This window comes from Colius striatus, chromosome 25 (assembly GCF_028858725.1).
Source record: "Colius striatus isolate bColStr4 chromosome 25, bColStr4.1.hap1, whole genome shotgun sequence".
Classification (NCBI taxonomy): domain Eukaryota; kingdom Metazoa; phylum Chordata; class Aves; order Coliiformes; family Coliidae; genus Colius; species Colius striatus.
This window is the reverse complement of record NC_084783.1, coordinates 4,794,633-4,924,254: the sequence shown is the minus strand read 5'-3', so window position 1 is coordinate 4,924,254 and position 129,622 is coordinate 4,794,633. Positions and strand designations below refer to the sequence as shown.

Genomic DNA, 129,622 nt, shown 5'->3' with positions numbered 1-129,622 from the left:
AGAGTTTCAGTTGCTGCTCTCAGCATTTCTTGGTGATTGACAGGTTTCCCTTTTCTGTTTCATAGAGCCAGCCAAATTCAGTGTGTGCAGCTTTTCCACCATTGCAGATCAGCTTCACAGATATGGAAAGCTCTACAGCCCTTCCTGTGCTTGTGGGGAAAAAGGGCAAACCAACAGGATAATTGCACAGAAAAAAGAATTCTTCACAGTAAATAAACTGAAGTAAAACAAAAGAGAGGCCAAAGGAAAGAACTTTTATACTGAAGATGTTAAAGTGCTTTAGCAGGGGGGTTGGAGTAGATGATCTCTAGAGGTCCCTTCCAACCCCCACCGCCCTGTGATCCTGTGAAGAGCTTATGTGAAAAGGGCAAAGCCAATACAATAGAGCTACTGTTCTTGTTTTCCCCCTTTTCCCTTTACTATTAACAACAGCATGTGTGTTCTTCCACATTTTGTCCACAAAGCAACCAAATGATATCATCCAGCTAGGCAGAAAGAACTGGAAGATAAAGATGGATGTCACCTTGGCCATCTCCAGAGCAACAGAGAAGTTGCTGTTAACACCTGCCAGGAGACTGGCTGCGAAATGCCTGCTTCTTCTTCCTGCAGCTTAATTCATGGCTGTATGGTGCTTTAAAGGTGTCAACAGCTACCTGAGTGCTGAGAGTGTCAGTCCAAATAGCAGGTGGGACACACAAAACCAGTAACAATTACCACTGTGCATTTCACAGCAGCACATCTTCATTTGAGCCCTTGGCCATATTTGTGTGTTACAGTCCTTGTGCCATTCTTTAAAGGACCAAACTGCCTACTCTAAGACACCAAACTGAGGGTTATATGGAAGGTAAGGCTGACAGGGCATGGCATTTCCTGCCACCCCAGATGCCCAGCTGTTTGGTGCAGCAGGATTTTTCTCCCAAGATATTTTAGTTCTTTGCCAAAATAATGAGAAATGAGAATACACATCTGTACAGTATTTTCTGCCAGAAGGAACACTGACAAGGCAAACTAATAGCAATGAGAAAATATGCTGTTGGTACCAAAGCTGAGACAGCCACCCTGCACACAGAGGGTTGACATTTGCCTCTTTAGGATGCTCTTAACTCTGAAGCCCAAGGAGATCTGGTTTGTCCTGGGTGCCCATCCGCTGTAAGGAAAGGCCAATTAAAAGGGCTTGGCTTTCATCAGACACCAACAGTGTGGCTCTTACTTCGTAAACACACACAAAATTACCTCCCAGCTAAGAATTTAATCCTGCTCCCATGTGGTCTGAAAAGGCAGCAGTCTGTGAGCAAGCTGTTGGGGGATGATGGCTCATGGAACAGACAGACCTGAGAAAACAAGTTTCCCCGTCAAGCCAGAGCACAGGCTGCCACTCACAGCTGCAACTCACCTCACCTCTCTGATGACATTTCTGACAAAAGAGATGTTGATGGTGCCAAAGATCAGCACTCATGAATATCTTTGAGTCTGCTCTCTTACACTTGTGTACTTTATCTTTCACACATTATCCCTAAAAAGATGCACTTACAATATTCTCTGTCCTGACTCTGTTTCCTTTATGTTCCAAAAAAGCATTTGGGGAGGGAAGTTTTTAAGAGCTTGCAACTGAAAGCTTTTAGGAAGAATCAGGATGGTGATATCATCTTAGCTTTAGGGTACAGGTAGGCTATAGCCTTGGAATGCAGGAAAACAGGTCTGATGTTTAGAGGCTTGAACATTTTCATAGCCTGGGGAAAAGCCACTATGTCCCTGAAAGAAATTTGGTTGGTCGATTTTGTTTGGTTTTGATTTGCAAATTACAGAAAGCTCACCAGACCCCCACCACAGCTGCACTCCTGCAGAAAGGGAGCTGCTGCTTTTCCAATTACTCCAGCCCCTGATGTTTCACAACTGAGCTGGCAGGTCTGGACTTTCTAAAAGAAGATCTGCTTGTTGGAAACTTCAGGTCCCACTGCAACCAGCTGCTTGAATTGAACCGATTTTCCTTCATTTGTTAGTGACAAGAGTCGGTGTGATCAGGAGTAAGGCAGGTATGTACAGTGCCAGATGCATGTGGTGCATCACAGATTGCAGTGCCTTCAACAGGCTAAAAATCCATGACTTTAGAGTCCTAATGTTGGCTTAACTTAGATTTAGAATAATGTAGGCTAAACCCTATGTAGCCTCTCTGTAATGTTTGTCTTTTAAGGTAAAACCCTTTGTCTCCCTGCCCATTTGATTTGTGATAGATTAGGATGTCGGTTAATCTCTTCTTATTTGGCTACATGACTGTGGAGATTAATCAAGTCTTGTCTGCACAAGGAGCCCATAGATACAGATTACTAATTTCTTCTTTAATTATTGCTCTGTGTGCCAGAGGGGTACAAAGGGGGTACAGACAGCACACCAGCCTCTTATTTCATGAGAGAAATAGAAAAGGCACAGCAGCTGCTCTGGGTGATTCTGGTTTTCTCTGACATGCTCAGTTCAGTTTCCTGGAAAAGGCAAAAAGCCAGAGAAATTAAATAGATTCCAGACCCCTGTGAGAAAATGGGGAAGCAGAAAGTGATTCTGAGTGAGGGAACCTGCTTGGCACCATCTCTGTTTCCACAGGACACAGAGTAGGCAGCAATTCTCATGGGAAAAGCTACACTGAACAAATACAGGAACACACAGAGAAACTGAAACAGCAACGTGCTGTGAACTCTAGAAAATAGAGCAGAGGGACACTGAAAGCGTGCTCTGTGCACAAGAGGTGGAGACACCTATACTGTTAGGGCCTCTGGTGAGATGTTTGCACCAGTTATCTTTTCTCTCTGTGCATTCCAAGAGCATTTGGACAAAAATGGTACTTTCCTACTTGTTCTCTGTGGACAGCTGCAGTTTCCTGCCTCAGAGCTCAACAACTGCAGCAACTGCAGCAGCACACACTCATCTCCTTGGTGGGGGGATTAGCATGTGGGTTAAGGTGTTGTCCTGCACTATATAGCTCAAAACTAGCAGCAACAGCCAACCAGCTTCTGCTGCTGGAGCTCTGTTAGCTGTAGCATCCCCTGGGAAGTGTTTTTTTTCTCCTTTTCTGATTTTACACAGTTTAAACACCTTCTAGTAGTTTCACTCATGCACAGCTTGACAGAAAGCAAACAGTGACAGGGCATAGGCCTGTCTCTGGGTATCAAGAAACCTGCTTTAAATGGCTGAGAGTGGCTGAACCATAAATGAAACTGGAACTGGCAGGTTTACATGATGCCAACATACAGAGAAAATTATTTCTACAATAGTCAAGGGTGCTGAATAAACAGACCTCAGGTGTGCAGCACCTGATAAGGAGCACATTTAGTGCCTTAGAAAGAGACACTGGGGATTCTGCCCAACAACAGACCACTGGTTGCTATAGAGATATCTGTCCTCTTCAAATACAGATGGATCATTCCAGGATGCAGTTTTAGTGCAGACAGTCAACCATCTCCTACAGCTCCTATCAACACAGATGAAATTTTCCAAGGCTTTCCTTAAAAAAAGGGGCAAGCCAGCTTTCTGGAGAGAGGCAGCACAGCCTGATGTTCATTGCCATTAGGCATCTCCCCTCTAGCCAGCAGTCTCTGCTGAGGAGAGCTCAGAGAGTCCGGGTAGCAGCGTGAGCTTCAGTCCAGACACATGCCAGGATCTTCTCTGTGGGAAGACGGTTTCTCTTCCTTTTCAGCCCTTCTGCTTGGTCCAAATCTTCATCAGCTCATTTTTCTCAGGTAAATAAGCTGAAAAGTCCTGAAGCTGCTGAATTCATCAGGTGCTCTCTCTGCTAGGGCCTGCAAAGTGTTACGACTACCGTGCTTGGCAGAGAAGCTGTAAGCCTGCAGCTTCATTTGCAAGCAAAGATGCCTATACTCTGTCACACCCAATTTGCACTTAGAACATGTCAGAGAGGGAAGAATTCTGCATTAGTTCATGAACTAATGGCATTTGCAGCGAGGCCAAATTCAGCTTAAACAGTGCTGTGCAGGAAGAGCTCAGGGCAGCACAATCCCCGTCTGCACACAGGACAGCAAAGTTTCCAGGCTTGCTTGAAACCCTGGGCAACACACATTTGGTTCCCATCCACCACTGTATCAGCAAGAAATATTTGTGAAGAAAGTCTCTTCTTGGGCAATATCCAAATATTTCCCTCTTCTGCCTACTGGGACACAGTTGCCAGACCCAGCTCCTAGTAACTGGCAGTGGGAAGTGATGACTCAGATTTTCAGGAATTACACAACTCAGTCTCCCCTTCTTCTGAAACATCATTTACTGTATCCATTTTTAAACAAGAAAACACAGGCTTTGATAGACTCTTGATTCCACAAGAAATTCCCTCCAAAGGAAAGAAATACTGCAGCATCCCCTCCAGGAGGATGTAAGGTGATGAATGTGCTGTTTGGACAGCGAGGAGTTTCCAGCCTAAGCAGACAGACCAGCATTAGGTACAGTTTCAGTAAGGAATGTCTGATAACTGCAGACAATCTGAAATTAGTGGGAATATAAGGACACAGCTTGTGTTGAGATTTTATCTGCACCACATGCCCAAGTTGTGGTAGACCTCACGTGTTTTCAGGAAGAGTGTGGGGATGACAGATGTGATATGCAATTGAATTCTCACCCAAAGACGAGAGTTACAAATGCAACTCACTCCCTCCCTGCAAGGGCTGGGATTCAAGTGAACTACAAGTGATGCAAGGAATTCCCATAACTACCCCAACCTTGGTGAGAGATAATGAATGATTCCAGGGGTATTATGCTGAGAGCACTTGCTCCCTGTTGGACAGCAGTGCCGACATGGCAATCCCTAACCCAAGGGAGATCTCTCCTCATCTGCTACTGGCACGGACTTCCTTAGTGATCACTTTTCACTTTGAACAGTCCTAAGGAGTTAAGCTGCAGATACAGCCATTGCCTGTCCTAATTTTAGCATTCCCTCTTGTACTACTTTATCACATGCCTTCTGTAGTGCCATGAATGTTTACATAAGCTGGGAGAGAGAATACTCCAGTTCTGAAGAAACCATATCTCATGTGATAAAACAGATGAAAATGTCCTTTATGTCCCTCATATCCTTTAGTTTTGCAGGTGTGAAGTGTATCCATGGGTGTAAGACGTGTGCATCAGTCAGCAGGAGAGGGGGTGCATGGGAGTGAGCAGCCATACTTGCATTTTTGTGCACACAGGCCTTTCCTTCCTATTTGCTCTGGCTTCTTAATTTATCTTAAATTTACTAGTTTGCAATTTGATTTAATTCAGTGAATGTGTCACTCAAAAGGTGTCACCAAGATTTTCCTAGAAAGTGGTAATCTCTCTTGTGAAAGGCACAGCAGGGGAAGTGGCCATAAAAATTTCACAGACTTGACTCTGTATGAAAAGGTTCCCCATGGGTAGAATTGCCTTTTATTGTGGCTGTTTGTCACTGCTGAGCTGGCCAACAGCGAGGCTGAGTGGTCTTAAAATAGGCTGGAGGACTTGCTGCAGTCAGACACAAGAACTATCTTTTTCTGGCTCAATGGTGCTGAATTGTATTCTGTAACTATGCAACCCAAAATGTCCAGATCCAGAGTGTTCATATTGGCAAATACAACTGCAGTGTGACAAGCCAGTTATAGAACCTTGAAAATGCACTTGCACTGGTTGTGTGGTAACATGGGCACAAGCCTGCAGACATCTGGAAACCACAGATTTAATCACTGTGTGATAGATATGAAACCCAACACAGACTAGATGATAGCAACACAACCTTGCATCTTCAGTGCAAGGTTTACAATGACAAATAGATGACCTGGCTCCAAATTGCTCACTTCTGTGGTGCTACACAAATCCTTCCATGCAGACATGGCTACAGACAGGGAGATCTCCTGCAGAAAGCACACCCAGAAGTGCAGGGCTTCTGCTGGAAGCAGAGCCTAATGTTTGTGGTAAATCACTTCTCTCTTGTCTGTCCTGTGCAAAGGCAGCAAAATATGTGGATGGGGGAAAACCAAAAACCTCAAATACTCACAGGTTTTTCATCTCCTTAGAAGCCTCCAAAGAGTCAAATGCTGCTGTACCAATTTGGTGGAACTTTTGGATATGTATATTTGTATGCTTGAGCTGTAAAGATTTCACTGCAGAGGTAGGTGACTAATCATCTTCCATCACCTGGACATGAGAGTTTACATCATCCTTTTGTTTCAGTCTTTCACTGAAAGAGTTCCACATATAAATCCCACTGGCTGTACCTCAGGGGTAGTTCAACTAGTCCTACTGATACTGATTTGCACAGAACTTCTAGCATAAAAGGGGATATTGAAATGTGGGGAATCCTTCATAGGATCATAGAAACGTTAGATGGTGGAAGGGACCTTTAGAGATTATGTTCCAGCAAATCACTTAGTTTTGTGGTTCCTTGTCCTGAAAAATCAAGTTGCTTATCTGGTCATCCATGGCCCAAATCCCCAAGTCTTTCATGGGAGATTTTGAATATCTCAGCATCTTGTGCAGAGTTCCAATAACTGAAGTCTCACATCACTAGTGTTCAGACTGATCTGAAAATGAAACATGATAGGATGACTTAATTTCCCTTTGCTCCTGTTTTTACAATAGTATTGACTCATCTAAGAGTCTTTAAAAGAGCTGTTTTTTGTGCAGGTAATTGACTCAAGACTGAGCATCTCTGAGCTTGTAGCCCTTGACCACAGAAATACACCATTTTCTCTGAAGGAAACTGAAGCCTGTCAGAAACTGTCAGCTGGTCATAGAATCATAGAATCACAGGATGGTGGGGTTGGAAGGGACCTTTAGTGCTCATCCAGTCCAACCCCCTGCAGAAGCAGCTCCCACCTAGAGCAGGTCACACAGGAAAGTGCCCAGGTGGCTCTTGAAGCCCTCCAAGGAAGGAGCCTCCACAGCCTCCCTGGGCAGCCTGGGCCAGGGCTCCCTCACTCAAACACTCAAACAGTTTGTTCTTATGTTTAAGTGGAACTTTTTGTGTTGCAGCTTCATCCCATCACCTCTTGTCCTGTTACTAACTACTATAGGAAAAAAGGATGTCCCAACCTCCTGACACCCACCCTTGAGATGAAGGTGGTGCCACCTTCATTGTCAGTGCCAGCACTGCAGTACACTCAGTCCCTACTGCTAAAGTGAGACATACAGAGCAGTCCACAGACACTCAGAAGGCCTATTGCATAAATAAAGTCCCAAGCTTCACATATCAGCTGTGTAGTGGTTGACAGGGCTGGGACAAAGGCTGGACTCGGTGATCTCAAAGGTCTCTTCCAGCTGAAACGACTCTATGATTCTATCTGATGGGCTGAGATGTCAATAAGTACCAACAGTCCCTGAAAGACAAAAGTGGCCCTGACATGACACACATCTAGTCCAGCCATGAACACAGAGTCTCTTCAGAGCAGAAGGTAACAAGGATTGTGTATACTAACTAGGAGACTGAGAGGCAGATAGACATAAGGCAAGAAGCTCTTGCTTCAATCTTCTTCCTGACCAATACCTCAGTGTTGAGGTTTTCTCAGTAACTAAGGAATAAATACAAATTTGCCACACAAAGAACCAGAAATGAAGATGCCACAGCAAGCATCAGGGACAGAGTGGGGTGTCACACTGCAAGCTCATGCCTGTTCCATGCTTCTGCCCTACTCAAATCCCTCTGACCACTCCTTCTAACTACTGAAAGCTCCCCAGAGGAGCAGCCCACCTCAGCCTCCTGGAAGCTCTCTGGTGATAGCCCCAAGCAGAAGCCCACACCCAGAGCTTTAGGCCTTGCAGTAGGGGAGAGGAAGCTGAGACACGAGCAGAAGTGCCAGGCTCCTTCCTCAGGGTGCCTTGGTTTTGGACAGGGAAAAAGTTTTGCTGAACAAAGAAAAGAAATACACAGTCCCAGGGGCATAACTGAAACCACAAGTAAATAAATAACCAATTAAGTATTTGTGCAAGCTGTGCCTGATTTCCCTTGAGACACTTCCACCAGAGACCAGCAGTGGACAGGCAGACACCACGAGGGTCTCACCACAGCATTACTGCACCCAGGAGTGTCTGCCTGTCTGTGTCTGTGCTTCCTGCAGCTCACAGCTCTTTCATATAGAGATGGCACTAGTAGGCACTCAGTGTCTTCCTCAGGCTGGTTCTCAGTGTGTCCCTAGATATGTCAGCAGAGCCAGCCACAAAGGTCTGCCTGCTCCCTCCCAGGAGGGCACTGCTCAAAGACTGCACTGTGGCTTTGCACCCTGAGCTCATTCTGGCTGTTTCCAGACTGCATGGATGCTGGACACTGACCATTGTCAGGATCTCACTCTTCCCCAGCCCAGCCTTCAGTCCTGATCAAAAGTCCCCAAGGCTCAGTCCTGTTCCCTTAGTTCTTCACCCTAAAGCTCATCTTACGGCACCACTGGCCAAAGCCCTCAAATCAATTCTGCTCTGTGCTTCTACTGCCCTCACCTCCATCAGTATCCACCTCTCCCAAACACACTGGGAAGGCCTGAGGAGCATCTGCTGTGAAGCCACTTCTCCCTGAGCACGGGGCAGGCTGGGGCTCTGTCTGGCTGTCCCCATCCAACACCGAAGCCATAAAGGCACTTGGTTACTGGCAAGTTTTCTGAGCAGCCTCCCTGCTTACCCTCAGTGCTCAGGCAAGCAGCCAGCCCACGTCCCAGCTGCCACTGCAGAAGCAGTGCCTGGACACCAGACCCTTATGGGCCAGCAGGCTGTGGGAAAACAGCTGTGCCGTGCAAACTATCTGAGTGGGTACAGATTGTTTCAAGACAAGACAGTGGAGTTGAGATTCATTTGCTGGGGACATCCCAGCACAGCTTTGCCATTCACCTGAGGAACTGCTGAGGAATATCTGTCTCCAAGTGTGTTGGGTATTGGATCTGCCACTGCCTCCAACACAGACCAAACAGGCTAGCAGTGATTTACTCCTGTGAAAACTCATCCTCACTGCCTCCCACTGTGGCACTTAGACACTGGTGGTGTTCCTTGGCTCTAGGGACAGATCAGTTTGCAGTGATGGCGCTCACAGATTCCACGAGCTCCCTACAGATTGTCCTCCAAAGATCTACATCATCATTTCCATTGCCACAGCAGCACTTGATGCTCTGAAAGCTCTCCAACACGCTGTGTTTGAGGCTGAAGCATACTTTGAACTGAGGCCCCCATCCTGTGAGGAAGGTAGAGCTGCTCTTTGCATTAGACAGACAACAACTAAGCCCAGCTCAACAGGCCTATTTCCACCAGAACTTCCCCAGTGTGGGCAAGCCCTGCTCTTCAAGCTGCAGGAGGCCAGAGAACGGGCACCTTACACTTTGCCTTCAGAGCTAGTGATTGCTAACACAACCCAGGACAACATGCACCGTGTGTGTGAGACTGGACAAATCAGATGGCACAGTCCCTGTGGCTCATGTGCTTGGCTATATTGACTCCTCACAATGAGTACTGCCAGATCTCTGGTGCAACAGCCCATATTTCCTGCTCTTCACAGGGAACATGTCTAAATGCAGCCAAACTTAGTCAAAGCTCTCGGTTGAAAGCGTTCATACACACAGTTAGCAAGCCCAACATCCCTCCCAGAGCTGGCAGCCTGCCTAAAACACTGTCTGGAAGGGAGATGTTCTGGGATTAGAATGGGAAATGGGTCTCCATGGTTTACCCAGCTGAGACTGACCGAGGACATGTGAGCTAGGAAGATTGTTGGTGACTAGTACTTCTGAACTGCCAAAGAAACCAACTCACCCTCCCACTACAGACACGTGCAATCAGTGAAGTGGATGATAAATCCTTTCCTTTCCTGTATCACACTTCAGTTGTATCAAAAAGCCTTTAAATGCCTCATTCTAGTAGGGCCTGGGTATGGGAAGCTGAGGTTTCTTCTTTGCCAACAGGCATTTTGTCTATTTGATAAGAGCAGTTCACCGTGCCCGACGTGCCTGTTGGCTATCTGGATTCCCCTGCAGCTTTAAAGCTAACTAGAGGAGAGGGTACCACTCAGTGCTGCTCCTGTCTCCTCCTCTTGATACCCACTTCTCCCTTGAGAAAAACCTTGCTACATCATGCCATTTGCCCATCTTACACTGTAGTCTTGCTTACATCATTCGAGTGCCTGGTCAGATAAGGCCAGCTCAGTTCAATACATACTGCACATCACACAAAATACAGCCATGGCAGCCCTCACAGACCCACCAGACTCATGTTCTACCACGGTTTCTTTGTCTCTGCCCTCCTAGGAGTGAGTAGAATATAGAAACAGAAGCCTTGGCCAGGCTCCTCTTCTTCATGCCTTCTTATCAGCACAGAGGTTAATGGGGAAGCTGTGCCAGCAGTGCCTAAGCTGCTGCAGTGTCTGTCCCTGTCCTGTTCTTCTTTCACTGTGCAGGTTTCTCCAGCCACAGAGTGAGCCCCTTCATGCAACACTCACTGGACTCCTCAAAGGTAGGTTTAGTCCTGGGGACAGATATGGCCCCAAAATAAACCTCATCATCCATCTGTTTGGAATGAGATCCCAGAAGTGTAATAAATAAACAGAGCAAGAAGGAGAGAAAACCTATTTCTGTAGAACCAGAGATTTGCCCATGAGCTTACACAAAGGCAGGATCAGGCTCCATTTGCCTTTGTGCTCGGTCAAGTCCCAGCCCCATTGGAAACTGCTTCAACGAATGAGGACAAAGTGGGTCATTTTGTCGTCAGGACAACAGAGGCACACACTGACCTAGATATGCCCAAGAGAACCTAATCTTGCTCTTGGCAGAAGCTATGGGGTTCAGACAGTATGAGGGGGCCAGCTGGGGAAACACAGTGTATTAAACAACTTAAAATATCTCTTTCCTGGGGCTCTTGAGCTTGGAGGAGCCTGAGGGGTGACCTCATTGATGGTTACAAATGCATCAAGGGTGCGTGTGAGGAGGCTGGAGCCAGGCTGTGCTCAGTGATGGCCAATGACAGGACAAGGGGCAACGGGCTCAAGCTGGAACAGAAGAGGTTCCAAAGCAACACAAGGACAAATTTGTTCCCTGTTGAGGTGAGGGAGCACTGGCAGGGGCTGCCCAGATGGGCTGTGGAGGCTCCTTCTCTGGGGACATCCCAACCCCCCTGGATGAGTTCCTGTGTGCCCTGCTCTAGGTGGTGCTGCTTTGGCAGGGGGGTTGCACTGGATGAGCTTTGCAGCTCCCTTCCAGCCCTTGAGATTCTGTGAAATATCAAGAACAACGTTTCCTCTGTGTGTCACCCAGGTGTCACAGTGATGGCACTGAGCTCTGATAACTGGTGGTTGTTGGCAGGTTCCCAGGATGGCTCAACAACTGTCTGGAATGTAGAAGTTTTTGCCCTTCCCAGGCACTCTGGTCTTTTTTAGCTCTTTTCGTGTCTGAAAAGAGCTCTGACATGTTGACCATCCTTGAGCTGCAGGCACACAGACACCTCTCAGCTGGCAGCATTCTCCCAGTCACTGAAAGCACTGAGAATCCCTCACTTTACAAATCTTCATCTTATTTTATAGCTGCGTTGAGCTGTGTGAAAGCATCTGGGAAAGGAACTGAGCTGTTTCAGCAGCCATGGATCTGCACATCTGGGATCTGAACTCTGGGAAAGCAAGGTTTATCACCCAGAATGTGCACACTGAAGAACAGCCCTCACATCACCTTCACGTGGATGAGGGGCACACAATTGGATATTCCTCCTTAGGCAAGGGTATGTCCAGGCTTTAACTTAAAGCTCATGCTGAAAACACAAGAATTTTAGAAGCTACAGCCACAGTCATAAAGGTTATAGAGAAAAAAGCTACCTCATTCCTCACTGCTCCTGCCTTTTTGGTCACCTTTTTTTCTCTCCTCCTTGATCTTCATGTGACTCAGTGAGTTCACATGGTGATGTGAACATGAATGATGAACATGGTGAATGATGTGAATGATGTGAACATGGTGATGTTCAACCATCTGAGGGAAGTGGCATATTTTAAGTCCAGTCCTGCTGCACAGTAACTGCTTATTGTGAGCTGGGTTTCCACAGCTGTCAGTGCAGCGTGTGTACACAACTGCCAACAGCACTGGACCGACTGCAGATGGAGTTGGGGCAATAACAAAAGTAACTCATGAGAAGTTTCACTGTCCAAAGACCACCTCTACAGCTCATCCCAGAACATCGTGGCAATGTAGCTGGTAAAATCCAGGAATAAAAGCCAGGTAAGGGTGTGGAGCACAGGTCTGATGAGGAGTGACTGAGGAAACTGGGGTTGTTCAGCCTGGAGAGAGAAGGGCGAGGGGAGACATGATCACTCTCTACAACTACCTGAAAGGAGGTTGCAGTGAGGTGGGTGCTGATCTCTCCTCCCAAGTATCAAGCAATAGGACAGGAGAAAGTGGCCTTAAATTGGTCCAGATGAGGTTTACGTTGGATATTAGGAACAAATCCATCATGAAAAGGGTTGTCAAGCCTTGGAACATCCTGCCCAGGGAAGCTGTGGAGTCCCTGGAGGTATTCAAAAGATGTGTAGCTATGGTGCTGAAGAAGAGGGGTCAGTGGTGGCCTTGGCAGTGCTGAGTTAACACGTGGCCTTGATGATCTTAAAGGTCTTTCTCCAGCCTAAACAGTTCTGTGATTCTGTGAAGCAACTGTACAACCAAGGAAATTCCTCTGGGTGCCAGGTGAGCTCTGCCAAATGCAAGGAGTAAAAAGCACAGATGAATGGGACAAACCAGCACAGGCACCCAGGGTTACACCTGCGGGTTTCTCCCTCTCTCCTTTCGCCTCAGTGTCTCAGAATTACACTGTCGACCGTTGCAGGAAACCCCCTGGCCCAGGTCATTGAGTCTATCGAAACTGGCACGGGAAGGAATTAAAACAAAAAGAGGAAATCAAACCAAACCCCGGACACCAGAGCTGCGGGAGCACGGCGAGCGGCCAGACACCGGCGGCTGCCAGCCAGCGCTCGGCACCGCGGCACGGACGGCCCGGGCTCTGCGCCAGGGCTGGGGCTCTGCGGGGCAGCGGCGACCCCCGGGGCCAGGGCTGGGGCTCTCCAGTGGCCACCCCCGGGGCAGCGCCGTTTCCCGGGTCAGTGCCCATTCCCGGGCAGTACCGGTTCCCGGGCAGTGCCGTTTCCCGGGCAGTGCCGATCCCGGTGCAGTGCCGATCCCCGGGCAGCGCCGTTTCCCGGGCAGTACCCATTCCCGGGGCAGTGCCGATCCCGGGGCAGTGCCGATCCCCGGGGCAGTACCGGTTCCCAGAGCAGTGCCCATTCCCGGGCAGCGCCGTTTCCCGGGCCAGTGCCGATCCCGGGGCAGTGCCGATCCCGGGGCAGTGCCGATCCCGGGGCAGTGCGGGTTCCCGGGGCAGTGCGGGTTCCCGGGGCAGCGCCGTTTCCCGGGGCAGCGCCGTTTCCCGGGGCAGTGCCGATCCCGGGGCAGTGCCGATCCCGGGGCAGTGCGGGTTCCCGGGGCAGCGCCGTTTCCCGGGGCAGTGCGGGTTCCCGGGGCAGTGCCGATCCCGGGGCAGTGCCCATTCCCGGGGCAGTGCGGGTTCCCGGGTCAGTACCGTTTCCCCGGGCAGCGCCGATCCCGGGGCAGTGCCGGTTCCCGGGGCAGTGCGGGTTCCCGGGGCAGCGCCGTTTCCCGGCCGCCGCCATCGCCCCGCTCGGGGCCCGTCTCGCGCCGCCTCAGCGTGTCCTCGCGCCGCGGCGGCCGGGCGGAAGCGGCGCGCGCGGGTTCCGGGGCCGCGCTGACGCGCTGACGCACGCGCCGGGCGCGCGCTGCCGCCCGAGTCCCAACATGGCGGCGGGGGGCGGCGGCGGCCGGGGGGGCAGCGCCCCGCGCTGGGGCGGCGGCGGCCGGGCCGCGGCGCAGGAGAAGCTGCCGGTGCATGTGAGTGCGGCGGCCGCTCCCTCCGGGACCGCTGGGATCTACCCCCTTCCCCATCCCCCCGCGAACGGCCGCTCCCCGGCGCCCTCGGCCCCCTCCCCGCGCCCCGCCGTGATCCGCTCCGCCCTGGTCGCGCCGCCGCTCCCGCCCCCTGGCGCCGGTGCCCCCCGCCCGTACCGTGGGGTGCCCCGGGGGCTTCTCAACCCCCCCCGCTCAACGGTGCCGTGATGCACCTCCGCGCGCCTTACCCGGTACCTTGGGGTCGTCCGGGGCCTGCGTCCTCCTCCTCCGGTACCGTGGCCGCCCCCCCGGGCCTGTCCATTCTCCCCGTACCGTGTCCTCCCTCCCCGTGCCGTGTCCTCCCTCCCCGTGCCGTGTCCTCCCTCCCCGTACGGTGTCCTCCCTCCCCGTACGGTGTCCTCCCTCCCCGTACCGTGCCCTCCCTCCCCGTGCCGTGCCCTCCCTCCCCAGCCCCGCTGTTTGCTGGTACCGCGGGCAGCCTCCCCGGGGACCTGTTCCCCTCTCCCGGTTACCGTGCCCCTCGCCGTGCCTTGCCGTTTCCTCCAGCACCGGGAAGGAGCCGGTGCCGTTTCCTCCCTCCTCAGTTCAGTGGTGTCCCCCCGGGACCTGCCTTCCTTGGGGCCTCCTCACCTGGTACCGTGTCGCCCTGCCCTGTGCTGTGGAGCTCTCTCGGGGGGCTGTTCCCCTGTCAGTGCCGTGGGGTGACACGGGGCCTGCTCTTCCCTCCTGGGCCTCACCCCGTGTCCTTGCCCCTCAGGTGGAGGATGCGCTTTCCTACCTGGACCAGGTGAAGATCCGCTTTGGCAGCGACCCAGCCACCTACAACGGATTCCTGGAGATCATGAAAGAGTTCAAGAGCCAGAGGTAGAGCTGGGGTCTCCTCAGCCTTTGGGGGGAGTGTCTTTGCTGTTACAGGGGTCCTTTTGCCTTTACAGGGTCTCCCAGCCTTCACATCATCTTTCCACCTCCCCAGACACACAGGATGCCCAGCTGGCCTGTCCCCTCGTCACACAGACGTGGGAGGTGGAGGGTCTCTGTCCATCCCATCATTTTTCCAGAAACAAAACCCACAGGAAAAGGCAATTTCATCTTTTATTTCCCACTCTGAAATGCAGATCTGGGAAGTAAGTAGAGAAGCTGGAGTGCAGAGCCTCTCTGTGACCCATCAGCCTTAGAGGCTGTGGTGCCCTGTTTTGGGTAACCTGCACACTCCTGTCTCCTCTCTGTGGGTAACTCGTCCAGTATGAGGCTAATTTCTAGATCTCATTCTCCCAAACTGGCTTGGTTAAAATGGCTTCTGGAAGAAGCCAGCTGCTTTCCATAGCTGTGTAGTTTTCTGGGCTTAACTTGTATTTCTGATGTGGACACAAGTAACAAAACTCTTCTTAATTTTAGCATTGACACCCCTGGAGTGATCAGACGTGTTTCACAGCTTTTCCATGAACATCCCGACCTCATAGTAGGCTTCAATGCTTTCCTTCCTCTTGGCTACAGGATAGAAATTCCAAAGAATGGGAAGTTAAGTATACAGTCACCTCTGAACAGTCAGGTAGGTGATGGAGCTTATGTCTATTGCACGTTGCAAAAGTTTTTACTTGGTTGTCAGAGCCTGTGGTTGTGGGTATAGCATAAATATTTATCCACAAAGCAGTTGTTAGTTGAGCACTGAAGTGACAGGTTTGCAGTGGGATGATGATATTCCTGCACAAAGTGCCACTTCAACACCAGATGCTTCAGTCAGATTTGAAGACTGAAGTTGTAACGGGCTGGACATATTTGTGTAGATTCTCAATTCATGGTGTGTGTAGCCATCAGATTCCTGGGAGAGTCACATTTCCAGTCTCCCACTGAGAAACTGGGAAGTGTGTTTAGGGAACAGGCAAAAAAAGACATGTCAGGTATTGCAAGCACCCTGCAGTGAAAGGCATCTGCTGCATGATGCACGTTGGCCTCTGCTCCCTTCTTGTTGTGTGGTTGTGGAGGCTGAAACAGAGCTGTTACTGGAATTCTACTGATAAACTTGTGGGTTAGCTCTAATTAGTAGCAGTAAATGTCTTTTAGATCTCAGTTGCCTCAGATTTCTGTGTTGCTTAGAAATTTAGCATCTTGAGGAGCCTCAGGATTTAATGTGTGTCTTAAAACTGGCAGTTGCTCTGAAATGGTGGCAACAGCAACTGTGGGGCGTGTGGCTCAGTGCACCCCAAGTCTGGTGGCAGTGCCAGTCAGGAACATCTCTCCAGTAGTGAGTGGTAGGACACAAGGAAATTGTCTCAAGTTGCACCAGGGGAGGTTTAGATTCGAGATGAGGAAGAACTTTTTCGCTGGGGGGGTTGTTATAGACACTGGCACAGGCTGCCCAGGGAGGGGGGGAGTCCCCATCCCTGGAGATATTCAAAATACAAGCAGATGAGGGGCTGAGGGGTGTGGGTTAGTTTAGTGATGGGCTTGGCAGCGTGAGGGGAGATGATCTTAAAGGTTTGTTCCCACCATAATGGTTCTGTGATTCTAGAAGCCTGATACAACTTGTTCTAACTGATGGTGTTAATAAAATAGGTGGGGAATGTAGCAGCAAATTAAATCCTTTCACTTTCTTCTTCACAATATAATCTCTTTCAGCTAAACTGCTTGAAAAATCCTGATGCTGGACTGGTTGGGCTTGCACTTCTGTTTCTGTACAAGTCACTGTCTGGTCTGTGTTATGCCACTAGGTGCCCTCAGAGGCTGTCCCCAGCGCTCCCCCTGGCAGTGGGCTGATGCTGCATTACTCCCAGGAGAACTCCCACAATCACAGCGACTGTTCCGAGGAGCTGAGGCAACAGCTTCCCTACAAAGAAGATAAATCCCAGATTCCTTTGGAGTCTGATTCTGTAGAGTTCAATAATGCTATCAGTTATGTGAATAAGATCAAAACACGTTTTCTTGACCATCCAGAGATTTACAGATCCTTTTTAGAAATTCTTCATACTTACCAGGTAAAAAAGTCTTCAGTGTAAGGGATGGTGGGTTTGCACTGCAGCTGTTGGAGGAGTAGCTGTCAAATGAAATGTCTACCAGTTGAACAGGCTTACCCAGCTCCCTTTGTCCAACAGTTGTCTCAGTTACATGAAGTGCCAGAGGTGTGAAAACTGTAGAACCTTCCAGGGTCTGGGAATGTAAAGGGGTTGTATCTAAATCTGTCTTTATCAACCTTCAGTTGATTGAGTGATATTTTGTGGGGAGGGATGCACTGTAAGAACCTCATCTGGAGTCCTGTGTCCTGTTCTGGGCTCCCCACTCCAGAGGGACAGGGAACTACTGGAGAGAGGCCAGTGCAGGGACACCAAGATGCTGGAGCATCTTCCTTGTGAGGAAAGGCTGCGGGACCTGGAGCTGTTGAGCCTGGAGAAGAAGAGAATGAGGGGGGAGCTCATTAATGTTGACAGATATCTAACTGGTGGGTGTCAGGAGGTTGGGGCAACACTTGTTTGTGTTGTATCCAGTGACAGGACAAGGGCTGATGGGATGAAGCTGGAACACAAAAAGTTCCACTTGAGGAAAAACTGTTTCAGTGAGGGAGCCCTGGCCCAGGCTGCCCAGGGAGGGTGTGGAGGCTCCTTCCTTGGAGGGCTTCAAGACCCACCTGGACATGTTCCTGTGTGACCTGATCTAGGTGGGAGCTGCTTTGGCAGGGGGTTGGGCTGGATGAGCTCTAAAGGTCCCTTCCAACCCAACCATCCTGTGGTTCTGTGATTTCATGTTTGTGTAGCATAAGGCTTTTATCTGTGTTGACGGATTTTCTTGCAGAGTGAGGTATGTTTTAGACTCTTTATTTCACACCTGTGTGTGTCTTTGCAGAAAGAGCAGCTGAACACTAAGGGCCGACCCTTTCGGGGCATGTCAGAGGAAGAAGTGTTCACTGAAGTAGCAAATCTGTTCAGGGGACAGGAGGATCTGCTTTCTGAGTTTGGACAATTCCTCCCAGAGGCTAAAAGGTCTTTGGTATGTGTATGTTTAGAACAAAGCAGAATATGAAATACTGTCTTTTTGTATGTGGGATACATGAAGCAGCTTTAGGAATATGAACCATTATGGATAAACGTAACAGCCAGTAGATGAACTTTGCTCCTCTTCATTGTTGGGAGCTTCCCAGTACAGGTGACAACTACAGGCTCTATATGCTGGGTAGATATAGAGGATTCTTTATTTGTGCTGGTTGAGAAGAGAACATTGAAGTCATTGTTTATTTACTTCAGTTCACAGGAAATGGACCATGTGAAGTGAACAGCATCCAGAAAACCGACCACGAGAAGAACCTGGAGCACAGCAAAAAGCGATCCAGGCCACTGCTGCTGCGGCCTGTTTCTGGGCCAGCAAAGGTATCTTTTAGCAAGTAGAAACTTAGAATATGCACATATTACTTGTTGTGTTTAGAGAATTGCTTAGCTGGAGTTGTACTGAGTAGTGACTTTGGGGTGTGCAGGTGTCAGGTGACATTTCGAAGGTGTTTAAATAGTAATTACTGTAAGAAGAGGTGAATTTTAAAGGGACACTTAAAATGTGTGAGGTAGCCCACTGGACACTAAATATCAGGAGCTTCTGTGCTAAGTGTTGGCCCTGGAAGGGAACAATGTATTGCTTTGACAAATCTTTGAAGTTCTTTCTCAAGTGATTCTGTTTTTTTATCATTTCTTCTTAGCTGGGAGTCACTTGCTAGAGGTTGCTGTGGAGGGCACAGCAATGCTAGATCACTCTTTGGGAAATACAGAGCTTCAGCCCTTGCAGAGAGCTGTTACCTGTCAGAAAACTGGGTATGACAGCATTTGGGTCACAACATTTTCAGTCTTAACTGCTTGTTCTTTTAACAGAAGAAGATGAAACTGCGAGGTACCAAAGATCTGTCGGTAGCGACCGTGGGGAAATATGGAACACTGCAAGAGTTTTCCTTCTTCGACAAGGTCAGTGTTTGGCCTGTCCTCACACTCTGTGCACTTATTTTGGACCATTTACAGATCTATTAAATGGTTGGTTTTCAATACCAGTGTGTGGCAGCACTCAGCAATTACCTGCTCGTCAAGTGGTAGGGAAAGACCAAGGAAAGAGGGCGGTTTGGAAGATGAGTAGCAACTGATGCTGACTCTTCTCCTGAGTGCCACTGTCTTAGCCATGTTTGTCTCTATTTTTTCAGTGATATTTCCTCATGGTACCACCTGTAGATATCAGATTATTGTTTGAAACCGGGCACTTCTGTGCACGTTGCCTTTTTCTGTTGTGATGTGGACAGGTTTGTCACTCTGCCTGTGGTTGACACTATTTAGTGGTGTTCAGATGTTCTGATCATTTCTCTCCAAACTCTGCTTCAGGTGCGCAGGGTGCTAAAGAGTCAAGAAGTCTATGAAAACTTCCTCCGTTGCATTGCTCTCTTCAACCAGGAGCTGGTCTCTGGCTCTGAGCTGCTCCAGCTAGTTACACCATTTTTGGGGTGAGTTTCTGACTGTCTTCTCTGCTATGTCATACTTTCTAGGTCTTACTCTTAGTTTTTGGTGGGCATTGTGAACTTTGCTACTGAAGTTTTGGATTTAACTTCAGAACTATGTCCTAGGTAGCATGGAAGACATTGAAGATCAGTCCATAAAAGAGCAGTTATAAAACCTGAATCTTTTAACTTACTTACACAGCTCTTAGAGAACACTGGGGGAGGATATTTCCCTCTGTCTGTACGCCCAGGTGAAAGCTTCACAAGCAGCAGAATACCTGATGTTAGACTAAGTCACTGGAGAATCTCAGGAATTCTGGAGGGTGGTCTCTGGTCACAGTCCCAGTACTGATGTCTCTGAGTAGAACACAGGTGTAAGTGTGAAATCTCAGAGCTGTGAAAAGGAGAAATAGTTCTGAGCTCTGGTGTGTGCCTCGTGCTGTTCAGTTTGTCATGTGGCAAAGATCAGTGACTCCTCCCTCAGTCAGTTATGGGGAGTATTCCTGCAGTTATGATGGGAAATTCATTTCCTGCCTTAAGTCACAAGAACCTAAAAGTAACTCAGAGAGAGTGATTTGATTTGAGAGGTAAAACACTGGTGAAGGCTCTCACTGCAGTGCTAGGTTTGGCTGGATTTTCTCCCTCACTTTTATGACACACAGTAGCCACCCTAAAACTGTCCAGAGTGAAATAACAAAATACCCTTCCTTGTGTTTTTGAAGGAAATTCCCAGAGCTCTTTGCACAGTTCAAGTCCTTTCTTGGTGTGAAAGAGCTTTCATTTGCTTCTCCACTGAGTGACCGATCCGGGGATGGAATGAGTCGGGAGATTGATTACGCTTCCTGCAAGCGCATAGGATCGAGTTACCGGGCTCTCCCCAAAACCTATCAGCAGCCAAAGTGCAGTGGAAGGACAGCCATTTGCAAGGAGGTACTTTGGGATCAACCTATTCAATCCCTGAACACACATTGCACTTAAACTGATTTCCCCTCTGTAATGCTGGTCAGGCAGCTTTCATCTCCGTGGGCTCTCATCCCATGTCGGTGTCCACACGCATTTTACTGATTTGATCAAAATCCATCTCAAATCTTTAATGTCTTTTGAGTCTGTGTGTACACAATTTATTGCTGTAGACAGAAAAGAGTATTAAATAGCCTGACATTAGCTTTGTAGCAGTGGATCAATTTGGCCTTTAGAAATAGCTTTTCTCCTGAAAGAGCCCCAGGAGCCTGTGTCTGAGGCAGGGTTCTCACCCAGAGCAGGCACCTGCAGCAAAGGTTGTCCCACCCCTCGCTGCTGTTGGCAACTCTGTTTCCTTTGCTTGGAGTTGCTCATCACTGCAGGGTGATTTCTCCGGTTTGTGAGATGACAGTGAAGGTGTTTTCAAGCTTTCTGAGCAGAGCCTTGGCACAGTTGCACACACACCTTTCATCTGAGGAGCAGTCACCACTGTGACTTGTGAACTAGGTTTGAAACTTCCAATAGAAACTCAGAGAGGAACTGTGCAAAAATAAACCAGAGAAGCATCAGACCCCACGGGGTCAGCTCCAGGCTCGTGTGGCTCCATTCAGTGTCATGTCTTTGCATTGTTGCAGGTGTTAAATGATACTTGGGTTTCATTTCCATCCTGGTCTGAAGACTCCACTTTTGTCAGCTCCAAGAAGACTCCTTACGAGGAGCAGTTGCATCGCTGTGAGGACGAGCGGTTTGAGGTACCTGTGCTGCTGAGCTCCCTCGCTGCCTCCTCGGGAAGCAAAACTCACAGCTGTTTGGGTTTTGACTGAGTGAACTGGTGGCCAATTAGTGAAAGCTCTGGTAGTGTTTGCTGCTTTGGGCTTGGGTCTGGTGTTTTCCACTTGCTTGGAGTCAAATAGTTCTCTCTAGGCTTGTGTTCAGTTCTGAACAACGTGTTACTTGGGGACAGCAGGCAGAGGTATCTTCCAGTAAGAACCTTTGCTGATGCTTCTCAGCTGCAGCCGGGGGGGCGGCGATGCCTGGCACAGACCTCAGCGCTGCTGGGCTCCTGTTGGCCCGTAGTGCCTGTTCTTACATTGTCTGTTTTGTGAACTCCCAACAGCTGGATGTTGTCTTGGAGACCAATTTAGCCACAATCCGTGTGCTGGAGAGTGTGCAGAAAAAACTGTCGCGACTGACACAGGAGGATCAGGAGAAGTTCCGGCTGGATGATTGCTTGGGGGGGACATCAGAGGTGATCCAGCGCAGGGCCATCTATCGCATCTACGGGGACAAGGCACCAGAGATCATTGAAAGTCTGAAGAAAAACCCAGTCACTGCAGTCCCTGTTGTTCTCAAGAGGTAATTCCCATCTCCTGTGCTCGCCTGGCTCCTTAAACACGCCGCTAAAGGCTTTTGAAAGCGTGTTTTAGGAACTGTTTTCTGTAGCTGTTGTTTCAAACAGAGCTCGCCCTTCCTCATGACTTCCAAAACCTTTTTGGTGCATCACAGTTGGCTACATGATAAAAGTACCTGTGTGTGTGTTTCTGTGGCTGTCCTTTTGTGCAGGTTGAAAGCAAAAGAGGAGGAATGGCGGGAAGCCCAGCAGGGCTTCAACAAGATCTGGCGGGAGCAGTATGAGAAAGCCTACTTGAAGTCCCTTGACCACCAGGCTGTCAACTTCAAACAAAATGACACCAAAGCTTTGCGCTCCAAGAGCCTGCTGAACGAGATTGAGAGTGTCTATGATGAGGTGTGTGTGCTAGTAAACAGCCCATCCTGGGTGGCTTTCCTTTGTGCTGTTATCTAGATGTTTATGTAGCACCTGGGACCTTGTTGAAGTGGTAGTGCTCTGAAAGAGTTCTCGGTCAAAAACGGCTGTTCCAAGCAGAGGGTTAACGCTGGCTTATTTCTTCTGGCAGGAATGGCTCTTGAGCATGGATTGGAAGGATCTTTATCTATTTGTCTCTTGATTGCAGCATCAGGAGCAGCATTCAGAGGGCAGAAGTTCATCCACAAATGAGCCTCATCTTATCTTTATCTATGAAGATAAGCAGATTTTGGAAGATGCAGCCTCTCTTATCAGCTATTATGTGAAAAGGCAGCCTACTATCCAAAAGGAGGATCAAGCAACCATCCGGCAGATAGTGCATCACTTCATACCTGAGCTCTTCTTCTCCCAGCCCCCCGAGCACGGTATTTCTGAGGAATCCACAGATGAGGACAGAGAAAACCATCAGGGGCAGAACCTGGATACTCCTGAGCTACGGAAAAAACACGTGCCCGGGCCTCCCAGCAGTCCTTTGGAGGCAAAAGCAACCTTCTGTGATGTTACAGCTGCTGAGCCCCACAACGCTCTGGATGACGTTTACAGCCTGTTCTTTGTCAATAACAACTGGTATTTCTTCCTCCGCCTTCACCAGACTCTCTGCTCCAGGCTCCTGAAGATCTACCGTCAAGCTCAGAAGCAGCTGCTGGAATATCGGACTGAAAAAGAGAGAGAGAAGCTGCTTTGTGAGGGGAGAAAGGAAAAAACCAACGATCCAGCCATGGAACTAAGACTGAAGCAACCAAGTAAGAATAAGCTGGGACACAGCCCGTCCTTCACGCCGCGGTTGCTGGTGGTTGTCTGTACCTGGGTAACTGGTGAGCCTGTAAGAGAGGTAGAGGTGCAAACCTCCACTGCATTTGTGGTTTGTGGAGACAGCTAATTTAACAGCACAGCCACTTTGTAAGTTATCTGCTCAGGGCTCTCGTGGGTGGTTTCATATGAGCCCACTGGTGTCGGGTCTCAGGTGTCTCATGGTATTAATCCATGCAGTTTGAAGGATAAGTGGCTCCACAACAAAATAGTTATTTACACAAGGCAGCCATAGAGATCTATGAGCTAAAACTGTTCTAGCCTGTCAGCACTCCTTGCAGAGAAGTGTCTCTAAGTGTGTTCTCCACACTGAATGTCACAGTTCTTGAGCAGTTCCCAGGTGTCTCTTGATTCCACTCTGCCTCCTGCATCTGTTAAGTGACTGCACTGTTCCCCTACCCAGGTGAGGTGGAACTGGAGGAGTACTACCCTGCCTTCCTGGATATGGTGAGGAGTCTGCTGGATGGGAATATTGATCCAACACAGTATGAGGACACCCTGAGGGAGATGTTCACAATCCACGCCTACATCGGCTTCACCATGGACAAGCTGGTGCAGAATATCGTTCGCCAGGTAACTGATTTGCTGGTTGTGCTGTGTGTTAGGGGCTGAACTTCTCCTTTCTATAGCCAGATCAGTTTCTCACAGCAGCCTGTAGAGCAGGAGACTCATTAAACTTTAAAAGATATACATATCTATGTAGGGACCAGCAGAAGTTCACTGAGACAGTTCAGCACCAGTGCAGGGACCACTTCAGCAGATGGACTCTTGGCCTTTTCCAACAAGTTGTTCAGTTCCCACCTTTTCACAGTTCTGCCTCTCCCAAAATGCATCCAGGGAGGGAAACCCAAAAAAGTCCTTTGTACTCCAGTGTGTTTTCTGATTGTAGTTTTGTTACACTTAAGGCACATCAGCCCCTCACTGCTCTCCCTCCCTTTTAATGCAACGTGGTGAGAATGAAACTCTCTGAAGCTAAAGCTTTGCTCTGCACCTATGTGATGCTGTGCTGAGTTCTGTGCTCCTTTCATAACACACTAAACTCTTGGCCCAGACTTGCTGACTGAATTCCCCCTTTTTTAATGGAAGCTTCACCATCTAGTGAGTGATGACATCTGCCTCAAGGTCGTGGAGCTCTACTTGAACGAAAGGAAGCGAGGTGCTGCTGGAGGTAACTTGTCCTCTAGGTGTGTGCGGGCGGCGAAGGAGACCAGCTATCAGTGGAAGGCTGAACGTTGCATGGCAGATGAGAACTGTTTCAAGGTAAGAACTTGCTGCCAGGGACCTTGATTAAAGTGACTGGCATTTTCCTTTGAGAAACGGGTTTGGAAGCTCCAAGGCTACAATGGTGAGAGAGAGAGGGGGCAATACGGAGACAGGAACCAAACCCAGAGCATAGACAGTGAAGTGGCATTTTGGCTCACTGAAAAGCTGTATTGCTGCTCACTCCTCTCCTAGCTCACATTTGTTGTCTTAGTGACTTGATATGACTGCAGCATTTTATTGTGACACTGTGTAGCCAATATCTTGTGCTTGTAATGTTTACAGGTAATGTTTCTTCAGCGCAAGGGCCAGGTGATCATGACTATTGAGCTTCTGGATACAGAAGAAACCCAGACAGAAGATCCTGTGGAGGTCCAGGTAACATCACAGTGACCAGGGAGTCTGCTGTGCCACAGACAGAGCAGATGTTTAAGAATGCATTCCCACATTCTTCTTCCAAAATGTAAGACTACCAGGAGGATGAGTTTACCTGGGAGGTGGGAAGATCACACCTGGGACTGTGGTCATTGACACAGATGGTTAGCAAAAGAATTTCAACATAAATGAGCTTTGTATAAAGCAGCCTGTGAGTCAACTAGTTCTTTGCAGTGATGGTTGTCTTGATGAGAGCAAAATCTGACATAAAATTGGTCTCTCTTGTGTAGCACCTGGCAAACTACATGGAGCAGTACGTTGGGGTAGAAGGAGCTCCAAACAACCAGAATGATGGCTTCTTACTGAAACCAGTCTTTCTGCAGAGGTGAGTTCCCTCTCCTGGCTCACACCTGCAGCAGCTGGCACTGCTCCCTCTCTGTGTCTGTGGCAGGGATTTTAGGTGATGTGCCATATAGGCAACTGTAGGGAGGTGCACTCACCTTTGAGGTCCAAGGGGGCTGCTCCAGTCCAGGTCACCACATAAGAGTGCTGAAGAAAAAAAGCTGTGACCGCTACATTGATGTTTGTTAATGAAACTGTGTTTACAATAGAGTGGGACTGTCTAAGTGGGACAATCTAAGTACAGAGTCCTGCACCTGGGAAGGAACAACCCCACGCACCAGGGCAGGCTTGGGGTGAAACAGCTGAAGAGCAGCTCTGCAGAGAGAGACCTGGGAGTCCTGGTTGATAATAAGCTAAATATGAGCCAGCAATGTGCCCTCATGGCCAAGAGCCAATGGCAGCCTGGGATGCATCAAGCAGAGTGTGGGCAGCAGGTCAAGGGAGGTTCTTCTCCCCCTCTACTCTGCTCTGGGGAGGCCTCATCTGGAGTCCTGTGTCCAGTTCTGGGCTCCCCAGCTCAAGAGGGACAGGGAAGTGCTGCAGAGAGGCCAGTGCAGGGCCACCAAGATGATCAGGGCACTGGAACATCTTGCATACAAGGAAAGGCTGTGGGACCTGGGGCTGTTTAGCCTGGAGAAGAGGAGACTGAGGGGAGATCTTATTAACATTTATAAATATCTAAAGGGTGGGTGTCAGGAGGTTGGGACATCCCTCTTTTCTATAGTAGATAGTAACAAGACAAGGGGTGATGGGATGAAGCTGGAACACAAAAAGTTCCACTTAAACATAAGAACAAACTGTCTCAGTGTTTCAGTGAGGGAGCCCTGGCACAGGCTGCCCAGAGGGGCTGTGGAGGCTCCGTCCTTGGAGGGGTTCCAGACCCTCCTGGACACGTTCCTGTGTGACCTGATCTAGGTGACCCTGCTTCTGCAGTGGGGTTGGACTGGATGATTTCTAAAGGTCCCTTCCAACCCCCAGCATGCTGTGACTCTGTGATCTAAGCAGTCCCTCCTGGGAGGGGTTCGAGGTCTAGTTTCTTCCCATTTCTCTAAGTCAGAGCATATGGAGGCAGATCCTGGAAACAGCAGCAGTAGAAATAGAGATTTCATACTTGTCCTGGCAGGGGCTGCCCAGATGGGCTGTGGAGGCTCCTTCTCTGGGGACATTCCAACCCAGCTGGACGAGTTCCTGTGTGCCCTGCTCTAGCTGGTGCTGCTCTGGCAGGGGGGTTGCACTGGATGAGCTTTCCAGGTCCCTTCCAGCCCCTGAGATCCTGTGATTCTGGGGCAGCCAAGTGCTGCATAACCCTTGTTTTGTTCCAGAAACCTGAAGAAGTTTCGCAGGTGGCAGTGTAAGCAAGTGAGAGCTCTGCGCAGTGAGGTGAAGAGCTCCTGGAAGAGACTGATCGGGGTGGAAAGCGCCTGCAACGTCGACTGTCGCTTCAAGCTCAACACCCACAAAATGATGTTCATCATGAACTCTGAGGATTACATGTACAGGAGAGGAGCTCTCTGCAGAGCCAAGCAGGTGCATCTCCTGTCACTGTCTCTGCAGCTTGGGGAGTAGCAGAGTTTGGGGATGTCAGTCAAAAGACAGGTGTCTTGTGAACCTCACCCAGCAGTTCCTGCTCCGTGTCAGGTGAACCTTGGAGGAGAGCTGGTAAATGCTCTGCACTTGGATTTAATCTTGAGGCCTTTACTGTGCAAATTTTAAGGGGGAGTGGCAAATATGAAGAAGTAGGGATCTTTCCATGCAGGTATGGGGTGTGATGTTTTCCTGTTTGTGTTGTAAAGCCTGCTCATCTCAGACATACCAAGAGATGAGGGTTTTGGCTTCTCCCCCAGAAACCCCTCGGTGATCTTTACGTGTCCTGGTTTCAGGTGCAGCCAATGGTGCTGCTGAAGCACCACCAGCAGTTTGAGGAGTGGCACAACAGGTGGCTAGAAGAGAACGTGACCATGGAGGCAGTTGATGTGGTTCAAGACTGGCTGATGGGAGATGAAGACGAGGAGATGGTGCCCTGTAAAACGACGTGTGAGACAGTGAACGTCCACGGGGTCCCTGTCAACAGATACAGAGTTCAGTACAGCCGCCGTCCAGCCTCACCGTGAGCAGGGACTTGCTCCTGGGACAGAGCAGCAGCATTGCTGGTGAAACACATTTATGCTGAGAATAGTGGTGGGAATGCAATGTATGTATTAATGATATTTATCCAAACAGCATTTTACTTTGGATTCTGATGTATTTTCCATATGGCATAGACTTGTCTCCTTGCAGTGTAACCCTCCAGCCATCATGAAGAGACTCTTAAAAGCTTTATGGGAGGAGTGCTCTCAGCATTGCTACACAGCTTTTAGTGGTTTCCTGGCTTCAGGCCACTGCTGACTCACCAGTGCTGGAAAGCTGAGTGAGGGGTCAGGCTCTGGGTGAACTACCACCAGTGGCTTTATGGAAGAGATGGAGCTGGACTGGTGTTCGAGCAGATGCTGGCAGCTGCTTCTACTTCAGAGGGTTTAATATTCCCTATCTTCCTGAATTTGTGCTAACTTGGAGCCTGCAGAACTCTTCAGTGTAACCTGAGTGCCAGCAGGGCTGAGAGCTCTGGCCCCGCTGTCTCATCACCTGTGTGTACTGATAAGGCAACAAAAGCAGCTTGTTACTGGTGCTCTGGTGGGAAAAACGCTGAAACTGAGACAAGGGGATCAGCCTACTAAGCACTCTGTCACTCATCAACGAAGTATTTTGGGAGCATGGACTAAGGGGAAGGAACTGGGTGAGCTGCAGGGCCCTGCAAGAGAGCAGCTTGCGCGGGGCAGCCCAGGCGCGGCGGCTGCTCTGGCACCCGAGCCCACCCCCTTGCTTTGTGAATTCAGAACCTGCTGCAGACTCTGCCTCCTTCTCCAGTCTGGAGCTGCTCGAAGCATGTGCCTGGGGAGGACTATCCATTGTGAGGTCTGGCCTGGTTTCCTTTATTAGCTGGTGTGCATGCTGACGGGCAGCCTCTGGACGCCGCGTTCGCTCCGTGCGTGTGGCCGGGCTCGCGGGGTTGTGCTGGGCTGTACCGCTCGGATGCCACCGGGAGATGGAGCTCCTGCAGCGCGGCGTTTGCGCTGGAGCTGAGCTGTGTCCCGGATACTTCCCGGTTTCTGCTGGCTCAGCACGGGTGCTGCGTTTGCGGTGACACTCGGGACTCTGTAACGGGCAGCGTTAAATCCAGCCACAGCCATCGTCGACGAGCTTTTCCACTGAACTGCCTCTACTTCTGTCTAAGCTTTTTTTGCAATGAAGCATAACAAACCCCCAAACTGTGCAGAGCACCCTGTCAGACTGTCAAGAAATTGTGCTTGTGTCTGTCCTGCAGCCCCACTGTGACTTTGCTCTTGTTTGTCAGGGGCCGAGGGCAAACGCGCTGTCCATGGAGTGTGTTACAAACGTCATGTCTTGAGGCAGGTCCAGCCTCCTTTCAGCTCTTGCTTCCAACCTTTTCCTGGGCTCTGAGGGAGTAACACCCACCCACCCCACCCCCAGGATTTTGGTTTCTTAATTTCTGTGTTATAATTTCTGCCAGACCCAAGTAGCAGCCTGTGGGACTTGTCCTGGGTTATTTCCACTGCACAGCATTTGGTTTTGCAACTGTCTCACTTGATGGTAGAAAAAAATTGGCCTTTGGGGTACATTTAATAGAGAACTGTACTGCCTCTTTGTCTTTGTTTGCAAAATAATCTGTAGGAGGGAAGGAGAGAGGCCAGGCTCTGGCATCTGTGGCCACTTGCACAACCACTGCCAGCGAAGGACTTTCAAGAGTTTGTGTTCTTGTGTGGCTCTCTGGTAAATTGTGGTTTCTGACATGATCTGAAGGTGCTTCCCCTGCTCCTGGTGCAGTGAGGGAGCAAAGACACTGGCCACAGGGCTGGAGGGAGAGCGAGGGGCCAGGCCCAGCGCAGAAGCACAGCACCCGCCCTCTGGCTTCCAGACAGCTCAACAAACTACACCTCAGTCCTGTTCACACCTCTGCTGTCTTCCAGTGGAGGTGACAACTGTGCCAAACTGTATGTGTTATGATACAGAGCAATGTTCACCAGACAGTAGGTTGCAGCTCGTGGCTCACGATGCGTTTGGTTCCAGGTGGCGCAGGGGGCGATGTGCCCGCCTGCCCTTCACTTCCAGCTCATCTTTAAGTGTACTTCAGGTTATTTTGAAGCATCCTTATTTTGTAAAGCTTAATTTATAATCTGAACAGATTCAGTAAGATTTTTGCCCTTTACAGTCTCAAGAAGTGCTGGTAGCAGATGATGTGAGTGGGAGCAGCAGCAGGGCAGGGTGGGCAGGAGCTTGCCGAGGGCTGAAGCTCAGCTGCCGTGTGCCTGCTGCCACAACGCCGAGGCAGGACGTTGTTCTTCCACTTGGTTTTCTCTGTGTGAAGGATCTGTTGCTTGGGGCTGTCACTGCTTTGCCAGCTCTTTGAATGTAGTTTTTTTTCCTAAATATTTATTTGCACATTCAAGTCAAATAAACCATCAGTTTTAAAGGTCTGCAGCTCTCACTGTCTCAGTTGAAGCTTCCTGACACCAATCCCCAAACCTGGTTATCTGGCACCTGCAGCTGAATGGTAGAAAAATGCAATGGAAGGGTTGGGTGGACTTCAGCCAGTTGCCAGGCAGGTTGCAGGCTACAAGGATGTCAGTGGCAGCTCCCTGCCTGTGGGCCAGCAGGCACCAAGCCTTTAAGCTGACCCACTCAGTGCACAGTGAGTGTACATAAGCTGGTGCAGTAGCCACCAGATAAGGGACAGGAGTTGCCTGCAGGCAGCCTGCAATAGGAGGTGCCCTCCAGGCTCTGGGGCTCTGCCATGCTGTGTCTTGGAGCGAAGGCCAGTGGCTGGAGGAGAGGCCTGAGGAGCAGGGGCTGGCACAAGTGCTCTGTGCACAGGGAGGCTGCAAAACAAAACCCTGTGTGGTGCCAGCAGAGATTTTCAGATTGGTTTCTTTCTAGCAGCACCTTTGCCATGGGAGGTGCAAAAGCAGGGCCCAGGCCTGGCCCCCCAGCTCTCGTCACACTCTCAATCCAACAGACGAGAAAAGTGACTGATTCCAGTTCTGAAATCCATAAGCACATCTGCTCCAGGTTAAGCCAACTCAACTGCAACCCTGACCCCAACCCTCCACCCGCTTTCCCTCAGCCTCCCCACATTCCTGCCTAATAACATGTTGAGCTGTGTTCCCTGTGAGCTCTGCACAACAAATGCATGTGGAGATTTTGCAAACTAAGCTGCAGTGATGTGACCCAGATCTGATAGGAGTTTCCTTTACATCATCCTCAACCCTTCCGTTGCCATAACAAAAGGCAGCTCTGCTGTCTGAGCAGCCAGTGACCTGCTCACAGGGAAACAAGCTCTTGTTCCCCTCACAACGTTCCTCTAATGCACGAGCTGCGTGGATTCATCTGATTCAAATGATGGCAGCGGCGCCTCAGAGGACACAGGCCACTTTACACGAGTGTTCTTGCAGAGCTGTTGGCTCTCTCTCAAAGGGGACGTTCCCTGTGCTCACAGGGAGGCGCAGCCAGGTCTGACATCACCCGAGAGCAGTTGGAGATCTCAGCAAGTGGACAGCTTTGGCAGGGACAAAGGCAGCCAGCTGAAACAATATCTGTGGGGTTTGCAGGAGTGAATAAGAATGAATGGTTTTCTAAATCAAGAGGTGCTGAAGAGCACTTGAATGCTTGAATTCAGCATTTCATGTCAGGAGTTCTTCTTTTTTACCATATTTACATATCACAGTGGTTCCCAGAGAGAAGGATGGGGCTGGGAACCAGGGAGAGGCAAACCTGAGTGTGAACATCAGCTTCTCTTCATGCTTTAACCATTCCTCTGGGTTAGAATGAAGTAGCTCAACCTTAACCTTTTGTACACTCTACAGAATTCAATTCCACTCGTCCAAAGGAGAGACTAAATTGGGATCCAGTGATTCTGAAACACCCTTGTGCTAAAGGATGAATGCAAGAAGAATCACCTGAGGCTCAGTGCTGGAAAGGGTGACATCTGTCTGTACCAGGCAAGGTAGCCCCTACCCCAGGGTCATTGTCTTGCTGAGAAAGTAGCAAAAGAAGCTGTTCCAGACATCCAGTGAGTTGCAGTGGTGCTAATAAACTTCAAATACTCCTGAAAAATGGCCTCATGTGGACTCCCTACACTCTGAAGGGAAAGCTGCAAGCAAGCAGAAGACCAGCTCTGGGGGAAAAAGCAGTATGACAGCAGCAGGAGGCTTGCAAGTGGTGAGGAGAAGGTGAGCACAGGAGGTGTGGCACAACCAAGGGAAAAGGTTGGGAGAGATCTCAGAGGAACAGGAGAACTGTGGAACAAGCAGGAGAGAAGAGAGGCTGGGAGATTCCCTGGAGCTGTGGAGAGGCTCAGGGTGACAGAGACCCATGAAAGGGGAAAGGGGAGCTGGTGTGATGGCAAAGATGAGAAGCATGCCCAAGGCATGAAGTTGTCTTTTACCTGCCAGAGCCTGTAAAGTCAAACCTGCAGGAGGAGGATCCTGGACCAAAGGACCTTTGTTTCTACTTCAATAGTTGGTGGAATTTTTCTGTGCTTGTTCTGAGAAGGCTCAGACACCTGCAGACCCAGGGCTGGGAGAGGCAGGGCCAACATTGCATCCATGGCCAGTGGGAGGTGGTGCTGACACTGCTGGAAACGCTCCCTGCTGCTGGCACTGAGGCAAAGCTGCTGCCCTGTGGTCAGGCAAGCTCAGCCTGGGACAGGAATTAGCTGCACTGAGGGTTTGCCCTTCACACCTGTTGGCATGTGGTTAAAGAGCTCTCTGGAGCTGCTGGAACAGAGTAGAAAGAGCAAGCCCCATTATTTGCCTACCACAGTTTGCTCTTCCAAGCCTTGAAGATGTATGGGACAGGCCAGGTGGTGTTTTTACCCTCCCTCTGAGCTTTCAAAGGCCTGGCCTGGTTTCCAGCATCATATCTTTTGGGTTCAGAGCCGTGGAATAAAAGAACTCCTTCTCCCAGGAGATGATCTATTGCACAATGAATCACTATAAAACCAAACTGTTACCCCACAGGGCAGGGATCACACGACTTAAAGAGATTTTAACAAGCCATGACAAACCTCTGGCGTTAGAGTTTTCAAGCAAGCTGTTCTGCATCTGAAGCAGCCACTAAAGATCACACAGCATCTGAAAAATGGAGCACAGGGCCAGGAGTAGCCTCTCTCTGCTCCACTCCTCGCCATAGGAAACAGGGCTGAGATTTGCACACTGTCTGAACCTGATTATGTCTAATTTCTTGCATCTAGAGCATGGAAAGGATCCTGGCTGAGGCATGGAAAATGTGTGGCCACACGAGTCATTCTGTAATGGTTCATAAATCCTGAGGGAATCACAAAGGCAAAACATCTAACGTTGCATCTTCCCTGTCCCTGCCAGTGGAACTCCACCTCTCCACACAAGGATGTGGGAATAGGAAAGCAAAGGAAATAGGATCATTTTCTCCTTGGAATAGAAGAATCTCATCAAACAGCAGCCAGGCTCAGCTTTGCAGCCTTCACAGAAGAGGCCATTCATAAGCTGGAGAGTAAGAAATGAACTGCTCCTCAGGTTGCCAAACCAAATTTACAGTTCCTACTGCCCAGACTCCAGCTTCTGTCTTTACTCCCTCACAGAGCCAGGCAGGGGACTAGAGAGCAAAAGCCTAAAGCCCAGCAAGCCCTTGAGCTGTGAGCTCGTGCTCCGCTGCTCTGCTCACCTGATGGCCCCGGGGCTACGCTGCTGCTGGGGCTGACACAGGCAGCAGCAGAGGGTTTGGGACCTTCCAAGCAGTGCTGTGCAAGGCAGAGCATGGAAGGGGCTTTACACACTGAAGGAGTCAGAACAGGAGGAACCAGGCAGGAGAGGATCATAAAGGTGACATCTGCCAGTGGAACCTGAGGCACGTTGTGCACACAGCAGCAGGTCTGGGGCAGCCGCAGCCCACTGCTCCAAACCCTCCTGGGGCTTTACTGGGTGGAGATCACAGGCCTCTGGAAAAACAGCTCCTCTTGGGCAAGAGTGAGTGAAATGCACGTTATCTCCCCACCAGCAGAGGCTTCCTGGGGCCTCCTGTCAGGCCCCTTTCCTGCTGCACGGAGCTGCTGCCCCCTTCCCGCTGCTTATCGGGGGAAGCGTGTGGTGTCTGGGTCAGGCCTGGATCTGCCTGTTCTGGCACTTGAGGCTGGGGCTGGTTCTTTCAATCACAAATAGCTCCAACCCACAGGACTTTTAATCAAGCTCTGCAGTGAGCTCAAGCAGGAAGGTGCAGGAGAGTCGTCTCCTGTTCAGCCAGGGAGCAGGAGCAGGAATAAACAAGCCAACCGCCAGCCTGATGTCAGGGCTGCAGGGGAGACGTGACAAACCCTCCACTGCTAATCCCTGGAGAGCCTCCTCTGGGTCTGCAGCTCCTGCATGGCAGTGCTGTTTCTGTGAGGATGGCATTTCCTCGGTTTGCACTGTCAGAGAGTGGAGTCAGGGTGTGGGGAGAGACCTTCAGCCTCCCACGGAGTCGCTTGGGTGGAAGGATGCTTGGCTTAGGAGGTCACAAGTTCAGTTTACACTCTAAACCATACTCCAACTGCATCAAGTCTGACCATGTTTGTTATTTCCAGGAATATTCTGGAGCAGGAAAGAGGCTCAAATGAGTCACTCGGGCCATCATCTGGCTCTGACGATGGACCCAGTGTAGTGTAGCTCTGGACACACACCCCCCTCCCTGTGCTGTGGCTCCCACTGGAGCCTCTGCTCGGACACTGGTGCGTGTGGTGACAGCCCCCCACAGCCCATCCTGCAGGGAACAAGCCCCATGCTTCCTGAGTTCAGGGCTGACAAGGAAATGCGTAAGCAGGGGCAGCAGCAGTGCCCATCCCACACAGCTCTGAGCACAGCAGGGCACTGCTGGACTCGCAGCACGATGCAGACCCTGGCGAGGGGGTGGCTGCCACCCTGCCTCGGGCTGTGCTGCGCTCTCTGGGGACTCTGCCTGGCCTCTCCTGACTACGATGGTGAGTGGAAATCTTTGAGTGAAAAATTGCTGCTTCTTAAAATATGGGATGCTGGGGAGCCCTGAAAAGTCCTTCTGTAAAGCTATCACATGGGAGCAGGCTCTAGCTGGGGTTTGTGCATTCCCTGCTTGAAGCAAGAGGTAACAGAAAGTGACAACAGAAAGAAACTGAGGTGGGAGAAACTAGACAGAAAGGTTAGAGGAGAAGTTAAACAGAGCACTTGCAATCAAAGTCTTTAGTTAGAGGTTAGACCCCCACAGCCATGGCTTCACCCCAGAGCAGCCCCAGATCTTAGGACTCTTTTGCAAGCTGGGCAGAGGAATTGCTCTCTAGTTTCCCAGAGCTGCTGATAGTTGGACATCACAGCAATCACCTGTGAGCTGTGGGAAAGCACACGGCAGAGGAATCGTGTCAGTCTGCAGTGCCTGGCTGGTGGTTGCTCCTGCACACCTGATGCTGCTCAACAGCTGCCTCTGCCCACCACACAGAAGCATTTTACAGAATACTCTCACTTCTGGAAGACCCCAGCATGAAATACAAAGCTGTGGCCCTTGGAGTAAGCATTGGCCAAGAAAGCCAATGGCAGCCTGGGGGCAGCAATAGTGTGGGCAGCAGGGTGAAGGAGGTTCTGCTCCCCCTCTGCTCTGCCCTGCTGAGGCCTCATCTGGAGTCCTGTGGCCAGTTCTGGGCTCCCCAGCTCCAGAGGGACAGGGAACTGCTGCAGAGAGGCCAGTGCAGGGCCACCAAGATGCTGAGGGGACTGGAGCATCTTCCTTGTGAGGAAAGGCTGTGGGACCTGGGGCTGTTGAGCCTGGAGAAGAGGAGACTGAGGGGGGAGCTCATGAATATTTGTAAGTTTATAACTGGTGGGTGTCAGGAGGTTGGGGCAGCACTTGTTTCTCTTGTCTCCAGCAACAGGACAAGGGGTGATGGGATGAAGCTGGAACACAAACAGTTCCATTTAAACATAGGGAAAACTGTTTGAGTGTTTGAGTGAGGGAGCCCTGGCCCAGGCTGCCCAGGGAGGGTGTGGAGGCTCCTTCCTTGGAGGGCTTCAAGACCCACCTGGACACGTTCCTGTGTGACCTGATCTAGGTGGGAGCTGCTTCTGCAGGGGGTTGGGCTGGATGATCTCTAGAGGTCCCTTCCAACCCCACCATGCTGTGACTCCATGTACTACTTGTTTTGCCAAAGATGAAGGTCCCTGCACACAGCAGGTAACAGACCTGTTTGTCTGGCAGATTACTCTCAGAACAGCACCAACGAGCAGGTGACGACCCCAGAGCTCGCGCCGTGCCCACGAGCCATCCCTGGAGAGAAGGCAACGATAAACAACGTCACGTACCTGCTGCTCCACGAGGCCACACGCCGGCAGCTGGGCAGCGTGGTCACCGTGAGGCTCATCCCCTGCCTCTACACCCTCGTCTTCCTCGTGGGGTTGCCTTCGAACGGGCTGGCGCTGTGGGTCCTGGCCACCAGGGCTGAGAAGCTGACCTCCACCGTCTTCCTGATGAACCTGGCTGCAGCAGACCTGCTGCTCGTGTCGGTGCTGCCTTTCAAGATTTCCTACTACTTTCTGGGGAACAGCTGGCCCTTTGGGGAGGGTCTGTGCCGCCTCACCACCGCCTTTTTCTACGGGAACATGTACTGCTCGGTGCTGCTGCTCACGGCTGTCAGCGTTGACCGCTATCTGGCCGTGGTTCACCCCTTCTTTGCCCGTTCTTTCCGCACCCCTGCCCTGGCTGCCGGCGCCTGCGCTGCCATCTGGCTCTGTGCTGCCACGCTCACCCTGCCCCTGGCCCTGCAGCGCCAGTCCTATCCCCTGTACGGGGCAGACGTCACGCTGTGCCACGACGTCCTCCCCAGGCACGAGGATGATGGCTATTACTTCTACTACTTCACGTGCCTGATGGCCTGTGGGTTCCTCACGCCTCTGCTGGTGATGCTGTTCAGCTACTGCTCGGTGCTGCGAGCCCTCCTGGCCAGTGGGAAGCGATACTCCTACTCGGTGAAGCTCACGGCTCTTGTGCTGTTCACACTCGTGGCTTTCTACACACCCAGCAACGTTCTCCTCCTGGTTCATTACTCCAGCTACAACTCAAAGCTGTATGGCAACCTGTACATCAGCTACATGGTGAGCCTGGCCATCAGCACCTTTAACAGCTGTGCTGATCCTTTTGTCTACTACTACGTTTCTGAAGACTTCAGGGAGAAGGTGAGAAGAAGATTCTTCAGCGACAGGAAACAAACCACCACATCCCTGAAGACCTGCAAGGAGATGCTCCCTCCGAAAAGCTCCAAAGATTCACTGGTGTAAGCCTCCATCCCAGCAACCCCTCCCCAGGGCACTCCAACAGACACAGGGGATGAGGTGACGACACAGCTGGGATCACATTTCAACTGGAGCCATGAGTCCTGGGAGATGAGCCCTGTCTCCTGTCTGCAGAGCTAAAATGGAATAAACCTGGACCACAGAAGAGGTGTGGAGTCCAGACAAGGTGTGGAGTGCTGAACATGTGTAGACCTCTTACCAGGACACTGCATGCAACTACTCATCTGGTCACCTACGACCAGAGATGTGCTCACCAACACACTTGGGTCTGGTTTTCCTGATGCATCTTGTGTTGCTGTTTGTGTTCTGGTTCTTTTTCTGCTACTGGCTTGCTTGCTGTCCTTGAGCTTATATTCCCTTCACCTAATACTCAACCAGAACAGGCACTTGCAAAAACAGAGTCCTAAATGTTCCACAAGTACGAGGAGGTACCTCTGTGCAAGGTGCTCTCTTGAACTGCAACACTCTCAAGGTGCTGTATAGCTCTGGCTTTCACTCCTGGCTTTGCTCATAAGCAGCACCACAGTAACTTCAGCCCTGTGTTGGTACCAAGGGGCTCATTCACCTTCACTAATCCCTGTTTTTGCAAATGACATCTGTAATTTCTTTGGGGAAAATATTGTATTAATGGATTTATTTAAACAGTGATGTCTCTTGGAGGGAAACATTAAAGGAGGGATTGAGGAGAGCTCTGCTGTGCAACCCCACACTTCTTTCAGGCAATGACACACATGATCAAGAAATGTCTCTTAGGAAACAAAGAGCCAAGTCTGTGGCTTGTTAGAACCTGTTGCACATTTGATAAAATGCAGCAAGCTCAGCTCTGAGACACAACTTGGGCAGAGCTGTGATAGAAAATGAGTGACAAAATCTCTTTAGGATTCCTGGCTTCTTTGGTTACTGACACAGACACGACTTCTTCTTCCACCATAAGCTGTGATGGAACTGCCCTGTCCAGCAGCAGAGGTGAAGGTGGCAAGATGGCCTTCAAATCAGCTTTGAATCAAATGTTTATCAGAATCTAAACCAGACCCATTTGTGGACCCAGACTTGCTAATATTTGTGTGAGCAAACAAAAAGTGGCCCTAGAACTGTTTGTGTGTACATGCATGAGCAGAGGCAAAATGCAGGTGAAAACCTAGAGCCTGTCTGCTAGCAGGGGCATGGCAGTGACTCACTGCAGCAGGCCTGGTGTGGCCAGGGCTAATGCCACTCCATCAGAAGTAAGGAGCACGAAGGACCACCAAAACTCAGCCCCAAACTGAGTGGAGGTTTTCTAAATGGATGATCTAGTCACAGTTATGAAAACCAGGTTATTGTGCATGAATGTCACCAGTTGATGCCAGCAGAGCAAGGGCTGGTGGGTCACAGGCTGTTGTTCCAATGATGTTCTTCAGCCAAGCTGAATGTTCTGGTGTTTGTTTCATGCTGAGGCTGGTTAAGAAGGGAAAGAGGCAAGACCAAAACACTTGGATGAGAAAGAACAAGGGAACCATTGCTTGAAAATAAACACCGTGGTAATGATTACTCTGCATAATGTAGCTACAAATAGACATGAATTTCATGGCAAGGATTGCAAGCTGAAGTGCCTGATAACCAGCACTGCTGCAAGCTACTCAGCAGTGCAGCTTGGTGTCAGTAGGAATCTCTGTCTTACAGACCCACTGACTTTTGCAATGAGGGATCATCAGGGAAAGGAAAGGAGAAGCAGCTCTCTGACAGAGGCAGAGCCAGAAACAAGTCAAAGCCCAGAGCAGCAGCAGGTCTGCCTTCTTCAATGGCTTTTCATCACCCAGTTGGCCTCTTCCTTGGTGTGACAACAAAAATCAATCAATCCTTTCTCTCCAGACTGTGAGTGACTGGTTTCACAACGCTGCAGCCCAGGTTTTCAATGCTGAGCTGTCCTTGTGCTCTCAGGGAGGGGACTGAGTCCAGAGTCAGACCTGGGCCAAAGCCTATAAAGAGCATTGAGTCTGCTAAGGCCATGCTGTGCCCAGTGGTTCTTGTGGACCTAATTCTGCAGAATCCCAGGTAGAATGGAGGAAAAATAATCTGGGATTATGATTATTATAGGAAATCTCCAACAAACCTGGGACAAGGGAAAGCTACAGCCAGAGGGGGTGAAGAAGAGGGCAGAGACCTGCTCCTTTACTCCTGTGATAGGGAAGAAAAGGCAACCACAGCTGTGTCATTGCAGCTTTATTCAGTTCCTTAAATTAAATGACTTTTGGTTTTTTCCTGACTGCTGGAAGGGAGCTGCTTTGGTGTGACAACACTGGGGGGAGGTGGAGACTGCCCAAGAACAGATGCACTAGTGACTTCCCTGAAAGTGCCAAACTCTGAAGAAGGACTCAAGGTGACATCAGGTTTCAGCTCCCCTGACATGTTACCTCATGCTCCCTGTCCTGTTCTGTCTCTGTTTAAGGGTGTTAAGGCTGCTCTGCCTTTGCCTTCCCAGGTGCTGGGTCTCTGGCTTTTCCTCTAGTTGTAAAGCACAAGCAAGACTCCTCTGCCTCAGACAGATGAGAGCACTGGCAAGCAGACACCCCACAGAACAAGGCCAGGATTAAGGGGCTGGCACCTTCAGGAGCAATTACTTAGCTGGCAGCAATGGGGAGAGATCTGCATCTTGAATTAGTACATCACATGTATCAGCCTGAGGAAAGTGAAGACAAGTCAGGTTTAACACGTGGTCGAAACTCCCTACATTCATCTCCTTGCCCCCAGTGCTGAACCTGTGTGACTGCCCAAGGGACTTAGGACAGGACCAAGCAATATGAAATCATTTACATCTATCCAGAGCATTCAGTGGATGACACAAGGAAACTAAAGCCAGAAAGGGACAGAAGACTGAATCCAGAACAGAAGAGCCATCTTCTGAGGAAAGCTAGTCTCCCAGACATTAGCAGGGTGACTGTCTCATTCTCCCAGACTCAGAGCACAAGCAGCAAACAGCAGGGTTTGTATTGTGCAGATTTGATATTGAGGAAAAAACCCAAACCCAACACCCCACTCCTGTTGCAGGTCACATTGTGTCTCCTGTTTATCCAGGGGATAAATATTGACTCAGTCCTGTCTGTGTACACAATAGCCAGTGTCTGCCAGGCCAGTTGCTTACAGGAGATGGAATTTAGTTTAAAGGCATTTATTTACCTGCCAGAGAGGAATGCAGCTGCCAGTGCTTCTGCTGTGCTGTGCAGACACAGTGAGGACATGGTCTGTCCACACACACTGAAGAGACGTGGCAAAAACCTCTACTGGGAAGCAGTGGGTACACAAGGGCAGCAGCCACAGTCCTGTGAGGAGAGCTCAGAGCAGCCTTGAAGGAAGGCTTGGAAACTGGACAACAAAGCAGTCCTGAAATGGCTGGGAACTTCAAGACCCAGATCTTCATCAGATCAACTACATTCCACAAATATCTGACCTCAGACCAAAACAGGACTGGAAGCTACATGTCCTCAGCTTCTGCAAAGCTCCTGCTTTGTCCCCACATGTGGATGTTTCTGGGATAAAACTGCTTTTATTCTGGAATGGAATGTCTATACTGGGATATATTCTTGGTGTGGTTCCTGTGTAAACAGGCCCTGAAAATGAATGGAGCTGGGCTTTTTCCTCTTTCCATTCACCAATGAATACCCTCAAAAGGAGTTTCCACCCTGCTCTTGGTCCTCATAACAATAGAAGTGGGAAGATAAGATGTTAACACTATTTTGCAAGAGGCAATTGCATGTAACTCCTCCAAAAAGAGCAATGCTGCTCCAGGCAGGAAGGGAAACAAAAAACCTTGGCTCTTGCACATTTGGAGACACAAAGCTTTTGTTTTTAATGTTACCACATTGCTTGGGGCAGGTCAGTCTGAGGAAGTCCAGGCTCCTCCACACCAGCAGACCCCAGGTCTAGGCATAGATGACCATCTCCAGAACAACCATTGCATGGGGATCCTAGTGGGAGCAGAATCAAAGTGATGGTGAAGTCAGGTATGCATTTAAAAGGATTGCTCCTTGGGGCAGCTTTATTTTCATGGCAGGGTTACAAGGAAGAAAGGGGCCCAGAAGGCTGCAAGCAGCCCTGATCAGCACACAGTGCAACGTGAAGAGGACTCACCCATCCAATCCTTGTCATGGCTATGGCTGGCAAACCTCCCACCTGCAGCCATATGGTGGGCAGTGAAGCCTTCCAGCCCTGACAGTGGATTTCAGTCTTCTCTTGTGAAATGTACCTCCCACCAACTTCCCTGCACACAGAGCCATGGGGGAAGTTTTTCTCTTGTGGGACAGTGTTGTGAGTGCAGCAGGCTCAGGGGCTGGGGAAGATGATGAGCCTCAGGGGCTGAGGATGATGATGAGCCTGAGGGGCTGGGGATGATGATGAGCCTCAGGCCTGGGGATGATGATGAGCCTCAGGCCTGGGGATGATGATGAGCCTCAGGGGCTGGGGATGATGATGAGCCTCAGGGGCTGGGGATGATGATGAGCCTCAGGCCTGGGGATGATGATGAGCCTCAGGCCTGGGGAAGATGATGAGCCTCAGGGGCTGGGGATGATGATGAGCCTCAGGCCTGGGGATGATAATGAGCCTCAGGGGCTGGGGATGATGATGAGCCTCAGGGGCTGGGGAAGGTGATGAGCCTCAGGGGCTGGGGATGATGATGAACCTCAGGGGCTGGGGATGATGATGAGCCTCAGGGGCTGGGGAAGGTGATGAGCCTCAGGGGCTGGGGATGATGATGAACCTCAGGGGCTGGGGAAGGTGATGAGCCTCAGGGGCTGGGGATGATGATGAACCTCAGGGGCTGGGGATGATGATGAGCCTCAGGCCTGGGGATGATGATGAGCCTCAGGGGCTGGGGATGATGATGAGCCTCAGGCCTGGGGATGATAATGAGCCTCAGGGGCTGGGGATGATGATGAGCCTCAGGGGCTGAGGATGATGATGAGCCTCAGGGGCTGGGGATGATGATGAGCCTCAGGCCTGGGGAGATGATGAGCCTCAGGGACTGAGGATGATGATGAGGCTCAGGGGCTGGGGATGATGATGAGCCTCAGGCCTGGGGATGATGATGAGCCTGAGGGGCTGGGGATGATGATGAGCCTGAGGGGCTGGGGATGATGATGACGCTCAGGGGCTGGGAATGATGGTGAGCCTCAGGCCTGGGGATGATGATGAGCCTCAGGGGCTGAGGATGATGATGAGCCTGAGGGGCTGGGGATGATGATGAGCCTCAGGCCTGGGGATGATGATGAGCCTCAGGCCTGGGGATGATGATGAGCCTCAGGGGCTGGGGATGATGATGAGCCTCAGGGGCTGGGGATGATGATGAGCCTCAGGCCTGGGGATGATGATGAGCCTCAGGCCTGGGGAAGATGATGAGCCTCAGGGGCTGGGGATGATGATGAGCCTCAGGCCTGGGGATGATAATGAGCCTCAGGGGCTGGGGATGATGATGAGCCTCAGGGGCTGGGGATGATGATGAGCCTCAGGCCTGGGGATGATGATGAGCCTCAGGCCTGGGGATGATGATGAGCCTCAGGGGCTGGGGATGATGATGAGCCTCAGGCCTGGGGATGATGATGAGCCTCAGGCCTGGGGATGATGATGAGCCTCAGGGGCTGGGGATGATGATGAGCCTCAGGGGCTGGGGATGATGATGAGCCTCAGGCCTGGGGATGATGATGAGCCTCAGGGGCTGGGGATGATGATGAGCCTCAGGGGCTGGGGATGATGATGAGCCTCAGGGGCTGGGGATGATGATGAGCCTCAGGCTCTGGCATCATTAGCAAAACACACAGATTTTTTATTATTATAATTTGAGAGAAAACTTCTCAACCATCTTTCCTCAAACAGCAGTTCAGCTAAGCACAAGGCCTGGACTTGGCTTCTAAATGTAGCTAGGAAATGGCATTTGCAGTATCCTGATAGTAGAGAAAACACTTTGACATGGTCTATAGATTTGAATTCCAGCCCATGTTTTGCCTCACCTAGAGGGCACAGCATGTTGGTCTCATCCTTGGAAGCACTCCAATGAGGATGCACAAAAGGCAGGAAAATTGACAGAAAAACAACACTGAGTGTCCCTCTTAGAGCTCCAGATCCCCACCCCCCGTCCCCCACCCCAGGCAGCAAAGCCTCCAGTTCTGAGTGCATCAGGAAGTAGTCATCGTTCAGTTTCTGGTCTGCAGCAGGTCATCTGTAGGAACACACTCACACAAGAGCTGATTCTGAGCCTCTTCTCTTTCTTTAAATTAGATATTTCTGTTGAAAATAAAACATAATGAAGAAAAGTTACTTCCCCATTACATATCTTTGTGACACATCACTGGGGCTGGGCAGAGAAAAGCTTAAAAGTCACTTTTGATTCTGCTAGGGATAGAGACAGGTCCTAAAGACTTCCATATGCTGCCCTAGCAAGATCTTGGTCCTGGTGACTCCTTGCCAAAGAAGTTAGCAAGTCAGTTGTAAGAATGCCTCTTTTGAGGAATGGAATACATTTGACCCAACATGTGTGTTGGTACCTCAGATGTTGGCTCTGAAACACCATCTCTGAGCCTCCCACTCTGCAGCTCACCATTGTGCTGTGGTTGTTGCTTCCTGAGTCTCGTCCCCTTCCTTTAACGTGTTTGCTGTTGGCAGTTCTGCCACAATCTCAAACACATCACCTTCTGACACGTAGGGGTCTGGGTCGTATTCATAGGAGTAGTATGACAGATCTGTCTGCAGTGGAGGCCCTTCCTCTGCTGGAAAGGAAATGTGGAGTGTCAGGTTGTGCTTTCACAGATTCACTGAATGGTGGGGTTGGAAGAGACCTCTAAAGGTCATCCAGCCCAACCCCCTGCCCAAGCAGCTTCCCCTGGCTCAGGGGCACAGGAACGTGTCCAGGTGGGTTTGGAAACCTCCCAAGAAGGAGCCTCCACACCCTCCCTGGGCAGCCTGGGCCAGGGCTCCCTCACCTCCCACTAAAGAAGTTTTTCCCTATGTTTCAGGGGAACTTTTTGGTGTTCCAGCTTTTCTCCATTTACACCTTGTCTTGTCACTTCAGACAACAGCAAAAAAGTGACACTCCATCCTTTTGACATCCATCTGTTAAATGCTTGTGTTAATGAGACCCCTCATCAGTCTTTTTGAGGCTGAACAGCCCCAGGTCCCACAGCCTTTCCTCAGAAGGAAGATGCTCCAGGCCTCTCAGGCCCTGCACTGGCCTCTCTCCAGCAGTTCCCTGTCCCTCTGGAGCTGGGGAGCCCAGAACTGGCCACAGGACTCCAGATGAGGCCTCCCCAGGGCAGAGCAGAGGGGGAGCAGAACCTCCCTTGTCCTGCTGCCAACAAAGGCACATTTGTTTAGTTGCTGCCCACCAGCACTCCCAGGTGTGTCTCTGCAGAGCTGCTCTCCAGCAGGTCACCCCCAGCCTGGCCTGGTGCAGGGGGTTGTTCCTCCCCAGCTGCAGGACTCTGCCCTTGTCCTTGTTGAACCTCAGCAGGTTCCTCTGTGCCCAACTCTCCAGCTGGACGAGATCCCACTGAATGGCAGCACAGCCTCTGGGGAATCAGCTCCCAGCTTGGTGCCAGCAGGGAACTTGCTGAGGGTCCCTCTGTGCCCTCATCCAGGTGGCTGATGAAGATGTTGAACCAGACTGGCCCCAGAACGAGCTGCTGTGGACCAACCCCTTTAGCCAAAGCAGCTGCATCTCAGCATCACAGAGAAGGGGAATGATGTAAGATGAAAGGATTTTTTTTATCTGAGGCCCAATGAATGCCTTACATGAGTAAAGGAGGCTGCAGGTGTCAATGCACCTGCATGTGCCTGCTCAGATTCACATGCAAGGAGGAAAGCTGCTGTGAATCAGAACTCTCAGTTTCCCAGGCAGAGGTCTGGGCACTGGGATGGGGCAATGAAAGGAACTGTAGAGGGAAGAGGCCGTGCAATGTGAAACAATCTCAAGCACCTCAGTTCATCAGAGAATTTAAGTTAGGAAAGTTCACCCCCAGACATGTTTCTAGCAAGATAAAAGTAAGAATTCGGGAATGCCAGAGGTCACAGATGAGTTACTCTGGCCCCAGAAAACACATTTCTCCTTTTGACTAGGCCCAAGTCAAGGCCCCGAGTCAGGGAGACAGCACTTGATGCAAAGGTGTGGAATGGCTTCTATACACTGGTGCTTAGAAGCAAGTAAGCTAGAGGGCAGGCTGATGAAGCAGTTTACTTGCTGCATGTGACAATAAAGACTGCAGTGTAAGCAGCCAGATTTCTTTCCAGCCCAGTAAGAACTAAGATTTTGGCACAATGGGCCAGGAGCCTACATCAAAGCCATTCACTTCAGCACAGTCACATGCTGCTGAGGAACTTCCCTCATGTAAGCTAAGAACAGACATCACAGGCAGAAGGAGATATTTAACCCCCTTGCATTCACTTCAGTCCACGCTGTGACACTGGCAGGTCACTCCCACAGTACATATCCTACTCACACAGGCTGTCTCTGTGTGCTGGGTGGTTGCTCACTGTCCAGAGGGATAAGACTCGAGATAAAACTTCCAGGAATATCAATAGGTTCCAAGAGTTGGCTAAACTGTTCCTGGAGCCAGCTCAGCTGTCCATCCTGTTTGCTTTCTGTATACACTGCTCTAATCCAAACCAAACCAACATGCTGGAACAGTCATTGCAAGGAGAAGGGAGGAAAAGTCCCTCTTCTCCCCCCAACGTTGGCTTTATGTAAGGAGAACACTCATCAAGGCCTTTGAAAGTGTTTGTTCTCTAGAAAGAAAATATTTGAAGTCTCTTCCCTATTGCCTCCCACATCCTCCCAGCAACAGGCTCAGCCTGAAAGCAGAGTCAGTCTCTGTGTCCAGTTCTTCTTGGCCTTCTCCATCTGAGAACCTGCCAGATCATGAGCTGGTTCTATGAATGGATGATTGCTGTGCACCAGGGACAGAACTCACATCACAGAACTCAGTCTTCCCAGGAATGCAGCACTGGAATCAAAGCAAAGAGGAAAGGCTGACATTTCCACTTGCATACAAACCACTCCCCCAAGTGTTTGTGCCTAAGCCAATGTTTGCTGAATGCTGATGGGGTGGAAGGAAAAATGGTCTGTTGCCAGTTCAATCAATCCTAAACCAGTGAATAATGAATGTGCCAGGGAGTGCTGCGAGGTAACTGCACCTGGAAGCAGAGTTCACTCTGATGTCCCTGTTAGGGGCTAGTGATGGGGGATGGCATGAAACTACAAACAATAAAAATAGCACCAGCATCAAAGAGAAGTCTCATAATTCCAGCAGAACTGTACAAAGTACGTGGTCCCAGCTGGGGGGAAAAGCCTGGGGGTCAGACAGCATGGAGGTGGGTGGGCTGTCTGCTCTGAGCACACCACAGCAGCACTGACACCACTGAGTGCTGCTGCCCCACACTTGGAGGTTGCTTTTCCATCAAATACATTTAGAATCACAACATTATTGTGATATCAACACACTGTCTTCCAACTTGAGTGGCTCTCCATTTAGCACTTCAGCCAGAGAAGATTTAAGCTGTTTCAGAAGATGATCTATGGAAGCAATCAAAGCATCGCTTCAAAGAGATGGTACCAGAGCTAGTGAGGAGCCCTGAGGCCCTGAAATCCACTCATATTTTTGCAGCCTAGCATGACAATGATCTTAGGAAAGCCACAGTCAGAAACTCCCATTAGCAACTAAAGCACTGTTTCAGGAGCTTTCAATCCAAACAGAATGCAACAGGCTATGAAAGCACAGGAGCAGTTTCGATGCTTAGAGGCAGGTCCATGCTACTTGTCAAACTCCTGTTCCATCCCTCTGAGTATCAGTAATTCTCCTGTGACAAAGAACAGCTGGGGGACTCAGACATGAGCTGTTGCAGTTGAGCATTGTCACCCTGCACACCTCCCTCTCAATCAAGAGAATATTTCTACCCACCCACACAAAGAGAGGCCACACAGTTCTAAGGTCAAAGCTTAGCCACTCTAACTCACTTGCTGCAACATCTGCTGCAGCCTTTTGCAAAGCATTTGAAAGGGCTTTGACCATACCTAGGTGCTGCAAGAAGCACTGCATCCTGGTTTTTCAGGACTATCCATATGCAATTGTTCACCCTGAAGAGTAGAACTCACAAGCTGTTGTTGATTCTAGCAAACTCAGTGGTGTGTATGGAACTCCCCTGCAAGTCTGTCTTTACCAGAGTGAGCCCAAACACATTATGAAGTTCCCCACTGGTTGATGGAAGGAAGCTGGCTCTTATTGTTTCCATTGCTGGGGTAACATAGACAAGAGCTAACAATGAAAGCATCAATCAAACCAAGCTGAGCCTGCACAAGTCATATGGCAAACAGAGCAGGATTTGAGACAACATAAACGCCACGTGGTTCTCCAAGAAAATGGTATTTCCTGCAGATTAACACACAGAGGCGGTTTCACCAACCTGCTCCAAGCTTGATTTGGCTCCTGGAGCTCTGCATCCTCTTAGGAAGTCACAGATTTAGACATGGCTCATCAGAACTTTTGCTGGAAACCCAGAGCACCTGACTTAAACCAATCACATGCTTCAGTGCTAACAAACCACTGAGTCCAAACGAGCCCCGTGTGTAAGGAGGGATTCATTCATTTGTTAAACTTTGATTCATTTACCATGTGGTTGACCTGAGAGGAGCCCAGAGGATTAATGAAAATCACATGCTGGGTGCTTTTCCTAATACAGGATTTAGGCAGTTTTGTTTCTGAATGCTCACTCTGCCATGGCTGCTCAGATGGTTTGGTTCAGGGGAGTATCTGCCTTCCCAGAGACTCTCAGCTTGAGCACTCACAGCTCCTAGAACAAAGGATCTCTAAATGCTTGTACTCTGACAAACATTCCCTTATGGCATCCAGGTTTGTTAATCTAACATCTATATAAAAATGACACACAGAGAAATAAGCAGAATTTCCCTTTTTCCTCCTGGGACAACATTGCTGTGGTCTGGTTAGAGAAAAAACCAGAGGGTATTTTGCTTAGATTCTTCAATGCAGATTACTTCAGAAACATTGTTCTGAAATTCTCGTGCACTGTGGACTACCACACCACAAGTTCCTTCCCAGGTAACCATAGTTTTACCATCCAGTTCTCATTTGAAGGTAACATAATTGCAGTCCCATTTACATAGCAGCAGCAAAACACTTCGTAAGGCCTGGCACACCAGCAGTGCCCTGCAGAGCAGTTTGGGAATGCTGCTCAGATTGCAAACAGAGTTGCTATGCTGAATATATAACACTTGCACAGGCAACAAGCATTCACCTTAGTTATTCCAGACAGATACCTGAGGTGTGTGTGTGTGTATATATATATATATATATATCTATATATATATATCTATATATATATATATCTTACACATACACATAAATTTTTCACATTAAGCCCAGAAAAAAATGAGAGGGAAAACAGAAGAAACATTTAACACTAAGATGGAATGACCTATAGAAATAGTCATAAAGGGATATTCACCATGCTTTTACACCTTAAGAAGAAAACTGTCCATCAACATCTGTAGAGCAGAGGAAGAGCAAAGAAGAGGATGCTGTCTCAGCTTGGACACATGCTAGCCTGAACTCTGGTGCACAAGAAGGATATGAGGAGGCAGAGAATCTTCTCTTGAGGAATTAACTCTGACTGATTTGTTAGAAGACTTAAAGGCCAAGGGAAAATCAACGAGTGGAAAACAGCCAGGAAAAATCTAGTCCAGATTATTTACTAGAAACAGCATGAAACAAACTATTCTGTTGACCCTCCAGTGCTTCTTGGTGAGATTTATTGTGAGCCATGAGCAAGTTCAACGTGAGTCTTGGAAAAAAGTGTATGAATACAAGCACCAAATAAAATGAGCAGCCAAATTCCTTTCTACTGCATCTACCAACCCAATGTTTCTGCTCACTAAGGTCCTTTATTCCAAACAGCAGCACTGATTGAATCAAGACTGCCAGCTCAGTTTTTGTACAGAACTGCTAGAGACAAATTTAATCCACTTGGATTCCAGTTCTTGCCATGGGTTGGTCTGTTGTCGTGTCCTGTTCAGCTGTTTGTTGAAACACATTACATCAGCCTGGTTTAAAATGTGATCTTTCCAGCTTAATATTGAAGAGGAGATCACAGAGTGTGTGTTGTCCAAATGTACTGAAGTTGAGAAGACAGGAGAGTCATTTGCCCACTCCTGTGAACAAGTACCTAAACCTTGCACGTGCATTGGATACAGCAGGTGTCACACAAGGTTTCCTGAAAGGAAAGGGACTAGAAGAGATGATCTGCTGTTGAATAGTTATCATCCTGTTTCCTTCACCTCTTCATTTATTCTGATTTCTGAATGTTCTGTGTTTTCTAGAAGATGAACAAACTCAGCACCTTTACTTACATGTGCTTAAGAGCCAGGTATACTTTTAGGCACTGACAGGATAAGCTTTAACCTTGCTAAAGGAAAGGGCCTTGGATAAACACAAAAGGTATGCCATTACCTGCTGGAGTCTGTTGAACACTGTGTTCCTCAGCTATATGGGAGTGTGCCTCCTTTTCTTCTGGCAAATTCTTGGCTGTAAATAACAAGACAAAGAAATGCATTGGTTGATAAAGTTTGCTAATGAATCTCCAGAAGACATTTGCATTTGCAGAGGTGGCACACAGCTCCCCCCACTGCCTCACTGCACTTCAGAGCCAACACAGAATCTCCAGAGAATGCTATATTTCATGGCTGTCATTTTTGCCTAGCTTTATTCATTTCAGATACAACTGTATCAGGAATTTTATCATGAAGTTTGTTCTGATTGGTAAAACATGTATTCACAAGGGCAGAAAACCAGTTATTCTAGGCTAAGCAGGAAGGCAGCTGCACTTAAAACTTAACCCCATGTAGTATGGAAGCAAAACAATACATAGAGGAGTTTGAATTCTCTTCTTTTCCCTATTACATGTAATTATCATTTGCTTAGACAGGGGTTTGTAGTGTTCTGTAACCAGGGAACTGAATGAAACCCACAGGCAGAACATTGAGACATGGGCATCTGTTCTATGCTCGTATTATTCCTGCACGATGCTACTTCCATCTGGCAGTGATTTGGGTAAATTTGTCCATCTGATCCACATACAGGTTCCCCATCATAGCCACAGTCTCGTGAACACAAGCACTGCTCAAAATACTCATCCTCCAAGCAGCCAAAAACGTTATTGCACGGTCCAGAGTGAACAAAGCCTGCAAAGCAAACACAAACATCCAAAGGAACACTTCAGAGGAAGATGGAGTGGCAATTTTCTTCTGTATCTCTGATGGAAGTTCTCATGTTGAATTCCCTAAGACTTCCTGTAGGAATTTACAAGCTTGGTAGAATAAAAAGCCCTGAGAATAAAGCTGTCTTTGTGAAAGAACCATAGTGCAGCAGATCCCAGATGTAGAATAAGGCAGCTGTTTTGTGTGACAGAGGACATGAAGGGAATGTTGAGTTTCTGGGGAAAGCTATTCCTTTCACTGATGCATGAAACTGTTCCTTTCCTACAGTTAGCTGGGGAACTCTGCTGCAAGATGTTTTAGAGACAGAAAACCAATTTGCATTTAAAAGATTTTCACCTTGATGTCTGTGAATACACCTCATCTTGTGCAGGTTCTCTAGAGTTACACATTACATCTTGCCTCTGAACCAAAGTCACTTTGGCAACTGAAGAGCAGACTACAGTGGCCTGTTTACCTGTCATTAGTTTAATGCTGCTATCCCATAAACCTTAATAAAACTTCCACTCCCCCAGACTGCAAACCAGAGCATCTTTCTAAATGTAATGTTGAGTTCTGCACTCCTGGAAAGAATGTCTGTGGGCTCTATTCTCCAAACCAATCTGCTTGGCTTTGGTGCAACTTACCAACCCACTGGCTAGCTGAGCTTTCCACCTCATTGCACGTTGGCCCATCACAGAGCTCCCGAGCCAAGGGACTGTTCTCACTCACGTTGTAGAAACGAGTTGCTTCAAAAGCTGCAGGCCAGCAAGAATGAGAAATCACAAGTGTGATTAGAGCTCTGTGCCTAGAGCTCTAATGCTGGCAAAAGGCAAAGTAAAACAGGCACATACCTGGCTCGTAGTAATCGTACACTTTGATAGGAACAGGAGCTGTTTTCCCCACTATGTGCTCTCTGAAAGCTTGAAACTTTACACAGGTCATGCACTGGCTAGGAATCTGTTGGAAATGATGCAAAAGACTCATTGTAACAGCAACTGCACTCTAAATGGAGAGAGACACAAATAAATGCAGCATGTGCCCCTACTGAAACAGCTGTGCTGGATGCTTGGGGAGAACAAAGACACACAGAGACAATGAATTAAAGCCAAACACAATGAATTAAGATACATCATACTTTTGCTGGCCTTTAAAGCACATCCTTGCCATGCAACAATGTCAGAAAGTCAAACCTGAAACTCAAGCTGTGTTTCCTGGCTTACCTAATGCCACTCCTGTCATCAGACAGCTTGCTAATGCAACCAGCTAACAAGTCACTGCTGGTGACCAAGCCAGGGCAGATCTCACCTTCCACTCTCAGCTATGTGCAGTGAGATCTGAATTAGGCTGCATTTTTACTCTGTGCTTTTAGCAATGCTGTCTGTACCTCAAGCTGAGATCATTTTGAGGCAAAATCTAAGCGACACCTGGCCAGAAACTATATGAGCTGAAGCTGATCAGCTGCCTCTGTTTTGCTTTTGTTTCCAACCAAAACCACAACACCTATCTGCCTCAAAAGAGGCTCAGGCAACTGACCAGTTTAGGCTGCAGGGTTACTCCCCTCTGTTAGAGGGACCATCCACATCACAGTGCCTGTGTGCCCAACCCACTGGTGATTTGCCTTTCACTGAAAAGCAACATAATGAGATGAAACAAAGTCATTACCTCATCAAAATAAAAAACAACTTTTCTTCCATCCACTTCATATCTTTTTAATCCAATTTGCTTGTTCATCAATAACTGCAGAAAAGAAAATCAACAGGTTTAGGTTTATCTCCTTTTAGAGAAAACAGCTTGTAATTAGAGAAGAAGAAAGATTTTAGACTGCTTAGAAAGCTGATCAGATACCAAAACCCAGGGATTTCATCTGCTGGAAAAAGAATGTTTCAGTGAGAGAGAGGAAATGCAAAGAGGATTGCAGCTGCTGTCACACAACTGAGGAGAAAGTCATCTGTGTTCTCTCTTGCAAGGAATGTTTGCAAGGTGCACAATGTTGAGTGTTCTTCCTGGTCCCTGGTGCATTTATCTTCCTCAGACTATGCTTGACATATCATCCATAATCTAATTGAATAGCTCCCAGATTGTTTTCAGTACCAAGGCTCAAGCAAGACCTCAGAAACCCCAAAACACTCAATAAAGTCTCTTATTTACAGTCCTTCAGACCGCCAGGGAATTGCAGTGCTGGATCTCACTGGGTTTAAAGGTCCCCTTCTCCCAGCAGCTGAAATATCCAAAACATTCTTCTGCCAAGAAAATTAATCCTTACATTTGAAAAGAGCAGCCACTTGAAAGAGCCCAAGGCATCCTCCCTTCTGACAAATGGGGTCAGGCTAGGCCTCTACTACTCATCCTCTGAGGCCCAGGGGTTTGTAACTTGCATTGTACTGCTCAGGCCTTTCACACTTGTTATTTATTGGGACAATTTGCCTATTTAAGGAGTATCAGAACACAACCTATGAGCATTTCCCATATCTGGGACACTACTGGTCCTCATCTACCCCAGCCATGTGTAGAAATGCTCATGCTGACTGCAGATCTGGGGTTACACCATGGTCATGGCCCTCAGAGCAAAGGGCAATCCCTTTATGGAACTGCTGCATCTCCTCAAAGAATCTAGTAACTACCTCCCTGGTACAGAATGGTAATGAACCACCACCAGAATGTAAATGCTGTGATCTGATACACTTCTATCAGCTTTATTTTTAAACTCCCCAAAGACTGAGTCCTCACATCTCAGTGTCACAATGACTGCCATGCCCTGTGTCACGACCAGTGCATCGATCATAACTGGTTTGATAATTGTATTCAGAAGATATCAGTCATGAAAAACACTGAACCCAGCAGCTGGGGAGGATGATGGTCTGCAGAAAAGGAGTTTTGTGTGTTAATCCCAGTTTGGGAAGTGGAGTAAAAGCCATAGTGGGTACTTCTCCAACTGTTCTATTGAGCCTCTCAGTCAGACAACCCCATTTGTGACACAGGGATAATATTTCCTTGGCTTTTTGGTTTCATGCTCCTAAGTTGTTTGGATATATCAGAATGGAAACTGTGTGGAGAGGAGAACAAAATATCATTATGAGGCATTTGAAAAATGGCATAAAGCAAAAAAAACCCAGCATTTCTACTGCAATTTCCCTAAACCTGCTACCAACCAACAGCTTTAACTGTGAAGCTCTTCAGCACAGTGCTTCTGGTTGTAAAACCCTGCACACAGCTTCCTGCTGTTCCTGTAACAAGCACAGGAACATGTGTTTAAGTACCACACAATATGGAAAGGGCCAATTTAATTTGTCCTTATAATTTTAGGGCCCTGATGGTGGCTGTTATTACTCAGCAGTAGATGGCTGCAGACAGTCCTTTTATGAGGGCTCGGTGAGGCTGGCGCCACCAGGCCACGCTCAGCTCAGCTAAAGTTGCATTTTTCTGGTGAAGCTTGATATACAGCAGCCTGTGGTGACCTCCTGACCTTGTCGACACCCAGCATTATTAGAAGGATTTGTGGCTGCAGTGTGCAACAGAACATTCATTAAGCATCAGTGCCCTGCAGCTGCACGTGGGTCTGCTCTGTGCTCCCTTGGGAGGGCAAACAACAAACATGGAAATCTGATTTATGGCCCTGGCCCTCCTCAGCAGGAGAGGGGAATGGCTAGGGCAACGAGAAAATGCTGCAGTGGGAATGACAGGACCTGCCTTAGCTGAAGGTGGCATCCAAAATACGTAACAAAACCAGTACTGGGCCTTCAGTGGGAAAAACTCAGCATGATTGGGATACACATCTGATAGCCATGAATAAATCACTGGGGTTGTATCTGCTCCTTCACTGCCTACCTATAGATATGCTTCAGCTTTGTTCCTATGTTTCTTTTTTATATATGCACAAGTATTCTGCAATAAGAAAGATGGAATTCAGCTCTTCAAGAGAAACATTCCCCCTTGAAGATGCAATATCCTTCCCAATTTAGTGAAATCTCCTACTGCCCAGAGGAAGTAATTCTGTGCTGGTTATGGAAACAGAGTGCCCAGTACTGAATTTCCTCTTCAGAATCCTCTTTGGAAATTGAGGCACCAACTACATAGTGTTTTGCTCAAAGAACTTTCCCAACAGTGGGGTTTGAAGCAGCTTTTGTATACCTTATGGGCCCTGAAGAAGTATGCACTGCATGAAGTACCTGACATCCTTGTGTGATTACAAAGGCTTAACTCTGATTAGCTCTGTGTGGCAGCTCAGCATTGCCAGTTAAGAAAGAGAGAATCAGCTCCTTTTCCCATTAAGACAGGAGGAGTAAAGGAAAACTAACCACCTGCTCTTCTATGTGCAGAGACCCTAATAGATGGGGCTACACTGGGACTCTGTTGCTTCTCTACCCATAGAAGCAACAACATGAGATTTAGACATGCAAGAACATGCCACAGGAAAAAGCACAACCAACATACCTGCTTAGTGCCAGAGGAAGCCTAATGTGCTGGGGAGCTCATGTAGCTTTGAGAAAATAACTCTTGTGCAGCAGCAGGACAACTTATTTTTACCCTCTGAGTGCTTCCATCCTGGCCAGGCTTGGGGATATGACAGAACAGAGGAAGGGTATGAAGCTGACACAGGAGGCTTCCCAGACATTGATGCATCTGTCTGACACAGGAGCACTGTGGGTAAGTCCCTCTGTTTCTCTGCTTCAGTTTCAGTATGTCCAGATTTTGTTCCTGATTTAGGAGAGCTGCCCAGGGAGGGTGTGGAGGCTCCTTCTCTGGAGCTCTTCAAAACCTGCCTGGACACATTCCTGTGTGACCTGATGTAGGTGAACCTGCTTTGGCAAGGGGGTTGGACTGGATGAGCTCTGAAGGTCCCCTCCAGCCCCACCATTCTGTCACTCTATGGCACTGAATAATCTCTGCCATTCTATGGCACAATAATCTCTGAAGTCATGAGAAAGCAAACATCAGGGGGGAATCTGGTGTCACAGGGACCTTGTCTGGGACACTGCCTGGCCCAGCCATGGGAACAAACCTCTACCAGAGCACCACTGCCTTGGCACAAAGGAAAAATGTTCAGGGAGTCAAATGACAGGACACAAGCAGTGCTCTACAATACTTGAGCATATGGGACCCTCTCAGGACTCTCAGCCTAGAAACTCTTAACTCTGTCCCCTACTGAAACCAGTAAAGGAGCTTCACTCAGTACAGCCTGGACAATGGGAGCTTGTCTGTAATTTCTTCTTAGCCCATTTCAGGAAGAACACAGAGCACAAGGACTTCACTTAACAGTTTCTCTGTTCTTCTGTAATGAAAAGCCCTTTGCACTCTTATTCAACTCCTTCCCTCTGCTGATAAAACATTCCATGGGTTTAACATGATTAAGATATGTTGTTGTTCTCCTCCAGTCCCATTTTGAGTTCTCTGGTCCAAAGCCAGGTTTCCATTCTTTTCTTTTTTGCCATTATTTACATGAACTGCTATGACAGAGAACTTCTTTGAAAGCAGTACAAATGGCTGCCACTCTGGCACCTTTAGCAGGAGGAGATAAAATAGTAACCAAACCCACTATGGCCCTTCTCATCTAATTTTCCTCCTTCCTTTTACCACAGGGATACTACAGACCTCCCTGCTGCTGGTCTTGCCTCATGTGAACAGCCATATTCAGTTTGTTGCACCATTTGTTGCATGCAAGAGAGAGGATACCAGACCCAAAGCTCAACAGGCAAATTAAATGGACACATTTTACATGCATGCATTTGAAAACAGGTTTCTCAAAATCTTGTCAAGAGCCATAAAAGAACCTTGATGTTTCCCTTCTCAGGAATGATTTTGGGTCTGATAAATACATGTTTCTGTACAAAGTATCCCAGCACAGCTCTCTAACACTGAAAGGATGCAATTCATTTCTCAGGGATTAATACACAAGACTCCAGTGACAGCTCAAGAGATTACCTGACAGTAGCTTTTGACACAGATTGGAAGCCCCTGCAGAGGAGTATTTTTGGTCTTGTTTTCTCCAAGAAAGTGCAATGGTGTTTATAGCATAAATCAGCCAAATATTATAAATTAGGCAAAGCAAGTGAAATCCCAGAGAAGACAAAGCCATGTGCACTGCCCTTGAATCAGGGTGTCAAACTGCCTGGTCTGCTGCACTTCTGCTGCAACATTATTTCCCCAAATTCCTCTCCCTTCTAGTATAATCAAGATGTGGTTGTTAACAGAGAACTTTTTGAAGCAAAATCCTTTTCAGCTCTTTATCAGATCTCAAGGATGCAAAGGTTTTACACCTCTTCAGTCAAATAGCCCTTAAAAACTATGTGCAGAGTAAAAGCCACCAGTGGATACACCAAAATGCTTCCCCAGAATATAAAGCAAAGCTAAAGATTACAGTTCATCTCCTCTAGAGGGCTGGCTGGGTAAGAGGCACATTCTGTCCACCTCAGCTTGGCTTGTAATAAACATGATGTTCTCTCAAGGAAAAAAAAAGGCACAAAATTCCAAGACTCAGAGCCTCCAAAGAAATGGAATCCAGATGTTGGAGATAACACAGCCCACTGAGAGGCCATAAACAGCTCCTGTTAGAGCATATTTTCACTTCAGCATTTCCAATGGGTCTCATTTAATTACTGTGCACTGTGCACAGTAATAAACCTTCACTGGGCCATGCTCAGTAAATTTGTTAGTCTTGCTCAGAGCATCCATTTACTCATTGCAGATAAATGTTTTTTGACAAGTGAAATCTCTGGGCCCCCCCAGATTTAATTGTCTCTTTCTGGATAGTGCTCTAGCATTCCATGGCATTTGCTTCCTATTGCTTCCCAAAGGGAATCCTCACCAATTACAGCACCAGGTCCTGGCCCAAGATTATTCCTTGCACTCTCATGACATCATCTTACCTGCTCTAGGCTCTCAATATCTGCACGAAACCCTGAGAACAACGGCACTTCCAAGACAGCCATGTTAGAAGATCCAGAGTGCAGCCACCTTCCCATGAGTGCAAGAAGAGAAAGAAAAACAAACAAACTCAGGATCCAAGATAACAAGTGGTACATGGGCAACTCAGGGTGAAGAACAACTGAAACAAACTTCAGAGGAAAGACATACTAAAAGGAGGTGGTGTTCTCTGAAGGACTTGTTGAAAGCCACAGCCTACTTGGTTTTACAAAACCTTCCTTTCTGCTTTTATTCAACAAAAATTAAGCACAACTCACAGAGGGCAGAGATGTGGGAGATGTCCAGGGGAGTGGAGGCACGAAAGTGGAAGCAAGGATCCAGTCTCCTGTGAGGCTGCCTGCCTTATTTTCAAGTAATCACTGAGAAAATGCAGTTGGTAAAAGGAAATAACCCCTTGGAGTGTAAGAAACTTCTGCTCTTTCCTAAGTGGAGGGCTGTAAATGGATTGTGGTGTAAGAGGAATGGCACTTCCCAACACCAGGAACCCAGGGTTCAACCCCAGGCTTTCATAAATGGCCATTTCCCTCCAGCATCTAATTGACACTGAGCAAAGGATCTTTGCTAGTGAGTCAGCAAACTCTCTAGTTACCAGTGTTAGAGAATTCACTGCCTATGGTGGCCTCTGAAATATCAATGGAGACTTCAAAAACACACTGAAATTCAGAGCTCTCACTGCTGAAGTGTGCATAAAAAACATCCCCAACCAAACACCACAGGAATAAGCAGAGAGAAAGTTTATTTGGGCCATTGCAGAAGATTTCCATTTCTTGCAGCAGTCACCAGTGTAACAGAACAGCCAGAACAATGCTCCTTTTCTCCACATTCACATATGGTCAGCTCTAAACTATCCCTCCTTGGCAGCCTACCTGTTTGCTGCTTAGTTGTACCACCAAGACAATGAGCTTGGACCCTGGAGAGCTTATTAGCTCATAGCCAGCACTGAGAAAACATAGCACACACCTTCCAGGACCAAGTGGGACAAATTTGAACTGGCTCCTGGGGGCTACTCAGAGGCCTCTCTATGGCTGCTGGGCTGAGTTTGCTGAAGCTCCACACAGAGCTGGGCTGGATGTAATGCTGCACCCAAGCTCATACACTCACAGCAGCATGAGAAGGTCTGTAGTCAGATCCAGTTACGTCTAAGACAGCTCAGGGCTGACAGCCTCCCAGAGGCTTTAGGTCTTGTTAGTAGCAACCTAACACACCATTCTCCCTAAAAAAATCCATCAGTACCCTCTTATCTGCATTTTTTCCTCTTCTGTTATATACCACAACCCTCTATTTCCAATCCTGTTTTCTCCCTAACTCCTCAAAAGTGTCCCAAGGGCTTCACTGAGCATGACAACACTTCAAACAATTACATTCTGAAGACCACTCCCAGCTCAAAATGTTTCAGTTGTCATCCTTAGATGCACTCCTTGCACTGCCCAGGCAAGACAACAGAGGAGTTAAAAGAGCAGCATCACAGAAAGAAGGGCAGGAAAGGGAAGATTTCATTTGCTTATGTTTTCTTTCCAAGCAATCAATCTCCTTGGACTGGGCTTCCTCTCAAAGTTCTGTCTTTGCTCCAGCAATTCCCAGGGCAGAAGTTTCAGAACTAACAACAGACAGGTTGTGTTGATGCAGGGCAGCTTCAAGGGACTGCCAAGCCTTTATAAGCCTAGCTCCCCATCACAAACTCCAGTGCTTAGGCAGGGGGAGAAGAGGTTGAGAAAGTGATACTGTGTTATACACAGTCAGATTGACCCTAGCAAGCTTTTGGGCAGGAAGAATTCAGCTAGCCCCTGGATTTCACAGGCTTGGAGCAATTGGCAGTAGCAGGTCTGGCAGCTACATGACCACACGAGCAAGGGGCAACTATGTTGACAAAGACAACAAGATCTCATCTTTGCCTGGATGCTGCAGTCACTGTATGGCACTGCTTCTGCAGGAAGGAAGGGAACAGAAACTGAGAGCAGAGAGTTTCCCATTTCCATGAGTTACATCTGAGCTGTTCACTTGACTTCTGCCATTTGAGTGAAGCTGTAGCCTCAGCACCTGCCCTGCTCCTGGTCAGAGACACACAGTATGCATTTCTTGGGAATGGTTTGTTCTGTTAAACAGTAGGATGCTGCCAGCCCATTTGCTTCAGCTGTGGCTTTCCCTTTTTGGGGCCAACTTTCCAACAACATCCTTTAAAATCCAAACATTTTGTACAGAGATCAGCAGCTCCTGGTAACTGCAGCAATACTGTTTACACAAAAAGTGTATGTGCACTGGATACAGCTCAGAAACTATTCTTGCTGCTGTTTGTCTATAAGCAAGCTCCTTCTTAATACCTTGAGTTTCCCAATCTCCCAAATGAAAAAGAACTTCTAGTACCTTTGCAAAGTGCTTTGAATAAGAAAACTCAAATATTAAAGTCTACTCAATAATATCTGTGAAATTATCAACACACTGAAGGCATTACTTAACCAGCTGAAAGGATTTGGCTCTTTTAGGCTTTTAAAGAGACTGAAGACCTAAAAAATAATCCAAAACTTCTTATTTTCCCCCAACACAAGCAAATATCACCCAATTTGTCTTCTTTGGAGAGGCAACAACGAAAGTTAACAATAGAAACCCAAGGTTTCTCTACCTTTGACAAACATTTAGCACTAGAATTGTTAACAGCAGCAGGCAATGCTTGTGAATGTCCACACAAAAAACCTGTTCTACAACCCACAATTATGGCTGAAATTCTGCATGAGAGGTATCTCAAACATCTCCCTGTTTGAGACAGGGACAGTGCAGCAAGGCAGAAGTTGGTATTTCTTCTGTATCAACGAATGTATCAGTATGGACCATCAGCAAACTACATGGTCTCTGAAAAGCAGGCAGGTCATGATGCAGATTAGCATTTCCTACCTAGTGCATGTCTCCAGGATGACTTTGTACTCCCGATGGTCCTGATCTGCAGCTGGGTCATCGTCATCCCCCAGTGCCCTCTCTCTGTGCAAGGCTTCAGAGCGATTCTCGTCTTGGGAGACAGATCGCAGACTTGGAGCTTGAAGATGCTCTGACTTTGGCTCCTTCAGGTTAACCAGGAGCTGGAAAGCTGGTTTGGCAATAGGATCAGGTACATTGTAAGTGACATCAATCTGTAGCAGAAAGGGTGGGGGAAACCAAAACAAATGAGGATGGTTTATTAGACTCCCATGTTTCACAGCATCCACATAGGTTCCCTAAAGACCAGTATAAGCACCATATCTCTTCAGAGAGAGATATGGCACAGACAGAAGCAACAGAGGCTTCACAACACAGTTATAGACAGGAAAAGCTGTACCACAGTAGATTCACCTTAGTACAATCACATTTACTTCCATGAATTGAAGCATATTATATAATTACTCTGAGAGAAAGTCCAAGTGTAACTCCTGCCTCATAGCAAACTGAGATTAGAAAAGTAGCAGATAGAATGTGAGTTTACAGATCATCTGCTCACATACTTTCTCCAGTCTCATGGCAACTTTACCTGCATCAGACAGCAGCCTTCACCTTTGGCACTCACAAACAGTCCTGTGGGAATACTGGGGATCTAGAGAGAAACCACAGTTAAGACACAGACACTCAGAAAGGAAATGAATATCAACTTCAGCTTTATTCTGTGCAAAACATCTTTCCAGTTATAAAGGAGGCTGCAGAAGGGAAGTGACTATGGCTTACTCTTTTCAGACACATGTATTTAACAATGGTAGCAGCATTAAATAAGCATCAGGCATTAGTTACGGTGAAAATGCCTTTGAGTGCTGTCACCCAGTCATAAAACCCCAGAAAGTCCCAAGATCTCAGTGTTTAACTTGTACTTTTACCATTGCTGAGCTTATCAGAGCTGTGATTCAGAACCCATTTCATATGGATTGCTTGAAAAATGTGGCTCTGTAAACAGCAGATCACCTACCACTGCAGTCTGGAGGACTTTTTTATTCATCTTGTTAAGTTCAAATGTCTCTTGGTAGTCTAGATTAGTAGAAGCCAAAGAAATGGTAAGGTTGACTCCTCCAACATAAGAAAGGATAGCATATTCAGCCAGAGCCTGCAGGGCTACACACGTGTCCTAGGGATCAGGAGAGGTAGAGATGAGAATAGTGAAGAATACAGGAGCATAATAAACTTGCAAACAAACACTGTGCTGTACAGTCATCAGCTTCTGGTAGCAGAATCTTCTTTATTCATTCAGATAGCAAAGGAAATATCATCTTTTGTTCACTTTTGCTGTCAAAGGCATCTGTGAGGATAAAACTCTGTGTTCCTTTCAAACTACCAGCCTGAGAAGGAATCAGTAAAGAGCACTGGAAAGTTCTTCTTCTTTTCTTCTTCGGTTTCTGTCTAGACTCTAAACACAAACTCTTCATTGACCACTGATGGATCAGCTGATTTCTACAACTGGTTACTCATGCATTGAAGCCACTTTTCTCAGAGGTAGCCCACCTGAGTAGATGAGAATCCTCCAAGTGCATTCCTTTGCTGTGAAAGCCATTTCACTACTGGAAGCGCAGAGGCCACATCTCCTAGGAGCGTGTATGTCAAAAGAGCGTAAGATGTCATTTCCACCTCTGCAGAAACAACTGGAAAAGAGGGGGGAAGTATTAAAAAAACCAAAAAGCCACCTGGGAGTGAGAATCTAGAGATGGTTCAGTGAATATTCATTAGCAGCAAAAAATACTAAGTGTCTGTAGAAGTAAACACTGGAAGAGGAAAATGAAGTTCAACAAGATATCTGCACTCCAGGTGCATCACCTACCAAAGATATCTCTGCTTCCAACATCAGCTTTCTTTCACACAATGGATAACCTTCTTTCTACTTGACTGTATCCCATAATTTCTCCCCTACTCCAGCTCTACTTTGCTGCTCCCCATTTCTGTATTCCTGAAGATTTTCATACCATATCCAATCAGATCCCTCCTGAACGTCGGTGCACTTACATCACACCAGACAAGTCGATGGCTTTAAGTGACTTGAAATTGTGGCATCATTCACTGTTGTAGTGGGTTTGATATCTTAAGTCTAGGAAATCAGATGAAATGCCAGCAACTGCAAATAAAACCTGAGTGCACCATGCCTAGGTCCATTTGAAAGTACAAAGCTAAAGAGCTCTAAAAAAAATGTATTTGACTTCTCTCAGATTTCCATTTCAAATGAGTCCTCCCTGATGGAATTCCCTACAGCTCTGACTCTTCTGTGTTCCTACAGCTCTGACTCTCTTGTGTCCATACAGCTCTTACTCTTCTGTGTCCCTCCAGCTCTGACTCTCTTGTGTCCCTCCAGCTCTGACTCTTCTGAGTCCCTACAGCTCTGACTCTTCTGAGTCCCTACAGCTCTGACTCTTCTGAGTCCCTCCAGCTCTGACTCTTCTGTGTCCCTCCAGCTCTGACTCTTCTGTGTCCCTCCAGCTCTGACTCTTCTGTGTCCCTCCAGCTCTGACTCTTCTGTGTCCCTCCAGCTCTGACTCTTCTGTGTCCCTACAGCTCTGACTCTTCTGAGTCCCTACAGCTCTGACTCTTCTGAGTCCCTACAGCTCTGACTCTTCTGAGTCCCTACAGCTCTGACTCTCTTGTGTCCCTACAGCTCTGACTCTTCTGTGTCCCTCCAGCTCTGACTCTTCTGTGTCCCTACAGCTCTGACTCTTCTGAGTCCCTACAGCTCTGACTCTTCTGAGTCCCTACAGCTCTGACTCTTCTGAGTCCCTACAGCTCTGACTCTCTTGTGTCCCTACAGCTCTGACTCTTCTGAGTCCCTCCAGCTCTGACTCCTCTGTGTCCCTACAGCTCTGACTCTCTTGTGTCCCTCCAGCTCTGACTCTTCTGTGTCCCTCCAGCTCTGACTCCTCTGTGCCCCTCCAGCTCTGACTCCTCTGTGTCCCTACAGCTCTGACTCTCTTGTGTCCCTCCAGCTCTGACTCTTCTGTGTCCCTTCAGCTCTGACTCTTCTGTGTCCCTTCAGCTCTGACTCTTCTGTGTCCCTCCAGCTCTGACTCTTCTGTGTCCCTCCAGCTCTGACTCTCTTGTGTCCCTACAGCTCTGACTCTCTTGTGTCCCTGCAGCTCTGACTCTCCTGTGTCCCTCCAGCTCTGACTCTTCTGTGTCCCTCCAGCTCTGACTCTTCTGTGTCCCTCCAGCTCTGACTCCTCTGTGTCCCTACAGCTCTGACTCTCTTGTGTCCCTGCAGCTCTGACTCTCCTGTGTCCCTCCAGCTCTGACTCTTCTGTGTCCCTCCAGCTCTGACTCTTCTGTGTCCCTCCAGCTCTGACTCTTCTGTGTCCCTCCAGCTCTGACTCCTCTGTGTCCCTCCAGCTCTGACTTTTGTGCCACTCACTGTCTTTCTAAAACTGGAGCAAAAATTAGAGATAGCTGGGGGTGAAAAGACAGTCCTGTCCTGACATCTAGCTCTGTCTCTCACTTGCTCTTAGCCAGCTCTTTCAACATAACATGACCTGTCTTTTATGAGCTCTCAACTGGAGCCTGCTCTGACTGATTGCTGTTTTCAGAATCCCTTGTTTTATACAAGCCATTCACTAGAACACACACAGGCTGCAGCCTGCTGTTCCAGTCCATTCCCTATCTCTGCCTTTGCAGTCCAAGTACCTGATTGAGAGAGGCCATCATTGAATCCCATGAAGGTATCTTCATCAGTAACAAGAGTTCCCATCAAGCTCCAGTGTGTAAAGCCATCTAGAAAAATAGAGTGGTGGAAGATGTATGTTATAGCAGCAGGACTGCAGCTAAGCCTGTATATGGGCAGAATCAAATCCTGCTTTTGCACTGACTCAAAGAACAGATTCATGCCCTGAACTGCACTGTCCCTTCCTTTGGACAAGCATCCCCTGGCAAAAAGCTCCCTTTGCAATGTTTAAAGATGGCTCAATGTGACAAATTAGATAACTCTCAGGAGTTTGGATTAAAATACCCCACCAGGGAATGTGATGTGTTACAAAGCAAACTGTCATGATGACAGGCAAGATACTGCAGAGCCTCTGGTACACTTGCCTGCCTTCACCATCAGCTACACGTGCAAGCTGGTGTGTAAGCTGGGGTGCAGTCTGAGATACTCAGCCCTCGTTGCAGAGAGTCAGAAAAACTCTTGCCTTAGAGTCAAATCATGCTGTGAGGAAGACCAAATCTCACAGGCTCTGTCCTCTCCAGTGACTCAAATGCATCATTCAAGTTGCAAGGGCTATTTAATTGCTTCTGTAAGAGGGTTGCCAAGTGAGGGACTGGCCAGGCTGGAGGGAGGCAGAGTACCTTGTGTAATAGCCATGCTGTTCATCTTCCGCAGCACCACAGCAGCAGAGGGGCTGTGCAGCAGTGTCAGGGCATATGCAGTCAAGGCAGTAGTGTAGGGGTCTTCTGCTGAATACAAGTTGGATTCTAAGAAGTGTTTTGCTTTGTCAACAGCTCTTCTTTCTTCCTACATTTAGGAAAAAGAGACATATTACCAGTCTCTTTATCTCAGAAGTTAGAATCACTTTATTCCTCATTACTTTGTGTCCACTAGAAAAAAGCCCCACACTAACAAGGCAGGAGAGCTGCATTTTCCTCTCTGCAGAATGACACTACCACTTCCCTTCCTTAAGAAAAGCCATCATCATAAATTCAAAAAGAAATAAACCCAAAAGGAGCAAATGGCATAGCAAGAATGATCCCAACTAACATGGAGACACCCTTATTCTCCCCTAAAGCTGGAGAAATGTCGTGCCCCTGCAAGGCAGCAGATGAGCAGAGCAGGAGTGAGCTCTCTCCTGTGTGTTTGATTGTGTTCCTGACACTCTGGAGCGTCTAGCAGACGCCAGAGGATAATAAAGGCCAAGGTTCCCAGCAGTCCCTGCAGCCAACAAACATGTTTTATTAACTCCCTCAATGACCTCACCACGCAGGAACGTGCCTCTGATAATTTATAGAAACAATTTAATTGGACTTGATGTAATTTGGTTTCTTTTGATTTCCCTGTGGCACTAACCTTCCCTTCCTCATTTCCTAGCTAAGATCATTAGTAACACTTGCAAATCTCCACTAGGAAAACGATTAGATCCACACAAACTGCACTTCAAGCAAAGAAAAATGCTGGGGCTGACTTGACACACGGCAGCTTAGAGAAAGCTCCAGCAGCGCTTCTCAGAGCAGGGCACTGCTGACAGGGAAACAGAAAGTTCCTCCATGAGCACTGGAGGATTTGATAATATTGGAGATCTTTTAGGGTTTAATAAGATTTCAGGTCTGCCACTCCAACAGGGACTGGGGGTTTGGGGGCATCTGCTCACAGCAACAGCAGGGTCTCATTCTTCAAGCTCTACAGGGATGCCAGAGACGACCAGAGTTTCTGAACACATCCAGCTGGTTGCCCTGTCTGTTTCAAAGTCCCCACAAACTCACTGGGGTTTGCCTGAGCAGGAGATCCTTTTGTTTGAGCACAGATCACCAAGACACCCTGCACCATCCACACTTCTCTTTTGACCTTCCAGTTCCTCTCCCACCAGCCTGGCGGGTCAGGAGCGAGGGGAGAGCCGTGTTCAGGGCTTGTCCAGCGTGGACATTTCCCCAGTGACAGTGGGAAAGTTTAACTCTGATGTTATCTGAGCATCTCCATGCTAGCAAAATTGCATGCAAGTAAAAATACAAGCCAGGGGAGGAGCATTGTTTTTACTGTGAGTTTTAAGAAGGGATCTCTCAGGTGTTGGTTATTCTGGGAGTGGTGGTTTTGCCTTTAAAAATACCCAGGGTAACTGCAGGGCCCAATGGAGCCATTCCTTCCTTCTCTAGTGTTCCTGTTCTGTCTCATTACAAAGATGAGAAACATTTTTCTCCAGAGTCTTCAATCCAGCATATTGCAGGAGTGTTGCTCTTCAAAGATGCTGTAACCTAATAGCAGCAGCACTTTGGCCACTGTAGCAAAAGCAGATAGCAGAAGTTTCTGAGTCCTCAAAGCTAATGCAGCCCTAGTTCAACTGCTCTTAGCACTAAGCTAGCTAGTTTAAGGGGTTTTTCGAGTATGTACAGACAAACTATCAGTATCTGCATAGGCTGCAATCACACCTTGAAATTACAAGGCAGAAAACAGGGGGTTTTCAGCCATTTCTGGGAGATGGGATTGCAAGGAAGAGTTTTGCTCTGGTAGAATAATTCTTGACCTGATGGCTGAAGGATGGGACATCACCTTCAGTAACTTGAGAACAGATTCCTTAACTTCAGAATAGAATCATAGAATGGTGGGGGTTGGAATGGATCTTTAGAGCTCATCCAAGTCCAACTCCCCTGCAGAAGCAGCTCCCACCTAGGTCAAGTTGCACAGGAACGTGTCCAGGCAGGTCTTGAAGAGCTCCAGGGAAGAAGCCTCCACACCCTTCCTGAAATGTCAAGGCTTTCCAACAGCCTCTGTTACCTGGGTGCTATTGTTCTAGTGAGTACAGAATATTCAAGAATGAACAGCAGTAAAATGAAGTTAAAAAACAAAAGAGACTTTAGTTAAAATAACTGTCATGATCTACATGTCCTAAACTGTTGTTACCTCAGAAGTGACACCTGTTTCCAGAAGAGATGCAACCACATAAGCTGTGAGGGAGATCTTACCATGGATTCCACCCTGGAGGGCAAACAAACACAAAGCAGTAGAGGAAAAGTGAGAAAAGGATGCGGGACAAAAAGACTCCTGAAGTAAGGCAGATAATATGCAACAACTGTAAGAGAAGCTGTGGCATCACAGAACTTCTTTTCCTTTGCAAATAAGGAGTATGAAATTTAGGAACTTGACCCAATGTTCCCTAGCAAAAGCCTGAGAACACAATGTACACAACTTCATCCATGAAGACATCACAGCATGGTGGGGGTTGGAAGGGACCTTTAGAGCTCATCCAGTCCAGCTCCCCTGCCAAAGCAGCTCCCACCTAGATCAGGTCACACAGGAACGTGTCCAGGTGGGTTTTGAAACACCCAAGAAGGAGCCTCCACACCCTCCCTGGGCAGCCTGGGCCAGGGCTCCCTCACTCAAACACTCCAAGAGTTTTTCCTTAAGTGGAACTTCTTGTGTTCCAGCTTCTGTCCATTGCCCCTTGTTTTGTCACTGGACACTACAGAAACAAGTGCTGTCCCAACCTCTTGATAAACACCTTTTAAATACTTCTGAGTGTTAATGAGATCCCCCCTGAGTCTCATCTTTTCCAAGCTGAACAGCCCCAGATCCCTGCAGCTTTCATAGACTCATAGAATGGTAGGGTTGGAAGGGACCTTTAGAGGTCATCCAGTCCAACCCCTGCAGAAGCTTTCCCTCGTAAGAAAGTTGCTCCAGTCCCCTGAGATGACTCTGAAGTGTTTTGCAAGACTTGACCCCTTGCTTTCCATTCTCTTGGGGCAGCACACAGACACATCCTGATTGAACTGGGGTTTTTTCCTCACGCTCTCCAGACTCTTCCTGTGCTATTCTGACCTTCCAAGTGCAACATGACTATCAGCTCCAAGGGAACTGCATCACTTCATGCTTTGACAGTAACTTTCAAAATGCTCCTATTGTATGATTTTGCATCTCTATAGCTTTTACCTGAATGTCCTTATTTAGTATCCTGCCCATAGCAGGAAAAGAACCATCTTCTTTCTGATGCTGGATGATCCAGTCTTTGGCAGCTGACAGCTCTTTTGGGTCAATGAAAATAAACCCACGAGACTGTGCAAAGGACTTGAGGACAAAAGCTGTGAGCCTGGAAACACAAATTTATCATCTTTATTGAGAAAATCGATTCAGATTAATGTATGAGTAAGAGGAAAACAACACTCTTCAAAAGCTGAAGTCTTCAGCACCTTGTTGGGGAAACTCAATTGCTAAAAAATATAAGGGTGCATAAAAGCAGCTGAACACTGTCCAGGTTTGTGGATAAGAACAAGATTAAGGGTCAACAAATTAAATTGAAAAGAATAACTGGAAGATATATTCACCTCAGCACTGACACACTCTGTGGTTCAGTTCCCTGTTTATGGGTGTTCAGCTGCTACCCAAACTGTTAAAGCTTGTAAATGAGGAATCAATATTCTTATAAACATGCCATTTGTAAAGAAAGGACAGGAGTACATATTCCAATTTTGTTACTGTCTTAAACCCAGGAAAAAAGGGAGATCCAGACCCATTGCTGAAGTCTGAAGCTGTGTTAGGCTTTATATAGACTCAAGGCTTAAGAAAGCAACAGAAGTGGTTTTGGAATTCTAAATCTCTGACATGCAGCAAGTGTGAACTCTGGCCAGCTTTGGGGGATTGAATCATTCTTTTTTACAAGCCTCTGAGGAATGGGAGGGTTAAAACCATGCTGCCTGGCAGGGCATTTTTCAAGTGTTAAGTAATTCTGTGTCACCATATTTTACATCTAGGGACTGGGAGATGCCAGATCTGAGATAAAAGTTTATTATCTCAGAAACAGTGAGGCAGCAGCATTGTAGAGGTTTTACTTCCCCTCAGATGAGCTGCATGGAGAAAATCAGTTTAAAGTAAAACACAGAGCAGATGGAGAAGCCAAGTGACAGCACAAGAAAATGAATGAAGACAAGAATCTACAAAATCTGAGACATTTTAGTCAAATAACATGCTAATGTGAAGTCATGTACAGCCTTAAAGGCTCTCAGGGTTTCCTAAAAGGGATATTAGTGAGACAAGCTGATTTCTCAGTTTCATGATTTCTGGTTCTCATATTGTTTGACTCAAAGTCCTGCAGGTCAGTTCTGAAGGCATGAATGCATACTGCTCCCTTTCATCCTGAGGGGATAGAAAGTACTTGGGAGAAAGATTTCTTTGGGCTTTTCTGGGCTGGTTTTAGTGGTGTTTTTTTTCTTCCTACCCTGATAGAAGCCTCCCACTTCTAGAGACAGCAAGTTTCTCTGAACATGCCTCAGGTGAAGCTCCATTCCCTACTGGAACAAGGTGTTTAAATGCTTCACACATCACTACTCCAATTCCAGTAGAGCACACACTTAACTAGAATCCCTGTGCCTAAAGATGTGGCTTTATTAACTGCCCCTGAGTGTTGAAACACCTATAATACACCTCCCAGTGCAGTGTGAACACTCATCAGCATTGAAACTGTAAGTCTATAGCCATGGGGTATTATCTCTATTCTCTACTGTATGTGCAATACCACGATGGAAGCTGGAAAACTACTCTTCTTTCCTTGCCAGTTGTGTATTTTTCCCATTTAGCAAACACTGACTTTTCTAAGTCCATTTTAAATAGCAACTCACCACATGCTCCCCGAGGAATCCCTCTCGCCAAAAGCACTGTATGAACCATCTTGTCTCTTGTAGGTCAGCTGGCGCTGGTAGCCTGGAAGTCACAGAAGAATCGGGGGAGTCCAAAATCCTCACACAGAGAAAAACCAAGTATTTAAAGTGAATGAAGACTCAGACCATCTGGCACTAGTGTAAGGGATTCTGCTGCCCGAGGGCATCTCTTACTCTGCTTTGAGTGACAGCCAGCTCTGTGTACATGTGCTGTAGCCTATCCAGAAATCCACTGAGGCTAACATCTGTGAGACCACACTCCTGCATTTTGTCCAGTAAATAAAGCCATTAAACCCCTTTGAAAAGGTGTACTATTAAGAGAAAGATTTTTACTGAAGCCTGCAGCCATTCTCCTTCCACTTTGCTGAAAGCACTGTGCAGATGAATGGTTTTTTCCTTTAACAGTACAACTGGATTCAGACTTTTCTTCAAAGCTCTTACTGCCATGTTATGTTAAGTTGTCCCAAGCAACAGCTGTGATCTTGATGTGTCTGAACATTTCCTGGCTATTAGGGCTGGTCTTACAAGGCTTGCTTTAGACAACTATTAACTACAACTATTAATGCTGAGGGTAAGAATTTCCTACCAAAATGTCTTCTGAGATTGAAGAATTTCAAAAAGCTGGACAAAAAGCTCTTCCTATTAGGGAAACAATTTGCTTTTCAAACCTGTTTGTCTTTTAACCTTAAACTGCCCATCCTAATAAAGCCCCTGAACTGAAGAGAACACAGAACACACACTTTGATAAAGCTCTTAAATGTGCAGCAGGATCATACCTTTCAGAATGGGTGTTTCTGATACAGACATATGTCAAACCTGCAAGGAGATCATGGCAAAGACCTTTAGTTCCCATGTAATTCTCCCCTACATGAACAGGCAATTGATTCCACACCACATGGCCCTTCTATGCCAGTGGATCACTTTTTCATTTCCAGAGGCAAAGTCTCTTTGACCTCTCCAGATACAGGCAGCTCCACAATCCTCAAGGAAGGGCTGCCCATTTCTCCTACACTTTTTCCTGTTGCTTTGTAGCCTTCTGATGCTTGTAGGGAATGCAGGTAGCATGGTTCAATAAACAGGAGGAACAAAGGCCTAGATATTAATGATGCCTGTTATAAAAACAGCTCTGAGAGCTGTGGGACATGCACAGGGGTTCACTTCCAGTGCACTGAACAAATGAAGTACTAATATTGTCATATCAGTCTAATAATTTTCTCTGTTCTTCTATTTGATGTTCACTTTGACTAATGCTTCATTGCTCTTGTATTTATTCCCCATTGCTTGCCAGGCTGATAGTGGCAAAGACTTTATGTCTTGCTACTTCTGGAATCTTCTGTTTTTCTAAACACTTCTCTAGGTGCTTGGACTCATTGGAGAGGTTTCTTCTAGGATTCACTTTTCTAGTTTTCACCTGTTCACCTGCTTTTGTAGAACTGCCTTGTGGGCAAGTAGAAAAATTAGTGACTACTTTAGGTCAGTCACTTCTAGGGATTAAGGAATACATGGGAATTGTTGAGTATCAGCATTTTATCATGAATAACTAGGTGATGAAAAAGTTTTCTGGCTTGGTAAGTCACAAAGTCTTCTGGAGTGAGCAAACAGATTTTCCCCATCTAAATGTTGTATTTGGCAGGGCTCCAATAAACACAGAGAAGTTTAAAACTCTTGAGGATTCCTTCTGTAAGGGTTAATTAGCAGGCAGAGTTTGGAGACAAAACCTTGGAAGGTTTATAGATTCATAAAAAGAAACAAAAGCAAGTGATACTGCAAAGGAAACACTGACCCCTGCTATTAAACAATTCCCTTTGTCTTACTGCTATCAGTGAGCTCAAAAAATTACATGTGAAATGATTGTAGCCAAAGGAAGCAGCACTGGGCTTTTGCTGCTGAATGCAAGAAACATATTACATCTTACATTTTACATTTTCAGAGGAGAACCACCTAATCCTGTCACCTCTGATTTCATGACATGACTATCGTCTGACTCACACAAAAGACAGCTTTATCCCTTTGGGTTTTAATGATCCCTGAATCCTTGCTTGTCCTGAGAACTGTACTTGGTTATAAAAGTATTTTGCAAGTGGCTCTTCCCAAGGAAATGCTGAGAAAAACACTGCATGAAGTGCTAAATTGCTTTGAGCTGGTTAGTGAGATAGGACAGGATGCTGAAAGCACAGATACAAGCCTCTGTTAGATGGCTCTAAGTTAATGACTTTGGGTACCAACTTCTAATCTTGAGTATGATGTTACTAAGAAAATACTCTGAAAAAGAGAAGAGATACGTCACAGGGAAGTGACTATAGTGCTGGAAAGACAATTTCTAAATGAGGCAAAAATCCTCACAGAGACTTGCACCAAGTTCAGTTTCCCTCTCCTTGCTTTTCTGAAATGTCTAAATCTACCTATTGAAAAAAAGAGAAACAAATCAATAGGCATGTAAACTAGGAGTTACTGAGGGGAAACACAGGCCCATATCAAGGGAAAACATCTTGCCATCCAAATCTGTTACCCTGTGAGATTACCCTATAAGAAATGATAAATTCTCATCCCTTGGGATACTCTTGTGGAGAAGAGACAGTGTGATACTAGTAAAAGTCTCCTCTAACTTACAAGCTTTTCCTCCTTCTATAAACTCCAAGTTCAATGAGTTACCTTGAACAAGGTAATCAGTAGCTTCACTCTCCACCTCATGACTGAGTTGTTTGGTTTTCTGCAGGTATTTCAGGACAAAAACATTAGGAGCAAAATGGATCATGTTCTGCTCCCCACATCCGAACGGTAATCGCAACAGGTTGTCCAAGTTGTTCAGTGTAGGACCCATCACATCTCCTGTTTGAAAAAGAAGAGATGTGTTCAGCATCAAGGAATCAGGTTTTCCTTCCTTTTCATGTCTTATGATTAAAATCCACCTGACTACAGCAATTTCTACCAGCTACATAGAGTTAACTCAAGCTGTATCACAACTTGAAAGTCCTTAAAGAGCCAAGACTCAACATTTGAAGTTCTTGCTGGAACATTCCAGAGTCTGATTATCCATGACTCCCCAATTTACTAGTTTAAAACCCAGTCAGCACAACTAGTGATTAAGTTGACCATGAGCAATATGAACTCTAGCAGACAGTGCCTCTGCAAAGCCCTCAGATCGTTATCAACTAATTATTTGGCCCAGAGTTAATATCTTATAACTGCCTATGACTATCTCGTCTAGTAGTACTCAAGTACTGGTCAGAAACAACTAACTGCTGGATCATCTCTTCATATTTGACAACTGGTACCTAGTGATACCTCCTTAGAATGGATACCTATTATTGAAGCTGTAGCTCTTTCGGATCCTGGAATTATGTTGTGGGGAACTCCAAGAGTAAATGCTTCATTGTGATTTTCATCAGTCTCTTCTTTCCTCCAAATTTTAAACTCTCCCATTGACCCCCAGCCTGTGGAAAAGCCAATGTACTTCACCTCAAGCTGTTTGGGGACTGTCCACTCCACAATAATAGACTCATTTAGCACCCGAGAACCATGGCCAACCTGAAAGGAACAAAAAACCATGCAGTTCCAAGAACCCAACACATGAAGTCAGTCTGCCACGTGTCCTTAGACCTAGTAACTTAGGTATGCATCAGAGAACACTGCAGATAGATCAATACCTTTCTCTTCCTCACCCACAAAACAATCCAAGGATGTTTAATGAGAATCCACAGGTTTGACCTCCAAGGCCTTCAGCACACTTAACATTAAAAACATTGAAGACTGAGGTGCTGAGAACATAATGCAGCAGGTAGATGTGTTGTGATTCAAACAGCCTGGGCGAGGCTTAAGATAGAAAAAAGCAACAGAAACGAAGCTTTCGCCTTCTACAAGGCTAGTGAAAATCTGCTGTATGCCTGCTCAAAGTCTACTTAAGAAAGCAAGATACTTCCAGACCATGACACAGAGAAATTCACTACCTGAATAATTCCATTTTTCCAGCTGATCCAGAAGCTGCGGAATTCATCCCAGGAGAGGATACCAGCCGTGTCCCTGCTGACCACCGCCTCACCCATTTTGCTTATGGAAATCCATGTTTTAGTATTGTGATGTCCACCAATAACAATCTCAGTCATCTCAGCCATGTCATGTGGACCAGGGGACAAGGCCAGGTGAGCATCATTGTGTGCTTTCACAGCAATGTCAAAGTGTGTCATCTGGGCAGGTTTCTGCATGTATTGGTACTCATATTTGTTAGGTGTAGAAATGTGTATTTTCTCTAGTCAGAAAAATAATGGAATGTTGTAAGAATTACAGCTAAGCTCAGATGCTTAAAAAATAACCCATTGCTAACTACTCAAACTGAAACAAACACATCTTTCCTAAGTACACGTTCTTTTTTCCAGCTTCTCTTAAACAAACTGTAAAAGCATACATGGATGTTTCTTCCCAACTGCTATTTATACCCCCTTCCACTACAGAAGATCCTTCAATTCAAACTGCTCAGCTGGATTTCTTACAAAGTCTGTAAGTGATTTTTCAGTTCTGATCTCGAGGTCAAAAGCATCTCTGTTTAGCTACTGGAGCAAACGTTGAGCTAACGAAATCTCAGGCAGAAAGGACACACTGATTCCAGCACTGGATTTTAAAACATCAGCTGAAAATATAGTACAGTCACAGTTACTGTCCACAGTGCTGAATACTTGAACTGTTTCAAAAAGTAAAGGAATTTAATTGCCATTTCCAGAAATCACTTGGGCAGTTAGAGCAAATTCATAATTAGCCAGCCAGGTAAGAAAGGCTCTTTATTCAAAAGTTCCTCCTGCACTCCATAACTCATCAATCAGAGAGAAATGGAAACAAAGAGTTTTTTTAACTTTTTTCCAAGAGATCAAGCCACATGTTTCTATTTATAACTAAATCAAATAAACTTAGTATCTCATTCGAATTATGGACTTACCATTTGGGCAGAAGAACACACTGTAGGTGTATTCTCTGGACAGTCCCTCTGGCTATATGAAGACAGAAATCCATACATAAAAACACAGTGCTTGGGTTAGCAGGAGCAGCCCTTCAGTTGTACTTACAAAATACAAAAACATGTTCTGCTGCTTCACAGAGTTTTATATCACAAAGTCACAAGAAGGTGGGGGTTGGAAGGGACCTTTAGAGATCATCCAGCCCAATCCCCTGCAGAAGCAGCTCCCACCTAGATCAGGTCACACAGGAACGTGGCCAGATGGGCTTTGAAACTTCCCAAAAAGGAGCCTCCACAGCCTCCCTGGGCAGCCTGGGCCAGGGCTCCCTCACTGAAACAGTTTTGCCTCATGTTTCAATGGAACTGTTTGTGTTCCAGCTTCATCCCATCAGCCCTTGTCCTGGCACTGGAGACAATAGAAACAAGTGCTGCCCCAACCTCCTGACACCCACCAGTGAGATACTGGTCAATATTAATGAGCTCCTCCCTCAGTCTCCTCTTCTCCAGGCTGAACAGCCCCAGGTCCCACAGCCTCTCCTCACAAGGAAGATGCTCCAGTCCCCTCAGCATCTTGGTGTCCCTGCACTGGCCTCTCTCCAGCAGTTCCCTGTCCCTCTGGAGCTGGGGAGCCCAGAACTGGCCACAGGACTCCAGGTGAGGCCTCACCAGGGCAGAGCAGAGGGGGAGCAGAACCTCCCTTGCCCTGCTGCCCACACTCTGCTTGATGCATCCCGTTATATTCTTCATAGAAAGTTATTATACTGGATTCTGTTAGCTAGAGATATGCTAACCACTACCAGTGAAGCTCACACCATCAGACCTCAGTCTCCTCCAATAAAATTCCTATTCCTTTTTCTTCTTAACAGTGTGTAAGATTCAGCAGCATGAACTCAGGATCAAACAGGCTTCTTCTGTACATGTCCACTGATGATTTCTATTTCCTTACCTCGATGATAACGCTGCTGCGAACGTGATCCACTCCCACCGGGGCCCTTTTGTCCTGATAATTGTCCTCTGAGTGCTTGCCATTCTTTAAGGTCTGCATCCCATCCTGACAGCAATTAGTTCCACCATAAGCAAAAGCTTTTGCTAAGAAACAGAAGGGAAAAGAAGTAGAGACTTTTGAGATAGAAAGACTTTCAGAAGTTCAAGTAAGAGCTGAACTAATTAGGTAGAGTTGATTAACAATACATCAAGTGTTTTGTAATTACAGCTCTCTTGTTATCTTTATTCCACATTATTTGGACAATCATGGGGCAGCAGAGAAACTCTTTCCTCATTTCCAGTGTTGCACCATTTTTTTCCCCTGTGATTATTTGCTGGAAAGATGTGCAGAAGTTGTTGTTATCCTCTGATTTTAAAGCACCCACTGATCTCTTCAGGGACATGTACCAGGTCTAAATCTTATGTGACTCCACCTCACAGGAAAACTGATAACTAGGCAATCTGCTGAAGGTTGTTCACACAGACTTCCCAGTATGTTACAGCTATAGAATCAGTTTCTAAGAAACAAACAAGCTTGAAAAGTTGCCAGCAAGTGGAATGAATGATTCTACTTTGAGGGACTAGGAAAAGAAGAACTTTCCTAGGAATAAAAAGAAACACTTTGTAAAACTCCTTCATGCAGCAAGCTGGTTTTATGTCTGTATTACCAGTGATGTTGCTCAGCCCAAGCTCATTGAAGGACAACACAATGGAGGTGGGTTTAGTTTCCCCAGGGGCAATGCATTTCTTTCTTGTCAGATGATGTTTCCCGGGATGCCCAACAAACTTGATGCCTTTTGGAACAGAAATCTTCACATGGACCTGTGAAAAATGTTGAGTGTCAATTATTGTAAATTTCAGCTGCAAAACCAACTGATTTGAGTGAAAAATCTGAAAACCACACAATGCTTCATAAAAATCACAGTGTGCATGGTTACTCATTCTTCAAGTCTTCCAGCAGTACATTTGACTGACAGTGTTAGTTTCACCTCAGCAATTCTTCAAGTAGTTCAGAATTAGGCTACAGGAGCCACACAGATAAAGAGTTTGAGAAGAAACCATCTAGGGAGACAGCATTGCTTGAAAAAAACAAAACCCAAACATTCTTTCAAAGAAACTACTTTCTGCAGCTTCCTGATTAGGAAGAAAATTCTTCTTTGTAGCTCAGTAGAAGCTTCCTAACAGCCTTCCCACATCAGCAATATTTGTGTTTGTCTCATGACACCATCACAGTTGTTTCAAACTAAAAGTAAACAGAGCAATGACAGAATCACAGAATCTCAAGGTCTGGAAGGGACCTGCAAAGCTCATCCAGTGCAGCCCCCCTGCCAGAGCAGCAGCACCCAGAGCAGGGCACACAGGGACTCATCCAGCTGGGTTGGGATGTCCCCAGAGAAGGAGACTCCAAAGCCCATCTGGGCAGCCCCTGCCAGTGCTCCCTCACCTCAACAGGGAACAAATTCTGCCTTGTGTTGCTTTGGAGCCTCTTCTGTTCCAGCTTGTGCCTGTTGCCCCTTGTCCTGTCATTGGCCATCCCTGAGCACAGCCTGGCTCCAGCCTCCTCACACCCACCCTTTACATATTTGTAACCATGAATGAGGTCACCCCTCAGTCTCTCCTCCAAGCTGCAGAGCCCCAGCTCCCTCAGCCTTTCATCACAAGGCAGATGCTCCACTCCAGCATCTCTGTGGCCCTGCACTGAACTCTCTCCAGCAGCTCCCTGTCCTTCTGCAACTGAGGGGCCCAGAACTGGACACAATATTCCAGATGTGATCTCACAAGGGCAGAGCAGAGGGAGCAGAACCTCTCTGACCTACTGCCCACAGCCCTTCTAATCCATCCCAGGATACCATTGGCCTCTTGCCCACGAGGGCCCGTTGCTGGCTCCTGCTCATCCTGCTGCCCACCAGCACCCCCAGATCTCTTTCCCATACACTCCTCTCTAACAGTTCATTCCCCAACCTGCACTGGTACACAGATTCTTTCCCAGATGCAAGACTACACTGGCCCTGGTTGAATTTAATGAGATTTCTCCCTGCCCAACCCTCCAGCCTGTGCAGGTCTGGTTGGATGGCAGCACAGCTCTGGGGTGGCAGCCGCTGCCCCCAGTTCAGTATCAGCAGCAAAATGACATTTATTCATCTTAAAAAGCCATATTTTTATCTTGTTCAAAGCCTTTATGCTGAGCTTACCACTGCATTACCCCTCTACCTTGTCTACTATAACTTGCAGATCACTTAAGAAATGCCAATGATAGAACAGAATTCAGTAACAGCAGTAAAGAGAGTTGTTACCTCTACACAGACAGCTAAGTAATTGTAGACAGTCAATGGGATTTTGGTTTGTTCTCCCCGGATGACATGGTATGGCAAGGTGAAATCGATGAAGAAGGGTTTAAAGGTCTTCAGTTCAGTTTGACTGGCAATGCCCAACCCCTTCTCTGCAGACAGGGCCACAGCTTCGGTTATCCAGGTAGTGATGGAGTCTGGCACTTCCACGTGCAGCTGCGCTTCTCCTGACACACTGCTGCCAGAGAGAACAGGGGATAACTTGGGCTGATCAGATCAATGAATTGCTTTGGAATGAAGCTAAAGCACACAGAGCCAAACATTTGGGGGAATTCCCTCCAGATCCAACTTACAGCACAATGTCAGTGTCTGCTTCTAACAACAGTTTATAAAAGGCTCAATGTTTTCTATCAGGTTTTTTGAGAGCTGTGCACATTTATAAAGAGCAGAAGAGCAAGTGATTGCTTCTGCAAAACACAGTCCAACATCCAGGTTCTTCCTGGACTAAAAGCTTTACAGGTGTTTGCAGCCTCATTACAGAGTCACTTTTCTTAGAGGCAAATGTCTGCACTAAGTCAAAAGAAAAAAGATGAAAAGAGAAGAAAGAATTCTAGACTGAGGTCCTGGGAAAAAAACAGCTCAGCAAAAACTTACTGAACAGCCAGTGAAGCAAAAGTCATTCTTGGTGGAACCCATTGTCCCTGTATACATTGCCACACTGCAGCCTCTGCTTGAACATAAAGGCAAATGGGAAATTTTCCAGATGCCAAGTTCAACAATTGCTTGTCCAGGGCAGCACATTTTGATCCAGAAACATTTCAGTTGGTTGGGTTTTGGAATGCCTGACTCAGGAAATTTCCAACACCAGAATTTTCTTCCAATGATGACTGAAACTAATTATTAAAAATAAAGTTTCTATCCTGACTGTTTGGCTTTCCTGTGCATGCCACGACAGGACATCACAAACCTGCTGTCCTCTGCCATGCTCTGAACAGAAATGCAATTTTCTTCTGCAGCTTTTGCTATTTCCCTCCTGCAAAGAAGCTTTGGCCTTGCCTGGAACAGAAAACATTTCCTCTAGAGCAAGAACAAAAGCTATTTCATGGCTCAACTGGCAGAATGATTGGTACACTTCTGAGTACACCCTAAGGTCGTTTTCTCTCAAGTTCTTATTTATTGCCCAGAGCTTGATACACTGCAGCTAGCTCTGTAACCTTTTGAGAGCAAAGTGCATCTCAGTTGGCATGAAAAACCAGACAGCAAGCTCTTCAGAAGAAGCTCTGCAAGTCCACACTGTCTTTCAACTCTGCAATATGGCCTGAGTCATGGCCAGGATAAACTGAATTGCACTTCCACTGCTTTTCAACTGAAGGTTACTCACATTTTAGGCACTAATAAGGTATCTTCACTTTCATCACCTAAATCAACTGTAATTTTCAAGTAATTATGTCAGAGCACATCACAGACTCCTCTGTGTATCCATATTACAGTAAGAAAAGTATTAAAGTACATCAATGTTTATCAAACTACTTGTTTGATAAACTGGAGATCACCTTGGCTTTAGCAGGTATGCTGGGTTCAATCAGTTTTCTGGCTGGTGAATGTGGTTCCCCAGCTCAAACCAGAATGGAAAGCCTGGGAAATGCACTTGACTTGACAGCACCAAGTTGTTTTAATTCTTTTAAGCACATCAGTTTCTTGATATTTAGGTAGCTGGTACCTACAACAAACCTCAGCCCTGAAGAGTAAACAGAAGGGTGTCCTAGCTCCAAAACTGGCAGTATTCCAGTCTGTTTAGCTGGACAATTTGTTGCAGCTGATGTTCTTTCCACTGGGATTTCAGCCCATAGGCAGCATTAACATTATTTTCACACATGAGGGCACTTACTCTTCTGTATGGGAGGCCAAAGTACACACACACACACACATTTCCATCCATTAGACCTTCCAGCCAGGCTCTAGGAATTTTCAGAACTGGTTTGAGAAGTTGACATTAGGCTTTTGTTTCTTTTTTTGAGGATTATATCTTGTAACTATAAATGGTAGAAGGATAAAAAATAATCTTTGTGTTCAAGAGAGGGGGGAAAAAACAAATGAAGGAATGCTCAACTCAGTTGTTTCCAATGGAATGAAGAAAATGCAATCTGCAACTTTTTATTCCACTCTCTCCCACTTGTAATTAACTACCCCAGCTTGCTGAGGCCCAAATGGGCTCTTCTGGAATTCTTTGTTTTCTTCTACAAAGCATATTTCATGCACAATTGAACAGATTTGAATACACTCCCTGCAAGTTCCTGTCAAACCTAATTTATAATAATTTGAGAATGAGGTTTACTTGCAAACCTGGAGCAGCCTTTTAATAATTGCTTCAAGTTATCCCAGATGGGCTGTTTCTGGGAGAGATTCATCATCTGTTTATTTGGGGTTTTTTTAGTTCCAGTTGTACCTGGTGGAAACCATGGTTTATCAAGTAGTAAATTAAAGTTTGGGGGAGATGCTCCTTAATCAGATGAAAGAGGAAGAAGAACTCTGTGCAAATGAAAAACTGATCAACAGAGAGTACTCATCAGTGCATGCTTAGGCTACACCAGCATTTACAGAAGCAGCTGCTCTGCCTCTGTCTCCACACAGTGGGATCATTCTTTCACCAAAGTGTATGCAGCAACTGATGATAGAATAGGGGTGGAAAGGAAGAAAAACACCAGAACTTGCTCAAGCTGACCTTTGTGTATTACTTTAGAGTTCAAAAACAAATCCAGACTCAACTCATCCTCCATTTTAAAGAGGAACTGGCACTTCTGAGGGGCTGCTCTTGCATTTTGACTCTGAGCTCTAGCAAGACCTCCCACTATACTTCACTCCCTTAAATGATAATTCTGGTTCATATGAAGGTTTTAGCATAGAGCTAAAAGTGAACCATCAATTTGCATCTTACTTTTACATCCTTTTTTTACTGCAAGAGCAGTCTGATTTGCTTTTCTTGTGGGGCAAGCTTATGAAACAGGTAGTTCCTCACAGTAGCTAATCACTGCAAACCTACATCCTCACTTGCTCCTCAATAAGTTGTCGGTGAACCCTTTCCATAAGGAAGTAAATCCTACAAATGGCTTGAACCAAAGCACTGCTCACTTCCCTGAAGACACTCCTCTGCTTGTGACGCTATGGGGAATTACACACTGGTTGCAATGTGCTGACAACCAACAGGTTCAACTCAAGTAAGCAAATACACTTTAGGACCAGCTTAACTGTTACAAAGAGGATTAAAGCAGAAAAGTCACAATGACAAAAAACATCAGGAGAATGACAATGTAGCTCCAGGAGGTTTTTGTTTTATGTAGTTGAAAGAGGATACAACCTGACATTGATACAGTACCTGACATTGAGGCAGTGCCAAATCCATGTTTCGGGAAAGAAGGTTCTTTTTCTCTTCTCTGCTCTGCTAGAACAAGAAATAAGTCCTTGGCAATTAATTCCTTTAATAAAACAGTTTGAACAGTAACCAACAAACCAGTGTTTTCACCTGAATGAAGCTGACATGACCAATCAAAACTCTAACTAGTACAGAATCATCAAAAAGTGATGGGTGTATCATTTATAACAGAAACTGTGCAGCCTTTCCAGGTGGGGACACACATCAAAGAGTCTGGAGACATACATGAGAAACCCCCAGAAATAAAGCCATAGTACAAGTAAGATCATCTTAAAAACTATCACAAATAACATAATCTAAAAAAGAAAAAGCCTTTATGATCCAAATCCTGACAAACAAAACCAAAGGGAGAATACAGAGCACGTGACTTCCCAGGACACCATGACACGGCCTTACCAATAACTGCAATCACTTTCTATTGCTTTATATAATACTTTATACATTTGTATTTGTTTCTTCCCTTGAAATTGTCTTGGTTTCTATTTTTTTTTCCATAATTCAGTCCATTCCACTACACCTGTGGTACTTCATCTTTTTCTTAACTAACCTCCAAAACTTACTCTACTAAGAGGCCACCAAGTGGTTCAGAGCACAAAGGGAAGGCACATCCTCAGTTGCAGCATTAGCCACAGTAACCAGGACTTTTTCTTCCTGCACTCCCTCATTTTATTCATTTTCACCACCAACTGCATGGTCAAGATGAGCAACTCTGCAAAGGAATGCCTGGCTTGCAAACACTGAGAAGCAGTAACTAATTCACAGAAAACTGAGCCAGGCAGTGGATTTCAAACTGTAACTTTGAACAAGATTTACTTTGTATTTTTCCAGAATTAACTGAAATGTAACACAGTAGCATAAGCTATCATTATGGTCAGGCCTATCAAGACAATGGAAGGGTTTCCTCATCACCTCCTTTTCTAACCAAGCAACTTCCTGGGGACATGGCAGTGGAAAACAGCTCATAGAGTAGTCATTGAATCAGAGAATGGTGGGGTTGGAAGGGACCTTTAGAGCTCATCCAGTCCAACCCCCTGCAGAAGCAGCTCCCACCTAGATCAGGTCACACAGGAACATGTCCAGGTGGGTCTTGAAGAGCTCCAAGGAAGGAGCCTCCACACCCTCCCTGAGAGCATAGAAAAAATATATAGCTAGGATTATCACAGACAACATGCATTGCAACAGAAATGTTACCTCGGTGCTATTTTAGAATGCATCGTGGCCACCAATGTCCCAGTGTGTGGCTGAAAAGCTGGGACAGCCTCATCTGTGTACATGCCTCCATTCTGTCTGTGGTTCAAGCTGACTATATCAGTCATCACAACCAAGCCAGTTTCCTAGACAATAAAAATGAAAGCCACAAAACAAAAACCAGGATAAAAAAAAGAGATAAATAATGAAATATGTACCAATAACAACTTTTCTGAAAACTTTTCCCCTCAACCTTAGTCCAATTTTTATGGGGGAAACTTCAAATGAAGCCAAAGGAGTTTTTAAAGCTTTGTACAAAAATGACTGTTACTGTGAAAATACACAGGCACTTTCTAGGCTGAAATTTAACAGGAAAGCTCTTGTTTGCTTGGAAAAATGCATTTACACCAATATCTAACATGAGTAGGCATGTGTAACTGCCAGGCACTACAGGTGAAAAAGAATTACACCTATTTTTCGTCTAGAATATCACATTACAGCCATTTAGCCTCCCTAAAACTTTCCAGCGTGTTCTGCTGTAGTTATCAGGCACCTCTCACATCAGGCATCACCAGTTCTGCACTGCCAGCAGTGCCAAGCAGAATGGAAACTGTCCACAAAGCTTCACAGTGAAAATACAGAAATCATAAGAAAGCTTCTGTCCCCTAAATTGTACTTATTCATAAGAGACAGCCACTGCCAGACACCAAAGGTTGTGTGAGCTTTGTTCTCTCTCTGTGTACACACACTCAGTGATTACAAGGCAGTACACAGCAATGCATACACACCAGCTATTAACATGTGTATCTTTTCCCAAAAGCTCACCTCTCCCAGTAAAAATGGAGGAAAAAAAAGGCATCAAAACAAACTCCCCTCAGATCAAAGGGAGAGAAGCTGCAGTGACTCCTGCAGCAGTGGAGAGTAATGAGGAGTTAGAGTTAATGATTCAGAGACTGAGGCACTGGGGGAATACAGGGAAGCCTGTGGAGTTTAAGACAACACAATAGAACAATTTAGCTAAAATTGCAGAAAGGACAAAGAATGGAGAGATGGAGAATCTGAAGGAAGCAAGGATCATTATTGTTAGCAGTTATGTGGATTAAAAATGGAAAGAACATAAAACATTAGACCTGTGACACTGGTTCCCTAGGCCAGTCTATCTTTAAATGCAGCAAGTAGTAGAAGCTTATGTAAAGAATGTGGCATGGCCTTACAGTTTCAGGCAATCAGGGAACAGAGATTATGTGCTGCAGTAGTGGGGAAGGCAGAGGTAGGATGTCAAGGGAGTCTGGAAGGGTGAATGGACTCTACTGTGCAACTACAGGTAAGAAAGAAAGAGGCTAACAAGCAGAACTTTTAATCAAAATGAAAGTAAGAAGCTATTGGAACCACAGTAGCATGTCTTAAGACCTACAGATAACTATGTCAGCTTCAAGGGCTGCATTGTTGGCATCCAAAGCAATGAAGAAATGAATTAGTTCATGAGTACATGAAGCTGGCAGGACTCAGGCAGGAAAGAAGTTTAAAGGATTTCCAAAGGATAGTCTAAAAAGGAAAAGGTTGATAAGGAAAGACTCATGTTCCACCTTCCTTCCCTATCAAAGTAACTGCAGAGCTCTGCAAGCTCACTCAATACTGGAAGACCTTTCTGGTTCCCTGTCTGATTCTCCAGAGCACCAGCACGAATTCCTTCACCCAGGCAGAGTGAAGGACAAAAGTCAAAGCACATTTCTGCAATGTCTTTGCTGGAACAGCTACACTCTGTTCTCAGAAACTCCTTTTCAGCCTACCTCCCCTGGAGAAGCAGCTTTGCTGTGAAAAAAACCAGTGGCCTAGAGAGCTGAAAACTATGCTGTAAATATGAAAGTAGATAAAGACAGTCCCTAGAGAAGTGAGGCTGATTGTTCCTACTGTAAAGGCGAAGCAAGCGTCCTTGGTGATGTCCCAGTGCCAGGGAAAGACAGAAGATCTACGGCGTCTACGTGAGGACATGCCTGGCCACCAGAAGTGCCCCTCTTCTTTTGGAGCTCCAAAAGCATCAGATACATCATACTCTGCGAGCTCTTGAAAAACCTGCAAGGAAAAGGGAGTGACTGCTGGCCTCAGGTATAAAGGCCACTCATCAATGGTGAAATGTCCATAGCAGTACTAAGAAAAAGGTGCTTTAAGGTTCCTTTTACCTGACTGGCTGTCAGCTGAAAACCTGTCTTCAGCAAGTAGACACTCTTATCCACAGTGGCAATGCAGACACAGCTTGATTTTGCAGCTCTGACCTTGATGTTCACAACATCACCAGGTCTGGTCTCATTTGCTGAGAGAGCCACTGCAACCTGGGAATTCAACATGAAATGCCATTACCTTGACTCGTGATCATCAGATCAAACTAAAGAGTAACAAGACACCACCCCTTCCTCTCCACTAGCTATGTTGCCAATACCTGATTTTCAAAGGAGGACTTCACAGTGAACTGCAGGCTGTCTGTGACCCCTTCTCCATTCTCCCTGACGTAATACACCAAAAGACGGCCCAAGGGAGCCATGTTGTGAACTACTGAGAAACGGAGGAATGTCATGCAGACTTCAACCTCTGCTGCAGGGGTACCAGGAGGTGCTAAAAGATCAATTGTAAAAAGGACAGGTTTATTTATCAGGACTACTCTCTTCCTGCCCCATACAAATGCCACGAGGCACAGGAATCTCCAGGCAGGACTTGCATCCCTCCCTTGCTCCTCTTGCATGTATTCTTCTTGAACTCAGAACGTTTTCCCTTCCTTTCCCTTTGTGAAAGCTGATAGGCAATTAGCACCCATAACATAATGAGCAGTAGAGAAGGTGGGTAGAGAATGACTACCCAGTGTTTTACCTGCCCTAAAACCAAGGAAATATACAACTGAAGTTATCAAGCCATTTGAAAGAAAGAGAAAATGGTATCTACTGCTGCAGAGCACTGCTGAGAGAAGTAAGAGTGTGCTTGGGAATGGATGATGAAGTTTCCAGAGCATCATTTCACTAGCAGCCATTAAATAGCATTATGGAATGGCTTGGGTTAGAAGGGACATTTGGGGATCATCTAGCTCCAGCTCCCTTGCAGGAGGGGACACATTTCACTACATCAGGTTGAACAAAGCCTCATCCAACCTGACACCTTGAACACTTCCAGTGATGGAGCAGCCACAGTGTCTCTGGGCAACCTGTAGCTGTAACAGCTCAGAACCAACCTTCAGTGCAGAAAGTCCTTCTGATTTCTTAAACCACTGATTTAAACCAGAAGCTGGGTGGCTACATCTAAGGAAGGGAAAAAGTAAAAGAAACCAACTACCTGAAGGTGGCTCCTATTGCAGACATGTTACTAGGATAGACAGATGATTATTTTAGCAGCTGTTGTATTCATCCACCTAGGCATACCATTCCTTATCCCCCTGTTCAGGGAATTCATCACATTCATATCTTTCTCTTATTTCTTGGACAAACTAGGAGTCCACACTTCATTTCCCTTCCCCATGCTAACTGCATGATCTTTTCCTTTAGCCTGATCCATGCTGTCAGTCCATCTAACACCCTCTTCCCTAGTTAAAGCACAACCAGACTAGTAAACTTCATACTCTCCCCTAACCACTCAGCTGATCCCAACACAAGCATATTAAGAAATATTAAAGTTTTCTTAACACAGAAAGACTACAGAAAGACCAGAGAAAACTCTCCAAGTTGATCCTTCTCAGAGAAACTCAGCTTTTTCTGTATGACTGTGTGCAGTGGCTGGCACTGTTTCTCCTGCACAAGACTATTCCACGTCCTTTAAGGAGCATCACATTAAAAAAAGATGATACTTAGGCTTGTGGAAAGGTGCTTTTCCCCTGAAGATAGGGGTGAATCTGCATTTCTAATGCTAGCTACCTGTTCCTGGGAAGCGTGTGATATCAGTGTTCTTCTCCAAGGTGGCTCTTTTGCTCCTCTGCTGAGTGATGTCACTGGGCTGCAGCCCCGAAAGGACAATGTTGCCTCGTGATGCCACTTCATAATGTAGAGTGAAGTTGCAAGGACATGTGGACTTCACTGTAATCCAAGCCTCCTCTCCTACCTGCACCCAGAGACAGAAAAGCAAAAGATGTGGCCTGTTGCAATGCATGCTTTTTATTTATACAGCACACAAACCTATTTAGGTTTCAGTTCATGAGAGGTGTGAGCCCTCTCCTAGAAGATGTATGTGTTGCAAAGTATAGCTCACAAACACTCTCCACATGGACTTTCTTCCCAATAAAAAGAGGCTTGTGTTCAGACCTTCATTCCCTGCAAATCTAAGAGGAGAATGGGCTGGAGGGCTGTATGCATTAATGAAACAACAAAGGAAGCTCTGGAATCCTGAAAGTTAAGCCTTTGGCACAGAGCAGCTGTCAGAAGTGGTTGGATTTTAAGACACTCCTTCAGTAGTCCAGCCCAAAAAACAAAGTAATGGGTTGGGGGTGGGAACAGCTGTGCATTTGATAGTCTTTGCACTTTAATTGAGATTATACATGGTGATTACTTTCATATGGCAAATATGAATCCAAACTTCACCAATGTGGCATGAAATTGCTGTGAACAGATCTGAGGGAAAATGCTTTCAAATTAGGCAAGTCTTGATATTAATTTGCAAGTCTGCCACTCAAGGGGCTGTCAAAGAAGCAAATGAAAGGAGAGCTGCTTTTTTCCCCAGGTAAACTCATCTGATGCCTGCAAGAGGCTTCAGAGCAGCACTCTGACCTCCGGCATGTCTCGTGTCCTGAAGTCCTATACCCAGAGGTGCTCACTGAGTACTGAATGTCCCAGAGACAAAATCACCCAAATCCTGCCAGCTCCAATAGAACAGACATCAGTGCTCAGGCACAGGATTAGGCCTGGGTCATGTCTGACTGAGTGATAAGTCTTCTGTCGAGCAGGCAGCTTTACTAGGAATGGGAACTTCTTGCCTCTGGGATATGAGGAGCAGCTAACACTTGTGTGAAGCAGGATTTCTTCAGCAGCTTCCACTCCTGTCCCTGCCATTGAAAGCACAGCAATGGCCAACTGACATTGTTAAGGAGGAATAGCAAAGTCAAATTCCAGTGAAATCTTTCAAAACATCTCTTTCTTCAATATTAACAGTGTTCTCTTTCCAGAATGTACATATAGTACCAACCAAAAAGGCAAGGACTTCAATACAAGGAGCTGCTACTGGTTAAATTCAGTGAGAATGCCACAGAGCCCAAGAAGTGCCTCGTGACATTAAATATTTGAAGTATTAAGAATTCCCGAGTGCAAATGATGAAACAATTCATTAAAAAAATGAATGTAGCTAATTGGAACACCCAGGAAGAGCTGGCAAAGCAGGGAAACAGTTCCCACATCAGCTGGTCATCCAACTCCTCACTTTCCCACAGAGGAATTCGTTCTAATCAGGTTATAATAAGAACAATGTGTTCAGATTAGCAGTGTATAATCCCCTTGCCATACCTTAGGAAACTTGTAAAAGATTAATTAGCCATTAAACTTAAATGAAATGCAATGATAAAAAATCCTCATTCTTATTTGGCTACAAAGAGTTTGAAACCAACCTGATGGACCTGCTGATAAAAGCAACTGAGTGAATATTGCCAAAACCCACCTTTTGGGGTTTTTGGTTTGTTTTTTTTCCACAGAGCAATATGCAGCCCCTTGGAACATCTTGTGTAGAGAACAAACCTGAAACAACTCTCAGTAAAACAACATGCAACAGGAATCGTGGTTAAATCAGATTTTTCCTTCAGGACAGAAATGATGGCAACTTTGATATGGAAGGACTGCATTTTTAGAGAGGCTCCTACAAGAACTACAAACGAAGACAAGATAACTATGGGCATAGTTCCATAATCAGAAGACTAAACAGCTCCATCTGAGGCTTCAACTGGAGCTTCAAGAGAGACTACATAGTCCTAATCTGGATCTAAAGTTCTGACTTGAACTAAAGCACATAAACTTCCCCAAACAATCCCTATGTGAATAGCACTGGAGGTGACAGAACACACATTCAAACATGGAAAACAAAAACATGGTCAGTGCCTATACCCACCCTCTCTCCTCTGTCCCCACAACTCAGAGGAGAATGAGATGCTCCTTAGAGCCACGTGCAGCCTACATGAAACAACGAGTTGGTGGCTGAAGAGCAGCTAATTCAACTTTTGCAGTGGAAACAGTAACAGTCAGACAGAAATGGTTTGAAGTATTTCTTTAGAACCAAGTACTTTAAGTCAAGAACTGCAGTTTGTTGCCATGATGAAATATGAAGCCAACATACCTGGAAAGGTTCGTCTGGTGGTTGAAGCTGGATGTGACACTTGCTGGGCGAGTACCAGCTACTGATGGACAAGTAGATTGGCAGATACTGATCCCCAGATGCTTTTCCATCAATCGCTGTCACTTTGGTCTTAACAAAAGTTATATCTGAATGTTATGAATGCATAGAAAGCCTGATTTGTACTCTCTTCTTACACTCTATCTCTCGTTTGACACTTTCCAGTTGTTCATCTCCTACACCTTTACACAGTCAAATATTGGACCCTTACTGATTGCCAAATATTAAGGTATATTTGGAGAAGCATCTTTTTGTGATGGTTACCAACAGCAGTCGTATTGGCAGCAAGAAACAAAGCATTTGATGCACTGAAATCAAGAAGCTGAAGCTAAAAGGCACCAATTCCCTGTTTGTAGCACTGATTTATCAAGTGCAGGTTTGACAAGATTAGTTACATTAAAGCCTGCTAATCCTATAAAGAGCTTTCACTCACCTCCAGCCAGACATATTGGGCAGCTGTAGGAATGGAGGGGATTTCAAACTCCACCAGGCCATTTCTTGATACCAGTTCACTTGCATAGACATTGTCCTTCGGTGTGAGCTCAGCTTTAATTCGGATAGTGACCCTGTCAGCTGGGCTTCCATCAGGGTAAGTCACTTCCACCTACAAAGGTCAAAGTTTCATTTACAGAACAATAGGTGATTGCAGTCAATGACAGAAATAGCAGGTGGAAAAAACCACACCAGAACATAGGGTAATATGCTGGGATCAAGTCAGTGTAACCTTCTATCAGTCACACGTCAGGGTTACTACTTCTAATCTTACCTTTCCTTTATAAGGCAGCCCAGGTTTGAACTGTTTTCTGGTATCCTTAGAGTATTTGATATCAATCAGCTGTTTCTGAACTGGTGTTGAATCATCAAATGTGACCTGCTTGCTTCCATCAGAGCTGATCACTGTGGCCCAGATACTGACTGTGCCCCGAAAATGTTCTGGAACATCAGCTGGCATCATGTCTTTCACACATACATCAAAATCAGCAGAGCCATCAATCTACAAAGCGTGTTGAAGAACAGAAACAGAAGCTTGCATTCACATTTAAAAAGGGTCATAAAGTCAAGTCTCAAGTGTAGACATTTGATAGGAGTTTGCAGCAGTATTTTTAAAGGATGTAGAGTGAAGGGAATTAGTTGGAGATTCAGTGAAGAAAGGAGGAAGGAAAACAAGTTTCATTTTCCTTCCCTTTCTACAGCCTGGGTGAGCTCTGTTACAGTCCTCACACTCCCCCTCAGCCCTATCTGCTCTAAAAGCAGATTAATACTCTGCCAACAGATCCCAAATCACAAACATACCATGTAACAATACATAACATTTTTATTAGGCTGCACCAAATTATTGCATTTATCCATTTATTCTCTGATCTCTCATCAGGAGCATAAAATAGAGCTGTGCTAGTGACATTAAAGAGTACAGATCAGGCTGACTCAGCTGTCTCCCTCACCTGGGTGGTCTTGAGAACAGGGTGTCCCACTTCGTGCCTGTAGTACCCTACTCCATTTATAGTCATATTGACAATTAACTTTCCTGTCACTGGTTTTCCAAATGTATATCTGAAATGCAAAGAAGACAGCTGTTTCCCTGGTTACAGCAAAGCCAGTGCCCTGTGACCTGCACATCCAGAAAACAGAACAAATATCACTCAAAGTTTTCCAGCTTGTCACTGTTCACGTGTTTTGTGAAGGCTCTTAAGAGGAAAGCCTCTGATGATGACCAGCAATCATCTGCAAAGGCTTGAGCAGCTGGGATCCAAGCTCCAGTGACTGCACCATTCTGTGGCTGTTGGAATGAAGCTTTGATGTGGGCCATGTTCCTACCTGGCATGTACAGTTCCTTTTTCACACAGTGAGAGGTCTCGAATGTAGCGAGGAGGCTCAATCAGCAACTCAAACTTTGGTAGAACTACAACGACAAGAAACACAACAGAATCTTTTCAAGGAGGTCTTACTGTCCCAGGAACAGCAAAAACACTGACAGCTCTGACAAGATCACTGCTTATGGTCAGATGAGGGTAGTGCAGCTGACATTAGCTAAACAGACTGTGGGGGGATCTCAGTAACATTGACCAATATCTCACTGGTGGGTGTCAGAAGGTTGGGGCAGCACTTGTTTCTGTTGTATCCAGTGACAGGACAAGGGGTGATGGGATGAAGCTGGAACACAAACAGTTCCATTGAAACATAAGGGGAAACTCTTTTACTGTTTCAGTGAGGGAGCCCTGGCCCAGGCTGCACAGGGAGGGTGTGGAGGCTCCTTCCTTGGAGGGCTTCAAGACCCACCTGGACACGTTCCTGTGTGACCTGATCTAAGGTGGGAGCTGCTTCTGCAGGGGGGTTGCACTGGATGCTCTCTAAGGGTCCCTTCCAAACCCCACCATTCTGTGATTAGGCAGGACAGCACTCAGCAGAGGCTGATCAACAAAAGTAGCAAACCAAGACCATCTTGGCAAGGTGACCTTAGCAACACACCCTTAGATTTTTATTTCTTTTCAGAGGGATCTGTATTCCAGGATTTGAGAATTCTCTCAGACACACAGCAGACACACACAACTCGCTGCTGACTCCTCCACAATGTGTCAGGAAGAGAGCTGAGATATTAGCTCTGTTTTCAGGGGAAATGCTTGTGTGGTCAGGTTAGATACCATAGGTGATGTGCTGGGTGGAATGATGCCATCACACAGACAGCCTTGGAAACTGCAAAGTGGGGTAGCAAAAACCCCAATACAGAATTCCAAGAATGCCCTAGGAAAGGAAGGAAAGCACTGGCAAACTAAAAGCAAAATGAAATCTCTGTTCCATCAGTAGATGATGCAATATGACACTGCATTTCATGGCCTTTGCTTTATGAAGTGTGGACAACATGAACAAACAGCTTGGCTAAGTTGCACACTCATAAGGTTTTTCTCTTCCAAATGTGCTTGGGTTATAGTCACAGGGTCACAGAATGGGGGAGGTTGGGAGGGACCTTTAGAGATCATCCACTCCAACCCCCTCCCAAAGCAGCTTCCACCTAGATCAGGTCCCACAGGAACGTGTCCTGGCTTAGTAAAAAGGGATTTGGATACAACTCACCGTATTTCTGAACTTCAAATGATTTGTTGTATGTGTGCCCCTGCATTTCAGCAAAGATGAGCCATTCCCCAAACACGGGCTGATCAGACAAAGGAAAAGTCATATTTACAATACCTGAAAAAGGAAACAACACACTGCAAACTCTATGTCACATCAGCCCTTGTCAAGGCTTACTGAACACAGCTCAGTGTAAGCAGAAGCAAAGGCAGATAACAACATACTGAGAAGAAAACAATAAGAATCCAAAACTTACCACAACAAAATGGCTTCAAGTTGCTCCACTCTATCATCCGAGAGCCCCGAGGATCCTGCATCGTGGGTGAGGAATGAGAAACATCATGGTGAAAATGAATCTCACTGACATATTTAACTCAGCTTGCAACAAAGAACTTCATTCTGTAACACATTCTCTTTGCTGACAGCTCCAGTGGAACTAACATCTGGTGAAAACTTTCTGAAGAGACTTTACCAAGGGGAGGGAGGCAGGTATTTGCTTTCTAAAGCTCAGTAAGCAGTTAAGGACGCTGCTTCTGTAGCCAGTGCACACCAGTAAGCACCGTCAAGGGGCAGATTTCCCACCTATATTAAGACACTTCTTTGGGATGGGATGAAGTGGCCTCTGAAGATGTTTTCTTTCTGTTCACAGAGGGAGCTGTACAACTAGCAAGGCAATTTTTAGGTGATGAAGTGAGATGAAATTCATGCCACTGTTTTCAGCATTAAAGCTGGGACTGAGTGCAAACAAGAGAAGAGGCTGAATTCTTCTGCTTGCTCAAGAAAACACACGTTTAAGAACAACAACAAAAAGAAGACTAGACACAGAAGGAACCTCTCATTCACCTCATAAGGAAGAAGACAGGAGCACCCTTTCCTTGCCATGACTTTCTATTGTCCACTATCATAATGTTTGGGTGCAGAGATGAGATTGGCCCTGCTATATCAGCGCAGCCAGATGAAGGATAGGAGGGTGTCTGCATTGAAAAGAAGGGAGAAATTGAGTGGGACTGTTGCATTTATAAACCCCAGTGAATCTAGCCAGTTCTCAGGCAGAAAAATGGGAATGGAATCCTGAAACTCAAGTAGGAAACAAGTATATTTGTTGGTGATAACAACAAAGGAAGAGGCAAAGGTGAGTTAAAGGCACAGGGAGAGAGAGAATGGTATAGATTATAGTTGGGAATGGCCATAATGGACTTGAAAAGGTACAGACATGTGACTTGTTCCTCTTAAGGCTACAAGAATCTTGTGCCTCTACAGGGTACAGGATACATGCTAGATGACTGGCAGAGAAATACTCACCACTACATAAGCTTCAATCTGAAAGAAAAAAAAAGAATAAAAGGCTTTGTCTACTTTTCTGCTTCTTGTGACAAACTGCTGTTGACATAAGCAAGGTATGATGCACAAAGCAACACTGAAACATCTCTTCTTGGCTAAGAGTAGCCTGAGAAACATCTGTTTCATTCACATATCCAATTGGAAAAGTAGTACTTGCTATAGCTGCACATTACCTAGATTATGTGCAAGGCTCTGAAAAATTCCTCTAACTGCTTTGGCATAGTTACATGGTACTTGCCAGTAATACAACAGTGTGTGCTCTCCTTCAAAAGTAATGTGACCAAATGAAAGCAACTCAGCTGTAACCAACGAGCAGCAATCAGAAGATACACCAAAACAGAGGATGAAACACAATTATATTGCTGCCTAAATGTGCATTAGAATAAAACATAGGTTACCAAATATTCCATCATACTTTACAGTGTCCAAGAAAACAGTTTTCTTTACCCTGTCATTGACTGGTCTCAAGTCAGAAGTCACCATAAAGATGTTTATCAACACTAAAAATAAAGAAAAGAGGAAAAGTGTTAGTCACCAGAGCTGACACTGAACAGAGTATCTCATCTACCCTGGAAAAAACATTTTGCTGGAAAGCAGACCTAGCACGTGGCAAGTTCTGCAAAGTCACTTTACCCTTCTGCTTGGGTTTATAGACAGGTTTATCGGTCTGGATGAACACTGATGACCCTTTGCTATCAATGGTTACAGTGGTATAGTTGTGGAAAATGTAGCCTTCCTCTGCTAGGTGCCTGTTGCCCCAGACTTTTAGATGTGCTTGTCCACGAAGTCCTGAAGGCACCTAGAAAACAATCCATGAGGTGAATAAAACACTGAAAAGCCTTTTAGTTTTCTGGGCAATATACCTGTCAGTGAAGTGAGCAAAGAGCAGCCACCTGCTGCATTTCAGTGCAGTTGTGTGTAGTAATGAAAAGGAAATGAAGAACATACTAGATCTTTTACAGTGTGTAAACAACAAGAGAGGCAATGTCATGCTAAAACATGGCAGGAAATTGTCTTCTACCCTTTATCACTCAGGCACAGTGATGTTTCATCTACACCTGCAGCTTCCAGTAGAGAAGGTGCATTACATTGGGAAATCAACTATGCTGTGGAAAGACTCAGCTTTACCAAAACACACCAAAAAAAAAAGCCTCAAACCATGCATGCTCATATATTTTTAATATGCATGCTCATTTACTTTTAACCAGTTGCCTGGAGAAATAAAAGCCTTTAAAGTTACAAGCTAAAAAAAACCCTGACAATACAAAAATATTATGATTCAAGAGTGGAAAAACTGGGGCTGTTCAGTCTGGAGAAGACTGAGGGGGAATCTCATTAATATTGACAAATATCTCACTGGTGGGTGTCAGGAGGTTGGGGCAGCACTTGTTTCTATTGTATCTAGCAACAGGACAAGGGCTGATGGGATGAAGCTGCAACACAAACAGTTCCATTTAAATATAAGAAAAAACTGTTTCAGTGTTTGAGTGAGGGAGCCCTGGCCCAGGCTGCCCAGGGAGGCTGTGGAGGCTCCTTCCTTGGAGGTCTTCAAGACCCACCTGGACATGTTCCTGTGCTTCTTGATCTAGGTGGGAGCTGTTTCTGCACGGGGGTTGGACTGGATGATTTCTAAAGGTCCCTCCCAACCCCAGCATTCTATGACTCTATGAAATAAACCCAAAATGAGCAATGACAATGCAGATTTTATTCAACAGGGAGTTGCAGTCTTTGGATAAAGGATCTATAGCATTTGGTACAACTGCTGATGTTTCCTCTTCCATAACTCTACAGTCTACCTTCCCTCTTACACTGAAAAGGATACTTATGTATTTGTGTATTAGCAGGAAGAAGGATGGAGACAAAGGTTCTGTGCATGGATGCACAGCGCAAGTATCTCACAGCAACCATTAATAAAGCTTCATTTTTCCATCTATGGCATAATATAAACCAAATTACTGCTTTCAATGAACAGTGAACTCAACTGGTGGCATTTATCCCAACCCCTGGCATGAGGAAGGATGACTCACACAAGGTGCAAAGCAGGGGAGATCTTTCACAAGATGTCTTTCACTGCATCCCAGATCTCCAGTATCCTTGGGATTCAAATAAAGCCAAATATTGCTTTAAGAAGTGTGATGTACTAAGGTAAGCATATCTAATTTCTTTATAATGGCTACTGGAACTCTCTGCCAGAATTGCATCTAAATTCACCATTGCACTCCACTGCACATCCTCTCTGGAAACTAAATGTTCTTCATTCCCTCCATCTCTTTAGTCTGGGTAAGCTTAATTTTATGGACTATGCTGATAAGCAAAACATTACTAACATCAAAGACAAAACTGGGTTTTTAAAAATAACATAGTAGTACCAGAAAAAGTGGCAGAGAGACAATGTTCAACAACCTGCCATTTCTCTGGATGTCTGTGGTCTGCCCAATGCTCCACGTCACTTGTACAGCAGTATGTACAGAACACAGACACAGAACTTCATGTTGAGCAATGAGCCACAACCTCAGATATTGATTTTCTTCAGTGGTGTAAGGACCTGACAGATGAGCTGTGATGGATTAAGCTTTGTTCTTTTCTGTCTCCATTCTTACTCTTGTGAAGGTTGCTTCCTCTTTGGTGTGTACACCAGAATGTGGCATTTGTGCTGCAGTTGCTCAGGGAGCAATACCTGCTGTGGTTGAAAGCAAGTCCCTCATGTTTTCACCAAAACCATCTTAAAATAATTGATACTCACCTTCAGCTTAATTGTTCCTTTATCTAAAAAGAGAGAGAGAGAGTGTGTTATTCTTGCCAAGCTCAGGTACTACCCTTTTAGACATTTGTAGTTGAATGAAACTCCCACATCACGGAGCTGCTGACTGCAACACCCCTTCAGTATGATTTCACCTGAAGTAATTTTCTTGCATTGTGCAAAACTATCTCCAGGGTGAGCAAGTTGGGCCCAGCACAGTTCTCTAAATTAAACTATGTCCACATTTATTCACAGCTTTTGTACAAGGTAAACTACAAAGTGCTTTATGGTTAGAGTACCATCAAGGCTGAGGTTCCAGCACAGAGCATCCTGTACTCATTGAAGTATTTTGCTGTAAAAAGGACATGTTCTCTTTTTGGAGTAGGATAATTCTCAAAACAAACAGTCACAGAATTTATTTTGATGGCTGGATACAGCCATATCTAAGATTTCTCTCTAGCACAGGTTGTCCACATGTGGAAGCATCACCCCCTTTGAATTACTCAACAAGTGTCAGCCAGTTTCAAAGACAAGGGGAGGATGAAACCAGATACAATCTGTTCCAAGAAAGGAAATGGCTTTTATGTAACTCCCAGTTTTTACACAGAAAAGGCTTAAAACATGATGGTTAAAAAGCCTGATTGCCTGAGCCCTGTCTACACTACAGCTTACACCAGTGTGAGCAGTGGAAGAACAGTGCTACTGGGTTTCATTTTCCATAATGTAAACACATTCAGTAGTAAGTTGGACATAATCAAACACTCTCAGTCCTTACAGGACAGAGAAGAATCTGCCTTTAAAACACAACCCCACAAAATATTATCCAACTTATCCAATTCCTCAAACATTACCACATCTTTCAGCAATACTCAGGCCTGAAGATGGAGAGGTTGCATTTCCCACACTCAGCTTAAAACAAAGGTAGGAAATGATGATGATGATGGTGGTGTCATTTTTTTATCCCTTCCCCAGCTGCCCAGGGTCACTCATTCAGATTTCAAAAGAAAGGATATTCACCGTAAAACATTTCAATAGCAGTTATCTGGGGTCTCTGCATGTCTTGAGGTTCCAAAATTATTAGTCTTGGATGTTTGAGATCACACACATCTCAAAATCACAGTAGCACAACCACCTGAGAAGTTTTACTAGATAAGGAATTAATTCATTTGGTTCCAGTTCCATTATCATCTAAAGCAACTCTCCACGAGACTCTGATGTGCTCTCACTGCATCTCAACTTAGAAACTAGTTCTCAAGCTCAGAATTGTAGGAACTTACCCAGAACTGTTCCATGGCTTCGTGACACAGTTTCTCCTTTCACCACTAACTGAATCTGAACTGTTGTCTCCTTGACAGAGTTAAAGATGGTTACACTTATCGCTTCCTCAACACCAGAGCGGAAAACAGAAGGTGCTGCAATCAAATAGCCCCTGAGAAGCAAAATTGGAAGCAGACAGTCAAGAACAGCAACAAGAGTGTGATTCTTATTTGTATGTCACTCTATGCATAACATAAACAACCCTCAGTATTTAAAGGCAGTAATAGTGACCTTTACTGCACACGTTATAAATACATTCATTTATACACTCTGTAGAAACACACTAAACCTGTAACTAACCATAAAAAAGCTGAAGTTCGGGAAAGAATAAAGAGATACCTGAGCCTCCAATAGAGTTTTGTAGATAATGTCTCATTTGGAAAGGACTCAGATACTTCTAACATTTTTATCTCAGTTACTTTTCATCACTCCCCTTACAGAGTTAACTTGTCACAAAGAAGAGGAGACTCTCAGTGATGATATTCAGCACTTTCTGGATGTCAGACTCACATCAACCTACCACATCTAAACTTCCAGTTTCTACAGAAGGAGCTCAGAAACTACAACTACAAGACTGGGCTCAAATTCTAACATGTTTTTGTTCAAACAATTCTATCTTCCAAGTTTAAAAGTGGGCAAAAAGGACTTATTTTAGCTGGCACATACAGAGTTTTAAAGCCACCCCAGACGACCTCCCATCTGCACTACAGTCCTTGTGCTGCTGAATGGAATCTATACCATTCCTGAATGGCACCATGCCATGGACTTGTCAACTCGAAGGATTACAGACTCTGAGCTCTTTGATGCACTGGGCTGTAAGCAACACATTTATATTCTCTTCATGACACACCTTTCTGCTTTTTCTTCAGCCCCAAAGGATTTTTTACATGAGGCAATTCCTCATATGACTCTTGAAGCCCTATTTCTCAGCCCATGCCTTTTTACAGCTCCATGAGACAGTTTGGTTTAGTTCATGATTCATTGTCACTCTGGGATGAAGATGATGATGATTTACAGCCCTTAAATCACCTTTTATCAAATTCCAGCCCCCTGTTTCTCACTCAGCAGGCCTCATTGCCATGGAGATCTCATTACCCCCAAAGGAAGTTCAGATCTCTGTGGCATTTGAGTTTAATTGCACTGGGTATTTACAGATTCAAAACCTTGTGGTTGCCAGGTTTGAAAATTCATCAGAACAATAACAAATAACAACTAAAAGTTACTACTTTGTCTGTAAATTCTTGGTAAGAAAGAAGCTGCAGAGGGAGTACCATCTGCATCCAGGATGAAATGATTAGATTAAAACTGTCAGAGAAGCACAGCACTGCAGTGCCATATGTGAAGCACATGTATTCACATTGTTCTAAACTGCTGTGGCTCTTTCTGAAGCATCAACCCATCGGCACAGATACTGAAATCACTTCATGAGGAGCGTTTGGACATTAAATATTTAACTTGGCAATTTAACAGTTAACTTGACAGTGACTGGACAGATCCTTGAAGCACATTTCACTAACAGCTCTGCCAGATCACACCAAAACTTGGTAGAAAGAGATATTTACTACTAAGCAAATGAAAATAGGCTGTGGGTGGCTCTTCATTAATGCAGCTATTCATGGTGTTGATGGGCTAGAATAAGCCATAGATAAAGGAAAGAAAGCAGCAAACCTTGATCAACGTTAACCTAAACACTCCAGAAGGAGCTGAGGACTCAATTCCTAAAAGCCAGAAAGCTTTCCCCGCAGGGAAATGTGACTTTCCACACAAGAATCCTTCACGTGCTCTTACGGAGCAACCATCATTACCTTCAACCATCCCAAACCCAACAGCAGCCCCTGCGCAACACCCCGGATTCCTTAAAGAATTGTTTGCAGAAGAAAGCTTTGCAGCCGCTTGCTGGAGCAGCTAGAGGCAGGTATTTCTCCGGAGACTTTCTTTTCTTCCCCCCTCTCCTTTCTCTGTGCTGTGCACTTTTGCACCGGCGAGCACAAACGTGCTGCTGGGCTCAGGAGCAGCCGCCGCTCGCCTCCCCGACCTCAGCTCCTCGACGTGACTTTTCGCAGGCTTTGTTAAGTAGCTGGGGCAACCACTCCCGGAGCCCCTCGCAGAGAGGAGGGAGGCTCATCCCTTCCTCTCCTTCCCCCATCACCCCTTCCAGGGAGCCCGCCGCAGGCTGCGCGACCTTCTCTGGGTACTTACTGCCTCTCCCGGGGCTGGGCTGCGCTCAGGCTGCAGAGGGTCAGGAGGACCCCCCAGACGCAGCCGGGCTCTTGGCGGGGCATGGTGCTGCGGGGCCCCAGGCCACGGCACTCTCCGAGGCCAGGAGGAGCCTTTTGTTCGCGGCGAGCGCAGCCCGAGCCTCCCCCGCCGCCCCGCTCCCGGGCTCGGCTCCCCGGTGCCTCCGGCCCCCGCCCCCGCCGCGTCCCCGCCCCCGGGCCGCCCCCTCCTGGCCCCGGTGCCCGCTCGGCTGCGGCCCCGGCTCTTTGTCTGCGGCTCCCCGCCTGCTCCTGACGGCGTGCACCGGGGGAGGGGGCCGGGCCCCGCACCTCCGCCTCCCGGCGCCGGGGCTCGGCTTGGCGCTGCCCGCTCCCAGGTGCGCTGCGCGCCCGGCCCCCGCGGGCTCCCGGCTGCAGCCGCCGCTCCTCGCCGCAGCCCCGACAGCCGAGCCCGGCCGGCATCTGCTCCTCAACTGCCGCGCTCAGCAGCACCGGGAGACCATCTGCCCGAGCGCTCTGCCTTCCTCCTCGACGGTGCCACACGCAGACTCCGCAGCTGCGAGAGCTGAGGTGCCTTAAAGCTGCCGTCAAGCCGCACCAGGCCAGAGCAGCCCCTGCGCGCTGCTCCCATCGAGCGAGCTTTTGCACTCCACTGAGCCCCACCAAAGAGCTGCTTTCCAACTGAAAATCCAGTGCCAGGGCTGATGCGACTCCATCCTCCTCTATTCCTAGGCCCTCTCTGTCCATCTCCATCCCTCGGGCCTGACCCGTGGTTACCGGGGTTTGAGACAGGAGGGGGAGCTCTCGACTGCATCAGGCTGAAGAAGGTGAGTCGAGTTGACACAAATGGAGGAAAAGCACACCCAAAGCAAAAGCAAGGATGCAAGGTGACAGAATCAATGCCGTGTCTCACGGAGAGGGATTAAATGCCACATCAAGGAATGATTTCTCCATCCCTTGCCAGAGACAACATGGGCAAGCCAGGATCCCAGGTGTGTGCTTCAGCAGAGCTGCCCTTGCCCCAGCAATAACTGAAAACCCTTAATGTAGGTAGTTTGAACGGATTCTTTCCTCCAATCCTCCACACCTGGCTTAATGTAAACTACCAGGAAAACTGGAAAAAAATATTGAATGCTATTCTTTTCTTTCTCTGTCAGCTCCAGTGTTTGAATCTCAGTTTCATTTCTTCTACCAATCACTGAGCAGCATTTCGTTCAGCAAAAACACAGATTTGTATCCAAAAGGCAGCTCGATTGTTCACCAAAGGCCCTTTCCTCTGGCTTCCAACAGGAAAAACAGCAAATCAAGTTGTTAAAGCTGCCAAATGTGTCAATTACTTTTCACTCTCTTAAAATTATTTCAGTCACCAGCCATTTTATCAGGATCAGTACCAGCAAACATTTGCTGCAAGTCAGTCTCACCCAGAGGAGTGAGGAAGTTTCCCTGACTGCTTCAGCAAATGGACTTCAGAGGCTGATTGGTCCACAGCCAGGAGAGCAACAAAACAGTGCCTCAGGTTTTATCTTGTTTGAAACTTATACTGATTTTAGTATGACTTCTCTTTAGATAAATCACTGACTCCATAGCTTTTTGATAAGTTCAGGTTATCTTCACTAATGGCTGTCACTGGTAGATGTGACTGCATTTCCCTACTTCAGTCTACCTTAAAGCAGCAGCATCATATCATTACTGTGCTGAGGCATAACAAAAGGGAACAGGTTTTATCAAATGAAGGAAAAAATCCCCAAAGAAACTAGGCTATGGCTTTAAAAAGTCTGCCTCACCTGAAAATTCTTTATACCAGGTGACATTCTCAAATCAAAAGGATGATGTGTTTTGCAAGGCTCATCCCAGCTCTTAGGATTGGACACAACACTTAAAAGCCACAGCCACACAAGTTTGGAAGGTTGTAAAGAAATCACCTACATAAACCACTCATCACATCAACAACCCTTGACTAATTTTTCTCTACAGATCTTGTTTCCAGACTTGTCCTAATTGTCAAGACCAGGGTGGAAAACTAAAGGAGTTTTATTCAATAGAATGATAACAGCAGATTTCTGCTCTCACTACTGAACAAGAAGTTTTTACAGACTGTTCACCACCTTGGGAAAGGCCATTTGGATTTCTTTTCAATGGGATTTTTCTCACTAAAGCTCATCTGTGGGAGGAGCTGCAGAATGACTTGGAGCAGTTTCCAGCCTTTAATATGACGTAAGCTGAATGAATTTTGCTCACTGTTGTGCTATTTAAGCAAAACTGCTCCTCTCTTGCTCACTTCACTGCTCATGTATCTTTACAAAACAACTCTACAGCACCGACCAGGAGACTCTTTCATCTGCCCCAAATCGAGGGCACATGAAAGAAAAGCACAAAGTCAACCAGAGGCCCTCCCAACACATCTTTTCTCTCCATGTGTAAAGTAAATCACCATTCTGTGATTCTGGGATGTATTTTGCTAGATTATGCTTATTAGTTGGACAGGAATGCTCTCCACAAACCCTGCGGTGCTATTCTCTGGGATGATGTCAGGTCAGTTGACATTAGGCTGTTTTTATGTAGAATTAAGCACAATGGCCACCATTCTGTCTTTTTGAGAGCTGTATTTTTCCACAAATGTTTCACTGGAACATTAGTTTTCTTTTTCTCTGTACTAAATGCAACGATGGCACAGCTGAGATCCAACATTTGCTTTTGCCAGCTCTGTTAAGCCTGGGTTGCACTTCTGTTTACAATATTCTTAATAAAATAACTCTGGTTTATAATGCATCTGGGCCTTTGAAACTCAACTAGAAATGGAAATAGCCTGACTCATCTACATTTAAGAGCGTGGATTCTTCCTTACTGCTGGATTCTCCTTCAGCTTATTCAAACTCATTCAGACTCTGGAAGCAGAAAGATCATTTCCCAACCAAACCAGCTAAGCTCTGAGAAGCAACTTAGAAGAGCACATTGAAGTGGGAATGTTGGGGGTTTTTAAAATCAAAATAGCAAAGAGAAAGCAAAATGTGGTGTGTCCAGATTCTTTTTCAGCTTCGTCATATTCTCATATAGAACCACAAAACCCGTATATCTCAGTATTTTCCTGCCTGCAAAGTAGCAATACTGATGTCAGCCTCCTCCCTCAGAGTGATACTTAAAAGCATGTTGGAATCCTTTGATTGAAGACAATAAGGAGGTAAAATGAAAATGGAGCACCTCTGCTGCTGTCATGGTGTGGCAGCCTACAACTCGTGTGCAATACCTCACTAATCTAAACAAGGCCTTTGATAGTAGTCCTGCAGAGATCAGGTATGTTCTGGATGAAACAACACTATGCTTGCAAAAGAACAGTTACCTCTACACCTAATGCATGTCTCTATAGAGCAGACCCACAAACAGCTCCTTATAGACTCCTGCCCAAGATCTAAGGGGTACATACCAAAAAACCCCATAAGGTGCCACTAAACAGCCATTCTGTAGCCATCCACGTTGTATCTCTGAATAAAGCTCTGTGGATAGAGCAGTGACACGATTCAGCAACGAATTCATCACTGCAGCAGAGCACACTTCTAAAATGAAGCTCCAGCACCTTCAGCACAATGCTGTAACAGTTTTGAACACAGACCAGTGTATTTCTACACCTAAGAAATCACAGCTAGAAATTATCATGACATGGCATATGGCCTTTTAACTCATTGTTAACTTTTTTTAAAGGAGAAATTTCTTCCAAATTGAAGAGTTTGTATTTGATGTTTAGTGAGTACAAGAAATACCAGGCAATGATAGTCTCTAAAGACTGCAAACTCATATTCTAATTATGAAAGTATGTGCAATGCTGCAAATAAGGCTAGAACCAGAGATACCATTTCAAACCATTTAGTTACTGAAATGGAATTTTCTGTGCCTGCCAAATGAATCCTATTCAGTGTGATGCAACAGGTGTTGGAATTCCAGCAGCCGCCTGCAACCCACATCTGGTAATAGTTAGGGGTTTAAAGGAAGTTCTGTAAGAACTGCTTATGTATAAAAACTATTCATCAGTCAAATCTGTGAGCCACATTCACCCACCCGTGTGCACAGCACATACTTCACATTTTTATTTCATTAACAACAAAAAAGGTGATTCTGGTCCTCAGGAAATGTCAGGAATGTCAGGCACTTGTCCAGGTGGAAAGCATGCAGGGGGTTGCTGTGGCTCTACTGGTGTGGCAGAAAGGTGAGGGAGGGACTGCAGTTCATTGAAAAAGGTGTGAATGCCTCTGTATTGGTTCTGACAAGGTCTAACTGACATCCTGACCACTTGTACATTCTCATCCTTATTCTGCAGAAACAAGAATTCCCCCACTGTGTCTCATCCACCCTGCAAAGTTAAAACCACCAGCCAGGTATTTGGCAAACAAAACCCAGTTAACACTAAGCTGTAAATGACACCAATTCTTGAGTGCTGTTACCCTCAGCCTCCTTTCACTTTTGTCCCCCTCAACTGCAAATTCCAATCAATATGAGTACTCATAAGAATCAAGTGGTAGGATGAGGATATTAATAATGAGCCTTTGTTAACTGCCTCTGCATGAGTGTTATCACTAACTTCTCACACAAATAACCAGACCTAAAGGCACAGGAGGTAATAATTAAAGACTGTGAGAATACACTTGTAAATGGTGCATGTAAGAAAAGATGCTGCAATAAAAACAAGACTAGCAGTTATTCATGTTTGCATCAAGTTCTGTAAACACTAGATTTCAGCAGAAGGTGAAAAATAAACAACAGACAAGTCCTCAGCTTTAGGGAAGCCAGAATCACTCGTCCCCCTTCCCAATAGAAGTACACTCATGTCAGTCACTACGTACCACCAGCCAAGATTAAGGTCTTAGTTAATTTTTACAGCATTATATTCATGGTAAAAAAACCCACCAAAACCCTACACCCATTGCTTTAACTCTTAGGTTTGTTCTCCCTTTCTGTTTCTGTGACAGCCTCCTTTCTGTTAGTCATAGATATCTGATATAGAAACTGATAACTGAAAGAAGTGTCCCACCAGCCTGGCCATCCTACTGCAAGCTTACCAGCAATGATGATGTCTTTAACAGAAATGACATCAGTCCAGAGACAAAGCGGTAGAAACAAGACTGATCCTGCCTCCTGGGAATACAAGCATCTGTAGAACAAAATTACAAGGATCATTAAAGAGCCCACTGAAATTAAGAATGTATTCTGAGTAGCATATCACATGATAATGATATCAAGGATGGAATTATTACCTAGTTGTGTCAAAAATACTTATTAATCACCTACAGAACGGGAGAGGCTGATCTTTCACAGTAATGTAACATTTTAATTCCTTACAAAATGACTTCAAAAGTCCTAAGAAATCATTCATCTGGTCAGATGCTCACTTAGAACAGAGCACTGTGCTTAATGAGACAGCTGTCAGTAAGGAATTACTTTCCAGTTTTCTTTTCAGCCTCTACATATGACTGATGCAACAGAGGTTTGTGCATAGTCTGGTGTTTTATACAGAAGTAAGGGATCTAGAAAGGTTGTGACGTCTCCATACCTGAGAGTGATTGAAAATTCAACTGGACACTTTTATAACTAGGAAAAGGAGAGGTAGAGGTAGGAAGGGGTAGAGGTGTCCTTTTACCATACAAACCATATTAAGGTGAGCAATTGGATCTTATTCAGTTATGTCAAGACAAGTTTCTCAAAACAAAGAGTTCAAGGCTCTCGACATCTTTGGGTACTTTGGCCTGTACAGACACTGCCTATGCTCTGCCCACGATACACTGAAGTTGTGGAAGTGTACTGACATCACTTTACACTCCAACTAATAAGCTTCATCCTGGTTTAGCAGAGGATCAGTGATGCACTCCTAGAGTTGCTCGATACCATTTAACTTCCTGAAATACTGTCTAAAAAGTTCTGAAGAAATACACACCAAAACCTCACAGCTGAAAAGTGCCACACAGAGAATATAATCACGGGTAGTAGTCCTGAAAACTCTATTGTTCAATCACGTTTAACTTCCCATCCCCACATAGAATAGATATTAAACCAAGGAATTAAGTTTTGATATCCTACAGGTCATCTCCAAGTACACATTATCTGTAAAAACAAAAGTTCCATCTTGAGAGGCAGCTGACATTTGCTCCCCTACCATAGGACATTTAAGATCTTGAAATAGCAGGAAACTTGAGAGCTCTTGCATACACATTATCACAGGAATACTTTAAAAGAAACTCATCATTTTGAGACTATTCTGCAAAACTTATCCTCCATCCCCGTGCTTGCTTTACAGACCACACACAAATGCACTGGAAGAAACAACTGAAAATCATTCCTGAGAGTTGAACAGGAATGTAAGCACTGGAAATGCTCTTAATCAGTGTGGGTCAGTGGTGCCTTTCAGAGCTGTTCCATCTTCTGTTGCTGTGGAGCTCTTCTCATGTCCTGAAAATCACAGTCCAGCCAGTAGTTTTGTTTATCACATTCAGTATGAGTTTCCAGATCTCTGACAGAGGGATGTCTGCTCCAAGGCAGGGAAGGCTGCAGTAATCCCAGAAGTTCTCATTAGCCTAACATGCAGAAATATCTGCTGGGGCCATGAGCTGCTTACTTGCTGCTGATGAGCAAGGATTCAGCTCCATTTGAAGCTAGTGTGAACAAGGAACTGTAGATTTGGGAGTAATGGTGAAGAGACAAGTGAGGCTTCAGCTATAGTGTGCCAGAGGCAAGAGAGATGCTCCTTCCTGTTGATTCCTGCTGACCCTATGGCAGAGAGCAGAAGAATTACAGTAAAAAAGGCTTTATCTCAGTCCTCTCGAGCTGGTGGTGGGCAAACAGTCAGGCAACACCAGTGCAACTGGAGAGCATGTGGTCAGAGCTCCCCAAGAAAGAAAAGAATGCAGGCAGTGCAAACTTAGCTTAACATGATCTTTGCCAACTGCTTTTCAGACCATTAGAGTTTTGCAGGAGGTAAATGCATTTCAGTGCTTCTCCCTTCCCACCCAGGCACTCAGCTGCCTCATTTCACAATTGCTTTCAGTTTTTGGAAGAGGAAAAAAAGCCCCTCAACCCACCACCTTAGGAGACAAGAAAGTTAACAATTACTCAATAAGAACTCTGGCCTAAAATATGAATGCTTAGGTAACACACAGTGCCCAAGTTCAGAGAGAACAAAACTGAATGGACATTAATACAAGTTACAGAAGGGAGAACATTGATAACTCTAGGTTCTGAAAAGAGCCCTTAAGTTGTTTAGGATTCCAACTGATTCAGAGCATGTGATGTTTTCAGAAAACAAGAGGAAAATACAAAATAACTGGTGTCACATCTGTTTAGCTCCTGCTCCAGTGATTCTGTGGTTCTTTGTTGTTGTTGGTACAGTGATAAATACAGCAGCATCTAATTCTGTGGTTGTTTCAAGGTGGAGGATCCTAAACCAGTTCTGCAAAGAGCCAAACCAGAATTACTTAGAAAGAATATTCAAGAAGATCAAGATGGAAAGGGATCAGTTCAAAATAGTTTAAAACCCTTTCCTGGAGGGCCAGGCTGCTTCACCTAACACTTGTTCTTGCGTTTATACAAAAAATGATTACAAGTGGCCAACTTAAAAGAGAAGAATGGCATAACCCTCAAATCAATGCCTACAATTCTTCTGAAACAATGAGTGCACACCCCCAAGAGCTTTATTGTTTTGCACATTCAGTTGTCAGGACTGGCCTTTTGCCTCAGGCTTGCAGTGCAGACAATGACTGCCACCTGCAGCACTGGGGACAAACTATGGCCCCAAAGGATTTAGCCTGTACCTGTGATCACTGCAAGCAGAACCTTTCTCACCACCCTTCTCCAGGAACAGAACAGCATTCCACTTCACTTTGCAAGGAAAATTTGTGTTGCTGTCTGTGATTTAAGTAGCATTTGGAGGTGTATATATATACACACACACACACACACACACATACAAGAGTATCTCAGTGGTAGAAAGTCACTTGAGTAAAATTTACAAGTACTTCTTTAATAATTTTTAGACCAGCAATGAGGTTTCCCATAAACAAATCTGACTTGGAAGACATTCTGACTTGTGCCTGTGCAGAGACAGAATTATCAAGACACTATAAACTTGATTTTCATTTCATCCCTACACTCTCATATTTAAGATGCCTCTTAACTTCCTTAGCCTCAGAATGACACACAATAAGCAAGTTAAACTCAGGAAAAACAGTTTGACTAGCAGTTCCACTACATAGGAGTCTTTCTATTCAAATGTTCATCTACCAAAAAGAAACAATCTAAATTTGCAGCTAACCTATGACATGACTGCTTAGCAAAGTTCCCCATCCAGTGGCCAATGTCGTCGGTGCAGCTCACGTTTCTGGCTCAGAACACGACCCTGCTGCGTGCAACACTTGGCAATGACAGAATGAATGGCTGGACATGGAGAACTATTAGTTGCAGGTCATTTAACACCTGTAAGGGAGCAGAAACAACAGATGAATCACTTTAAACAACTCATTGCTCTCCTAGTGGCTCGTGGATAAGTTGATGTGGAAAAAAAGAGATTTAATATGATATACTATACATTTTAGCTACAAGAAAGGAGACAGGCAGCAAAGCTGGTGAAGGATCTGGAGAATTGGTCTTATGAGGAGCAGCTGAGGATGTTTAACCTAGAGAAAAGGAGTCTGAGAAGACACATGATGACTCTCTACAACTCCCTGGAGGGGAGTTGTAGTCTGGTAGAGGTTGGTCTCTTCTCTCCAGTAATGAACGACAGCACATGAAATGGATTTAAGTTGCGCCAGGGGAGGTTTATATTGGACATGAGGAAGCACATTTTCACTAAGAGGGTTATTAAGCTTTGGAATGGGCTGCCCATGGAGGTGGTGGAGTCACCATCCCTGGAGATATTCAAAAGGGATATGAGGGATATGGTTTAGTGATAGGCTTGGCAGTGTGAAGTGACTGCCTGAACTTGATGATCTTAAAAGGTCTTTTCCAAACATAAGAATTCTGTGACATCACTGGGATTTTTCCCCTTCCCCAGCCCTTCTCAAAGGTTTAACAAACTCCTAATGGGTAGTTTGTTATATATTGACTTCTTATCCAGTGTGCTGCACACACCTTACACATCCAGTTACTATAGGTCAATGTACTCCTATTTTTTTAATAAAAGGAGGCAAGAATCTAGTTACACCCTTAGTAATACCAGGAAGAAAGTGAATTGCACTGCAACGAGTGCAAGGAGAATGTTCCCAGCATTTTCTGAGCAGGCCAGAAATCTTTATAGACACACAGAGCTTAAGCTAGAAATGTACCACTATGCAGACAACACCAAGCAAATGCTTTGAAAGAACCATCGCAGAAAGAGGTTCCATAGGTAAAAAAGAAACCAATACAGGACACAATATGTCTTTGAGAGGAACACATTCCATCTACAAACCTGGAAAGCAGTCTGGAAAGGCCTGCCACATATGGCCCAGGTGTTCTTAGCAGAGCAGTCACTCCCAGGCACTTACTCAGTAGCTAGCTTTAAGGTTTCTCTGCACATTCACGCTCTTCTGGCCTCAGCACGTTGGCTGCCAGTGGCCAATGGCTTGTGTCACGTGAAGGTTGAGCTTGACTAGTCTGTCAGGAGCTGCTGCTGGGGACTTTCACTGAAAACTGCTTCAAAAGTCAAGCATTAGAATTTATGAGAAATTAGGAAGGTGACAGATATCACAGATTGGACACTGCTGTTGATAAACACACTGCAGTTGTGCTAATATATGATCAAAATGGCAGCAATGCTTGTCCTGGGGATTGTCACCTAGACAAAAAGCATGATTCTTACCAAGGTGTCCCTGGCTTGGGTGAGGAAGAAGAGTACAGTCCATCACCTGCCTCACCTGGGTCTTCAGTCTCTTTGGTCCTGCTGCATCTCTCTGAAGCAGCAGAGCAAAAGCATTCAAAACACTAAAAAGGCTAAAAAGCCAAAAAACCTCTCCTCTCCCCTAGGGACTTTGACTTCTCTGTTCATCCCTGGGGTGACATTTGACATGATTTGGGTGGAGAGTTGAGGAACAGTTATTTCTGGTTTAGCACATCCCTCTTTTTGCTCATTTTCATCGTCAGGGGTGTCACAGGGGTGCTAACCTGAGTATCCATTGCATGGCTCATGCAGTTCTCTCACTCTGGGCACCTGTGGCCTTGCTGAAACTGTTTGGAAGCTGCTTTTCTCTCAATCCCAGCATTTGCAGCCAAAACAGAACCATCTTGCCTCCACAAGGCTTCCTCACTCGGCTACTTTTCAGGCTGATCTCTCAAGGCCTCCACCTCCCAGCTCTGCATCACAGAAGCAGGTACTGGCAGTTTTAACCCTTTGAGTGCGATTCCCACAGCTTGCCATTAGCACCTGTTAGTGCCTGCAAGTCCATCACTGCATATCTACAATCATAGAATGGTAGTGTAGTATTAGCCCTATGTAAGCCCAGATGGAAACAAAAGCTTCTGTAGTAGAACAGGGAAGATATTCTGGCATGAAGGCTAGAGATAAAGCAGTGGAAAGTAATCTTTATTATTAAAGAGAATAAAGTCCTTAAAAAGAAGATGGCAGGTTACTACAAAAACATTGATGGTTTTAATAATTCATTTCCAAGACAATCAGCCACAAAGTTAACAAAGTTTTCACTTGGTGGAAGTGACCAGGCTCTTTCTGATCCACTGGCGTTCTCGTACACTGCCCTCTAAAGAATGCTACTTGGGAAAAAGATGGAAATCAGTCTGAAAAGTCTAAATCAGTCTTGGAGCTACTTCCAAGAAAGGCAAACAAGAACTTTAAGAATACATAGGTCATATTTGCCAAGAAAATACTTTCAGTGTTGTCAAAGCAGAAGGTGTCAAAGAAATTTGCACTCAAAAAGGAGGTCTCCTTATGGGCAGAATGCAGAAGAAAACTCCCTTTATTTTAGGAAGCACACATGCTTACAGTGCTCACACAGCCTGAAAGTGTTGGTAAGTTGTATGACTGACTGAAAATTGGACAAGTTGTATGTTCACACAGAAGCATGGTCTCGTTGCTTTAGAACCCGCTCGTTTGTCAAACAAGACACAAACTTAGCCGAAGTACCAGTCTCTTACAACATCTGGTCCATGCTGCTCTTCACATTTTCTTTGGTTACACAGAGAAACTTCTTTACTAACTTCAAACGCCAGGTTCTGCACTTGTGTGGAGCTCCTGGAATAAATGAAGCTAAATCAGTTACTCTAAAGGATAACAACTTCTGCTGAACCCCAAAGGCTATGGACATTTGACACCTGGACATTTGTATCATTCTCCTACCATGGAGCCACAAGAAAAACTGTCATATATATTATCTACCCAAAGGCTAAAATTTGGTGAAGGGAAGTCTGCAGCAGGGGGAGATGCTTTATGGTCTATTAATCTTCAAAGATTTTACCTGTCATCTATTATAGGGAAATGAAGGAAGGGAGGAAGGGAAATAGATCATGCTTCATCTCTTCCTCCTGCTCTCAGTGATACTTTGTATTTGTTGACTCAATACTTAAGGAAAAAACCTTTTCTGTGCACCCTGTCACTTCTAAAGGGTGATACATTTCCATGGTTATTATTTAAGACACACTGCTTCCAGTTTGCCTTTCTGTCTCCTGCAGTTCTCATCTCCTATATACTTGCACTTTCCCAGGGCTATTCTTGGCCATTGAAATTCTCAGTGGAAGTGTCAGGGAATGGCACACAAAACTTGGCCAATTAGAAGAAACAAACAAAATGAAAAGTCCAAACGTCTTTCCTTTGACAGTAGGTAGGGTAGGGATGGAAATACAGATGCCCACTACAGACAGAACTAAACTCGGTGTTGTTCCCTCAGTTAATCCTCTTCCAAGACACATTCTACACACGGTCTGGCAAAACTATGGATTTTCCTCCCAACATTTAGCCAATAAGTCTTTTCACCTGATTCGCTGTAAATACCTTTGAATCTCTTGATCCAGTTTCTGAGAGACTTCTTTAAGGTCTTTCAGTACCCCAAACACTTGTGTGCTTTCTTCTGAGTAGCGTGGCATAATTTCTGCCAGAAGTTCCTGTGTGACAGTTAACTCCTTCTGCAGGCCATCTACAATATCAGATGGTAAAGATCTCATTCAAAAATACAGGCAGTGGCATCAACTCATACAAGATTACTTAACAGCCAAATATCCACAGAAACAAGTGAACTAGGTAATGAAAGCTACTGTTTGTTCAGCTTTCACAATCACCCCAAGAGAAAACTGGGAAAGCTAAGTTATTTTTAGCTATGGAGACTAACAGCAGCAAAACCAGGGGACAGACCTGCTGGAGAGCAGCTCCAGGAGAGAGACCTGGGAGTCCAGGTTGACAGCAAATTAAACGTGAGCAGCAATGTGAGCTCGTGGCCAAGAAAGCCAATGGCATCCTGGGGCATCAGGAACAGTGTGGGCAGCAGGTCAAGGGAGGTTCTGCTGCCCCTCTACTCTGTGCTGGGGAGGCCTCATCTGCAGTCCAGTGCCCAGTTCTGGGCTCCCCAGCTCAAGCGGGAAAGAGAACTGCTGGAGAGAGCCCAGCAAGATGCTGAGGGGACTGGAGCATCTTCCTTCTGAGGAAAGGCTGTGGGATCTGGGGCTGTTCAGTCTGGAGAAGAGGAGACTGAGGGGGGAGCTCATTCATATTGACAAGTATCTAACTGCTGGGTGTCAGGAGGTTGGGGCAACACTTTTTTTTCTGTTGTCTCCAGTGACAGGACAAGGGGTGATGGAAAGAATCTGGAACACAAACAGTTCCACTTGAGGAAAAACTGTTTCAGTGTTTCAGTGAGGGAGCCCTGGCCCAGGCTGCCCAGGGAGGCTGTGGAGGCTCCTTCTTGGGATGTTTCCAAACCCACCTGGACACGTTCCTGTGTGACCTGATCTAGGTGGGAGCTGCTTTGGCAGGGGGGCTGGACTGGATGAGCTCTAAAAGTCCCTTCCAACCCCCACTGTACAGCGATTCTACGAGCAGCCTAATAAAATTGCTAATCAAATTTTCATTTAGAATATGTAAAAGACTTTCACATGACAAATGCAAGAGAAAAGCATATTTTATACATCCAAATTTCCCTGGCCACTTACATACATTGCTTTTTGCATATAATCCCAAAATGGAACTGATCCAGTCCTTTCCTTCAGCATTCACCAACCAAAAATAAGTATTTCTTTCAATCTTCCTTACAAAAAAACCAAGTTCTTCAATAAATCTCCTCCATTTGTTTTAAAGTGTAAGCAAGATCGTTGTAGATGGTTTAAGAATCTCATTACTAGCAGATCAGCAGTTTAAAGATATCTTTTTTGTCCAGACTTCAATACAGAACACAAGTACTCATTTATCAAACAAGCACTCTCTGGCTCAAGATATCCCAGGGCACATTTAAACTCTAGTTGTACAGGAAATGTGAGCACGTCTACCCACGTGACTTTATCTCTCAAACACAGAAACAAAAAGAGATCACAGTATGTTTGTAACTCTATAACTTGCTCACTCATTAGGAACTAGAAAGGAAGAGGAATGCCACAAATAGGTAAAACACACACTTTCTTTAGCAATTTTCTGCATGAAAGCTGCCCCAGTTTAGACAGTTTTTCCTGCTGCAAGATAAAAACCTTGTTCAGGTGTGGTTTAGTGGTTAAACAGAGACAAAAATTACTCACAGCAAAACATGTGACTACTGCTGCAGCCCAGTGTCCATACAAGCTGTAAGAGCACATAAATTCCTGCAGTGGCCAGAGAGCCAGCATACCACAAAAAGCTAGCATATCACAAAATCGCTATTTTTTATAAGAAGTTTGATGAATCCAATTGCCATACCAAGGTATGTTTGTGCATCTCCTTCTATGTGAATATTCCTGATGGGTAATTTATGTCTAGCGGCATCCAGCGAAGTAGCAAAGTTTTTATATTGCTCCTTAAACTGTTCACAAACAGCAACAAGGGGGGAAAGTACATCCATCTGAAAGAGAGGCACAAATAGTTTATAAAAAACTCCAAGTACCGCTCTGAAATGCTCATTTACAGAAGAATTTGAGAAGTTTGTGGTAGGATACTCCTCTAATGCTGCTTACTAGATTTTCCTCTACCACCCCAAAATGTCTATGTCAAAACCAATTTCCTTGTTACTGCTGTTGAGAGCTATTAGCAATAGATCAGGTGAAGTGTACTATACATGACACTACAGTTAAGAGTGTATTCATCAGAACACTGAAGTCTTGTTGAATTTTTGCAATGCATATTTATTAAAAGCAAACCTAAGATCAGTTCTGAACATTTGTTATTCCCAAAGAACTACCTTTTAATGTGATGCAACAGAACTAACAAAACACTGACAAAGAGGGGAAGACTTAGCTTCTAAGATCACCTGTTACCAAGAACTTAATTAGAAACTTGCCTTCTTACAATCAGGCCACAACTATCGCTGATGTATAAAAATAAATCAAAGTACAGATGTCCACCTCTCATCTAAAGGTCAACATCTCAAGCTCTAGCTATAACTGTCATTGCCCAGCAGCAGGGTGTTCACATGGCTTAAGACACTTGCAGAGCTTGTAAAGTACTCTGGTGATCAGTGCACTACTGCTGCCCCTTGCAGCTCTAACTTCTCCTTGCCTATGTACACGACACAACCAAGAAAGTGACAAAAGGTCTGTGTTTAGGTTACTAGGAAACATTTCGTGCTACAAGAAGTCAATCTTTATTTTAAGATGCATAAAACCACGTCCCAGGAGACAAGAGAAGCAGAAGAATCTTCTCTGGATAAAGGACTACTTCCTAAGTGAGCTTGTTTCAATAGAGAAGAGGTCCAGACTGTAATAAAGCCTACCTGTTTGTCTAATGCTTCCTCTAGTCTCTGCTCTCTCTCTTTGAGTAGAATTTCACGCTTCAGCTCCCAGAGCTTCTCCTGCTGTCTCTCCTTTTCTTCACATAACCTTAACAAGTTCTCTTCTGTTTTTTTCTCCAGCTCAGCAAGATTTTTTTCTGCCTATTACACACACACACACAAAATATTAACTCAAGTAACACTAGTCTAAGTTACTCTGAATAAACAAGTGTAAGGACCAGACCAGATCAAAGAGCTGCAGTTAAGGAAGCAAAGACCTCATGCAATAAGCACAGGACATTATAGTTAGTGCCCCCTCCATCATCTTCCCTCAACCTCCCAAATGATTTTTGTAAAGGAAAACCAGACATAAAAAGCACTGAGTGAACAAAGAGCAAAAAGTCATTGCTACAACCATGAACCCAACCAAACGCTCTCCTTCAGTCTTCTCAAGACTTCTGCATACCCCTGCTTTGTGAAGAACAAGACCCAGCTTCATAAACTGGCACTGCATTCACTCTAAGAGAGTTTTCAAAGCAAGGAAAATGGTTTTACAAGCATAAACATAGAAAGTCACAAAAATCTAACTGTTACAGGTCAGAAAGCATAGACAAGGCATTAAACAGTTCCTCAATATCAAGTTCTTCCGTCTGAAACACCAAATACTTGACTGACTCTCACCTTTATTCTTAGGTAAGTTAAAAGCAGTGTCAGAGACTCCAGCTCTTCAATCACAACATCATCATTTCCCTTCTAGAAAGAAAAGAACATACTAGAGCAAATTTGGTATTTCAACAATTATTCTTCTAATGTTCAAACAAATCACTGAAAGTTCCATTTGTGCCCAGAATCATCATCGAGTCATCAACAACAGTCTGCTCCAAAGAAGGCTGGGTTATTAAACAATGCACATTCAATACACCTCTGTGCTTCACCCTTTTCTGTAACATTCTCAGCACATTTTTTCAGTGCTAGGTTGAACAAGATCTGCACTTTGAGTCAGGTTGAATCAATGTTGGTTTTCTGAGTAAAAAGGTCAGAAAATATTGAAAGATCTGATCTAATTAACAAGTAGGACAGAAACACAAGAAGAATACACTTGAGGAGATGCTACAAGTGGAGCAGGTTCTTTACCACAGGGAATGGAAGCAAAACTTCAGTCAGTGTTAAGACATCTGATAAACAAGAACATCACCAGCAACACAACAGACATAGCCTCTGACTTCTTCCAGAGGGCTTCAGCTGATTCCAGGACCTCAAAGTTGTTATGGAGATTAAAGATAAACAGAGAACCTTCATTTCACACATTTCAAAAGACACACATGAAAGCAGTGAGACTCACCTTTTTTGCTCGGCTTTTACGTGTCCCAGTAGCTCCTTTGCAAACAGGTTTTGAATGATGAGTCTCTTCACAAGCACTTTTATCTGTGTTGCAACAGAAAAGTTATTGCCCTCTTCTACCAAAGTATACAGGGTGGAACAACACACCATCAGGTCCTTCACATGCAAAGACAACTTCAAGATTATTATGTGTGCTCTGCTTCTGAGTCTGATGACAGGAGATGTGCATCGTGGGAGCATTAAGCTGCAAGTGACAGTTACAGATCCCAGGGAAACAACTGGCCAAAGGGCTGATAATCTGACACTCATCTGTCACAGGAACAAAGAATGGAGAGCACTTTGTTCTTGAAAACTCAATGCTAAACAAAAAGAACCGAGCACCCAGACGATTAAATAAAACAGATGATTAAAATTAAACTCCAAAGGTCTTAATAGCTCTGCTTAAGGACACTTGCAACAACATTCAACTTCCCTTCAGAAGTCCTTTCATGAATCTAGAAGAACAGAAGGTTACTTATCATCAAGTCATGGCACAGACATGAAAAATAATAAACCTGGAACCTGAGTATGAGTGGAAGCTTACCAGTAACAGGTGAAAGATCAAGCTCTGGTCGACTACTTTTATCTTCATCTAATAAAGTGGATTGCAAGTCACCTTTCTCAAAACTGCTTTGGTTTAATGAGCCAGGGACACGACCTGAAGAAAGAAGCTGTTGTCAGACTAAAAGAATTAGAGTAGATTCTGCACAAAGTCACAATTCTGTGTGCTTTCACTAATATTTGGGCACCTTACACAAGCTTCTACATATTTTGTCTCTCTCTCTCTCATTTGCTTCCTCCCTGACTTATCTCAAGATAAGGTGGCTCAGAATGTTATCCTCTGAAACATTTCACAGCTCAACAACAGAGAATAATGTTATTAACTCAGGATTTTCAAGTCACCTGGAGAAAAGTTTTGTTAGAAAATTCTTTTGTGACTCTTGCAAAAGAAACAAAAATGGACTGTCCTGCAGCCAGAGATTCTCAGTCATTTACTCTTGGTTTACTGAAAAGATTAAATAGAAAAGCTGGGTAACTGTGAGGGCACAGTGAAAGCAGAGTTCAAAGTCTTGTGCAGGAGGCAAGAAATAAGGTTAGACAACCCAAAGACTTCATCACAAAACAGTCTCCTATCAGAACATTAACTTTCTATCAGAAGATTCAAAGGAGACTTCAATGCACTTGAGTTTACACCTCTTAATCCCACATCATTTATTAATTCCCTCTGTATCCAGATGCGAGTAAAACAAAAGATCATCTTGTAGCAGCATTTTAGAGTTCTTCAGGGTACCATCAAGTTCTTAAGGGCTGGAAATAAATACACAAAAGAAGAGCTCTTAAATTCTGGTAATACCTACCAGCCGAAGCGCCACGTTTCCGAGGCACTGATCTGGGTTTAGTGGCAGCGGATGTTTTAGCAGTGGATGTCGAAAAAGAATGTACTGAATTACCCTGACAATCAAGAAATGAGTAAGACTGAATATCATTGTCACCGGCAATCTATATTCACTCCGACTTGAACGCTGACAATAAACAACTACAGGCCCAGCTCGTCTTGTTGCTTCGCAAGTCACCTCGAGCTGCCATCCCAGACTGCATCCAGCGCTACACCACGACTCGCTCCGAACCGCGGCGGGTGCTGGTATCGCTTCGGTCTCGCTGCCACACGCCCCAGCCGCCCCTCGCACCATTTCTGACCCCGCGGAGCGCCCCCGAGAGTCGTCCAACTACCTTCTCGCCGTCCTTCTGAAAGCACTGCAGATAGCGCGACTTCACGACCCGTCCTCCTGAGGAAGAAGCGGCGAGAGCTCAGCCGGGCCCGCCGCCCCGCCTCGCCCCTCAGGCGGACCGCGCTCGCCATTCCGCCCAGGTACCTTTCGGCTCCGTCTCGGACACTCGTCCGCTCGCCCCCCTGGCGCTGCGGTTGGGGGCCTGCCCGGACATCCTGCAAACACAAAGCAGTAGACGACAGCGGGCGCAGACGGGGAGCGAGGAGCCGGCCGGCGGGCCGCTACCCCGCTCTCACGCCGCCGCCTCGGCCGCCATCGCGTTCGAACCGCCGCGCGCGCAGCGCCGGCCCCCGCGCGCCCCCTGGCGGCGCGGAGCAGGGACACGAGCCCGGCCGGGCCGCAGGGTCACGGCCCGGGCACGGAGCCCTCCCGCCCCGGCACAGCCCCGCCACGCTCCCCTCGGCGCCAGGGCAAAGCGCGAAGCGACGGGCTGACAACGCCTAAACGTGACTGACCTCGCCGGTTTCGCCTCAGGTCTTGGGCGGGAGGTGGCCATGCTCTGCAGACTCAGCTGACGAACGGCAAGAACGCTACGGGAGGGAATTTCTGCGCCGCCCCACTGAGCTACGGAATCGCTGGAAAAGCGGCAGCGACACCACCGCCTCTGCAGCGGGAGCCCTCACGGTGCCAGGAGGCGACGCTCCCGGCCAGGAACGGCACCGGTGTAGTTTGGTTTTGACAGGAACCTGGCCACTCCCTCTTCCCGCCGCAGGGCCCAGCCCCCGGCTCCCGACATCACCCTTTCCCGAGCCGCGCAGGGAGCCACAGGCGGGGGCGCGGGCCGGGCCGGGGCGAGCCCGGCGCCTCCTCCCGCAGCTCCAGGCGGTGCTTTGCGCCTCCCGGCCTGGCGCGGGGCTGCGCGCATGCGCAGTGCGCTCGAGGCGCTGAATGGGCGCCGCCCTGCCTCCCTGTACCCGGAAGTGGCGAGCGGGGCCTGTGGCGGGCGGCGGCGTTAGTCGCTACCGTTTGACACGGCGGCTGAGGTAAAACAGAGGCGGAGCGCGCCCCTGGGCATCCAGGTTCCTTCTTCCCTTCATTCCCTTCTTTCTCTTTCGTCTCTGTAGCCGGCGTGGTGCCGGTGGCGCTCCTGACGGACGGGGTGCCATCACAGCGGTGCTGTCCCCTGAGGCCCGTGTGGTGGGGCGCTGTGAGGCAGGTGCGGGAGTTCTCGGGCGGGGGGGAGGCGGGAGACGGGCGGGAAGAAATCGTGGAGCTCCAGCAATTCCCTCAGGGGTCTGGAGCCCGGGAGCAGTTCTGGGAGTCCCCCCTTGAGGCGGTGGGTGCTGGAGCGGAGCGGTGCCCGGGAGCAGCAGACTGAAGTTGTGTGGGCTGGTAACCGACGCGATGGCAGATGTGTTGCTGCTCTCTTGTTTTGCGTCTGATGTACCCGAAGAGCCGGCCGTGCCTTAGGGAAGGGACGTGCCTCGCTGCCCGGCTGCGTCTTCGGTCTCTCGGGAGACGTGCAAGGGAAAATCTGCCCATTGATCAGGGCAAGACGCTAATTTCTGTCTCCTGTTTCCTGATCTCTCGACTATGCAGCGTTCTGCTTTTTCGCATGATGTCTTTAACTCTTGGTACGAACAGCCTGTAAGCTTTCATACAAATATCCCAGTGTCTTCCAGAAAGAACCCGTTAAAACTTTCTGGATTCTTTTGTTTCTTTGTTTTATTTTTGGGCAACTCTTGGTGTCAGTGCTGCTGCTGTGTTGAGGTTGTGCTTTATTATGGTGACTGTCATTGCCTGTCATGTTGTATGCCTCTAGATGTTTGTATCTTGCTAGTGATATGGTTTTTAGGTAAGTTTGAGTTAGCAATCTTTGCAAAGTAAAACTTCTGTAATCTGGGAATATGTCGTTGTTGCATGTTTATAGACTAAAAGCAGCAGAACATTATCCTGATTCATTACGGTTGTTACCGTGTGGTTGATACAAGTATGTGTGATCCCTAATGCAAGATGACTTCCCAGTATCATTTTGTTTGTTTTCTGTTACTCCATGAGTATTTTGGCAAAATTTTTACCGAGTTTTATTTGCAAGTTCTCTTTCTGAAAAGTCAGAAGTGCTTTGGATGCAGATAAGTTCAGTATTCCTTGATTTCACCTTCTGGAAATGTGTGGCAGTGTAGCAAAGGGCTGGAGATGATCTCAGACCTCCTGCAAATGCAATTATCCTTTCCAAGATGTCATCAGCATCCTCCCACGTTACTCCTAGAGGTGGACTGGTATCAGTTTATCTACCTCCCTGTTTGCAAATAAGAGTTTGTCATGGGTAATTAGATGCTCTCTGATTTCAAGTTTCTTAGCTGGAATACATGGCTGAAGTACTTGCCCTGAAGTAACAGAGTGAGGTAACCCTGTGTTCTGTTTTAGTACATTAGAGTCACACCCATCCCATTTTAGTAAGTCTTTAGTGTTTTTAACTCAGAGTCTTGTCAGGAACAAATCCATTTATTGTAGGGAAAGCAACATGGGGAACTTCAGTTCATAGCAGCTTCAAGATTCATTGTGTGTCTTTTAGAAAAAGAGTTGTTCTTGATCTCTTCTTGTCTTTGAACTCACAGTGAGATTCTCTATCTACTCTACATAAAGTCCAGTAACATTGTCTGTGCTTTTCAGGAGGATGTATCTAAGGCCATTTCCTTAATCATTAGTGTTTACTTACTACCATGGAACTCAGGAGTTGCTGCAGTAACTGGAACTAGTTTTATACAGCTGTACAGTTTGGGTTATGCAAGGTTTGGCTTGAATGTTTTTCTCAATGAAAAGCTTTTTCAGTAGTTGAATGTTGTAGTTTCTGCAGTGACTGGGCACCTGTCTGTGCCAATGGATAATCTAGTCAGAGTGGGAAGACTCATCTGTTTCTGGTTTTCTGTGGAACCTAAAACACTTACAGAACTGAATAATTTAGGAAGACTAAATGCAGCTGATGATAAATCTAAATGAGGTTTACCTAGAAAGTAATGCTTAGTGCAGTCTGGGTTTTCTGACAAATGATGATTCAAACATTAGACCTCTTGAATAATCCTGTATACGATTGTTTGACTCATATGCACGTAGCTGAGTATCACTTAGTCTAACATGGTCTTTCCTTAGCTAGATGGTCCAATACCATGATTCACATATCTCAGGCATTTAAAAAGGAAAAAGTCCTAAAAGATGCAACAGTATGAGCTTTCTCAACAGTCACAGAAAGAGTGAAAAATTAGGATTCCACAAAAAGTTTGTGGTTTGCTACTCTTTTTTTTGTTACATTTGGATTTTTGTACTTTGTTCTGTTTTGAAGACTGTTTATTAATCAAATTTCTAAGAAGTGAGACCTGCTTATTTTAATATTGAGAAGTGTGAGATGCTGCTAAGTGTTTTTCTCAGTGGATGGCTGTTTTAGTGGGTAACCTGCCTTCTGAACAGTGTAGGAGTGCCTTTATTTCAGAAAAGGAAAATTCAGAGATTTTTGTCTCTAGTATATCATGTTTTCTTGATGTATCACATGACTTCAGTGTGACTTGCCAAGTTGCTTTTATCTAGGCTTTATTGTGGTGCTTGTATCCGATTACCAAGCGAAACTCAATGCAGAGCCTAGAAAAAGATGCATTTCCTTTAATGACCAACAATGTTTAACAATAAAAGTGGGTTTAAAGGTATTTTTGTTGTGTGTACATTCTGCTGATGAACCTCTTTTGTATGAATCGGAAGGAAAAAAAGTAGTTAAACCTCAAGTTTCTTAAGAAAATTTCTTATCAGAGGAAATGCAGTTTTGGACCAGAGAAATTTTTTACTTCCTTTGTTGACAGCTGTAATGCCATTAAGGATAAAATAAAGAAAACTGCAAAAGGTGGTAGAATAGCCTCCAGGGTTCTTTTGGCTTATGTTATTTCCCTCTAACACTCTTGGTTGTTTTGCCTTCTTTCCCCGTTTTCTCAACAAGGCCACATTTCAGTTTCCTCTGAATCATACTGAAGTGTGTGTCTGTAACTCTGACACAACACGTTTTTTGTAAGGTAGTAAAGTTTCACAGGCCTTTAGTGTCACTGTAAGCCTGATAAGGTGTCTTTGTCTTGAGGTTAAACTGCATTTGAATCATTAAGAGGAAGCAGACCTCTGCATCTTTAGGTGCTTTGAGGGCATAGATTGAGATCAGGGTGTCAAGGGTTACAGGAGAGCAGAGAGAAGGTAACTGAGAAGGAAATGTTGTAAGGAAGGTAATTTATTTGACTTTTTCCTGTATTATGTTGCATTACTTGCATTGCAGTGCAGTTTCTCCTTTGTTAGGCATCTGTGGCAGTAACTTCTTTGGCAGGATTGATTACCAAGAGTAATAAGAAATGTATTGTAAATTTGCATGCTTCATTCAGAGCTACTGCTTTTGGAGTAGAAAAGGCCAAGAGCTTCTACTTGAAGAAAACTAAGGATCTAAACTTGTTTAGCTCAATAAAATTTTGATGAGCAAGAAAAATAATGATGTGTTAGTAGAATGCCAGGCAATTTTCAGGTTATATACGAATGTACAAGTGTCTGGAATACTGGGAAAAGAAAGAGTTAAAATTCATTATGCTCAACTAACAGCAACTGTACATCCTTATGATGTAAGGCAAGGGTTGAGGCATTTGCCTTTCTTGTAATGCACAGTTAATTGTGGAAACTTTAGGGTGCCTCCAGTAGCCATTTGGCAGGAAATTCCTTGCTTTGGAAATCAAGGACAGATAACAGCTGATTAGTTTTGAAATTGCAAAATGCTTTCCATTTAAGCAGACTGAGGTGTCTCTTTTCTGGGTAGTCATTGATTTTTCTGATATTTAATAATATTAGAGATCAAATACTCGTGTTTTTACTTTTACGTTGAAAATTACTTCATGAGCAATGTGAGAAGCTTGAATCTTACATCTTGAGGAACACAGCACTGTAAATACATGTGAAAATGTGAAGAACTGGAATATTGTAAAGTTCATCCTCAACCATTTTGCTGTAATGGTAGCTTTCCTTTTTTAGCTTCACTATGATTCATTGACTAAATATGTGACTTCAAATTATGGCCTTATTTAAACTAAACAGATATCCTGAGCTGATTGGGGCAAAGTCCTCTTCTAGTACATTACTGCATTATTAAGTGGACAACGTTGGCTTTAATGTAATAAGAAAGTAATTGGTTTAATGGAGACTTGAACACACTTAGAAAATACCATCCAAATTACCATGTAGAATTGAAATATTTGGCTTTCTATTTCTATTAACAGCAGCAAAAAGTAAAATTCCAGATTCATGATAAATTATGTAACCTACTGCATTTCTTCTGCAGAGTACTGAAGTAGTTACGTGAAGTGTTGCCGGCTTGGTGATTTAAGTGGCAAGTGTAATCCTTCCTCCAGTGATGGACTAAAGAGTTCATCCCCACAATCATTTAGATTATTTTTTGTAGGACCAGTAGATTTTTGTTTTTTCCAAGCAAATGCAAATACGAATTGATAGGTAACATAAAAATAAATGTGGCATTAGGCCATTGCCTTGCCAGCTCATTTTGTTAGTGCTGTTTGCAAAGGATAGAGTAGGGAAAAGTAACAAAATCCTGAAAAGAGGTTTTTAGGTTGGTTGGTTTTGCTTCCATTTTTCTTGACTTGTTGGAATTATCCTTCTGGGATAGTTGAGTAAAGGTGGCCTGTAACTGTTACCTTATACCTGGCACTATTTCAGATTTACTTGTCTTCAGTCTCACTTGAAATAAGTCATGTTAAATTGTGTATGTTATACTGGCACAAAGAAACCACTGTCTCAAGGGTGCAAATCATATATCACTCTATCCTTTGACTCACTAATGCTGTGCAGCTGCTGCTCCACTCCTGCCCACAGAACTGATAATCTAATGTTTTGGATAAAAGGTTACCATCAAAGGCTTTGCATGTCTCAACTTTTTCTGACTTTTTTTTGTTTGTTTTCCCTGGCTTACCTAACTCTGCTTGCATCTGTGAAACAGTACTATGGTGAGAAATAATGCTTTGCTGTGTTTTGTGGATGCTGATGAATGTCCTTAGTAAATTTTATGTGCTGTTAAGGGCTTGTGACAAGTAAAATATTTGAAGGGAAACAGGAAGGAGTCTGAATGTGAAGTCTAAAATTAGTTGATGTGCAGCAAATGCCAGCTTCTGCCTCCCACTTATGAAATTCTTTACTATACACATCTTTGGGTTTTCCCATGCGTTGGAAAGGAGCTTCTTATAAAAAAGGTACTGAAAAAATTGAGATAGCTTTGCAGAATTTCCATCTACAGAAAGAATTCAACAGTGGTGGTTGTGCTGCTGTGTTCCTGAGGTTGCTGTTTCACCTGCTGACCAGTATGGTTTCATTATTCCCTTCTACTCCAGTATTTCTCCTTTTGCTTCCAGCCTTCTCTGCACCTGAATTCAGGCTTGTGCTTCCTTGATGAGCCAAATGGCATCAAATAGATATTTCAATTGCTTAAAAAAATGCTAAGTAATTAGAGATAATACAATTAGAAGGAATCCTTCTAATCATCTGTTCAGACCACTCAACGTAAACAAGAGAGTGTTACGGTACCTAATTAACTGTTCTAATGAAGATGTTCATCTGTAATTGGGGACTGGCTAATTTTCTAAACAGGACCTTAGCAATGACGTCTCATCTTCAGTGCCATTTAACTTTTCGCAGTGTAGGGTAGCTTTCTGGTGATGTTTATGTTTTACACTAGCTTGAATGTTTTTAGCTTTGAATTCCAGCAGTGGCTTGTTCCTCCAGACTGCTGATGGTTGCTAAACTCTAGTCCTCCGTGCAAGGACTTAAACTGATAGCAGTCTCCTCTGTGTGTTTCTAATAGACAAAGCTTCTAGAGTATTTTGCTGTTAGGGAGTATTTTCTATCAGATTTTGTAGTTATTGTTGCCATTCTTACTCAGCTACTTCAGTGAGTTTTGGATATATTCTAGATTGGTCACATACCTTTTGAGTACAAGGATAATGTGGCCACCTAACCTAATACTCATGTGATGTTTTTCTGGGAATAAGGTTCACTGTCATGCTTGTAGTGTTGTATTAGAATGCCATTTTAAAATAATTACTTGCTGTGGTTTTCGAACCTATTTGAGACAGCTGCCATCCCTGTGGTATGGGCTGTTTCTTGGATAAATTCCGTGTTACAGATCTATGAACTGAGCTGAAATTTGTTCAGCATTTGTTTTCTTGCTCCTCTACTAACAAGCTATAGAGTTTATCTGGCTTTTTATTGCTTGCTGCCTTGTTAATCTCTCTGTGATATATTTTTTTATTAGTGACTATTTTATTTCCTTGAGAACCATCATGAAAATGTTTACTTGGTCAGGAATCCAGCCTCACTAGGATTTAATCCTCAGTTGCTTGACGATACAGTCCTTATTACCAGAATTCATTAGGTAACCCACTTAGGATCTGGTCAATGTGTGCTCTTTTGCTTTTATGTTCTAATTTGTCACTTGGAATATTGTTTAGTATGAAGTCAGAGATCTGTCTCTTAGAGCAGTATTATGATCATATTTTATGTCCTTTATAGTAAAATAACAAGTAGTTGGAGACCAGCAGGTTTCCCTCAAAGCTCTGTGATGACTAGGTATTCTCAGACAGAAGAATTTAAGTATCATGTTATTTTTTTCTGGGACTCATGTAGTGCATTTTCAGGTAAATAAACTGGCTAACAAAAGCAGAATTGGTTGAAAGGAATCAACATTAATTGAGTGATACTTTTCTTTAAGTGACTTAGAGAATGTAGAGTTTTTTTTCTTCTTAAAGCCTCATAATGAGTATTGAAAGCCTCATAATCAGTATTAAATAATTCAAAGTAGCCTATCTGTTTGAAGTCATTGTTTGCAAGAGCAGTCTCAAATCTTGATGCTGTTGAAAGCAAGGAAATACTGTCTGGATTTGCTATGTGATTAAAAAAAAGGGCAGTGTTATGCCAACTGACTGTTTACTACTGATGTGATTCTATGCTGAAATCATGTTTCAGCAAGTTACTTCTACTGTAATCTTCCATATCGTTGCTATAGAGTGATGGGTGCCTGCTTCAGCTTCCATCAAGTTGTATGATGACTGCATAATCTAGAAGTCTATATGTAGCATAAATACATTAAGGTTGATGTCTGCATGTTACTTTGTCAGAAATCTGCCCTCTTAAGGTTCAGGGGTCTTTTTCTTTCTTGTTTTTCAGTTATACTCACCTGAGCAGACATTATACCAGCTACTGCCATTGCTGCTTACTGTAACTGGCCTGGGTTTTTTACTGATAGAGAAGAGGCCATCTGTGTTCTCTGGAAAGTGTAATACAGGAGTCTTGAGCAATGTACCAGAGACACCTTGGCAGCTGACACAAGGTGAGGTTAAGAAGTGTATACGAGTAAAGTCAGAGGTCAATACCTAGGTTCAGCTCTTCTATACAGGCAAAAAGTTGGTGCCATATTTTATAGGGTGCTCTTTTGGCAAAAATGCTCGCTGAGGGGACTTCCTCTATCATACAAGACAGTGTTTCTGAAACTAGTTGCTGAGGGGGAAAAAAGGAAGTCTGCACAAGGCTGTCTTCCTTGAACCGGCTCACAGACTTGAGAAGAAAATGGTCACTGGTTTGGGTTTGTTTTTTTTCCCTCTGTGCTTCAGATTCATTCTTCCCCATGAGCAGCAGTCTACTGTAGATTCTGCTGTACATTAAGGTGTTTGAGCTTCTAAAGATTAGGAATGCTTACACTTGCATAATTACTTCAAGATACTTCAGACTTGCTGGCTACTGGTCACTGATAGTTAAAGGAAATGGACGAAGGACATTGAGCGCACTGTTCCACCCTTTGTATGACAGTTATTGCAATAAGCTCTCCTTGGTGAATGAAGAAGGAAATTTAACAAGGGAAAAAAAACCCAATCATTGTCAGAGGGATCATACAGCTTGACCAGAGAAGTGCTGTGGTTTGACTTGCTGTCTGTGGCTTGCTCAGCCTTCCTCTTGATGAGTAGCCGGTAAAAATGGTCCAGCTTGCATAGTAGTATTGTCTGTAATCTAACTATTCAGAGTTCCCTTAAAGCACAGCTTTCTACTCTGAGGCTGTTCATGAGGCAGAACTATGTCATATGTTTCTGTGAAGTGATTCATTACTTGCAGTGGAAGTGGCAGCTAAATACTTCCAACTCTACTGATTTTAATTTTAAATGATTGCTCTCTGTGGCCTTATGCAAGTTCCTGTGCAGTTGTTCAGTAGCAAAAAGCAACTTCATTGGCATTTCTCTGCATCTTTTTTTAATATCTGTCATGTAGGTGTATAATTAGAGCATTTTGTTCTTGAAAAAAAAAATGCAACTGATATTCTGGGTATGCAACTTTACAAACTGTTAAAACAAAGGAGGTACTTCATTTTCCTTTGACTATCCATTGATAAGCTAATAAACTGGTGAGCTAAAGCAATATAAGCAAACCTAGTCCTGGTGATGTGAGTGCACCAAATTGCAGCTGAGACAAAAATCACCCATAAAGGCATAGAATGTTACTAAGTCTGGAGGCTTTTAACTTGGTGGTGAAGAGGAAGTTGACTTCCGTGAGGTTGATGTTAGGTTGAAGTTAGATTGCTGGCCTACATCAAGGATGAAAGGAGGAAAAAGCAATGAGAAAGGGTTACTATTGGAGACTCATGAATGAGGCTCCTGAAACCCAGTGAGGAAAAAGTAGATGTGAAAGGCGTAATGGCTTGTGAATTGAGTGGTTTGGTATCTTGTTAACTGAACTGAAAAGCAGCTGCAGTAAGACTGCATTTACGTTGTTGCCTAAAATTGAAGCTAAAAAACATGTTTGAAGCTTCCTACAGCAAGGATGTGGCTTACACAAGTGAGATTATCAGTCTCTTGTCTGGGTAAATTATGCAAGTTCGAAAAATCACTACAGTGTATAGGGTTAGGAGGAGCTGACAGCAGTATTTGCACTGGTCATCTGTAGACGCTGTTTCCTTGAAGCTGTGTGGGGGCAAATACTGTTCCTGACTTGTACCTTTCATGAAAAGTGGTCAGCTGGGGGAAACTAGGTGATGACTAGATGATCTCTAAAGGTGCCTTCCAACCCCTACCATTCTATGAAACAAACCAAAGTGTGGATCTCAGTGTCAGAACTGTCTTCCTACTTGCATCTATGGACTGCTCCTTCTGTCATAGTTATGGCTTCTCTAAGCTGTCACAGCTGATTTAAGAACTGATCAAATTCTGTTTCTACCTCAAGCTGCTTTTGTAGCTTTGTAGGAGGATTTACGTGGGAGGATGAATAAATGTTTGTGTAGCCAAGTGGTGAATTCAGCCAGGGAAATGATCTGGGTGTAAACTAACCTGGGGAAACAAGGAACTTTCATTTGGACATTTTTCCCAGTTCAGTTTGCTTTGTGGCTGTATGAATGTATGAATGCTTGTGCTACTTTAACAGGGAAGAAAGGATGGCATGGAAATAGAAGGAAAGTGAGAAGAGGATAGATCCTGGGGCAGCTGTCCACTCCTTGGGATATGCTAAGCAGACTGAAATAATATCACTTGTGCATGAATAGTGCGTGTGTTCTTTAATAATTTAACTATTTAATAACTTTATTCTCCCCCCCCCCCAAAATAATACCTTGTCATAAACCTCTTGTACACATTTTCTTTAATGGTGTAAGGACCTGACAGATGAGCTGTGATGGATTAAGCTTTGTTCTTTTCTGTCTCCATTCTTACTCTTGTGAAGGTTGCTTCCTCTTTGGTGTGTACACCAGAATGTGGCATTTGTGCTGCAGTTGCTCAGGGAGCAATACCTGCTGTGGTTGAAAGCAAGTCCCTCATGTTTTCACCAAAACCATCTTAAAATAATTGATACTCACCTTCAGCTTAATTGTTCCTTTATCTAAAAAGAGAGAGAGAGAGTGTGTTATTCTTGCCAAGCTCAGGTACTACCCTTTTAGACATTTGTAGTTGAATGAAACTCCCACATCACGGAGCTGCTGACTGCAACACCCCTTCAGTATGATTTCACCTGAAGTAATTTTCTTGCATTGTGCAAAACTATCTCCAGGGTGAGCAAGTTGGGCCCAGCACAGTTCTCTAAATTAAACTATGTCCACATTTATTCACAGCTTTTGTACAAGGTAAACTACAAAGTGCTTTATGGTTAGAGTACCATCAAGGCTGAGGTTCCAGCACAGAGCATCCTGTACTCATTGAAGTATTTTGCTGTAAAAAGGACATGTTCTCTTTTTGGAGTAGGATAATTCTCAAAACAAACAGTCACAGAATTTATTTTGATGGCTGGATACAGCCATATCTAAGATTTCTCTCTAGCACAGGTTGTCCACATGTGGAAGCATCACCCCCTTTGAATTACTCAACAAGTGTCAGCCAGTTTCAAAGACAAGGGGAGGATGAAACCAGATACAATCTGTTCCAAGAAAGGAAATGGCTTTTATGTAACTCCCAGTTTTTACACAGAAAAGGCTTAAAACATGATGGTTAAAAAGCCTGATTGCCTGAGCCCTGTCTACACTACAGCTTACACCAGTGTGAGCAGTGGAAGAACAGTGCTACTGGGTTTCATTTTCCATAATGTAAACACATTCAGTAGTAAGTTGGACATAATCAAACACTCTCAGTCCTTACAGGACAGAGAAGAATCTGCCTTTAAAACACAACCCCACAAAATATTATCCAACTTATCCAATTCCTCAAACATTACCACATCTTTCAGCAATACTCAGGCCTGAAGATGGAGAGGTTGCATTTCCCACACTCAGCTTAAAACAAAGGTAGGAAATGATGATGATGATGGTGGTGTCATTTTTTTATCCCTTCCCCAGCTGCCCAGGGTCACTCATTCAGATTTCAAAAGAAAGGATATTCACCGTAAAACATTTCAATAGCAGTTATCTGGGGTCTCTGCATGTCTTGAGGTTCCAAAATTATTAGTCTTGGATGTTTGAGATCACACACATCTCAAAATCACAGTAGCACAACCACCTGAGAAGTTTTACTAGATAAGGAATTAATTCATTTGGTTCCAGTTCCATTATCATCTAAAGCAACTCTCCACGAGACTCTGATGTGCTCTCACTGCATCTCAACTTAGAAACTAGTTCTCAAGCTCAGAATTGTAGGAACTTACCCAGAACTGTTCCATGGCTTCGTGACACAGTTTCTCCTTTCACCACTAACTGAATCTGAACTGTTGTCTCCTTGACAGAGTTAAAGATGGTTACACTTATCGCTTCCTCAACACCAGAGCGGAAAACAGAAGGTGCTGCAATCAAATAGCCCCTGAGAAGCAAAATTGGAAGCAGACAGTCAAGAACAGCAACAAGAGTGTGATTCTTATTTGTATGTCACTCTATGCATAACATAAACAACCCTCAGTATTTAAAGGCAGTAATAGTGACCTTTACTGCACACGTTATAAATACATTCATTTATACACTCTGTAGAAACACACTAAACCTGTAACTAACCATAAAAAAGCTGAAGTTCGGGAAAGAATAAAGAGATACCTGAGCCTCCAATAGAGTTTTGTAGATAATGTCTCATTTGGAAAGGACTCAGATACTTCTAACATTTTTATCTCAGTTACTTTTCATCACTCCCCTTACAGAGTTAACTTGTCACAAAGAAGAGGAGACTCTCAGTGATGATATTCAGCACTTTCTGGATGTCAGACTCACATCAACCTACCACATCTAAACTTCCAGTTTCTACAGAAGGAGCTCAGAAACTACAACTACAAGACTGGGCTCAAATTCTAACATGTTTTTGTTCAAACAATTCTATCTTCCAAGTTTAAAAGTGGGCAAAAAGGACTTATTTTAGCTGGCACATACAGAGTTTTAAAGCCACCCCAGACGACCTCCCATCTGCACTACAGTCCTTGTGCTGCTGAATGGAATCTATACCATTCCTGAATGGCACCATGCCATGGACTTGTCAACTCGAAGGATTACAGACTCTGAGCTCTTTGATGCACTGGGCTGTAAGCAACACATTTATATTCTCTTCATGACACACCTTTC

The 129,622-nt window shown here is 45.6% G+C and overlaps 5 protein-coding genes and 2 long non-coding RNA genes across 10 annotated transcripts; 3 read left to right on the top strand and 4 right to left on the bottom strand.

The window, feature by feature from the left end:
• Window positions 1-13,039: 13,039 nt before the first annotated feature.
• LOC133627763 (mucin-1-like) lies at window positions 13,040-13,609 on the bottom strand. Its single transcript, XM_062014792.1, has one exon. The coding sequence runs from the start codon at window positions 13,607-13,609 to the stop codon at window positions 13,040-13,042; it is 570 nt and encodes a 189-aa protein (XP_061870776.1).
• A 142-nt stretch (window positions 13,610-13,751) lies between these two features.
• On the top strand, window positions 13,752-29,478 carry SIN3B (SIN3 transcription regulator family member B). Of its 2 annotated transcripts, none has more exons than XM_062015000.1 (19): window positions 13,752-13,844; window positions 14,620-14,726; window positions 15,258-15,411; window positions 16,571-16,834; window positions 17,697-17,840; window positions 18,095-18,217; window positions 18,707-18,796; window positions 19,202-19,320; window positions 20,037-20,244; window positions 20,910-21,026; window positions 21,392-21,630; window positions 21,838-22,021; window positions 22,248-22,842; window positions 23,313-23,482; window positions 23,996-24,169; window positions 24,455-24,547; window positions 24,835-24,929; window positions 26,269-26,473; window positions 26,827-29,478. In XM_062015000.1, exons 1-19 carry the CDS (start codon window positions 13,752-13,754, stop codon window positions 27,055-27,057), a joined length of 3,405 nt encoding a protein of 1,134 aa, XP_061870984.1. In that variant the 3' UTR covers window positions 27,058-29,478. The 2 variants fall into 2 exon arrangements, with proteins under 2 accessions (XP_061870984.1, XP_061870986.1); XM_062015002.1 differs by lacking the exon at window positions 13,752-13,844 and adding an exon at window positions 14,025-14,132.
• A 4,212-nt stretch (window positions 29,479-33,690) lies between these two features.
• On the top strand, window positions 33,691-36,965 carry F2RL3 (F2R like thrombin or trypsin receptor 3). The gene is made up of 2 exons (XM_010207953.2): window positions 33,691-33,989; window positions 35,231-36,965. Exons 1-2 carry the CDS (start codon window positions 33,791-33,793, stop codon window positions 36,304-36,306), a joined length of 1,275 nt encoding a protein of 424 aa, XP_010206255.2. The 5' UTR covers window positions 33,691-33,790; the 3' UTR covers window positions 36,307-36,965.
• Window positions 36,966-42,849: 5,884 nt separating this feature from the next.
• CPAMD8 (C3 and PZP like alpha-2-macroglobulin domain containing 8) lies at window positions 42,850-98,799 on the bottom strand. The gene is made up of 42 exons (XM_062014926.1): window positions 98,578-98,799; window positions 96,339-96,490; window positions 95,065-95,087; window positions 92,955-93,120; window positions 92,769-92,821; window positions 92,283-92,300; window positions 91,237-91,291; window positions 90,984-91,097; window positions 89,730-89,814; window positions 89,357-89,465; window positions 88,681-88,908; window positions 88,348-88,518; window positions 87,858-87,986; window positions 85,463-85,646; window positions 84,007-84,179; window positions 83,750-83,899; window positions 83,481-83,642; window positions 81,573-81,715; window positions 80,325-80,390; window positions 76,958-77,189; window positions 75,332-75,485; window positions 74,626-74,768; window positions 73,662-73,713; window positions 72,682-72,980; window positions 72,037-72,262; window positions 71,387-71,563; window positions 68,696-68,777; window positions 67,014-67,170; window positions 65,988-66,062; window positions 63,728-63,893; window positions 63,071-63,157; window positions 60,917-61,053; window positions 60,387-60,542; window positions 59,961-60,023; window positions 59,354-59,586; window positions 56,410-56,497; window positions 51,209-51,283; window positions 50,398-50,503; window positions 50,191-50,301; window positions 49,319-49,531; window positions 48,801-48,875; window positions 42,850-43,055 (listed from the first exon to the last, which is right to left on the bottom strand). The coding sequence occupies exons 1-42, from the start codon at window positions 98,658-98,660 to the stop codon at window positions 42,883-42,885; spliced, it is 5,544 nt and encodes a 1,847-aa protein (XP_061870910.1). The 5' UTR covers window positions 98,661-98,799; the 3' UTR covers window positions 42,850-42,882.
• LOC133627794 (uncharacterized) lies at window positions 94,862-101,363 on the top strand. Its single transcript, XR_009820396.1, has 2 exons — window positions 94,862-96,550; window positions 96,819-101,363. It is a non-coding gene; the product is annotated as an uncharacterized LOC133627794 (long non-coding RNA).
• Window positions 101,364-109,107: 7,744 nt separating this feature from the next.
• On the bottom strand, window positions 109,108-117,466 carry LOC133627785 (HAUS augmin-like complex subunit 8). 3 transcript variants are annotated; one of them, XM_062014895.1, is made up of 11 exons: window positions 117,063-117,466; window positions 116,692-116,762; window positions 116,549-116,604; window positions 116,176-116,269; window positions 115,362-115,475; window positions 114,780-114,862; window positions 114,119-114,190; window positions 113,441-113,599; window positions 112,432-112,573; window positions 110,548-110,689; window positions 109,108-109,791 (listed from the first exon to the last, which is right to left on the bottom strand). In XM_062014895.1, the coding sequence occupies exons 1-11, from the start codon at window positions 117,101-117,103 to the stop codon at window positions 109,671-109,673; spliced, it is 1,095 nt and encodes a 364-aa protein (XP_061870879.1). In that variant the 5' UTR covers window positions 117,104-117,466; the 3' UTR covers window positions 109,108-109,670. The 3 variants fall into 3 exon arrangements, with proteins under 3 accessions (XP_061870879.1, XP_061870881.1, XP_061870882.1); XM_062014897.1 differs by having other exon boundaries at window positions 114,119-114,187; XM_062014898.1 differs by lacking the exon at window positions 116,176-116,269 and having other exon boundaries at window positions 116,549-116,762; window positions 117,063-117,079.
• Window positions 117,467-127,222: 9,756 nt separating this feature from the next.
• LOC133627803 (uncharacterized) lies at window positions 127,223-129,296 on the bottom strand. The gene is made up of 2 exons (XR_009820405.1): window positions 128,728-129,296; window positions 127,223-127,476 (listed from the first exon to the last, which is right to left on the bottom strand). It is a non-coding gene; the product is annotated as an uncharacterized LOC133627803 (long non-coding RNA).
• Window positions 129,297-129,622: the final 326 nt, after the last annotated feature.

Excerpts from the sequence above, each read along its gene's own strand:
- LOC133627763 (XM_062014792.1), bottom strand. The coding sequence starts at position 13,609 with ATGGCGGCGGCCGGGAAACGGCGCTGCCCCGGGAACCCGCACTGCCCC.
- SIN3B (XM_062015000.1), top strand. The coding sequence starts at position 13,752 with ATGGCGGCGGGGGGCGGCGGCGGCCGGGGGGGCAGCGCCCCGCGCTGG. Across the intron at positions 16,835-17,696 it reads AAATTCTTCATACTTACCAG|AAAGAGCAGCTGAACACTAA; the intron begins GTAAAAAAGTCT and ends GTGTCTTTGCAG. Across the intron at positions 26,474-26,826 it reads CTCTCTGCAGAGCCAAGCAG|GTGCAGCCAATGGTGCTGCT; the intron begins GTGCATCTCCTG and ends TCCTGGTTTCAG.
- F2RL3 (XM_010207953.2), top strand. The coding sequence starts at position 33,791 with ATGCTTCCTGAGTTCAGGGCTGACAAGGAAATGCGTAAGCAGGGGCAG. Across the intron at positions 33,990-35,230 it reads GGCCTCTCCTGACTACGATG|ATTACTCTCAGAACAGCACC; the intron begins GTGAGTGGAAAT and ends TTTGTCTGGCAG.
- CPAMD8 (XM_062014926.1), bottom strand. The coding sequence starts at position 98,660 with ATGCCCCGCCAAGAGCCCGGCTGCGTCTGGGGGGTCCTCCTGACCCTC. Across the intron at positions 63,894-65,987 it reads AAACAGGTGTCACTTCTGAG|GAAGAAAGAAGAGCTGTTGA; the intron begins GTAACAACAGTT and ends TCCTAAATGTAG. Across the intron at positions 61,054-63,070 it reads TGATGGCCTCTCTCAATCAG|TTGTTTCTGCAGAGGTGGAA; the intron begins GTACTTGGACTG and ends CCTCTTTTCCAG.
- LOC133627785 (XM_062014895.1), bottom strand. The coding sequence starts at position 117,103 with ATGGCCACCTCCCGCCCAAGACCTGAGGCGAAACCGGCGAG. Across the intron at positions 116,763-117,062 it reads CCTGAGGCGAAACCGGCGAG|GATGTCCGGGCAGGCCCCCA; the intron begins GTCAGTCACGTT and ends TTGTGTTTGCAG. Across the intron at positions 112,574-113,440 it reads AGGAAGCATTAGACAAACAG|ATGGATGTACTTTCCCCCCT; the intron begins GTAGGCTTTATT and ends CCTCTCTTTCAG.